This window comes from Drosophila grimshawi, unplaced genomic scaffold (genome assembly GCF_018153295.1).
Source record: "Drosophila grimshawi isolate 15287-2541.00 unplaced genomic scaffold, ASM1815329v1 contig_311, whole genome shotgun sequence".
Classification (NCBI taxonomy): Eukaryota; Metazoa; Arthropoda; class Insecta; order Diptera; family Drosophilidae; genus Drosophila; species Drosophila grimshawi.
In genome coordinates, this window is record NW_025063098.1 from 13,534,033 (window position 1) to 13,650,450 (window position 116,418).

The window sequence follows — 116,418 nt, forward strand, 5'->3', positions numbered from 1 at the left end:
CATGAGTCTGCAGTCCTGAAGGAGACAGCCAGAAAGTTGCAAATGAAACACCACAAAAGAGAAATACCACCCACATTCCAACCAGTAGATATCCCGCATTCCAAGCCCAGCTCAAAGTGAATAATATACAAAGGAAAATTGGCTGCAGGCCTGCAATTCTCTTGTAATAATTTAACAATAAGAAAAAGTATTACAAAGGAAAGTATCTTGTGTTAGATATTAACTTAAAAAACATTTATCTAATTTTATGAATACAACTGATTGCTCATAATTGATTTTTTTTTTTATATTCACTCATTGTTATTTAAGGTTATTTTTAAGAAGTATTTACCTAGAGTAAAATTTGAAGCTTATGAGGTAAATAATTATTGTTGGCAACTTTAAAAATCTTTCAATTCGACCAATTCTTTTCGTTCCTTAAGTGCAGGGTATGATGAGACAACCACAAAGCAGCATCCAAATTCCCCAACCTATCAACCATTCTTTGTAGCCATCTCATCACACCGTTTACAAAGCCTTCGCTTACACTTGGCCCTGGGTTAAAATTTGCCTGGCCTTGTGTGTTCCAAAATTTTGCAACCGTGAAGCTTACTCGTAAAATATAAAATTGATTTTCACGCGAGTCATTAACTTCTTTAAGTATCTGAATGTGCGTATGAGTGCAAGTACCTCTTAAAGTTTGCTTTCCTCAAAGTCTGCATTATTAATTTGCTCAGTGCGTAGTCGCAAAAGCAGCACATGTCGTCCATGTTTTCCAGACATCTTAGCAATCAGCATAATTTGAAGCAAATTTCACTACAGGGCACTTTGATATTGTGTAATTCCATGTGAAATTTATATCAGATACGGGATGAAATGAAGCCAAGTTGATGTGCAACCACTTCTGAACAATTATAAGCTTTCTGGGGCTTAGAAAAAAATTTATTTCAACAAACTTAATGCTTAAATTCTATTTCAAAATACCCACATTAATATTTTTAATGTGCAGCAGAACTTTGGTAAAAATGTAATATTTTTATCGCCATTTGGCAAAACTCGCAAATCAACTTTATTTTAAACTTTTGTTGATTTCTCCATGGACTGGCGCATAAACCACAGAAACAAGTGCAAATGATTAGAAAAAAGTCGAAATTCAATTCCCAAAGGGTTATTAAAAAGGCACAAATCCAAATGCAAAATTCTGTGATCAAATTATACAAACCAAATTAGATACAATACACATTTGAATATACAACATGCATTTTAAGCTACACCCGAGAGACTTGATAAGTGCAAAGGATGAGAAATATAAAAAATACATTATGCAATTTGGCTGCAGCTTGTGAAATCAAATAAATATAGAACTCGATTGCGACACACCCAGCATCATCTATTTTAAAATGTGGTTATATTGAATATCAATTTAACTCCGTCTTTAGTTATACGCACATATCCAGACATATTCAATTTAGTTTTTAGCTTAAATAAGATGCTTGTTTAATTTATAATATACTTTGACCTTCTGTGTCAAACAATTAGATATAAGTACAAATATTATTTCGCCTTTGTTTTAGGTCGATTAATAGAAATGAAAAGCGTATTTCCAGTACAACTATAAATTTTCTCCACACATTTCACTTACTTATATGTAGTAGTTTGCCATTTGTCATAATATTGTTTTATTTCAATCAAATTCAGTAGAACATTTATTAACGTCTGTTATTTCAAGTGCCTTAAGCCAACAACGGCAGCGCATGCTATCATTCACAAGTCCGAAACCAAATCACTGGCGGGCGACCAACTCGTGTAAACAGTATTTTTCCATATATGTATGTGTTTGTGTAGTGTATGCAATCAAAAGCTTTGTTGTCCCACTCTCACAGATGCACACATATATATGTAAAAAGCATATGCTTGTAGTTGCTGAAATTTGTTCTATTTGAAAATATGTTTTGGCTAATAAACTGTGAGTTCCTTATTTGATTTTGATACAGTTTTTACGGTTGATCAATAATATGTCTAATATATCGATTTGTCACTTGATATTGATTTTAAAAATATGTACTTTATGGGGGAATACAATTAAGATTACATTTCGCACAGTAAAGCTCCTTAAGTATAATAAGAAATTGCAGCCGACAATTTTATTGTAAGCTTATGTATTTAAATATAAAAAGTTCTAGTTCAAAATTAACAGAACTCAAATGAATTAAATTTTGTCTAACAATCACACCAGCTGGCATTCTTTTGAAATTTAAGGAAACCCAACAACAATCTTTTGTGGGACCTTTCAAGTGCCAAAATAAAATAAAACTTTTGTTCAGAGCTTTTATTTCAATGGAAAGGTGCAACACCTCCACTCTCCCAGGTAGTAGGGATACTTCGGCTTGTTGAGCTCAAATAAATTCAGTTTCTTGATGACTTTAATCGCATGCCCTGCTGTCTAAATGCATTTGCGCATATGTTAAGGCATTTGGAGACCACATCTGGTTGAAGTTAGTCGAATTGAAGTCTTGGAAATCATTCTCGTATTTCGCACATCAATAAGTCGCTTCGTGACTGCTTTACTGCAGTCATTGTTGCTGATGTTACTTCCGGTCTGTGACGCATGCATTTCCAATTTCATGGCTTCAGTGTCGAGCTGTTTTTTACGCTTCTTACCATCTCACTTGACATGGTACGCATTCATGAGTGGTGGATGTCCATTCCATAAGTAAAGTCTAATTTAAACATCTGTACCTTGTAGATATGTAAATATTTTACCTATGTATTTATGTAAGTATAATACATCGGGTATTTTTCATCGGGTAAGCAAGCTAATAAAGATAACTATTTTATATGCTCTATTAAAAATTTAATTTAAGTTTCCTATTCTAAAATTGCATGTTTATTGCACAAACTCCTGGTAAATCTGCCTTTGTCTGCAAAATGTGCAGAAATGTTTCCTTAATTAAAGAAAAACTATAAAGCTTAGCTAAAAAAAAAACAAATTAAAACTAACAAATTTGCAGGGTTCTGTTTGTTTCTATTTTGCTTACATGTAAAAAAAATTATGTGCTGAGGCAGAGAGAGAGAGAGAGAGAGTGAAAGAAAAGAGCAGACAACGATGTGTACATTGAAGCGCCAAGGAAAATTAATCAGCAGTGTTTAGTTACATCTACGAAATGTATTTAAAGGCTAAATAAGCGTGCATAAGTGTTGGCCGCGGATGGATGTTTGGGAGGGAGTTGAGTGGAGCGGCTAGGGAAGAAGCGGGTAAGCAAACAGAGACTCACTCAGCTAGACTGTCATTAAAGCCCGGCCGGAGGCAAGGCTAAATTGCGTATACGCCACGTGCACGTAAAACACTTGAAGGCGCATAGTTAAAACGGAAATTGTATAGCTCTGTCTGCTTTGCTACCCGCCCTCTTTTACTGCCGCCACTTTTGAGTGTAAATTGCCAAAAGGATACAATTTAAGACGTCTTCAAGCCCAAGGCAACGTAGCCAGGCAATGCGAATACCAACAATAAACACAACTACAAAAGGAAAACGGAACTGAAAATATTTTCAGGCAGCCACCGGCAACGTCCCTGGAGGACAGACACCGACACCGACACACATACACACCGATCCATGCAACAGTAAACGAGGTGTAAAGAGTGGCAAACGCATCTAAAATTGTAAGACTTTTGGAACGGTTTGTTGCACGTTTGACTGCGCCTGAGTATGCTTGCAACGCATTCGAATATTTGTTGTGGATCAACTAGAATTTATGAATATATAAGTGTATTTAAAAAAGATTTGTTGGATTATAATATGGAAAAATCAATATATTTGGAAGAATAGATAACATTTTTTATTTGTTCAAAATGATATACTTACAAATGAATGTGTGGGAATGGCTGGGATGAGTAGATACACGTTTAAGCATTCACCACTTTGGTGCAAATGAAGCATTTAATCTTGGTTGTAAGCATTTATTATTAACTTACATTACATGTACGCTTATAAAAATAACAATAATAAAATATGAGTTAGCAAATCTGCTTGGTGGTTGTGGGGTGTCAACGAAAAAAATAAATATTGATTTCTTTTTTAGCGATATTTCTTCAATTTTGTCCTTGCTTTTGAAATTCTAAATTCATTTTCCTTATAATTAAAAAAAAAAACAGTATACAAATAATTAATTCTCACTCATACTTATTACATTATTATGTAACATTATCTACAACGAAGACATCCATTTCAATGCTAAGTGTTCAAATTACCCAAGTGATTTATCGATAGGTGCCAAAATTAATAAACGTCATTTTGCGACTGGCTGTCAAAACAACACCTTGCAAAATCAACTGTCGCAAATAAAGTTTATTATTTTCCTACCGTTGCGCAATTCCTGGTAATGAAATACTCAAAGCGAGAGACTTTTGCGACACGTTTTATTACACTTTACAATTTACAAGAGCAGTCGAAAACAAACACCCACAAGCAGCTGCCAACAGCCGAGATTGGCGAAAAGCGGGAAAGTCGATGGAGAATTTTGGCGTTGCTTGTTGAACTTTTTTTTAATGTATTTCCTTACTCTGGCTGTATATATATATATATATATATATTTTTTTTTTTTTATTTATTATTATATCCGGCTTATATGGCGTATGATGAACACGTTTATTGGTTGCGTGACATTTCTTGATCCCGCAATGTCCCCTCCCACTTCCAGTCCGAGTTTCATCTCATATTGTTTATGACTATGTGACTATGTTGTGACTTGTTGTCCTTATTGGATTTCGATATTTAAAGCATACACAACTCATGAACACACTCTCATACATACTTAAAATCCGAGCTTGTTATTTTTGCCAGTTCAAAGTGACATTCGAGCCACACAAAGCAATTGCCAGCACAAGCAATGATGTCGCTTTGGTAACCAGCTGACTTTGATATCAGTAGGTTCAGAGATCACAGATTCCTTGGTAATTCATCCATACTACAATGAAAGCATTTGTCTCAAAGTATGCAAAACATTTCTGTTTATTATACATTTTCAATATTCCTCTTAGGCACTACAAATTGAACATAAAAGAAGCAAATCTGATTCTCATTGAATTATTTTTCTGGTGAATATTGTGTTGTTAATGGTACACAATCTCGGTCAAAGATAGCACATAAATCACAATGTTGTGTGGCCAATTGTCATTAGTTGGGTAGAGTTTAATTTAATCAGGTGAAATAAATTGTTTTTGCCAACAAAAAATTCTTTTGTCAAACATTTCAATTATTAATATGCCCACGTCATTGGTTAAAGTGATGTTAAGCTCCGAAATTAATTACAAAATCAATTTTTTTTGTCCATTAAAATATGTACTTTATGTCATTGAGTTAAATTAATACAACCATTATTTATAAACCTTACAATTTTAATACCGCATTTTAATATTCATTGAAATGGATAAAAAGTGTATATTGAAGTTTTGGAAAAGTATGTTGGAGACATCTTCGACCCTGTAAATAGAATCAATAGTCGAGTCGATTTAGGCATGGCCGTCTATCCGTCTGTCCTTCTGTAAGACCAAGCAGTTCTAGAGACTATCAGAGATGCAGACTTCGAGTTTTGAGTATATGTTTACGTATCCATATATTATCTATATGTGTATTACTGATAACCTGTACAAATTTCAGTCGTTAGTTCCTATCGCTCCTGAGATCAGGCCGTTTATTCATTTGAATAGATGAAAATGGAAATGTTATAGAAAATTTTAATAATAACAATAATAATAAACATTATAAGAAAAATAACAGCTTGTTAAGGGTATCTCGTAGACGAGCTCTCTCGATCAGTGAATTCTTTGTTGCTGTTTTTTAATTGTTTAATAACAAAGTTGTTTAAATGAGGGCAACAATATTTATGGTTTTAAAATATATTATATTATTCATTTACTTTTACTTTAATATCTTTACAAACATGTTATATAGTGTTACATAAGCAAGCTATATAATTCTTTTAATCTTTGAATAAATAAATTAATTTTAATTATGTGAAAATTAAGAGTATTATTATGGAATCAGAGACAAACACAGAAAAAAAAAATACATTGTTTGAATAAATTAATTAGGTATTTCAATTGTGAGCGTTACATTGAACCAGTGTTCTTAAGCGAGTGTTCGATGTTCGTCCCAAATCCATAACACGGCTCTGCATTTCCACTCAAATGAAAACAGGCTTAAAGAAAAATGAGGGTCACACAGACATTGAAGGTTCAACGATAAGCACAAAAGTCTCAAGGGAGAACGACACAGGTACAGGCATCACATTAACGGCACTGCGATAACTTCAATATTTCATTTTTGTGATAACGGGTACCTCTCCTCACGCGTAATGCCGCCATTTCCGTTTCCGGTTGCCGCTGCTTTGCACACATACATAGAAGACGTTGTTAGTCTTAGTTTCGCCTCTAGTTGGCTCTGACACTTGACAATTGCAACACGTGCTCAAGATTTTGGTTTCTCTAGACGTTCCCATTGTAGGACACGTTTCGGGCGTAGATCTGACACTTTTTTCTCCAACATCTACATCGTACACACACACACTCACCGTAACAAGGTTACCCATACACATACACACACACACACTCACACAATACACGCAGGTTGGGCGCCTAAGTTGCGACCGTAAAATATTCAAATTAAAAGGACTTATGTAGGCACTCAATGTTACCGCCATTATGCTACATTGTTGTCTGTTGTCAGAGCACGAGCTGATGGGCAGGCCAGTGGGAGGTAGCGAGGGTTCGTCAGTGGGAGGGAGTGGGAGTGGAAGAGCGAGACCTCGACCTCGGCTTGTGGCAGTGTGGGCTGCTTCCGGTGTTTTCAGCGCTCAAGCTGCCATTTTTTTACACTTTAGTTGACAGCGGCAGCCATTTGTGGCAACAGCCACGCCCCCTTTTTCTACCCATCTGCTACTGCCAGTTGTCCTTGTAGCTGATGCGATGTGCTCGCCCCATACAGTTGTAGTTGGTGCTTGCTGTTGTTGTTCCTGTATATGTCGCATTTTCCGGGTAATTTACATTCTCATCACAGAACACAGCAAGCGACCGAGAAAGAGAGAGAGAGAGAGAGAGAGAGAGAAATAGAGAGGCGCAGAGAGGGTACAGCAGGCTGTTACCTGTGCAACAACAAAAATCATGCAGATAGCAACAGCGATGTCAGCTTTTACTCCCCCTTTTGCTCCCCCTTCACATCTCTTTCCATTTGAGGCAATTTTAAAATAATAAAAAATAATCTGTCCTTATTTCGTTGGTCCGTTATTTCGCTCTTTGTTTTAGTTGCCATAGTTTACAATTTTAGCATTTTTGCATTTTGGCATTTTTATCATTTCCCTCGTAGCTGCTCTGCATTTTATTAGGTGCATAGATTTAGGCACAACGCTCTTTGTTTTAGGCACTAATGGAATTTACTGCCTTTATTGAAATGGATTTCATTATTTATCTCGCTGTTGTATAATGCAGAGTAAATATCAATGATATATATACTTCAATAATAAATTATGTATGTAAGATAGTTTATAGTTAACACATCATTTAACTTTTAATATTTCGCAATCATCTGAGTTCCTTACAAACATTTATTTACTTACCATAATACATTGTGAATAGCAAGCAATAAGTAAAAACTAATAACAAAATCAAATTTGACTTGCAATTAATATAAAATAGTACAAAACCGAAAGAAAACTAACTGTAACTGTAATAACATTACATAATATATTCTCAGTTGAATTTTTGCTTAAATTTAAGAACCATGTGGAGCACCTGATACATTATTTTCATTGTTTTCATTTTGTTTTAAATAAGTTATCCATTTAAGAATGCAGAAATTCAGTTTGAGTAAAGTCATAGTTAAGCAATTTACTTGCTATGGGGAAACGAAAGTTGGTTGGATATGGAACTCTCAGAATATGGTCAGAGAAGTGGAAAATCGCCAGATCACATTTAATTCATTATAAATACAATTTCACAGCGTGTTGTTGCGGCTGCTGCCGAGAAAGTGACAGAAAACATGTGAAGTGAAAGTAGCACGAACCCTCGAGTTAATCATTTGGAGGCTTTGTCGCTTTTGGCATACTCTGCCAATTTTTGCATTTTTCTTTTCGAATACTTTGTGGATTATTTGGGGGAGGCATCGCTGATGAAGCGCACTCAAAAATTTATTGTCTGCAGCCCGAAGTTCGACACGAATTTTATTTATTTACATGTAAATCGGATTTGTGTGACCCCAAAGACTTTCTTGCGTGAAATATACAAGCAACAAGCGCAGTCGCAGTCACAGTTACTGTTACGGCTCGCTCTGCTCAGACTTGACCGGCGAGTGGAGTGGAGTGGTCAGACATCCTGCATCCTGCCGATGGCAACGTGGCCAGCCGGAAGGTAAAAGACGAAAAACTTGACGCCCCAATGAACATGAAAAGCAGCCGTAGGCGTTTGTATTACTTTCCTTTTTTTTGAAGGGCCTTCTTCTATTTCTTGTTCAGCTTGAATGTCAAGGCGTGGTTAAATTTTTTTGTGTTTTTTTTTTTGCTATCCTGTTTGCCTGTTTATATTATGGTGTCTTAGTCATTTTATTGTTAGGCGTGCAACCTTTTTGTTGGCATTCCTTTATCATTTGAAACGTAGTCGGACGTGGACATGCCGCTGTTGTTATGCTTGCATGATTACCAGGTCCGCTGGTCGCTACTCTGGGCCACTTTTCTCTGTGTTTTATTAGCTATTATGTCTAAAATATGGCTTACGTCTCGTTTATTGTTATTTATAATGATTCATTTTGCACGTTTTTATGGTTCCCAAGCACTGAATTGGGACGCTCAGCGGTCGTTGCAAATGTATTATCTTTAATTCTGTTAGATCTCACAACGTCTGCCCATATTTTATTTGCGTATTTGCTTGATACGATATGCATGAGCGCCCAAAAGTGTGCAATGCCTTTCAATAACTCGCCGCTAATAGAGAAAGGAGTTTTAAGCTAGCAAATGCTTACTAAAATGTATCTTGTGGAGCCTCGCTAAAGCTACTATCGCTGCCAGCATTGCAGACATAGAAAACAAGTGCACATCAATTATTTAAATAATTATGTAATGGAAATCTTTGCCAAATCGAATGTTTTTGCTTACATGGAACAAAGACTAAAAGACTGATAAGTGTTTATTTTTAAAGAAATACAAATGGTGTGAATTAATCCATTAGAGTTGGCTTTTAATCCAAGAATATGAATCAATTCACTCTTCTATGCAGAATAAACTTTTCTCCAGCGATAACTCACGAATGGTATAGTTCGCATTTTGGCTCAAATTATCATAAATTGACAATAATATACGAATAAAATAAAGTCTTGCAAATGCATACATGTTAACTGTTTATCCTCGGCAGCAAAGTGCCGCCATGACGCATTAGCCACTCCTTGCAAAGAGTTTCCTTCCTTTTCCTTTTCCTTTCGCTTTCAGTTTTATCCACGGTGCACAGCAGTAGTTTTGTTAGTTTTCTTATTCAACAATATATCATGGCTTGCTTGTGTTTTGAATAATTTAGAGATACGTTTCTTTTTTTTTGCATTTTAAAAACGATTTTGCCAATGTAAATCGTGAAATGCAAAAAGTGCTAGCACAAGCAACAGTCCCAGCATGAGCAACACGAGAGTCACTTGCATGTTGCAGCTGCTGCTACCCTGGAGCGAGGGAGCAGCTGCAGGAGAGAGGGTGTCAGCTAGTGAAATAGTTGCATAATGATGTCTACGATAAATTCTACAAATCCTCGAAACAGTTTATACTAGTTGCCTCGCCTTGCATTGTCCTTGTCCCTTTTTGCCTTTAGTTTTATTTCATTTGGGTCCGTACTAAGAGCCTGAGACTTGAGGACGACGTGGCTGTGGCAACCTTTAAAATATTTTCGCAATTTATTTGGAAAATACACTGTTATACACACTCTCACACACACAGAGACTACTCGCACATGCTTATACACTTAACTGCGCTCACATATGCAAAATAAAGTGATTACAAAGACGGCACACACAGACATTAGCCATCACCTAGGCTGAGATGGAGACGAAAACTGTAGGCAAGCTCCGCTGCCTGCTGTGAAGGGAACACAGAAGGGACACAGAGAGCTCATGCATGTTTATGTTATAATGCACTTGCATGGAGACAAGCAAATTTCATTTACATAAACATACTCACACGCATGCCCATATATGTATGTGTATGTGTGTGTCGATTTGTTTGCATGTTGGCGTGTCTGCAAATTTTGCAACCAAATATTTACGCATAATAGTGTTCATTATTCTATCCTTCTTTCTGTACTTGTTGTTTTTGACAGCAAAATTAAACGATTTTTAAATGTATAAAATATTAGCAGAGAAACAAAGAAAGTAAATAAAGTTATAAACACTTTTAGACTTTGGATTACCAACATCTTCGATTGTGTGTGCTAATAATGTGTAGGAAAAAAGTAAAATTAAATGATATTTTTTGTACTTGTTTATGTGTGCCCTGAAGCTCTATCTATAAGATTAAATAATAATATTAGTTTAAGCGGCTTATTTTCGTATTATTTTATTTATTCGAATAGATAGCTATAGACAATCCAATTAAATTGATAAACAATATTATGAAATATTTAGACGAGATAAAACTGGTCGACCGCAATACATAGTGTCAGAGAAGTTAATAGAAATTCACAGACAGCAGACACAACAGTCGGGAGAAATAATAAACATGTTGTGCAAATTAGCCACATATAAAATATGCGCATAACATAACACGAATACATGTGAATATGTATGTGTGTATCTGTGTGTGGGTGTTATAGCAGTATTTTATCTATCGAACCAATGGGCACCATATGGCAGATTTCGTGAAAATTTGTACCAGAGTATAAAAAGAGGGCGTAGGCAATCTGTGAAAATGAGTGGAAATTTCAAAAAATAAGCCCAACGCAATGTTCACTAATAGCCAAAAAATTATACATAAAAATGTTTACACACTACACTTGCATGGAATGAATGGAAAAAAAGTGTGGCCCAAATCTACAATGCAAATGGTGTGACTTATTAGTAAACAGCCTGGGGTAAAATAATACGTAATATGTATAGAAGATGCACATCAAAAATAGAGCATGTAGCAGCACAAAACAAAAATAGTATATTTATATATATCATACTCGTATATGTAAATGAGCCATATTTTTTTAGGATTTATATGAGTTTAGATCGCAAATTGTTTGCGTGTTGCCTGCAGCTTACATATATTGCAGTTATCTTTTGTAGTTTTTAATATTTATTCAACAATTGCAGCTATTCGAAAACTAAAGCCTGCACAAAGCAAACTAAAAAACACGTTCAAGATATACGTGCAAAATAATTTGAATTGAAAATTGTCTATCTTGCAGTTGTTGGCGCCGGCCGGAGATAAATATTTGCTGCTGAGCAGCCGCAGGAATTATTAAGTGGCACCAACAAAGAAAATACAATACAGCATAAGTCAGCAGATACTGGAACCAGCACGAAATGCTGAATGGGGTTGATTTGAATACCAACTGGCGCATCTTGATAATAAATGTAGGACTGAGGGAGGTGCAGGGCCCGACTTGTGCTTTCTTTCTTTCTCTCAAGCAATTGCCATTTAAAGTTTTGTGCTAGTTTCCCTCAGTCAAACACACACAGTAGGTGTAGGGGAGATATATGGCTTTATCGATTAAAAAAAAATACATGAAAATTCTTTGTTTCCTTGCCTTATTTTCAAATCAAATTTCTTCTTATTTATGAGCAACAGTTGTTTGTGTCCAATGTGAGTCTGAAAGAAAAAAAAACAACTATTTACTTATTTAAATTCTGTTTACAAGCAGAGTCCAACACATTTGTTGGGATGATGAAGAAAATTCATTTGTCAAATATAACATTATAAACATTTTAAAGTTTATTTTTGACGTTTTAAGAAAATTTCGTTGAAACTATTTCATGTACAAAATAAAATCTTGCTCAACATTTGCAACTATAAAATCACACTTTGTATTTTAAGGGAATCAATAATTCGATTTAATGAAAAAAAAACCAATGGCAAATATATATGTGTCTACATCTATATTCACCAAAATGTTATACTAAATCGGATACTTTTTACACGAATGTTTTTGCTGACTTTCTGGCTCGTACCAAGCAAATATACAGACAGACCGCCACTTGTCAGACCGGCATGTTTTTTTTTGTAGGTCGATGTGTAGACGCCTACGCCAACGCCTTCACTTTGACATATATGAAAGCATATGTATGTATAGGTGCACATACATATATACACATACATGGGCTGGCACTGAGTCGCTCAATTAATTTCGATTGCAGCCTTGGCAGCTGTTCGAAAGTTGTATGAAAACTCGTTACGTAGGTGTAGTCATTCATTTTTTTCTATCCTTTTGGTTTTTCATTTAAATTTTTTGCGGCTGAATCAAAAGAATGATGCCTAATTTATCTCAGTTCTGTGAAAAGTTCCATTTGCCCATCAATTTTCTTTATTTTGCAATTTACGGAATATGAAAAATAATAAATACAATTTTGAACTTTGTTTCATTCAGATCGTAAATATTCAACGATGCGTATTCTGTGTCAACACTCAAAAACAAACTAACCATAACTTTTTTGTACCCCTTTGTTTTTTCAAATTTTATTTTTCTTTTAATGTTTAAGCCTTGTATCTAAAAGTAAACCACGTCACGTCTAGACCTTATGTTATCATAAGTCTTTAGTTTGCTTACAGATTTTATTGTTAATTCTTAAAAATAATAATAATGAAAAAATACTACAACACTAAAACTCAGAACATCTGTATCTTATACTCTCTTCTCAATCTAAATAAAAATATGCCTTGTTTCATGTTCCATAAAAGAAAAAAACTATTTATTTTGCGGCATCCCAAATCACTGACCTCGAACAATATCAGCAAACAAATAGATGATAGACACACCCAAAATAAACGTCAGAGGTGTGATAATTTATGGGCCTCAGGTGTGAAAAGAACCGAATTTGCCTCCAGATGCAGTGTGTGTGTTTATTTGTGAAAGTATCTCAAAGTGTGTTCAATGGCAGCATTTCAACTTGAACTTGATCAAAATGTTGTGCTAGATAATTTAATTAGTTTCAAATAAACAAATGGACTGACAAAGTTGTGAGCAAATTTTGCCTTGAGGTACTAAGACCTTTGTGAGGGGAGAGGGCTGAAATATTTTAGCTTTTAGCGAAATTGTTTGCTGCAAAGTTGGTATTTCTGAATGTCAAAAAACTTTTAATTGAAATTACAATTTAATTTTGTGTGACCTTCATGTAGCGCGCCAGTTTTGTTGAAATGAAGCGTTAATAAAAACGATATTTGTCTTAAGCTATATAGAAAAAATGAGTGTGTTTTTTGCCAAATGACATGGCACAAAAATTTAAAAAGAAAAATACATTTTCAATCCTAATTCAAAGTCAACGTCATTTTTAAAATTAGCCGCAAGACTGTGAGATTTAAAATGTGCAATTTGTTATGCGGAGAATACTTTGCACCTGAACTTGTCAACTAAAAGCGCCCCCACAAAATTATACATACGTATTGACAAATTAATATATATATATATATATATATGTATGTATATATATATATATATATGCTCGGATATCTATTAGTAATGAACAGTTGGAACTTAACATTATTGATGGCAAATTGCTTTAAATGAATGCGGCCAAGAAACAACAGGGAAGTGAATAGTTTGCGTTTTCTGGCCATAGCACTGGGCACACTTCTGTTTAGTTTTAATATTTCTTAAGAGTTTTGGATTTTTGTTGTTTTCGTGACGTCATAAAGAGCTTCCGCTGCTCATATCTAAATTTGTTTGTTTGCAACCTACATTGGCTTTATTTCAGGCGATTTTGGCATTCAGTAAAGCGGGCGAGTCTGTGTTGAATTCTGAATGCCGCGCGTTGGCGTTGGCGTCGACGTTGGCGTCAGTGTCAACGCTGACGTCGATGCTGATACGGGCAGAGGCATTAGGCTAACCTAAAACATTTTCAGCAGTTTCATTAAATATCTCTTGGCTCTTAGGATAAATGGAAAACTGTTTCAAAAATTTGCGTCAGTCGAAAATTAAATTTTGTACGCTAAAGACGCGCACAGCTCAATAGATCTATTTGCATTTTTCATTCAAAACCTACAATGGCTGTAAGTGTTGTTGCACACAATGTTATCCTTTATGGAATACAAACTTTTCCTTAAAAATAAAACTAAAAAATATTATCAGTAATGAATATGCAGTATAAATAAGAATTGTGAAATTTAAGTTTGGGTGCTGAATGTGAATTTATGTTGGAAATTTATTTAGTTATTGAAAATCTGTTCAGTTTTTGGAAATATTCAATTGATATCCCTTAATAAATATGGAAAAATTGTTAATGAAGAGATAAACTTAAGCTAAACAAAAAAAAAGTGATTTATTAAACAAATTCAAAATTAAATTCATTGAAGTTTGGTGTCGGATGTGGACTACGCCAACTAAATAAATGAACGGCTTTGAAAATGGAAAACAAAATATGATTCTAATAAATTTGATAAATTTATGTTTCCACAAAAATACCTTTCAATATTTTTCCTAACAAATATGTAAACTAAGGTCTGTCTGCGAATAATATCGAATTTTTCAAAGTGAATAAAATTCAAGGCATTCACCATGCATTCAGAACTTTATTATACACTCAAAATATTAAAAATGGTAAAATGGGTATATTGAAATTGTATATTAGAGTATAGCTATTATTTACAAAATTTATATGAAATTGACGAACATTTTACAACGGTTTTTGTAATCAATTAAATTACAAAACATTCAATTACAAAGCACGAAATGATTGCTGATTTCATTAAAAATTCTTATTTGATCAAATATTTAAATAGTTCATTACGAACAAATACAGAGGCGACCAACTGCATGTTACAAATTCATTTGTATATATGTAATGAAATACTCCATACAAATATATCCATAATATGCTCTGTGGCCTTGCGCACACTTGTGGCACAGTTAAAGCACTTTCCACGCCCACCTCGGGCAGCCAGTGTGCCATAATTCTTTTTCGTATATGATATTTGCGCCATTTTACTTTGTCGCTTTTGTAAATTAAAATAAAAAATCACTTTGTTGACATTCTGGCCCTGGGCTGTGGCCCCGAATCCCCCCCAGGCCTGTTACACTCGCCAGTCGCATCTGATAAATTATATGCTGTCAGTCGCTGGATCGATGAGAACGAGCCCACAGTCCCAACATATCACTAACCGTTGCTACAGATACGAATATTATATCTTTTTTGTTTTTGTTTTCTCTTTTTTATTTTATTTTGACTGGTGCATAAATTATTATTTTGCAGTTTTCGTTCAACGAATTCAATTTATATTGTATTAATTCGATGATTTTAATGTTTATTTTGTTCTGACCGTTTGCAGAAACAGACCAACAAAGTTATGATATTCATGTACAGTCGCTTTTAAATGATGACTTATTTAAGCCGAAATATTCAATATCGAGTAAAAATCACGATGTACAAGATACATATTTAAAAACAGTACATACAAGTATTGAGCAGAAATAAATCCCTTTTTCATTCTTCTGTCTTCGTTCATCATATTTGAAACGAATGTTTTTTAATAAAATAGTTTTAGTCCCATATGAAGCTTAACAAAAGTTAAGCTCCATTGAGTTTGTTGAGTTAAAAATTGCATTATATTTTTTAATGTGCGCAGAGTATGACATCATTATTTAAAATATTGTATATTTTTGGCTAGCAAGTTTTGTTTACAATTTTTGCAAACAAACTGTTGCACAGCGACGACGATCCCGAAAATTTATTGACCGGCACCTGCCATTTTCTTGGCAACAGTACAAAAACTATAAAAGCGCAAAAGCCAATGTATCGAACTGTAATGCAATTTAACATGAATATTCTATAACACAAAACTTGAATGCAGAAGCCTCACGTTCTTTTCTCAGTCAAATAATCTCTTTAAGCACATTAAAAAATTTAAATGACTGTAAAAAGTACGTAACGTAACATTTTAACCAATTATTTCTGATTGCATTTCCAAAAATATATACCCTCTGTATAGTTGACCAAAGCTAAGATATAATAGATATAAAACGGAAACATTATTGCCATTTACCCAGTTGGCTCCATACTGAATGGTGTTTTTAGTCGCGTGGGCGCCGCATGCACATTTTTATTTCATTTGCTGGTTAATGTTGGGCGGCGACCGCCAATTGGCAGTGGTCCAAATGACAAATTGAAATAATAACAACAATAACCACAACAACAATAAAAAAAAACAACAACAAGAGAACAACGTCAACACTTTTTGGCGCTCAACAAAAAAGCGAAAAAATGAACGTTTATCTTTATGTTCAGATGAAAATTTTTATTTATGCGCGCGGCCGGAAAAAGGCAAACAGCTGAAAAACTGAAAGCAGACAACTGAAAACTGTAAAAAAAAAAAACGGGTCGCCCGCCAGCACAAATTGAGGGTTATTTGAAGGTCACAACTGTCCGTGTAGCCAAAATTATTACGGTGCGAGGCCAGCAGGGAGTGTCAAGTGCACAGAAAGTATAGCGGAATTAATATTTGAACACAAGCAAAATATGATCAGATGAAGCGTAAAAGCAAATATAAAGTATATAATTAAAAATCAAAATTTTTTAAAAAGAATCAGAAATCAGAAAATGAATTCAAATTTTATGAGTGGGTTTTTATTTTCATACTAAGGCAGCATTTAATGCGTACGCAAATATTTTTTAAATGAATTCTATAACAAATATATCAATATAATAACAAGTTTTGAATTAGTAAGAAAAGATTCCGACATCTTTTGATTTATTTTGAAAATATTTACTATTATTGTGGCAAAAGATTTATGCCACTCTAGTTAACAGTACATGAATTTGTATTGGATTGCCATCCTACATATTGCTGTCTCTGATTATATTATTTTAATGACAAAAACTTCAACAATAACAGAAAAGCAGCGAACAAATGTAAAAAGTGAAAAGCGAATTACATATTTGAGATCACACCAACAGACGCAGCAGCAAGTACAACATTCCTGTAAATTAAATTGAAAATTAAACAAAAAGAAAAGCAGAGTAAACTGCACTCATAGTGATGAAAGTATTGGCATTCGATTGGTAAAATTAAATTCGAAGCCACTGGCGAATGCAAATTTATGTGCAATTCATTAAAAAGCCTTCGATTCATTGGCTGCCATGTAAGCGTGTCGCCGCTCAAGTTGAAATGTCGACCAAACAAGCCCATAAATAAATAAATCAATAAATACAAATAATAATACATAAATACATAATGACAATTGGCTAGCAGCGAGCCTTAAATTCACTGGCAGCCTGCAGCTGAATAAATATTCGCAGCTATCCAAGACCATGAAAATGCATCAATGCTGCTCACAATAAAACAAAACCTAGTAAAATTATGATATATAGATTATTCTAGCTATATCTTCAGTATTTTTTTCATTAATTTTTAATAGGCACTTTAAAAAAAATGTTGACATTTCGCGGATTGTTTGGTTTTTGGCAGCGCGGTTTTTCAAATGTATTTTATTTGCACACATGGCCACAAATCAAATGGCAGCTTAAATCCAAATATGCAAGTAAAACAAAAGCCACAACGCAAAATACAAAGCACAATAAATTAGCGCAAATATGCAAAATATTAATGAGTCCTTCCTCCATGCAATTTAAATTGAAATGAATGCATATTTTTCAAGGATTCAATTGTTGAATTTACTCCGATATATACATATATATATATATATATATATATATATATATATTTATATAAATATAAATATATATATATATATATATATATATATATAAATATTAGAAGAGACGCGCTAGTTTTAATTAGGAAAACAGTTAGGTTAATTATATTGGTTATCGTACATACATTGACCAACAAAAACATATAAAATGTACAATATTTTTGGAGTTGAACAAAGAAAAATGATTTAATTTTGAATATAATTTTTTTCCGATGTCTTAAAAAATTGTAATATGCCATACTTTTAAGTATTTCTAAATTAAATTTTTTTGTAAATAATTTAATGATAATTTAGCTGTTGATTAGCTTTCATTGCAATTAACTTACATTTAACATCACATAAAAATATTGTACTAACATATTAGTAGGCAGGACAATTAGTTTGCTTTCTTTTACGACAACAGATATTTGTAAACTCGTAAAGAGTATCGCGCAGTTGTCTTGTAATTAAACAAATGACCATAAGTCCCAGTCGACCAAAAATGTGCTGATTAACTACGCCCTAAATACACACAAATTGACCCAAGCCAAGGAGTAGCAGTTTGAGGCGGACTGCAAGTAAATTTCAATTAAACAGTTAGTGGCTTTCACTGTCAACATAAACTGTCACATAAATTGCTACGGCTCTCGGGAGTCGACTCCAGTTTCGTTGACCGCGGCTTCACTTCACCATTTCACGTGGCGCGCTATTAAAATCGAAATTAATTAATTGGAAAATGAGTGTACTTTTATTCGTTTTTATTTGTGGATTTCTGTTTCGGTTTCTGTTTGTGTTATTGTGTTCGTTTTATATTTCACTTGTTGTTGGGCTGCCACTTGAAGTGGGTGCCGGGCTCGAGCGCAATTTACCCCAGGGACTAAGGCCTTTGTCGGCAATTGGTCCAGTGATGCCTAGTCCCTCTTTACTTTCAGCTTTGTGCACAGCACATTTACCAAGGGAGAAAAAAAAACAAAACACACACAAATTAAGCTCCCATTCTGCTGACTTTCGGCTGAATGCGGACAATCTGCGAGATTTGCTTGTTTATTTTTAGATAATAGACAATAGAAGGCTGATTGAATGCTGGGGAGCAGACCGTGTGGACAAATTGAAATGTTTACCAAATATTGTCTACAATTACAAGAAATTTATTTGTTTGGCACACTTAGCTGATGATATTGTATTTCTCAATTGCAGCCACGCAACAAGGAACAAGAACAGGAGGTGCTCAACTGGATATTCGCGGTCATCGGCGAGAAGGTGCCCAGCGGCCAGTATGAGGATATTCTCAAGGATGGCATTTGGCTGTGCAAACTGGCCAATAAGTTGGCCCCCGGCTCCGTTAAAAAGATTCAGGAGCGCGGCACAAACTTCCAGCTGATGGAGAACATCCAGCGCTTCCAGGCGGCGGTTAAGAAGTACGGCGTGCCCGAGGAGGAGATATTCCAAACAGCCGATCTCTTCGAGCGTCGCAATATTCCACAAGTCACCCTGTCGCTGTACGCCCTGGGTCGCATTGTAAGTGCCTGATTGTTGGATGCTCCGCTATTCTAGTAGGTTGTTAACTTGCTAAATACCTTTGACAGACACAAAAGCATCCCGAGTTCACTGGCCCCACTCTCGGCCCCAAGATGTCCGAGAAGAACGAGCGCACCTTCACCGAGGAGCAGCTGCGTGCTCACGAGGGTGAGCTGAATCTACAGATGGGCTTCAACAAGGGCGCCTCCCAATCGGGCCATGGTGGCTTCAGCAATACGCGCCACATGTAAAACGGCAATTAACACCCTCAGGTATACACGCAGACGCATACACACACATACACCGCCCCACTCAAGCAGCTACACCAAAACCAAATTAGTTAAAGCAATGTTGAACAGTAGAATTCTATTTATATTTTTGTTGGCGGCTTTTATGATTAGCAATGCGAAGAAGCGCAGCGCAGGCCACTCTAAGTGTAATTTACATATTATGAAATAAATAAATTAATTAATTTTAATACAAACATTCAGTTGCTTGCTTCCACGCAACATGCTTTCTTCTTTTTTTTTCTCTGCCCCACACATTGGATTAGCATTATTTTGCTGTTAATTAGGAAAAAACACGCGACAGCCACAGACTCAGCTGCCACAGAGATTAAGTGGTTTTGCTCACACCACAACTCTACCCTCTGCCCCTTCTCTCTCAACCACAACGAACCACTGCATCCATCCAAATAGAGTCATACCCCAACATGCACCTTTATTTGTTTGTCTTTGCCACGACTGCTCGTTGCCCACCTGAGATTACACAAATTACAATTTCAACGCCTGGACTGACAGCGATAAGCAAAATAAATGTCAAGGTCATTTCTCTCTATGTGTTTAGAGCTATCTGTGTGCCTGTGTGGGTGTACAGATACACAAGGCATACCTTTAGAGACAAAATGATTGTGTACACAGAAAGTTAGTTCAAGTTGCTCCTTGAAATTGGGAAATTAAAATCAGCTACAGCACAATGCAAATCTTCAAAATGCATACAACACAATACATTCAAGATATGAAATATAAAAAATATTTAGAATATTAAATACATGAAAGAAAACAGATTTATGATTTTTATTTTATTGTTTATTTTATGCATGTTTGAAATGTAATATATTTATTATTGTTTCTAATATATACAGTTATTACATATGCTTATTTAGGTTTACTACTGATTTATATGTATACTATATCATTATATCATTGTAATTTAAGACATATTTGTTCAAAATAGCAGTAAGAATCTATAATCGAATCTACTTTAGTAAAGATTATAAACTCTTCTTTTGTACCAGTGTAAAAACACACCTCCCATAGTTATACACGCATCTTTTGAAAGGGCTATACAAAGGAAAAACCACAAACTACGAATTAAATGAAGGTGACAAAACAAATATTCGAAGCCAGAGCAAATGTGAATTTTTTGCTAGACAGATAAATGGAAATGGGAAACGACGCCTTATGTCGACTTAGGTCCTCAGCGGTCCAATTCTGTGCGTCCAAATGTGTTTGGGTTTATTTCAATGAGCCAACAAATCGATGGAGTGGGATCCTCAGACTCCACACACATTCGCATGTGTGTGTGTCTGTTTGAGTTTGTGAGCGTGTGAAGATTGTGTTTAATTTCAACTTGTCAAGGGGAAAAGGGAGCGAGCGCTGCGATTATATTAAATGAAATGGTCACTTTGACAGTCAGTGACAGGTGCTTTGTATGGGTGAGTATGTGGTTGTGCTGTGTGTTCTTGTGTGTGTGTTGCCTGTCAGCTGGTTGTTTTCTTCTGCTGCTTCTGCAACGTACACTTAATTTTATTTATGTTGACAATTGTTGTAACAAATATGCACGCCATATATACATATCTATACTTATATATACACATATACAAGATACACACAAAGAATGTGGTGCAGGCACACACACTCGAGCACAGTCGCATGGTGATAGAGAAATGCTGATTGTATTACAAATAGTTTTTCCGCGCTTTTCCCCCACAAAAGTATGCTCTAATAATGTAATTTATTGGCAGCCAAAGTTGACAATGACAATTGCTGACATTCTCCATTGGTAGGTGTTCTGCCTTTGTAGAGTTAGAAAGCGTGGCATGGGCGAGCAGTTTAGCTATTATTCCATTGCATTTGTTTTATTTATATTTATCGTGGTCACAATGATTATTTATTGTTATTAGTATTTATAGCTGTGACATTCAGCGCTTCAACTTCTATGTTATTACAATTGGTTTTTTGTTTTTGCGCAGTGATTATTTATTTCATTCTATTTATATACATTGTTCAGTAATTTTTTTAATTGCACAGCAAGTGGATTGTGTTGATAAATATATAATAACATTTACGTTTTAATTGCTGATTTATTTATGGTTTTTCGATTGTTATCTTGAAAGTTTTTTTTCTGTTGTTGCTTAATGTGCATTTTATTTATTTTGTATATTCCCAAGTGGCTTAAATATTTGTTCTAACGGAGCACAGAAACTGTAGCAAACGTTTTACAGACCCTCTTTAAAGTGGTAGGTGTAGGTATGGAATTGGTCTCTTGGCTAAATCAAGTATTATGTCATTTGAGTTTATTTCGGTGAATCCATCTATCAGATGATTTAAATTTGCTGTGTTTGCTTTCAGTGTTGAAATTTCGCTTAGTATTAATTTCAAGCAATTTCGTTCCCTCCCTTTGACTTGGCTTATTTAATATTTGCGTTAGAGCTTATCTCTACACAGTTTAGCTAATTTCACTTCGCCTTTTAGGATTCCGTCTGTTTGCGCTGCTTGCACAAACGCTCCAGTTTTATTTGCTAGCCATAATTTCTAACAAATTCCACAGCAACACAAGCCACATAAAAAATAGAAAACGCCACAAATAGGTAAATCGAGCAAGCTGTGCAGGAGAAGAGTGCGGCTGGGCTGGGCTGGGATGGGAATCAGGCTAAAGTTGGTGGTGGCAACAACAATAACAATGGCAAATACAGCTGTTTTCTTTATTATTATTTGGCTTAAACATGCAAGGGCATTTATTTTGTTGCCGACCACATTGCTGTTGTTTTCGGTGATGCGGTTTGTTGCCAAACGCAGAACTTGCACAACATATTTCTACCTAATTGCTGAAACTTTGTAACAATTTACAGCTGCAATGCAGTGGCTAAAGTTAAGCTACAGACGATGCCGATACACCTTCTCACTTTCCGCACTCTCTCCTCCTCATCTCCGTCTCGGAAGTAAATGAAACGCTTTATATCGACCATAAGGTCGGCAGACGATGTTACTCAGGTTTAAGTATCCAAGGCGTGCATAGTTCTAATGCGGATTGTGCCCTCCCCCACCCTTTCACTACAGGTGACCTGCTTTTGTGATCTGCACAAAAAACGACACCAAACGGAATTTCGGCCACAAGAACACCTCAAACATATTTCATGCTCAACTGCACTCCGCTCTGTTATAAGCAAAGGCAACGTGGCAAATGACACGAAACCTAGCGCTTCTATCTGCATATTCTCACTCCCTGTCTCTCTTTGACTCTCTCTCTCTCTCTCTATCTCTGTATGTGTCTGTATTTCCATCTCTATCTCTGTCAATGAGCAACCCTGCAATAATTGCCAGCAAACTGCTTGGCTGCATTCATAAACAAAGCTGAAGCTCAAAGCCAGAACCGCAACCAAAACCGCAGCCATCGTCGAAGTCATATTTGTTCACGTTGTTGTTTTTCTTTTTGCTGCTGTCAGAACAGCTACAACTTGGCCAAAGTCTAGTTGAGAGCCATAGCAACAAAACCAAATACTGTTCAACAGCAGCAATCCGCGTAACAAGTGACAGTGCTGCCCTTGAACACCTGACTGACTACAAGATGCCAATTATGATGCGAATGGATTTATGAAGTATTATTTAAATAATAATTATTTTGCGGGAAATACAGATATTTCCCTGAAAGGATTGGATACTGCAACAAACTTCAAATTAAAATGAAAGCAGTTTCTATAAAACAGAAGTTGGCAAAACTGTATAAGTTGTTTGTTTGAATGCTATAAATTTGCATACAGCTGCAGTTTGAGTAGCCACTGCAGTTTAAATGGAATTTAGCTAACCTAAGTTATATATGAAATAAATATTTAATGTTCAATTAGTGTAATTACAAACTGATTACTTTTATGAAATTATGGAGCACTCACAACCACTTAATGAGCATTTTAAATGTATTCCCTTATAATCCTTAATATGACTTTTATAAGATAGTTATAGGTTGAAGCAGCTATCACCATGTATATATAGAATTAAAAGCCGATAAATGTACAATAGACAAGTATGCTAAATAAACAAAATATTCTTGACGATATTTTGACCAATATATATGTAGGGGACGTATAAAAAGAGTCAAATACTTTTTTCACTCTTATCATTCATTTTGTCTCTTGATACATAATTTGTATTTTTTAATGTACTATTTCAACCATTCAATAGGTTGATCAACATTCCCAATATAAAAATCGTACTAGTGAAAAAATGGTTTACTAATATTATACATACATATATGAAAGTCTAATATTTAAAATTAAGATTAACAAATTAACTGGTGTTCTTATATGTTTAAACTTTTAACCTAAGCGTAAGTTGTTCAAAACTTAAATTGAGCTGATATTTATTCGGATTGTTTGCTAATATTTAAACTATGCGATTGCCTCACTCCTAAGTGGTGTACACACTCACAACACACAACGACACACACATGCTCGTGTGCATGCAGATGCAAACTGAATGAGATTACATCATATGCATGGACTTCTCTCCCCAGCAAGGACATTCATTAAAATACGCGCAATTCTCTGGCTAGCAAACGTTAAGCAAATGAAAATGATTTGTGCTTGCATAAGCTTTGTGAATTTGCACTACAAATTGAGTTGTTGCACGCACACACAGGCACACACATGCACTCACAGGTACACACACACCTGTTCGTGAGCATGGTTGTAATCTCTTGTGGCATTCTGCTAGAAACTGCCACTGCGCGCTGGTTTTTCTAATCCTCTTGCCCCGCATTGGGGCTTTCCAGTTGAGGAGTTTGCACATTTGCCGTTTGTCTAATGCCAATAAATCATAAAATACTTTTTCCTGAGCATATTAATAATCCAGAGACAGCTTATGATTTGATTTATGCCATGGATTTTTTCAATAACCGAATATTCAGCATTTTGACTTTAAGGTAAGAGCTTAAGAGATCGTTTTTTTTGTTTTTTTTTTTTTTTTGTTTTTTTAGCTACAAGTGTCAATTTAATGGATTTATTCTTTTTAGTCGTCTACTTCAAACCATTAATATGGATTTTCAGAATGAATTAAGCAATCACAAATTTTAATAACAGCGATGAGATATCTTTGCAATGCAGAATTGTAAAGGTACTTGCTTTCATAAAATCCCCATTAAAGTTTTCTTTACTCTTTTTACTTTAATTTGTCATTCACACAATAATATTGGTTTTAAATTGCTACTTTATTTGGTTACAACGGAAGAAATGAATGTAATCTGTCTATAAAATATATATTTACATATATAATGAAAAAGACAAATAAATGTCAAAGAAACAAAAACAACTCCATCGATCCGGCTGATCGTTTTGAGCAAGGTCGTAGAGATTTCAGAGTGTTATGGTAGTATGATAAATGACCTTTTTATACAGTTACCAAATTCTAAAGTCACACTCAATTACCATTGGGCGCAAACATCAGTATATATATATCATAATTTCTACATAAAATAATAAATAATAATTTGAAATTGAAACGTATGAACACCATAAGCATATATTTGAGCAGACAGACAACTGTGCCCTGATCTGCGCCCCAAATGTTAAACAGTTTAACAAACTGGTGCAATGCGGCGCTTACGCAATATGCATTCTGCAACGCTAACAAGCTGTCACAAAATATTATCGATTTTATAGGCATTAAAAATGATACCAGCAAATGCCTTTCGCAAGTGCCTGCGTGCCAAATACCAGTTGTAAAATCGAGCTGCATTATTGTGCAAAAACATATTTTATCAAAGGCAGGCAAATTCACACGCAATAGGTTACAATATGCCACAGGGTAATGATAGTAATCTTTCAGATGAATGCCGCTTCATTGAGCGGCTGGAGGAGTTGAAATTTAAGTTTAATGGATTGCACATCAGTATATTTAGGCAATAAGTAATTTGATAATTAATAATTCTTATCAGGTTATTTAATCTGAGTCAATAAATGCAAAAAATGTGTATTAAAGTGATAACAACTCTTCGCTAATAGATGAGGTTGTTTGAGAAATAAATATATAGAGCATCATATAGTCGAGTACTACTGACACGCGTATTGATAATTGTTAATTGTTTTCCTTTTTTTGTTGTTGTTATCTCTCTCACATGCGGTTTATGAAACAATTTTAATTAATTCCATTTGCTGCTGCACTGTCTGGCATTGTTATTGCCCGCAATTACAATTTACTGTGCACTCGCGAGGTTTCAGTGGAGTTCAGCGGCCGTTAATTGCATTCAGTGGTTGGGTTACTTTTACAACTGTTGGACTCATGACACAAGAATCAGCGAAGTTGTTGCATGCCTTCTCCAACAATTAAAACTTTTAAAGGCAGTGCATTCTATTAAAATGTTCTCTTAGAATGATTTAAAATATATATGCTTGAATAAAAAGCGAATGGCTGTCGAATCGACTTAATCTAATCGCAGCGTGTAATCGAGTAGTCGATGTCACAATCCGATTGAATTCGCAGTTCAATTTGCTGACTGTAGGCGCGGCATGTGCCCAAATTCCCTTCTGAGGTTATCATTTTAATGCAACTTGAAGCTCCGCTGACATTTATTGCAGTCAATAAATTTACAATTAGCACATTGTGCTTGCTGTGGAAGTGGGCGTGGATCACGCCTCTATGCGGTCATATATTTAAATTGTAATTGCGATGGTGGAGAAGGACTCCCTTTGAATGGCAATGTGCAAACGTATTTCGTAACTTGTCAACAGCTTACCAGGAGAAAAGGTGTATGGCTGTGTGTGTTGTGATTGCATTTCAAATCTATGTGCTTGGTGGCATAGCTAATGAATAGTTAAGTATCATTTGCATTTAGCGCTGATGGAATTTTCATGCCAAGAGTTGATAGAAGACAAGGGGTGGCTGAGGGCAGAGCGGCAACTGCAAGTGGATTCTTTCGTGTAATTGCACTATCTAATGCTAATTTATTTAGTGCATTTGTATTATTTATTCTGCAGGCGCAAATTCAATGGGCGGCATAATTTAATTGAACTAGTCGCTTCACATTAGCATAAATAATTAAATGCGCAACTAAACAAAAAATAATTGCAACTGTGAATCATTTAGGTAAATTTCCTAATTTTTTAACATTCGTTCCTCATTCAGGTATAACAAAATAACGGTTTAATTATTTAATACAATTACACAACTTAATAATGGGTCTCCAATTATTGTTTAACAATAGTTTCACACATATGTTTTAATATAATTAAGTGTGAGTATGATTTGAAATATAGAGTCTACACATATACAGCTATCTGGCAACCTTATTGCCATTGTCCCGATATTATTGAGAGCAAGTAATCGAGTTAGTAGCGATATCTGTAAGGTATCGATATCTGATTGGCATCGATTGAGTTCGGTTCCAGTCAGCATGAATCGCAATTCATTATCAATAAGCACAAACATACCAATGTATATCCATTATAATACAATAAATAAGATATATAACATAATATCTACAAATATCTGTGTGCAGACTTTCTGTATCTGATAAGCAATCAGCTACATATAGATCCCATTTCCAAGAGTCACCTCAATTATACCTTACTTGCAAATATTAGTTGCGTTAGCATATCTATCTAATTTATTCATACAATTGAATTCATACTCATCAAATAGATATAAAATAAAAATAAAAACAAAAAAATCAATCAATACAATAAATAAATTCGTAGATTGAGTGAGCTAATCTGAAGAGCTGAGCACATTTTAACAAATAACTCGGTTCAGTTTTGTCCACTCGTGCAGACAAATCTCAATTTGATTCATTACTCGCCACGCATTTAAGCTAAAGTGCATAATTTAGCAATTTGTTCCCATTTGGCGATAATTTATGGGCTCATGCGCTTGGCTGCACAATAATCACCCCTAAACGCAAATAAAAAAGTATGCAAAGTTTATAAAGGATAAACTATAAGAAACGCACCCTGCGGAAGATGGCAGAGATGCCAGAACTATTTGAGAATGCGAAATGCATAAAGAAAGTGAATAATGATTACTGTTTGGTCAAACTAATTCAAACACAGCTGATCACTCAATATCAGCTGTCAATTTATCGCGGCTTTGCATAACACTGGTGGAACCTATTCACTTATGTTAACAACACTTGTAATTTAGTAAAACATCGATAGTTCACTATCGAATTAGCCCAAGTTGTAATAAGAACTAGAACAAGCAACGCGCGCACCTTTGTGTGAGAACAATAAAGTGTTAATTAAAATAGTTAAATACCGCCGAGACTTGAAGTCTCGTGTGTGCATAAAAAACTCTTTGTGCACCGAACAATTACCTTAAAGACAACTTAACAAGGCTAAGTTGCCCAGGTTCCCGAACAACGATAATCTTTGTATGTGTGTATAAGTAAGAGTGTGTTCAATGCAGCGCTGGAGCCAACATTTTTCCACATTTCCAAATGGAATGAGTTCGCGCAGACCCACAAGAATTGAAGTTGCCGTATTTTGGGGAAAATTCAGACTTTTCATAGCATCAATATCGCTTTACATTGACTATGATAATGATAACAGCATCTTCCCTCTGACCAAAGTGCATTTTGTGCACAGGCGTGTTTGGCTTCGTGCATATTAATCCTTATTAATTAATGCTTCATGACTGGCTGTAATCTCAACCATGTGACAAACGAACCAGAAGGTGTCGAATCGATTGGCTGTGATAAATACCAATCACATGTTGTGAACTAATTGCATTTAAAAAGAGCTTCATGTCAGGGCATAACAGTTAAGTTGACCTGTAGACTTTGCGTGCATGGGTATATATTGAGATAGATTACATTTAAAACAATTTAATTCTTATAACCTTTTCATAATAAATCTGTATATAACCCTGAAAAAAAAAATAGAGTAAACATTTATTTTAGTAGAATACCAGAACAAGCATTTCCAGTTTTAATTTAAAATGTGTGACAAAGATTACTATTAGAATTTCATATGATTTAAAATATGTTTTTTATGTATCTTAACATATTTGCATCACGAACTAAAAGCGTTCTGTAATATTACACACTTTTTCTTGTAAAATGAACGAGCTATAATTTGAAGGTTTGTTTCTGAAAATAACCAAAAATCAATTGTTCCTTAACAAGAAATAAGGACACCAGTTGAGCCAACAAAGTCGTAAGAGAAGATAACGTGGATAGCGTACTTCTACAATGCATCAAAAGCCACTTAAAGTTACAATACTCATATTCAACAGCATCTTATCTTATGGAGGCTCACATAAAGTCATTCTGGAGTTAAACGGATGACTGAACTAAGGTATGGGGGTGTAGAGGGTGCTTAACTGAATTGTCTGTGCCTCGGGCAGCACAACAAAGTTGCACGGACGGTTTTCCATGCAGACGTCTAGAAAGCAATGACAGCTGTCAAAATCGCTGATTGTAAGACGTTTGGCATGCCAAAATTTTGTTACCTCTGCGTGTGTGCGTCTGTCAGTTCTTGGCATCTAGCTAACTGCATGTGTAAGTGGCCATTTATTTGTTTGAGGGTTGCTACTAAGCTACGAGAGCCAAATAGAATTGAACCTACAATTGTAATGCTAAACTCATATAAGTGAATTTTTTCAAATGACAACTGTATTTTGTACAATCAATAAGTTGAATAATTTTTAATAATCAACCATATTGAAAAACTGTTTTTGAATTTAAAAAAAAAATGATTATGCATGAGAATATTTAAACATTTCCATCATACATAATTATTTATATTGATATTCCATATATATAAAGAAAATTATTGTAATGTCCATTCAAAATAAAATACTTTGGCATAAATTTCTAATTACACATATGTATTAAGGAGCCCTCGCCCATGTGTAAACTTCTCCCTTTTGTGTGGCTTGTCTCTTGATTCATATTCGCATTCATCCAATTTGCATCTGACGTTGAAACGAGATTCGTTCAAAATATTTGAAAGCGCAACTCGTGGGAATGACGTTGATTTTTTATTGTTATGTGGGTTCAAGTTGAGTCATTGTTAGATAAAGACACATAAAATACAATTTATGATATTCTAAGAGATTTTAAAATATCTTTCGATGCCACCGGCTTCTTTCTTGACTACCTCTGAACAAATCATTCCCAAGCAAGGAAGTCGATCTGGATATGGGCTGCATGCAAACCCGGATTGCAATTACTTAGAAATATGCGAAAAATGTCGAAATTTAATTTCTTCCTGGCTGCATAAGAATAGACACACACACACACAAGCACTACTTGCTCATACTCAAGACTTTGAAAGTTTCTCACGTGTGGTACATGTTCTGCTTGACTGCATGTCCTGCTTGACTGCATGTCCAGCTTGTGTGGTAAATGTCATGTCGCAGTCGTGGCATGCCAGCAACCATAGGTCTTCCCACTTGTGGCCATTTTCATGAAACGGGTTTCCTGTTAAGACTGAAAAGAGACCAGTTGAAATTTAATTCTAAATCTATTTATTCACTTTCTAAGAACTTCATATATATTGTCAAAGGACATTTATTGTGTAAAATTGTTGAAGTGAGATCAATTAAAAAGAAAACTTTTCTTTTCAATTTAAATCAATTTTCTTCAAAATTATCAATAAATAATATTTAGTAAATTTGAGTAACATATATATATTTGCAATATGGTATTAAAGCAATAAATCGACCACATTTTGATAATCATCTATATTGAAACACAATTATTTAATGAAAAATAATATGCATATGTTAAAAAATGGTGGTGTCGATTATTAATTAACTGGCACGCCACAAGCCGGCGTACTTTCGCCCTTTCTATTGAACATAGCAGTAAGCAAACTGCTTTGGACTATCGGAGAAAGTGGCTGTCGTGTCGGGAGTATAAAAAGCCATAGGCAATTATTCGACCAATCCTTCAAAAACTCTTGCCTCATTAAACTGCGTATCACAGTCCACTCAAGATGCCTTAGACACCGTCCTGCACATTCTTAACATAGAGTTAATAGGAAAACAGGTAGCAACCGTCTCAGCAAACTTTTGTCATTCCAAGACCCTAATTAACTTCCCGTAAATTCCGATGGCAACAAACCTCATTGTTGCAATAGAATACTCAAAATACCTTTCTATGAGTATGTTCCTACCAGGAATGGCTAAACTCACCCAAACTAAGCTAGAACCTACATCTAAAATACAATTGGTCGGTGACCATCTGAGTAAATATTTATTTTAGATTTATTGGTAATTTTTTAAGGTATACTTTGCTTTAAGTTGCTATTACCCTATTGGGCGTAAGATATTGCGAATATTATATATTAAATATGCTAAAATAAATAATTGGCTATTATTTATATATTAATGAACAAATGTTATACTTAAACGTTATTTAATTCTATTAAAATAAAAAATTGTATGGTTCACATTGGCATGATTTTGTTGAGTGTAAATTAGCATGAGGACAGAGAAGTATTTGCATTTGCTGCAGCGCTGTCTGCACGCCATTTTCCTATGCAAATCAACAAATATTTAAATAATCCTTAGAACGCATTGTGCCATGGCGCACATGCAAAATGCAAATTGAATGGATGCCGTTGCTGGCTTTAAAAATGGCATCGCCTGGTCTGCTGGTAGCCTTTAAGGCTGTGGCATGTGGCATGTGGCTGTTGGGCGCTGAAGAGCTTGCCGCCACTGTAAGAGACAACACAGAATGCGCTGCAAATAGACGACATTTATATACATTTTAATGCGAGTACCACGCAGAGGCGAGAAAAATTGGCATCAAATATTTCATGCAAGTATTTTAATTTTTCCCACGTGTCACTTTCGATACCACACGCAATGCATGGCTGTTAGGATGGGATGGAGACGTTGCTCCTAGGTAAAGGCACATTTATCTTAATTTAGAAACCGTTGCAATCAACCCAAGGCAGGCCATCCAACCAGGAAAACTGGTTGACGTTGCTTAAAGGCCAGGCTACTAATGGTGTTTCGTATACTTCACAGACTCCTGCGGCGGTATAAATGAATCGGAATCCTTCACGTGTCCTTGGCACGCTTCCAACGCAGCGCAACTCCTGCTGGGGTAATGGCTTTTTCGGCAGTCAGGATGTCAGACTGTCAGACTACCAGTCTGCCAGCCTGTTTGGCAGTCAGTTGGTCGAAGCCGCCAGGCAACTGAAGTGTATTTACCTCGAATTTGTCTCATGTGTGTATTTTACACACACATATATATATATATATATATATATATATATATATGCACACACAAATTCAGAACCTCACCTGCATTTATAATGGTGCCAGGCAAACTAAAGGCTAACACGCAGTCATTGCTGAAGTTCGTTGCCTTGTCGGCCGTAGGCTGGCGATGCTTGTGAGAAACCCTCAAATGAGCTGCAATATGTGGAAATTGTACGGGTAAACGTACGGACATCCATGATTGGCATTGCAGTGCAGCTGGAAGGTTGATAGGTGTGGGAGAAAATGAACAACGCACAGGTTGCTGGCTTCTGACATCGACCGACAAGTGAACAGAAGCAGCTACGAAATCCCATGTCGACCCGACTATGTCGAGGTGTGGCGCACTTTTATTGATTGCATTGATTTTAGCGCTCGATTTGTTGTTGCTGTCTCTAAAATATTGCGCCACGTTGCACGACCCACATTCTTTCAACACTGTGTGTCTGTGTGTATCGGGACCTGATTATGCGGTTCGGCGAACGCTCAACGGCGTTTTGATGCCGAACTGCGGCAAAACGAGAAAACCAATGTTAGAAAGTTGTTTTATGGCTGATTAGCGCAAAAATTTCGGCTTTGAAGAGGGGATATTCCAGAGAGAACAGACTATTATTCTAATACATTTGACATAATTCATCTACTGCTCTTTTATTATTAATACTATTTGCTTACTTATCCTACTCTTAAGTGTACTGAAGCTTTTAGTTATTATACTAGTTTTTAATAAATTACTACTAAGTAATTTAATTAATAATGGTAATCTAAGAATACTATTATAATTTATATATAATATAATATATAGATATATTACTTCTACTATATAGAAAATATATCTGATAATATAACAATTCAGGTTAATTGCATTGGTTTAGTTTTTCGTCGGACTTTTTATTTTAAACTATATTCGAACTTTGATAGTTTACTACTTAACTTAAATAAGAATAGCCATTAGCAGTATTTCATTTTGAAAGACCATTTCCTATTTTAATACTCACATTAAAGAATTTTGTATTTCCAAGCCTGCAAATCATTTTATTTCAAAGTCTACAAATATTTAACACAAATTTATTTTTAGACCCAGAAAAATAATCTTTCTATAATAATTGTCTGACGTTACAAAAATGTAAATATAAAATCAATTTGCTCTCAAATTTTAGCATAATTTTTTAAATTATTCACAATCAAAATTCTAGTAGCAACACTCCACAATTGGAATTAATTAGAAAAAAATGTGTATATACCTCGCCTGCGTGCGTAATAATAAATTTAATTAACTTTAACAAGTCGACAATTAAGGGAAAAAAATAAAATTCTATGAATCAAAGTCAAATTAAGTGAAAGGCAAAAAATTGCTGGCGCTGTCAAAGTTCTTTTTAACTTAACATAGAAAAGGTGTTGCCACCAATTGACGAGCAGAAAATTAATTGAGCGCTATTCGGGCAAAATGGTAAAAACAAAAACAAAAACAAGAAAAAAAACGACAACAACAAGGGCTGAAAATGAGAGTGCGCGGCACGATATAAGGCGGATTTACATATCCTGTAATTTAGAAATGCAAAAAAATAAAGTTGAAAAATAAAGTCAAAACTTCTATTATAGATCGACCCAGCGAATAAGAATGGGAAAAAATTATCAACAAATTTATATTATTTTTAGTAGAGACTAGAGGGCATCGCAAACCCTTGTAATTATTTTTTAACTAAAATAATTTTTTGCTTTGAACTTTTTATGTCAATTTGGCTTAAAAGTTGAACGGTTTTTTTTTTTTTTTTTTGTCGTATGTTTTCCCAAGCTTTGTTGTCATTAACTTTACCGATAAATATTTTTTAATTGTTAGCTATAATTAACATGAACAGGCAGGGGGGAAAGGTTTTTGGGCTTAACAAAATATTAAATTAGTATAAAGTTTTGTCCTGCTGTTTAAGAGATTACCCAAACTGCAGCATGTTTACTGATTACACTCCACTCAAGGGAGGGAAATAGCGTAATTTTGGCAGTTCCGCTGGTGAAATTTTTTAACAATTGCTTAACATTCGTCTGACGTTGTCAGCATGCTGCTGACTCCAGTGAGCCAGCCAGCTACACGCAACGCATTGCAATTTACAGAACAACCCCAATCTACATAGTATATCCCTGCTGGCAAAGTTGCCTGCCAAGCAAACAAGACACGCACCAAAACTACAGAGGCGGGAGAGGCGGGACCGACGCACAGTCATAGAAGCGGTAAATACTCTGACGTTTGTTATATAATCCCCTGGCAGCTAACAAATGTTCGCACATCCATATTACGACCGCTGGAACTCGTACTCCGACATCAGCCAGGGGCTAACTATACCCAATTTCGAACAAACAACTCGACTCCGACTACAACACAGACTCCGACTATACCCGACCCAAATGCAAACATACGCAATGCAGTTGGGCAAACTGAGAATGTGTTAAGCACATAGAGTTTCTGGACCATCGCCGTCACCTGGGTGACGCTAACTCTATCCTCTATCCGTATTTGGCAGATAGATAGCTCAGCCACAACTCAGGCAGTCAGCGTGCAAATTACTTAGTGGAAAGCAAACAAATTAATCAAAATCAACTCGAAGCTGTGCAACTGACTGCGCGTCAAGCAATGTTCCATGTTTTCCTCTCCGCAACATTCAAACGAACTGCAGTTGCTCTTGCACCGCCCTCTGCCTTTGTTTCGACCTTTTGGGTTAACAATCAGGTTGACTTTGTGGACTGGTTAAGCCAACCCGAATTGAGCTGAGAGAGTAGCGCAAATCTCGATGGAGCTGATGCTGCCGGTTGCTGAGGTTAGCTAAGGTTAAGTTAGCCTCGAATGGGATTAGCTAAGATATGCTTATTGACCACAAAACAGCACAGCACTAATATTGCTTACATTGAATAATACTCCTAATTCTACATTTGTTTTTAAGCGAAATCGGGACTGAAGGTGATTTTGATTTCTATGCTTTTTTAGAGTATACTCGAATTTTCAATTATCCATAATCAATAATAATCTGTGATCACGGGTTAAGATTTGGAATTCTTGGATTAAAGACTTTATAACTTCCTCCAAGAAAAAATGTCACTCTAGGCAATTTTGAATATGGCAATATTGCACCATAACATATATACATTTACAATTTTAAACGTGATTAAATTGTAACTATCATTAAATTTAGCGGCAACTATTGATTGTTTCGTTTAGTCCTAACTCGTATCTTACTCGTACCTTGTAACTATCATTAAATTTAGCGGCAACTATTGATTGTTTCGTTTAGTCCTAACTCGTACCTTATGTGGATGCGCTTCAAATAACCACATCCAAAATGTTGCCGTGAACCTCAGCCAAAAGCATTACCAATTGCCAACACCCAGCTCCGACATTTGTATTTTGGGCAATACTCGTACTAGGCCTAGCTCTCACCTCACCTTGCATACAAGTTCTCGATAACTTACATTGCAGGCACACTAACCCATCCAACCGGCTTTTGCACTCGGCCACGTCAGAAACGCTCACTGAGGACTCTCTCAGGCTCGGGGCGTGATGTGCTATTTCAGCGCCCTACTGCCGCTCAGTCCTTTCCATAAACCCCGACAATTATGCGGGACTGTGTGTGTACGGGATCCGCTACAATTAGGCACTGTGAACCGAAAACTCAAAAGCGCCGCATTGACTTGAGCCGAGGTCGGGTTGCCAGTGTAGCAATCACAATGCCAGTAGTGAAGTTGCAGTTCATGCACATGCATCTACAATGATGACCAATGCTGCCCGATTTTGAAGCCAACAAATTGCTGAACTTTCAGCAGAATTTAAGTTCGCATACTCCACATCTGACTTGATGGATGTTATGAATAATCATATAGTCAAAGATATATCCACAAAGTTTTATGTTTAGTGCTATTTGCTATTAGCTACTAGCTTATAAAAGCTGTAAAAATGCCAAATTGGCATCACTTGTGTGGGTTCTGTGGCAACGTACAACAGCCGCTGCGGCCGATAATGCCTTTTGGCAACTTTTCGCATTTGCCGACATGTCACCAGCCACTATTTCGATTGCTGTGCGATTAGCCGGCGGTGGTGCAGGTGGTGCAGCAACGAAATTGCACGCTAATTGCCTTGTATGGTAATATTTTTCTGTTTTGTCTGCCTTTCGGCACCAACGAGACTAACGGCAAAGCGACCTGCGGCTGACTGCGATATTATCATAGATTGAATTTGGGCTGGTAGCCTTTGTTGTTGCTACTGATTTTGAACCCTCTATTGATATTTGTTGCTTACAAAAGATAAATTAAGTTATTTTCAATTGAGTGTTGTCATTTGCATATATTTTCAATACATATTTATCCGCGTAAAACAAAATCTGCAACTACTCCGTTATTGGAGCCATTAATATAGATTTTCTCTAACTCGAACCAACACTTTCTATAAAACAATTCTACTTTTAGTGATATTGATTTGAGTTAAATGAAAATTCATTTCTGACAAACTGTTAGATTCGGATTTCTTAGCAAACTCAAATGTTCTTGATATAAAGTATTGTTATTTATTGATTAATAGTTCCTATATTCTTTAAGTTACATAGTAATATAGTCCTATAAATTTACGCCAAATTGTTTGGTGAGAATTTATAAGTAAACTAAAAAGATGTTACTGCAAAATATTAACCATCGATTGTTAGTTGCTGGCAGCTTACGATTTTTCGTATATCTGATTTTTAAATATGTATATGTATTTTGACAGGAGATATAATATATAAACTGAGAGAACTCGCATTTCATTAATATCAATATCAATCAAAATATGAGTCTTTATGTAGAAAATAGGAAACAGCTCTCTTGCTATAAATACCATCTTTTGCAAATTAATATTATTTTCACAGCATTAAGTATGCTAGATCCATCTCTCAAAACCTAAAATCTAGAAGAGTTGAGTTGAAGAGCATTAAATATGAACTGGTGAGATGGAGGAGCGCATCTTCAATGCGTTGCGTGTGTGCATAATGTGCGAAAGGCCAACGTATGCCGCCTAATTAGTCAATTTAATAGTTTGCGATGTTGTTTATGACTGCCACGCGCATGACGAAGATGTCACAAATGGGCATGGTAAAGAGTGATGAGACGAGAGGCGGTTTTCTTAGCCTGCTCAAGTCGGTGGCACGTAGTAAAACACTCAGACGAAGCATTCGGGATTTGAGATCCCAACTTGGAATTTCTAATTAAGTGGCAAACATATAAAAGCGCACTGCTGATTATATATTATTTATATGTATTTCACTCCTCACACTGGGGTGAGGCCAACCGCTTTTAATTAGAAAAAAGCGTCAAACAAAAAAAAAAAAAAAAAGGAATCTACAAGCAACCCGAAATGTTTTCTAATTAAAAGAAACACAATACGGAACATGTTCAAAATGAAAAGACTCTTAATTTTTGCCAAATGAAAAGTTCAAGAAATGAACAAGAACTTAAAACAAAGCCGACAGAACCGAAACGAATACAACACTGAACATAAAACAAAACGAACCGAAATAAAAGCAACAAATCATGGCATCAAGAATTTTTAGGCCGATAAATATTCTCGTAACGTGGCATCCGCCTGGAGCGAACTCCGTGCTCCCTGTCCTCTCAGCAGGATACAAGGACAACAACAATGCAAAATGGAGGTAGCCAGACACGCCCACACACACAAACACACATACACACACACACACACACAAAGTGGTCAAAACTTTCAAAATTAATTTTGAACTTTATTTTGTTACAGGCAAATAAGAAAAGAAGATAGCAAAAGAAGAGAAGCATTAAAATTGTATATTAAACAAGGCAGCAATCAAAAACACGCTCTCATACATCCAAAAACACTCCATTCACCACTACATCATAGTGCAAATGGTGACATGGTGTTTGCGTGCGTTAAGCGTTGGGGAAATAACAAGAACAATGGCTCAGCAATATCAATTAAATTGGCAGCTTGACTTGAAAACTGCTTCTAAGCAGGCAATGTTTTTGCGCATGTTTCTACCCATTTTGTTGGCACAAACAACCGCACAAAAACGGAACTTTCGTGGCTGCTGCCTGACAAGAGTTTCAGACAAAGTTGATCCAGTCCACTCACACACACACATACACACACACACTCATATCATAGTTAGTTAAAAGTTGTTGTGCTGCTGCTGCTGCTGTTGCAGACAGTTTTGATAGTTGCTTGGTAAATGGTTAGAATGCAACAGCTCGATGCTTTCGAAGTCCTTTGTTCCAGAAGAGGTAACCGTCAATACATAATGCAAGCCATTGTCAAACGCACTCACAATACTAAATACGACATAACATTAGTTCGACTGCAAGACTTGGCGTATACGTTACGCAGCAGGCAGCTAAGATAATTACTCTTAGGCAACACTTGCCAGCGTTGCCAATTTAATTACCACAATGAGACAATGAAATGTACAAAACATAATACTAAGTGTAGTTCAAAAAATTAAACGCAAGAACTTACAGTTTTTTCTGCCTGTAATTATTATGTATATTGTTGCATGTGCATTTAAATGCCTAGAAATACATTTCCATCTAACAATTTGTACAATTACTAATTCATTTCAATCACGGTTTTAAATTTACCCACCATTTACTTCAAACCAATTGTTTATTTTGAACATTTCTTATAAATTGACCAATTTTGCATAATTAAATATTTATATTTATTTATAACATTTACATCTTTATTGCATGTAAATGTATAATTCTTATTTCTAATAAATAAATGATGAATTAACTGTTCAGGCTTGTGCGGTCGTATTTACTTCATTATTAAATACACTACATATTAATTAGAGATGTGGATAAATTTTGATATTCACAAGCAGAATTAAATAATGATAAAAAGTCAACATTCGGGAAGCATAATCACATACACACATATAAAAACTTTATCGATACGGAAATCTGTGCTTCTTTTTTTCCAACCTACCACATAATGTTAAAGAAAAAACCTCGATATTCCATGTGCCACCATGAGTTCAAGGTATGTTTTTGATTTTGAATGCAGAAATGTGCTTAGGGGCAATCTCTGTATTCAGTAGCACTTAAGACCTGTTTGCCCTACATATCGCCAGTCGAGCACTCTCGATTTGCTGGCGTGCATGATGTGCGCTGTGATTCATTCTATACAAATTGTATGCTGCAGCAGCAGCTGGAACGCCACGCGGCAACAGTTAAATGAATCAAATCCATTTCGAGCTATTCATCATATGACAGCGGGTACGCTGGCGAATCCAGCACCAAACGTAAGCCAAGCACAGCAATAGCAACAGCAATACAACAACAGCAAAAAGGCTAAAAATGGTGGCTGAATGTGGTAGATTTGGGATTGGAATAGGTTGGTGGCTGTAGGTTGTGGGCTGAAGCGTTCGGACGTGGTGCACAGCAGGGTAAACTGGTTTTATAATTGAATTGATCCCATTATGTAGATGGAAACAGTTTCACGTCCCGTTTCGTTTCGTTTCGTCGCGACCCGTTTTGCACAGCACAAAATGGCGGACAATGTCGGGCCGTGCAACATCCGGCGGAGTTGCGAGCCAAGTTGCAAGCAGTTTCCAGTCCGTACGTCTACCAACAGCATAACCAGTAAATGGAAGGCGCCTCCTCTAAGCTCCTCAAAGAGCAAATGGCGTTCTACTGCTACTTTATATACTTTCTTACCAAATGTTGAGAGGTATATTAGTTTCGGGTAATTTACGTTTCAAAACTTGGAATTTATACTTGTAGGTGGCTTCTGCTGACTTGAAATGACTCAAACTGAATAACGATAAAAATATGTATCTCATTTCATTTGAATTTATAATTTAAATTGTTATTAAATTATTGAGGTGAATTATTGGGCTAGTCGCAAAAGAGCGAAATATGATGTATATATAATATATGCCTAAATACTTAAATCTAATATGTGTTGAATATGAATTGTTAGCTATATTAAAAAGGTTTATTCAATTTGAAAAATAGAGTAATTTAATGTAATGTAATGTTCTTCTAATATAGGCCAAGAGCAGATCACACAAGAGTATTACACAGACGGTAACTGCCACCTCAAAAATTCTTACTTAATGTTGTTGGTGTTGTTTTTCGTTGCCGCTGCCTTTTGCCTTGCTTCAGTTTGAACTAAATAAATTGAATTTAGCGCTTATGTCCTGTCCTGACATTCGCTTTTAATTTCATTCGGACTCAAGCCAAGCAACCCGAAAGTAAACAGGATGAACACGACCCGCGGCCATCTGGATGGATTCAGAACCACTTGCGTTGCATTTAATTCGCTACAGTTGCATCTGGAATTTTTGTTGTTGTTGATGTTGCTGCTGTTATCATTGTTGGTAGTGCTGTTATTGCTGTTACGCGGTTGGTTTGATTGCCTGGTTGCGAATACATTTGTGTTTCCTCGCCCACTTTTCAAATCCAAATCATCTTAATTGGCGCCGTTAGATAATAATTCCGTTAGCTCACTTAGATTATCGCTTCGTATTTAAATTACCAGCGTAATGAAAAACCTAACATGTTATGTAAGAAGCTGAAGCATTGATTGCCAATAAAAAGCACCACTAAATTTGGGTCATGCAAGGAACCACAGTTCAAAATATGGCTGAGTGACTATAAAAAATCTTTAAAAAATCTGGCTGACATTTTGCACCATTAAAGCTGAATAATAAATGTACTGTATTTGACTTTATTAGCATTAGTTTTTATTCCAAACATACATATATTACAATACAGGTAACTCTTTTAATTGGTATTAATCAGATTCAATGCAGTTGTCATGCGAGTTCGGTTGATAATTAATATAATATAAGAATATATAATACGCAGTGTAAAAATTGGAGATTTTTGTATTATATACGAAAAAAATTGATAATAAATGTAATGTATTAATATATAACACACAAACAAAAATATAAGAGGTCTTACTTTATTAAATATCAAACTATACAACAAGATTTTTTAGCCGAGGGACAGTAAAAGCTGACTATTTTTAAGCACAATAAAAATAAATTTCAAATAATTTAAGTCTCTTACTTTATATTACTCCATTCGAAATTGAGTTTGAAAGCAACAAAATAAAATGATTTTATTAGATTTCCAATGCATCTGAACATGATACATGAAATTAATTCCTTGACAATATAAGCCAATTCCGTCCTAAAGCAGCATTAGCTAAAAAAATCCATTTATGATTATTGTTTTTTCTGGAGGGAAGAACCACACTACAAGCTACTTAAGTCCTTAGTATGAAGTGCATTTATGTATTTTAAAAGTATTCATTCCATAAGATTTAAGTCGCTATGAAACTGTTATAGATTAACATAAAGCAAAAGCTTGCAGCTGACTCGTCCTTGCTTTGGAGCAAGAGTACATATCAAATTTAAAGGCTTGTCGATAAATTTAACATGCAACTCTCCCGCTCTCTCTCACAAAACTGAGAGTTGCTGTGTGTGTTTATGTATATATATAAATATATATATACATATATATGTTTTAATGTGTGTGTGTACTTTTTGTGCATTTCAACAATGTGGCACATGGGAGATATGCATAAATCATCGTAACGGAGGTAGAAATCATAAATGTTTAAGCTTGTTGTGTTTGGTTCTGTTTTTGTTTTGTTCACTTCAGTTCAGTTTAGTTCTCTGTTTGTTTTGTTTGCTTCTATTTGTTTGTATGGCCGAGAATAAATTATAAAAGATATTCAGTTTTCTATATACAATGGATGTATGCTTCTATAAATTTATTCGAAACACAATGTTTCTTAAACTTTTAATAATTGAAATCTGTGCAACATTTTATTGAAATCCAAAAACGTTCACACGATCAATTTGGCTGCAACATTTATGAGGCTATCACAACTCCATTGAGCATGTTGTGACATTGTCTGGTTACGCCGCACCTAATGTGCCACGTAATCCATCCCATCGCCCAGCCATTTTGCTAGAGCAGGTAACAAAGGGACATCATTTAGCAGTTGCATATGCCATTGGGCGATTTTTATGTATTAGAGTATTTGTGAGCTCATTGGTATGCAGTTGAACATCAGAGCAGCAGTCCAAAGAAATTGCTCCTGCAAACCTGCTACAGCATCAACTTTACTGTCAATTGCAAATAGACAGGGCCGTTCCAACTTTCAATTCTAATTTTTGCACACAATATAAAAAAACATTGTTTTTCTAATTTTTAATGTAAATTATTTTTATTTTGTTACAAGAGAAAATCGAATTTCTAGATAATCCCAGCTTAGAACGAGAATGAAGTAAAGCTGCTTAAAGAACATTGAACATTTTTTATTATATATTTTAAATCATTTTAGACATTTTATCTTACAAAATGCTTTTGCAACTTCAGGAATCCGACTTTTGCCATTCCTGGTCTTAAGCTTCATTTGCCTTGGGTCAAGCAAACACAAGATGGGTAGTGCATACATACATATACACACACACACACTCATAGATAACTTGGGCTTGCAGGTCGGCACGCGTTTTGAGCATAAATTATCTATGGCATATGCCACGAGGTATCCGGCTATCTGCAGCTATATAAAAAATGCCACCAATTCCCTCTCCTTCACTCTCTCCCCACTTCCCCACAGCTAGTGGGGCAATAGCTGTGTCGATCCATCGTCGCATGTCAGCAGCTGCTGTGTTTAATTTACGCCCCAAGTTAAACACAGGTAAATCCCATAAAGCGCCCCACAATGCAACCAACATCCACATTGTACGTTGCATCAGGATAAATGGCACACACAGACACAAAATTATATACACAGACACAAACATACACTTCTATATGGGTGCTACGTTGTATGCATCAAATATCAACGCCGTTATTTGCACTCTGCCATAGATTCATGTTATTTTTGTTGTTGCGGTGATGTTCATATTCGTGTTGAATTGTTGTAGCTTAAATGTCCATGTGCGCATCGAGGTATTGAATAAGCGGGTAACGTACTAGTAACCGGGTTAAAATATACATATAAAATATACATACATATACATGTAGTTTTCAATGGGATTTGCTGTTTGTGGAAGGCACAACAATAACTTTTCCTTCATAGATTTAGTTGTGTTTTTCCCAGGGATCAGAGGGGTTTAAAATACATGTTATTTATTGTGGGTCGTCATATGTAAGTTGCCGCTTGTTCTAAATAATCATTCAGACTATTATGTTCTGCATATTTATTTTCTGCCAACACAATATACGGGTATCACATTGGTGGCTTAAATTCTGTTTTTATACCGTGCATGAATAGAGAAGGTATAAGAGTTCTAAAAGGGACTACATTTATGCAGTGCAAAACTAATACAAAGAATTTTCATACTCAGTTTATCTTTCAAAATCAATCGCCCATGCTTTTTGGCGTTGAAGATATCTGAGGACACATAAATTCAAAAAAACCTGATAAACCAAATAAATCTAGGCATTTTAAGTATTGACAAGCTCGGCTCAGTGCTATGTTCCCTTTTAAATTTTAGTATAACAGCAAAGCTGAACACAGTTGGAAAACCTAACAAACTTATTGATAACTATGACTCTAAAATCTAAAGGATATCATTTCAAAGTGTTTCCAATTATAAAATCGAGTTTTCCCTCAAAAAAAATATTTTGATTGAGAAATATTAAAAAAAAAATAGCATTAATTAAAAGAAATATTTTTTTTTTACCGTGCTAGATTTCATTTTGAAAATAGCAAATTAATTTTTGCTAAAACAAATGTAATATGCTAATGTATTTCAAAGTTTCTGACCCATTTCTGAACTAGTCTGGAAACCCAAGGCTTTATATGTATACTCAACTCAACGTGTATTTCTAAAATTATATCTTTGACGCGAAATGTTCGCTATTTTGTGACTGACGATCAAGGTCGATTTGAATGTGTCTATATTGAAAGAACACTTAAATAACATTTATAATCCTATGACTAACGCATTTGTGATTGCATTTTATTCACGTTGTGTACTTGACTTCCTTTATTTTTCCCATATCTATGTTGAGCAAGTTTAGTTTAAATTTGTTTGAATCTTATTAAATTGTGTAAACAAATGACGGCTTGTGATGTCTTGAAAGTCCAAGAATTGTCATTAAGGTAAGAATACTGAGACATGCTGAGCATCCATTTGGGCCAAGTTGAAATAATAAATAAATACAGCCCAGATGTAAGCAATGCAGATAGATAAAAGAAAAATAGCTAAGCGACAGAGAGAGAGGGAGAGAGAAAGAGAGAGAGGGGGCAAAAGTCAAGTGCTGTAAATTGCATAGCCTGGCCGACTGACTGCCCTTCTGAGTGACTGACAAAGGACAAAGGACATTGGACAAAGTACAGGACTGAGATTGACTGACTCGGCTCGACTTTGTAAGAGAAGAAATGTCAAGTTAGCTGCACAGAATTTTGCGCACTGGAGAAGACTCTTCCAGTTGGCGTTGCACCCCAAAGCAGGGCAATTTTATTAGGGAAGCCAAAGAAACAGACAAACAGTCCGTTGGAGATGGAGATGAAGATAGGAGCGGACATCTTGTCACATTTAGTGCAGTTCTAGTTAAGGCAGCCCAGACTTGCAGCCCGCACAACAAAGATGCAACACAAATTGAAAACGAATTTTTCCAACTTGTGTTTGCTGCGTGAAACGAGGGAAAAGCTGTATTTATCTTGCCTTCCATGGTTGGTATTTATATAAATATTTAAATAGCTTAAAGTGCAAGTAAGTGGCGTAAGTGTAAGTGTATTTGTATGTCTGCCACTGACTTGACCATTTCGGTGCATTGTTGCTGTCACATTCGCATTTCGATACGAGGGCTGACCATTGAGTTCATTAATTTTATGCAGCACCATTCCCACATTCTTCATCCAATCATTATCGATTCTCCCAGTCCCAGTATCCATCGACAGTCAGTCAGCTTTTATTTCAGCTTCCCGTAATGGCAATCAAATTAAAGCGTTCAATGCACTTCAATCCACATTCCAGTTCCCAATGCTGTGCATGGTTCATTGGATTTAGCCCTCTTTTCGCTATCCCCACCCTACCTACTTGCCATTTAACCCAAAAATATAAATTCGACTGTCTCTGTCTCTGTTTGTGTCGAAATGAGCTCGATGTGGCTGAATGAGACACATTTCAGTTTCAGTTGCACTTTATGTATGTTGGTTAAATTAAGTGCTGAAGGCCGTCGAGATTGGAAATCGTCCGTTTGTCAATTTCATCTGAGTGTTGAAGATATTCAAACAGAATGGTTTTGCAATAAAGAACTTACTCGAACTGATTGCCAGGTGACGACTATAGTCAACAACCGCAAATCAGTTGAATGGTAGATAAGCAAACCGAATAGTGTTGCATTATAGTCATGACTGAAAGTTTGTCTATCTACTCTTTGGAACTCGTTAAAAAGTTTCAATGGTATTCTGAAGCTTGTATCTAACCTGATGAAATGCTTACCAAATATCACTTTTAAAATGATTTGACTGAATAGTTATAGAATAAATATAGAAATTAACTGAGTTCAAAATTGGAATTAAAAAGTATTATTGCAAATACATATAATAAATAAAAAATTAAATATAATAATATTGAATATTATTGCTTCCCGAACTTAAAACATTTGATAGAATATAAAATAGAAATGTAAAATCAATAAATTCAAAATATTTAAAATAATACGAATTGATATAAAGTACAAATACCGCTACCCAAATATAGAGTAAAAATGCAAATGAATAAATTTAAAATATAACATATAATACGATATTAAATAAATATGAATTCATTCATACTACTTTTAATATTTTAAGATGCGCATTATTAATTAAAGTCTCGTACAAACATAATTAAAGCATTCATATGAGTTACAGTTTAAAGTAATTAACGTTATCTACACCAGTTTACAGGCGCACTTCTCTAGCCCAAAAACAGTTTTTAGTGTAGATAGTTTTGTGTGCCTGGACAGCTAGGTCTGCAAGTGAATGAGAATGCTTATGAGCTAACTCGGAGTCTATTCGAGTCGGTGTGTACGTGTGTGGGTGTGAATATTCACACGCAACGCCGGTCTAACATTTTGACTACCATAAATTTGCAGGCATAAAACACGCCCAGAATATTAGGCGGCGAAAACTAACGAGCGACGCAGGCAAAGGCAAAAGCAAAGGCACACTCAAAGGACGACTCGAATGCGAAGCGATGAAACTGAATGAATGAAAATGATTCGACAAACAAATTTCTAAAACAGTCTAAACAATAAAGCTAAACAATAATTTCCGCTGCGCGTTGAAACTTCCGTTTCCTGTCAGGCGCTTGCGCTGGCTACAAGAACAACAGCAGCAGAGGCACAGTCAACAGCAACAACAACAACAATAACTAGAGTAGTGACTGCCAAAAGGCCAATAGGCTGCTTAAGACAAAACAAGGGGCATGTGTGCGTGTGTGTTTGTGTGCGTTGTGGGTGTGTGCTTTTCTCATTATTTGTGTATAATTTTTTCTTGACACCCAAAACAAAACCGTACCATTCTGAACGTGTGTGTGTTTGAGTGTGTGTGTTTGAGTGTTTGTGTTTGAATGTGTGTGTTTGTGAGTAAGCAGCATGAGGAAATGGAGTCGTGACAGTGTAGGAGGGCATGGGGAAGTGCAACTGCAGAAGATTGCATTTGGGTCTTTTGGTGTTTGATAATTTATCGCACTTATCTGGGGGGTCTGCTAATAATTTATGCATAAGCCTTTGTTGGACTGCCTCAACACACACACACACACAGATGTACCGTTGTGGGCGTGGCCTGAACATCCGCAGGACGTATGCAATACATTCAGCAAGCAACCGGAAACGGAAATAAGTTCAAGTTGTGCGTCGTGAATTGTCGCGACAACTGCGGCGCTAATCTTGGCAAACGAAACAAGACCCGCCCGATTCAGAGATATATGAAGATATAGAGTGCTACACTGCTCGGCTTAGGCCCAGCCGGAAGTTGCGAGCATAGCCAGTTATGTTTCCGCTTGGTAAAACTTTTGCTGGGCACTCGACTGTAATTAATTTGTTAAATTAATACTCCCTCGGGAGACTCATCAAAGCCGCATGCATCGCCGTTTTAATTATGTTTGGCTAACCACGAGTTACTGTTGAACAATGATACATACAAAGACTATAGTCGGCATTATCTTGTTATCTATTGTTATCTATTAAGTAAGTCGCGAAATATAACATTATATAGTGTATTTTTAATTTTAAGATGACTTGACCAGCTTAAAACAAAATTAATTTCGTTTTACGAGCAGTTTCTATATGAAGGTCGTAGTTTTGAAAAGATTTTCAGCAAATATTTAATTCAAAACTCAACTATCGACGAATCCTTTCAATACAAAATAATGAGAGTAATGAAATAAACTATAATCTGCTTTACAAATTTCTAAATACAATTCAACAGCTCTAAGTATATTTAATCAACTGAATTGCATTAAAAGCTTTTTTACCGGGTCATATTTTAACCCTTGCTTCTCATTTTTAATCAAATAAAAAAGTGATTTTCAAAATAAAAGGTGATTAAAGTAAATGCTCAGGAGTTCATGTCAAGTTGGAGCTTACCTTTAAAGCATTTTATAACGACATCAATTTAATAACAAAATATTAAAAATATGTTAGGTAAAGGACTTGTTTAATTTTCCAAAAATTATCCTATGTTTATTGTTCACATATATTAATTTAGAAATACTAGAAATACTACTACTACTATGAGCGTAAAAGCAAAATGTTATTACTGATAAAACTAGTCAAATAACTACATATGCAGAAATTTAAACGTTTTTCAGTATTAGTCGTAATTGCTTAAGCATTCCCAATGATATTTTCATTTTAGTCGCAGGTGTTGACTAACAATTTATGGACGTAAGCTTAAGTTAATTAGCAATTCTTTATAATTGAGAGTCTTAAAAGTTAATTACAGCCAATCAATTTAATAAGATAATTTAATGAATTCTTAAGACCCACAAAGAATAGCTCATTAACAATAAAAATTATGTGTCACTGCAGAAATGCCGTACGAAATGCAAAGCTTTCAAGGTAATTAAACTTTGGTCGTACCCGCAAAGTGTGGAAGAGAAAACAAAAGAGATGATGGAGAGAAGTAAAGAGAGGAAGAGGGTTCACCAAATTGAGCACATGCTTATGCATATATGCGGGGAAATTCACAACATTTTTAATGCATTTATGGGACACACTCACACACACGCTTCCGACCGACAGACGGAAGCAGGTAAGTTATGCAAAGATTACGAGCCCAAACACACAGCACATAGCCACAACAACAGCAACAAAAAACAGGAACGATAATATTTTTAGCAAAAAATGCCAGTTAAAATAAATTGCAGTGCATTTTTTACATGAAAATTAAGAGTAACAGAGAAAGAGCAAGAGTGCTGTGAAGCAGGGGAGGCTGGTAAATGGTGAGGCAACTGTTGACGGCCAAGCGACGCCTCAAAGACAAAAGAAATTGCAGGGATCAGGGACTACGCACTGAATAATTCATGAGTGTCGCCATCGTCAGCCGAGACTACGACAAAAATGAAAGCGAAGGCGTTTGTTCTAGTCATGGTGTTATATTTAATAAGCTGTGGGGCATGGGACTGCGGTGCAGGCAGTAAGCCAAAATCAGAAACAAGGGCAAGACTATCAAAAATTCAAAAGTCTCTGTCCAGCGTGTATGTTTGTGTGTATCAGTGTGTCGTATACGCAACGCAAATCAAATTTTGACAAATCTCGTTGCCTACTTTCGGGCGTCCGCCTTTCAACTGCCGCTTTAGCTTAATCATTTAATAAAACTTTTATGCTGACTACGCAACGGAAAACAGCAATGGCTACAGCCTCGGCTAGAGCTACGGCCAAGGCTACGGCTACGGATGCGTATATATCGATGTCGTTTCTCAGTCTCCGCCTCTCATTCGCAATTACTTTTGTTGCCATTCGCTTCTTTATTTTCTGCTGCTGCGCTCTCTGGTGGCATGCGTAGCACATTTATTAGCCCGCTTCTGTCCTGTCTCGCCTCTACGCTGTCGAGTCGCCGTCGTCTATGCTTAAAATTATGTCAATTTCGCTTGAGCATTCGGCCCATTGTTATATTTTGTTTGGGAACTTGCCTATTTTAAGGTAGGCGTGGCAATGGGTCGCCTCTTAACTTGATTGTCTGTTAATCGCGGTTAGCCCGATGAGCAACGTTGTAGAGTAACCAGAGCTTAATTAGAGCTTGACATCCGCTTATTAAGGTCACACAGTTTTTGTCTGCCCTTAATACTAATTAATTATCAGAGCTGATAGATAGTGTGAGTAGATATACAATATGCACTTTAGTTTTAATCATTATACTAAATACTTTTATTATATGAAATGTTTTAATTTAATTTCCAAAGAAATATATGACATCGGTAATTGATATTTAATATTAATTTTTCAATGAATAATTGTATCACTTTTAAAAATTATACAAATTTTTATATTAAAATTGTCTTAGAAAAAATATTACAAAATTAGAGCCCTCTGGACTGACTTTATTCATATATATTTCTAACTCTTATAGAAATGTTAATTAGCTTTATGTCTATTACCCATACTTATTTATAATTATTAAAGAATTATTAATAAGTAAAGAAATGTATGGGAAGCTATCACATAAATAAAAATTAAAAATATGTGAGAAAATATAGGACATTTTCACATATAACATTTCACAAATAAACATTAGAACTTAAATTTGTTATTCATTTCAAATTCTTTAAAATTTGCATCATAGTAATCTCAAATACTATGATTCTCAGCTAATAGTTGGTCACATATGCCAATCTAGCTGCCCAAAAAAACTTGTTCAACCTGACCACATACGCAAATCACTCAACGACTGAAACAAATTTGGTATTCTTATGTATCCAATAAACACAAAAACATCAATGCAGTGTCTCTGCCAAAAATCTGATGGGGGAAATAACCACAGTAAAGTAAGTTGTCAATGCAAACGAAAGAAAGACATTGACAGAAAATACTTTTGGCAGAGAATAGAAGGCAATGCGCATACGCACCGTGGTACGCAAGCACAAACATATTCAAAATGATTGAATGAAATTTGCATACAAATGCCATACAGATGCCGCTATGTCGAGCTCAGTCTGAATGTGATTGTGTGCTCGGAGTATTTCTGTTGCAATTTCCGGCTACTACAACCGGATGTGAAGCTGCTCAAAAATTCATGCAACCGTAAAAGAAGCAAAGTGCGCCAATAAGCCATGGCCAGAGGGAGGAGGTGTAGCAAAATGCTTCAGCGGAAACGGCAGTCGACATTTGCGGGCCAGAATTCGCAGCCGTTTTTCGGTCACAACTCTTTTGCATACTTTGTGCAGAGGACCATTGCCCCCATTTTATTCTGCTACCCTTTACTTTCCCCTTGTTTGTCGCCAGTCGTCTTCGACTTGATTCCATTTGCATACGCAATATTTCGCAATTGCTGTCACTATGGATTTTAAGTACATGTGCATGTCCATTTGAATACATTGATATATATATATATATATATATATAACTATAACTTACAGCATCTAAATGTAGTTGTGTGTGTGTGCTTGCGCCATCGTCGCATAATCGCCCTGCTGGGAATCGCCCAGTGCTGTCATCTCGTAAATCATTATTATTATTTTTTTGTAATTTATGGCCCATTTCTGATAGTTGCGAAATTGTTGTCAATACATTTCTATACTATCACACAATAATGGCATTTGATCTGGAAATTCAATTATTTTTTCTAAAATATAGAAAAACATGCAAGCATTTTTTAAATATTAATATGTCGTTTAACTGACTTCATTAAATATGTTCAACAATGGAATGTTAAATATAATATATAAACATAATACAATTTTGAAAAGAAGGCAGCATTTGGTTTTTACTTGTGGAATTAAAATTTAATTAGCATTTTTCTAGGCACTATTTCGAATTTCAAAATAATTTTTGAGCTTAAATGCGCAAAATTTAAAAGGTGTTAAGATTCTCATGTATCGCGAATGCAAATTGGCTTCCGCTGCCACCATTTAAATGCAACACTTGAATTGGAATTATTATATTCGCATACCAAACTCAGATTTGCGGCCAATACAACCAATGCCACAACAAATACTGATTGAAATTGCAATTGGGCCACACGAATGGCGGCCGTGGTTGAATGTATTCTTAAAATCTGTCGGCAGTGGCTTTGCAAATATTTCAATTTGGAAATTACTCGTATGTAGTAGTATGCAAAAATCAACCATTTTAAATTTTTTTGGCCGCGAACTGAAAAATTAGTTTATTTTTTGTGCTATCTTTCGTGAAGCGCATTAAGATGCTCATCCTGCTTCGTATGCCGGCTTCTGTCTGTTGGCTGCGGACTGCCTATCAAATGCAGATGTTCACTTGTCATTTATAATAAAATGAATTTGCCTTCATTCATTAAAAAACAATTAAAAACGCGACACGCGAACTTAATTACACTTTTATATGGCACCGAAAAATGCGTCTGATACGCCCATCTCTCTGGCCAAATTGTACATGTCTGTGCGTGCTATGGTAAATTCTTCAATTGAATATTTTATGAAGCTGCAATGGCGCAACAAACAAATTGTATAATCAACAATTAAAGTGCGGCTTGTGATTTGAGTCGTGGCTGTGCATTAAGTACAAAATGCCGCGCCGAAAAATGCCAGCGAACATTTTCCAATTTGTAGCAAATGGCAAAGTTTCGTTTTGCGGCCCAACATCTCTCTGGCAAAAAATCGCTGTAGGCCAGCAACAATTTGCGGCTGTAAACTTCAATTGCGCGTTAAATTTTCCATGTCGACATTTTGTGGCAGCCCTGTCGCCCTGCTGCCTGCTTGCCTGTTTGTCCCTTCCCCGTCCCATCGCCTGCTGCCTGGCTGCCTGTTGTTTGGTTGTTTCTTATTAATTGGATTAATTAAAAATGTAATTTGTAACGAACCCGTTTGTCTGGTGAAATCGTTCTCTAATTTTCCTTGCATTGATTTCAGTCTTGTTTTTATGCACTGACGGAGCGAATAAACTTTTGCGACATAAATCACCCTTTTGAGTGGATCAGCTCAATGTCTGAGATTTGTATACGTCCCATAATACATTCATCATAATCATTTTGCTATTTATATAACGACCTTCTCAGCTCGAGACCGGCAGCAAGTAAAATTAAAATGAGACATTGAATGATAACTGAACATATTATAACCGTTCATATGATAGAATTATGTAAATATTTGAAATGATTATAAATATTTAAGAAATATTTCGAAGAGTGGAAAATATTTCAGTTTCAGAATAAGCTACCATATTTATTGTGATCATTTGCATTGCAAATGTGATATAGAATATCGCTCCATAATAACTTGAATATTTACATAATAGTTCTATAAGTTTTTTCAAAAATGTTGACAGTATTTACATAAATAAAGAGATACGAACAGAGATGAGAAAAGTTAGTTGACAAGTTTGGTAAACTTAAACAAATTAAATGAAATTTAGCATTCACTTATAAATTTTGAATGGTAATATTGAGTATTAGAAATTGATTTATAAAGTTTGTTGTATATAATAGGTATTTTAATTCTGAATTGGTGCTACCTTAAATACAATTTAGCTTAAATAAATTTTGACTTGGCTTATACACATTGCCCAAATATTTGTAGCATTTTCAAGTAACACACGTTATTAATCCTCGGTTTTCTGAATGCCCATAAATTAAATGAAGGCATATACATGTGCACACACATACAAACAACTTACTTTATACACATATATACAGATGTATCTGGCGACTTTGTTGCCTACTCGAATGTGACCTTCACGGTATTTGTGGGCTTAACAAAGGCTCATGGCTTTTGGTTTTCTCAGCGCTCGAAATCCCGAAATTAAATAGAAAATAATTTGATTTATGTGTATGTATTAGTCACACGCCTATCTCAACTGAATCAGCACTCCGAATTCTCCAACACGTATATGAGCATATACACCCACAGAACACATATATATATATAACTATATATATATATAACTATATATATATATGACATATTATGAGCGCACTAAATCGTACAACAAACATTCGATCGGCCATATATAAGCTGCATGTGCGAACAGCAATTTTAATCACTTAAGCAGCTATCGTTGTTGTTTGCTTTGATGATTCTCTGTCATCATTATACAAGTCACTGGACTCACTGCTTGCTAACCAGCTTTCCTTATACATTTATTTATGTCTCATTTATCATGAAATTACAGTAATATGTAATCCCACCCTTAATGTGTGTATAAAGAGGGTATTCAAGTTTTGTCGTGAAGTATGTATCGCATTGAAGAAGATGTTTGCGATGCAGTAGGTATATATAGTTTTGATAAGCATCACTATCCGAGTCTACATAGCCATGTTCATCTGTCATAAGAATCTAAAGATCTTAAACATCAGACTAATATATATTATATAGCCTCCGGTCTGTAAGGGTATTTCGACTTCAAAGTGCCTAAAATAGCCTTTTTTTTAATGTTTTTCTCTTGTTTTTGTCTCCAACACATTCATCTATTCAATTTTTTATACGTTTGCTTTCGCTTCCTTTCAAATTTAGCTTTAAATAATTTGACGTCCTTGGAAGTCCGCGCATTTATTTTCGTCTATGTCGGTTTTCTTGTATTTTGAACTTCTAAGTTTTTCTTTCTCTGCTGTTTACTTTATCTTTGACTGATTTTTAATATCAAAGCAGAAATTGTGGTCAAATCACACGCATGTTTAGTGAGCAACATATTCACATAATTGATTTGTTGTCATTCATTGAAGCGTATTCTCTTAATGACATCCATGTCCAGTCATATTTCTATTGGAGTGGTAATTGGGTTGTGATTCATGCTCAAAAATAATTTGTGACACTGCTACAGTTTTTTGTACAAGATGATAGTATTGAAATATCAACAGATCTTTACATGGAAATCCGCTGTTTCGAAAGGATGCTTGAAAATCACCCAACACAAAGTGATTCCCACCCGCGAACCATTACCTGCCCCAATGCCCAAAGCTGCCTCACAGTCACGATGTGGATGTGGCAATAATAAAAACGGAGAAGTGTGTAACAAGAGGGTCGTTAAAGAAAAACGGCAAGAAAGAAACCAAACCAAAATGTACTTCGTCTTTAAGCAGCTGCAGAAAACACCGTCTCAACAGCTGTTCGACATTAAAAGAGCGCACAGTGTAAGAGCGAAAGTTCGTTGTGCAGAATACGTTCCACTTCCAGTAAAGCTCCAGTTTTCTCTCACTCTCTAGCTCTCTCTCTCTCTCTCTCTCTCTCTCTCTCTCTCTCTCTCTCTCTCTCTGCATTTCCGTAAACGAAGCTTAACCCACATAGCGCCAGCAGCAGCAGCCAGCGCCGAAGTTGCCCAAGAGCCTGGCCATAACCGAAAGTCAACTTCAGTCGTTGGAATTCAGTCGTGCGCCGTGGACACAAGCGAATCGCTAAGGCGCCTCCGTGCACGTGGCCAGCATAACTAAGTGTGTGTATGTATGTGTGTATATGTGTTTGAGTGTGTGTTAGTGTCGCTTACGGTTACCAAGCGGAAAACAACACCAACAAACGAGAAAGAGGGCCAACAACACAAGCCAATGCGGGCAATCGAAATAAAGTGAGGCAGAAATGCCAACATGCAAATCGAAGAAAAGTGAGGGAAAGTCCGCCTGTGCATTGTGTGTGGCCCATGATGGCTTAGTTTTCACCATTGTCGTTATAGAGCCGCATCGACGAAACCCGTTGGCAGCATCTTGGGTCATTTGCAAGCCGGCTCGCTTTAGCTTTGTCTGCGTATCACTGGCGCCTAAAAGTATGCGGCAACTTACACACCCATTCACACACACACACACACACACACTCCATTTAACGGTCATTGACGTTTGCGTTTAATTAAAGCGATTGCATGCCTTTTCGCATGTGTGTGTGTGTGTGTATGTGCTTGTATTACAAGGATATCGCTTTAAGAGTTGTGCTTATATTAACTCAACACGCCAACCACTCTTTTAAATCAGAAAATTAAGTGACGGCCAAAGTGTATTGTCAATCAGGAAATTAAACAAGTGACTAAAAGTGGTTCAAATTTCATAGGAATAATAGAAAAGCTAATTATAAATATTGGTTTTCAAATGAAACACTTTATTTTAATTGACCTAGAGCTCTATATTGTGAACAATAAATTAAGTTATTTATTATGTATTTGTTTGAAGCTTATGAACGCATTTAAATGTTTTCGTGATATTTATATAACAAAATGGAATATTATATGTTCATATATTTTACATTTTACATTTACGGCTTATTGTTATAATTTCATAGTTCTTTTCAACACATCTATTTTGATGCATTTATATATATATCTTTTTTTATATTCTTTAAATAAATATCTATCACGAAAATGTTAGGGATAGAATTGAATAACTTCAGCTTAAAACAAAGCTGCCACCTCATCTGAATACATAACTAATATACAAATATTTTGTGTGTTGTGCTTTCAAGGTAACTTGTACATTAATTGACGTAAGGCCCGCTGAAAACGAATAAGAAACGCAATTAAATTAATAGCTCGATATACAACAAAAAAAAAAGTTATTTATACAAGTACAAAACGAAACAGAGAAAAATTGTCAGACATTCATGAAAAGCGAAAAATCCAGCTCCTATAAGGTCTCGTCAATGTGCCAATATAAAAGTCGGCGTAATGCAACGTAATCAAAAATAAATCGGACAATTATTAAATAAAATGCTCGTGTACAATTGTCGGCCAAAAAATCTTTGTAACCGGTTGCCTCCTGACACATGCCCGAGTGTTAATATCTGTGTGTGTATTTGTGCGCGTGTATGAGTACACCAAAACAGCAAAAAGAAAAAGTATAAAAAATATAAAAAAAAAACCATAAGAAAACAAAACAAGCATAGGGATACGAGCGCTTAACAGAAAAGGATTTTTACTGCTGCAGCCAAAGGCCGGCAAGGCCACGGACTAACATTGATAAAATCAACAAAAGCATCCAGAGCAGTCAGAGCGCTGAGGATTATTATCAACAAGAACAACAACTGGTAACAGTCGTAAAAGCAAAGCACTGGCGTCAGCAATGCCCATCAGGAGCAGAAGTGAGAGCATTACAAACGCTTCCATATAGAAAGTTCTCACAAGGTAAATCAAGCAGAAAAAAAAACAAAATAACAAAGGAAAATGAGCTTAAGTTGTCAATTGAAATGCAAAGAACTGTCCAAAACATATCATTACAGATTGTTCAATACAAAATATCCTTTTTTTCTGTTCGACCCTTTCTTTGGGCGTGTGTGCATTTCAGGCGTCAAGTGAATTTATAATGTGATTTAAACACCAATTTCAGCAGGGGTACTTTAAGGTTTATATTAAAGAAACAGAAACGGTTGTTTATACAATTTATACATTTAGAAACATTTATGAATGAATGCGCACTTTAAATGTACATTAAAGAAAGAGTGTGGAAAAGTCAACAGCTGTTACTATTTGATTCATCCTCTACTTTAAATGTACTCTAAATATGTACACATAATAATAATCAGGTACGTCAGGTACCTTACTTACCTCCTGTTATTTAATATAACTTCTCACTTTAGCGACTTTTTGCTCAGTTTTAGTTTAATATTGTTGCAAACTCTCGTAAATTTGCAATTAATCAGTATCAAATTAGTGAAAATAAATTTCATCGAATGCTACATATATGATATTCAATAGCCTCTGTTTTCTGTCCTCTTTCATGATTCTATTCCCTTTGAATCGTTGTTAAACTTTGTTCAGTCAAAAGATTAATGGTCTTCAACAAAAATGACTACATTAATTTAATACATTTGTATATAATATATCCATTATATACAATAAGGTACAGAATCAAATATTTTTAAAGTAATCGCAATCTGCTATTTTTAAGACTGTAAATCATTATTTGACCGCAAATAAGAACAAGACATATGTCTTGTGTTATATATATATATATATATATATATATATTGTAGGGAACCCACAAGTCATTTTGATGAATGCTTTAACTATCTCTTTAGAATTCATTTAATAAATTAAAAGAGTCGCTTAAAGTGAATATTAAATTATATGTGTTTCAAGCATAATAGACATTTGATTTTACCACATAAATGTCAGCATTGCTTAAAGTCGTATAATTTGAAGTAGTCAACTAGACGCAATAATCAGTACTTGACCATATCAATCAAGTGATTCTTTATACATTATACACCGTCAAAGAATGAAAATCAATTCAATGAAGATAAATGAGTTGAGTTGTGCGCTCAGGCTTCATAGTCGCGACGTCGCGACGCGTCTGTTATCCATGAGCCGACTTTTACTTGTCATTGCCACAAATAATAAGCGATTACAATGCCGTAAATCTAGGCAACAATAACAACGACAACAACAACTACAATAGCAGACTGAGCAATAAGCAATGTGAGTAGAGCAAATAATCTTTGCCAAACACCACAGTCACGTGCCCCACTGTCGTGCAGACGTAGGTGTCACCCCAAAGGAGCAGCGATTGCTGAGACTATCGAAGGCGCATATAATAGGGATGGTGATAGGAAAGGTGCCATAATTTAGCAGGATGCCAGGGCACGTTGCCGGCTTGTCATAAAAAGTTAACGCCTATTACTCATACGTCGTGTCGGCAGTGGGCCGTGGGCCGTGGGCCGTTGGCTGATGAGCTACGCTTGTGTCGAAATCAAATTAATCATTCTGCCAATGTTTTAGAGGATTTCTCTCTTCTTAGCCTTATCGGTTTAGCTGTTTCTTACTTCTATCACGTTTTAGTATATTTAGTCGTCGCAGGTGTTGTCATTCCGTTGGATTCACTCAAGGCATTTGGAATAAAGGCTCACCATTTCGAAAAATGAACGCTAGTTGATTTTTTTTTCCTTCTTTTGCCGAACTTTTTTATTGGACGCAAATGCATTTATGTAGACAGTCAGACGATTGTATTGCTGCTATTAAATATTTGAGGACAGTGCATTTCTAATTACAAGTCGCTGCCATTTGCTTGCCATAAATTCCATTTTATTGTGTTGAGATTCACTGTGCCAAACTTTTACAAACAACTGTCGTTAGAAATATTTTTGTAATTGTATTTATATATTTTCTTGTACAATTATTCTATATTCGAGGGAAAAAAATGTTGTTTGTAATAAAACCATCTGCATATCTTTTAAACAGTAGTATTTCAAATAAAATTGGATATTTATGTTGTTGACTGTACTGGGCTTGACAAGTGGGCTGAGAAAATTTTGAGCGCAGTTTATGTTTGATATCGCATAATATAAGTAATAATATAATAGGTAATAACAAAAGCATGCGTATATTATGTTAAGAAATTCCAAATTTTACATTTAGTGTCATACAAAAAATAAATACATCCTTAAATTTACAAACAATTTGATTATACAAATTAGTTTTAAACGTAGTTCATTAAATGAAATTAAGTGTAAAATGTCAATCAATAAATCACACAATTCACACTTTTCGACAAAATTGTAATACTCTTTGGAAAGTTATTTTTATTGGTTTTTACTTGTATATTGCCTAAAAACATTGACTGTTGAAAATTTTGCTCTTGTACGAAAGCTCCTGATTGTTTTTGAAGACGAATCCCTGTAGTTACGGAATTAATGAAGCTTCAAACCATATTAGTATCCTCATTTTACTACATCATATATCTCTTAGCGAAAACTGTCACGTTGTTGTATATAATTATAAATCGGTATTATATTTGTATAATGAATTTGACGGCAATGGGATTAAATAATCGATGATGTTCATACTTGATTAATGAAATACAAATTAAAATAATTTCAATGAGACATATCTGTAATAATTTTTGTTTGTTTATTTGATTGAATTTAATTTGTTAAGTATCATCAGTTGATATTTATTTGGTGTGACAGCTCTAAGTGGATCAATTTTGAATTGCTCGAATTAGTCGGAGAAAGAACTAAGCCACCTTGTCAATCATTTGCATATGCTGCAGCTGCTGGACGCCAGGAAACAATGCTGGCTGCGCTGCCCATTAGCCATTTTTTTCAGTTCGAGGAACCCCAGTAATTATCGAAAATTAAACATAATTTATTTGCAGCAGAAATAGTTTTTTTTTATTTTTTCCTTTGTGAACAACACTTAGATATAATTATAACTATTTATTGTTGGTTTTCAGTAAAATCCTAATAGACTTTATCGATACATTTCAGGCAATAATTCAGTTTCCAGAAGAAAATTGATATGACATGACATAAAAAAGAACAAAGTTGGACATATTAGACAAGTAAGAACGCTGTAGTCGAGTGGGCTCGACATGCGACCACATATTAATGTACACAGAAAATACGTGCGCTTGCTAATTGAAATGGGGATACATTTTCGATGGCAACTTGAGCTCTTATTATCCGAGCTTTATGCATATTGCACACGTTATACAGTTAATAATATTTCAATGTTTATTAAATATTAATTAGAATCCACTGCGTTCAAACTTTACAATTTTATTGCCATCGGAAATTAAATTTTGAATTCGAATGGTTGTATTGTTAATATTGATCACAAGTCGTCATGTAATCGATAGTGGAGCTAATAAAATCTCTATTATAGTAGCTGGTCGTATTCATAAGGACAACGTTCTTAGAGCATCTCTGTTTGTCTAAGCCTCTGTTTGCGAAACTCACCACACCATACAAGCAGAAGCTATCAGCCCTCGTTTTAGTATGCTTATGATAGCAGTTAGTGATGAATCCGCTTCCACTATCACCTTCGCAAAGATATGCTCCCGTCTTAGCTGCTATGTCAATTTGATGTTCGCTGGTATTGTTCAATACTCCAGACTCAACCATGGTCAACCTTAAACTATTTGTTCCGTTGGAAAGGGAACACACCTCGGCCACTGTGTTCCCCATCTCGTACATGTATTCATCGAACTGCCAGGGTAAGCAAATAACTTTTGCTTTATTTCTGTCTACCGAAGTTAAGTTCAGTTTTAACAGAGCGGTATCAAATGCCATCGTAGAAGGATCATAGTTCCTGGAAATCAAATGAATGGTCCCTGATTGATAAAAATAAGTCTAAAAAAATTATGATTTTGTGATTTTAATAAATGCATTTTTAATTATTATTTTTTTTTTTTAATACCGAAAAGAAAAGTTTAATTTGGGTCATATGGGGAGCGAGAATATGGATAAAATTGACTATCGCATCTCCCTCCACACTTTTAGAGATTGAGCTACAAAATTTTGAAAAACAATTAAGCGGGTATAACACTGGTATCAGAAAATACAGCAGTCGCTCACGCCCGATAGCAGCGTTAATAATGAATATAATACAAAAATAATAATAATAAGAGTAAATAATAATAATCAATATTGTGAAATCAAATTAATAATCATTAAGTTGTTATATTTATAAAATGACCAATAGTGTTTACGGTTCCGAAAAATAAGTACTTACCGATTAGTCTCAATTTTTGAAACTGCCCAGCCATAATCCTCACCAACTGTACGATTAACATTTGTTGAGCCTCCCACCCGATAATGTGCTAGTTTAATGGTATCGTTAATTAGCACACAATGTGCGGCAGTCAACACAATGTCGGGCTTCACACGGACCCCACCACATATTTTCTTGTAGCTATGTTCCTGATCCTTCGCATAAATGACAACGGTCCACGGCGAGATTTCTGGCTCTATGGGAGTACCGGATGTCGCCAAAGGTTTTATTGTATTTGTGTGAAGATGACCACAATCAAGTTCACAGTATTTATCCATATCAAGATTTTCCGACCAAGTTCCATCCTCCTGGCATGTAACAGCTATATTCGTCTCCGTTGCATGTTTCTTCCATCTATATCCGATATTACATTCGAAACCTACTTCTGTGCCTGGGAGCATTGTCGATTCGCATTGGACGAGATTACCGTTATATTTGCATGACCGCCGCATTGAATCGCTGCAGAATAACTTATTCCGTTGACACGTTTCTGAAAAAGTAAATAAGAGAATAAGTACCAACAAAATATACTATAGCTAACAAAAAAAAATCGAGCTAACATGTAGATTATCACACTAAAAAGAATATCATTGCGAAAATCATAAAAGTTTTAAATTTTCAAGAAATTATTTTTAAATTTTCTTTCTATCTAAAAAAAGAAAACATATATATATTGTAAAAACGTAATGCTCGATTTAGAGTCGCTGTCGATGTCGTAAGTTATCTCAAATTGAATTATACAAATTTAAAGACTGTTTTCAATTACATAAGTATATATATATATAATATACCAGAGAAAAATGCGATTAATTTAAGAATAGTTTGAAAACATTTAACGCACATTATTTTGGAAGTTGGCTTCAAATGTTTAAAAAAAAAACCCTTCATATTTTTGGCAGGACTCTCCCAATCGTTTGATTTATAAATTAATTTTCGCAACCGTTATTATTTTGTATACTCTTTGTTTTTGATTATGAACTATACCATAGTATATTGAATTTGATTTTTGTCGGTCCATCTGTATGAGCCCAACTTTTTTGGACACCCTTAAAGCTAGAGTCTTGAAACCTGGAACATATACTGGTCTGTGCCCACGTCAGACAAAGTGTAGAACTTGAAGTAATAGAAGGCTAGGAAATAAACAATATAGATCATCGCAAATCGAAAAAAACACATATTTCCCACAATTTAAAGGGTTCTCAATTTGTAGGTAGGTTATTAGTGATGTCCTTTCAATATCGGCATATACCATATGGCCATATAGCCGTCTTTAAGAATCGATAGCAGATAGGATATAGCCGCCTGTAATTCCCAAAGCCGATATTTCGGAAAGTGTAAATCGATAAATCCGCATATCCAGCAATTTTAGAGATAACGTCAGCAAAAATAGATGGTAAACTTGCTGGTAACTTTCTTTAAAGATCGGCGTATACATTTTCGATAAAAGCATCTAGCATCTTCCATTAGAGTTAGCAACCTTGGAAGGAAGACTACTAGGATTACCTCCAACATTTTCTGATGACCACGCCTACGACCACTGCCAAAATTCTCAGAATTCTCAGAGTTCACGCCCACTCCCGTCCACAAGAAATTCACAAAAGCTATATCTACTGCAATTTTAAATACAAACTTTTAGAATAGATTATTAGGAACCTCCTTCAAAGATCGGTATTTCTTGGCTACACCCACCATGTTCTACGCCACCTGCTATCAGATGGTATGAATTATTGGTATCAGAGTATTTCGTAACGAGTAACGTTCTCTCTTGTTTTATTATTGTGATTTTTGAGGTACTTACTGATACAGCGAGGATTTTCGTGTTTGTCCCACTTCTTATTCTCACAATGCCTCCTCACATACGGTGGCGACAAAGTATAACCGTCAATGCATGCCAATTGTACTGACATATGTTTAAGAGGTGGTAACGTCGTTTTTTTGCAATCGTACCTATAGCAATCGCCTATAAGCATGGTCTCATTATCATAGTTGTCTATTGGGCACCCATTGGTCCCGTTCGTGTTTGGATCAAGGTTCTGAGGCTTTGAACTACATACTGGGAGATCGTGCCGCCAGTCTCCCGTATACTTACATACATTCTGCCTAATGCCAAGAAACTTATCTTTCTTAACGGAACACGAGAAACTAACATTTTGATTGGCATATACAAATCGGGATCCGTTTTCAAAATGAAATTTAGTATCTTCTGTAAATTCCAAGTTCCTCTCTGTTGGCTCGTAACAAAGCTTCGGAGCATTTCCTCTCCAGTGCTCTTTATATTTACACATATTCTCCAACTCATCAGAAGCATCGATACAATCAATATTTCCGTCGCATTCCTGGTTCTTGCTTAGGCATTTTCCATTGGCGCATCGATAGTAAGGACATGTTTTATTCTGCATACATAACTCCACAGATTCGTCCCGACCATTACTGCAATCGTGCTTCTCATCGCACATTTTGTGCTGCGCAATGCATTCGCCTTTCATGCACTCAATTTGATCACTAAAAAAACGAATTAAACAATTGCGTTGTCAGAAAACGATATCCACTTTCATAAGCCAAACCCCATATTTATATGTTCGAGATGCGTTCGAGAAATTTTGACTTTTGTATATGACTTTCGCATTCCTTCTTTTGTTAACTATATTAAAATGCATTTTCAAATATTTAATTATTTTATAATTTGCTTGAATTAAATAAAATGAAATTAAAAAAGGCGGAAAATCATTTCACATTTAAGTTGACTCATACGTATTTTCTATTGCTTGGCTTCCAATTTTTTTTTGGATAACTATAGAGTAAATTATAATTCAATGCAAATTTCGAGTTTTAAGAAAACGCCCAAAAGGTCGTACTCCATTTTTAATTTTTCTATTATATTAATAAAGTATAATGAAACTAAATTAAAATGAAATCGCATATGCTTATGATATTCGTACTTGAAAAGGAGAAAAAATACTCTTATGGTCTATAATTCTTGCTTTTGTTCTTTTGCACTCTCAAATAATGACGCAGTGCATGTTTGTTGGTAATGTAAATGTTCATGAAGAGCGCCTTAAAATGACACCCATACGGAATAACACATTTACAAATTGATAGGAAGCGGAAGAGAATGTATTAAAAATGTATTTTCCAAATTTGAAGTATCAAGCTTTTATACTCCCTGAAATCCACGTGCTCATACTGTTGATACTGATCAAGAATAAATATATAAGTATGGGGTCGAGTTCAAAATAATGAAGCATTTTGAATGTATTTTTGATGAATTCAATTAGCTTTATAATTTATTTTTACTTTGTTCGAGCTCATGGAACTAACATTTCGGTTTTTTGATTTCGCTCGGTTATTTTTAAGATCCCAAAAATTAGAAATTGGATGATTTTATTATTGAATAAATTCTCTTTTTTACATACCCGTTGCAATTGCCTTTTATTATTGACTTGATAACCGATTCGTTCTCTTGGCACATGAGAACCGATTCATCCGATTTATCGTAGCATTCGGCAACATTGTTGCACTCACCAAAACTATTAATTTCGCCTCCGTAGGCGCAATAGAAAAATTCTTCGTTTATCATGGTATCCTTACACAAAACGAATGTCTCATCGCTGCCATTTGGACATTCGCTTGACCCATTACAGGTACAACTCCGCGGTACGTTACTGAGATTTTCTGTACACTGAAACATCACAATAACCGATACTGTGGACAATAAATATACCACGATTAGAGCACAGCGGCCAAACATTGTACAAAGTATTCGCACGAGTTTCCGTATCGAACTGAGCCACGTTTTACTCAGGAACGGAGTATAACCCCTTAAACAGAGAAACTTAAAGAGAAATTAATTTGGATTTCAGTGGAAACCGATAAGCAGCCACTCTGCGTTAAAGACTCGTACAAATCCCTGAATATTTTCTCATTCTCAGCCTTAGAGATTAAAAGTTTTTTGATAGCTGAGAGACTATTGACAAAAATATATATGACACACTAACAAAATTAGCTGGATAAGTTGCATAGCTTTATATATTTAGTCTATATGGCATTACACATATTTATTATCGTTTTCTTAAATATTAATAAAATAATTATTTCTTTGTGTATGCATGTATGTTACTATTCATATATTTTGCTCTTGAAATTTCAATGTAAGCTTAAAAATAACTTTAAAAGATAGAGTACAGAGCTTTAGAGTCGCCGACGCGCATTTTTTGTGCTCCGCAATTTTATTCATCTCTGGGTTACTTTCAATCATGTGTTGCTTTATTTATAAAAAGCTTTCAAAGCAAAGTACTGGCGTCAACAATGCCCATCAGGAGCAGAAGTGAGAGCATTACAAACGCTTCCATATAGAAAGTTCTCACAAGGTAAATCAAGCAGAAAAAAACAAAATAACAAAGGAAAATGGGCTTAAGTTGTCAATTGAAATGCAAAGAACTGTCCAAAACATATCATTACAGATTGTTCTATACAAAATATCATTTTTTTTCTGTTCGACCCTTTCTTTGGGCGTGTGTGCATTTCAGGCGTCAAGTGAATTTATAATGTGATTTAAACACCAATTTCAGCAGGGGTACTTTAAGGTTTATATTAAAGAAACAGAAACGGTTGTTTATACAATTTATACTTTTAGAAACATTTATGAATGAATGCGCACTTTAAATGTACATTAAAGAAACAGTGTGGAAAAGTCTACAGCTGTTACTAATTGATTCAGCGTCTACTTTAAATGTACTCTAAATATGTACACATAATAATAATCAGGTACGTCAGGTACCTTACTTACCTCCTGTTATTTAATATAACTTCTCACTTCAGCGACTTTTTGCTCAGTTTTAGTTTAATATTGTTCCAAACTCTTGTAAATTTGCAATTAATCAGTATCAAATTAGTGAAAATAAATTTCATCGAATGCTACATATATGATATTCAATAGCCTCTGTTTTCTGTCCTCTTTCATGATTCTATTCCATTTGAATCTTTGTTAAACTTTGTTCAGTCAAAAGATTAATGGTCTTCAACAAAAATGACTACATTAATTTAATACATTTGTATATAATTATATATTAATATCCATTATATACAATAAGGTACAGAATCAAATATTTTTAAAGTAATCGCAATCTGCTATTTTTAAGACTGTAAATCATTATTTGACCGCAAATAAGAACAAGACATATGTCTTGTGTTATATATACATATATATATATATATATTGTAGGGAACCCACATGTCATTTTGATGAATGCTTTAACTATCTGTTTATAATTCATTTAATAAATTAAAAGAGTCGCTTAAAGTGAATATTAAATTATATGTGTTTCAAGCATAATACACATTTGCCATTTAAAAAAAAAACTGAAATAAATACATTGCATCCATAAAGATATATTGAATATACTTATGGCTGCAACATATGAATTCATACCTTCTGTACGACTCTCGCAGAGCTTTAAGCTTTGATTTTACCACATAAATGTCAGCATTGCTTAAAGTCGTATAATTTGAAGTAGTCAACTAGACGCAATAATAGGGATGGAGATTGGAAAGGTGCCATAATTTAGCAGGATGCCAGGGCACGTTGCCGGCTTGTCATAAAAAGTTAACGCCTATTACTCATACGTCGAGTCGGCAGTGGGCCGTGGGCTGTGGGCCGTTGGCTGATGAGCTACGCTTGTGTCGAAATCAAATTAATCATTCTGCCAATGTTTTAGAGAATTTCTCTCCTCCTTTTAGCCTTACCGGTTTAGCTGTTTCTTACTTCTATCACGTTTTAGTATATTTAGTCGACGCAGGTGTTTTCATTCCGTTGGATTCACTCAAGACATTTGGAATAAAGGCTCACCATTTCGAAAAATGAACGCTAGTTGATTTTTTTTTTCCTTCTTTTGCCGAACTTTTTTATTGGACGCAAATGCATTTATGTAGACAGTCAGACGATTGTATTGCTGCTATTAAATATTTGAGGACAGTGCATTTCTAATTACAAGTCGCTGCCATTTGCTTGCCATAAATTCCATTTTATTGTGTTGAGATTCACTGTGCCAAACTTTTACAAACAACTGTCGTTAGAAATATTTTTGTAATTGTATTTATATATTTTCTTGTACAATTATTCTATATTCGAGGGAAAAAAATGTTGTTTGTAATAAAACCATCTGCATATCTTTTAAACAGTAGTATTTCAAATAAAATTGGATATTTATGTTGTTGACTGTACTGGGCTTGACAAGTGGGCTGAGAAAATTTTGAGCGCAGTTTATGTTTGATATCGCATAATATAAGTAATAATATAATAGGTAATAACAAAAGCATGCGTATATTATGTTAAGAAATTCCAAATTTTACATTTAGTGTCATACAAAAAATAAATACATCCTTAAATTTACAAACAATTTGATTATACAAATTAGTTTTAAACGTAGTTTATTAAATGGAATTAAGTGTAAAATATCAATCAATAAATCACACAATTCACACTTTTCGACAAAATTGTAATACTCTTTGGAAAGTTATTTTTATTGGTTTTTACTTGTATATTGCCTAAAAACATTGACTGTTGAAAATTTTGCTCTTGTACGAAAGCTCCTGATTGTTTTTGAAGACGAATCCCTGTAGTTACGGAATTAATGAAGCTTCAAACCATATTAGTATCCTCATTTTACTACATCATATATCTCTTAGCGAAAACTGTCACGTTGTTGTATATAATTATAAATCGGTATTATATTTGTATAATGAATTTGACGGCAATGGGATTAAATAATCGATGATGTTCATACTTGATTAATGAAATACAAATTAAAATAATTTCAATGAGACATATCTGTAATAATTTTTGTTTGTTTATTTGATTGAATTTAATTTGTTAAGTATCATCAGTTGATATTTATTTGGTGTGACAGCTCTAAGTGGATCAATTTTGAATTGCTCGAATTAGTCGGAGAAAGAACTAAGCCACCTTGTCAATCATTTGCATATGCTGCAGCTGCTGGACGCCAGGAAACAATGCTGGCTGCGCTGCCCGTTAGCCATTTTTTTCAGTTCGAGGAACCCCAGTAATTATCGAAAATTAAACATAATTTATTTGCAGCAGAAATAGTTTTTTTTTATTTTTTCCTTTGTGAACAACACTTAGATATAATTATAACTATTTATTGTTGGTTTTCAGTAAAATCCTAATAGACTTTATCGATACATTTCAGGCAATAATTCAGTTTCCAGAAGAAAATTGATATGACATGACATAAAAAAGAACAAAGTTGGACATATTAGACAAGTAAGAACGCTGTAGTCGAGTGGGCTCGACATGCGACCACATATTAATGTACACAGAAAATACGTGCGCTTGCTAATTGAAATGGGGATACATTTTCGATGGCAACTTGAGCTCTTATTATCCGAGCTTTATGCATATTGCACACGTTATACAGTTAATAATATTTCAATGTTTATTAAATATTAATTAGAATCCACTGCGTTCAAACTTTACAATTTTATTGCCATCGGAAATTAAATTTTGAATTCGAATGGTTGTATTGTTAATATTGATCACAAGTCGTCATGTAATCGATAGTGGAGCTAATAAAATCTCTATTATAGTAGCCGCTCGTATTCGTAAGGACAACGTTCTTAGAGCATCTCTGTTTGTCTAAGCCTCTGTTTGCGAAACTCACCACACCATACAAGCAGAAGCTATCAGCCCTCGTTTTAGTATGCTTATGATAGCAGTTAGTGATGAATCCGCTTCCAGTATCATCTTCACAAAGAAATTCTCCGGCCTTGGCTGCTATGTGAAATTGTTGATCGCTGGTTCTGTTCAATACTTCAGACTCAACCATGGTCAACCTTAAACTATTTGTTCCGTTGGAAAGGGAACACACCTCGGCCACTGTGTTCCCCATCTCGTACATGTATTCATCGAACTGCCAGGGTAAGCAAATAACTTTTGCTTTATTTCTGTCTACCGAAGTTAAGTTCAGTTTTAACAGAGCGGTATCAAATGCCATCGTAGAAGGATCATAGTTCCTGGAAATCAAATGAATGGTCCCTGATTGATAAAAATAAGTCTAAAAAAATTATGATTTTGTGATTTTAATAAATGCATTTTTAATTATTATTATTTTTTTTTTTTAATACCGAAAAGAAAAGTTTAATTTGGGTCATATGGGGAGCGAGAATATGGATAAAATTGACTATCGCATCTCCCTCCACACTTTTAGAGATTGAGCTACAAAATTTTGAAAAACAATTAAGCGGGTATAACACTGGTATCAGAAAATACAGCAGTCGCTCACGCCCGATAGCAGCGTTAATAATGAATATAATACAAAAATAATAATAATAAGAGTAAATAATAATAATCAATATTGTGAAATCAAATTAATAATCATTAAGTTGTTATATTTATAAAATGACCAATAGTGTTTACGGTTCCGAAAAATAAGTACTTACCGATTAGTCTCAATTTTTGAAACTGCCCAGCCATAATCCTCACCAACTGTACGATTAACATTTGTTGAGCCTCCCACCCGATAATGTGCTAGTTTAATGGTATCGTTAATTAGCACACAATGTGCGGCAGTCAACACAATGTCGGGCTTCACACGGACCCCACCACATATTTTCTTGTAGCTATGTTCCTGATCCTTCGCATAAATGACAACGGTCCACGGCGAGATTTCTGGCTCTATGGGAGTACCGGATGTCGCCAAAGGTTTTATTGTATTTGTGTGAAGATGACCACAATCAAGTTCACAGTATTTATCCATATCAAGATTTTCCGACCAAGTTCCATCCTCCTGGCATGTAACAGCTATATTCGTCTCCGTTGCATGTTTCTTCCATCTATATCCGATATTACATTCGAAACCTACTTCTGTGCCTGGGAGCATTGTCGATTCGCATTGGACGAGATTACCGTTATATTTGCATGTCCGCCGCATTGAATCGCTGCAGAATAACTTATTCAGTTGACACGTTTCTGAAAAAGTAAATAAGAGAAGAGAAAAAAATCGACCTAAAATGTAGATTATCACACTAAAAAGAATATCATTTCAAAAATCAGAAAAGTTTTAAATTTTCAAGAAATTATAAAGACTGTTTTCAATTACATAAGTACATATATATATAAAATACCAGAGAAAAATGCGATTAATTTAAGAATAGTTTGAAAACATTTAACGCACATTATTTTGGAAATTGGCTTCAAATGTTTAAAAAAAAACCCTTCATATTTTTGGCAGGACTCTCCCAATCGTTTGATTTATAAATTAATTTTCGCAACCGTTATTATTTTGTATACTCTTTGTTTTTGATTATGAACTATACCATAGTATATTGAATTTGATTTTTGTCGGTCCATCTGTATGAGCCCAACTTTTTTGGACACCCTTAAAGCTAGAGTCTTGAAACCTGGAACATATACTGGTCTGTGCCCACGTCAGACAAAGTGTAGAACTTGAAGTAATAGAAGGCTAGGAAATAAACAATATAGATCATCGCAAATCGAAAAAAACACATATTTCCCACAATTTAAAGGGTTCTCAATTTGTAGGTAGGTTATTAGTGATGTCCTTTCAATATCGGCATATACCATATGGCCATATAGCCGTCTTTAAGAATCGATAGCAGATAGGATATAGCCGCCTGTAATTCCCAAAGCCGATATTTCGGAAAGTGTAAATCGATAAATCCGCATATCCAGCAATTTTAGAGATAACGTCAGCAAAAATAGATGGTAAACTTGCTGGTAACTTTCTTTAAAGATCGGCGTATACATTTTCGATAAAAGCATCTAGCATCTTCCATTAGAGTTAGCAACCTTGGAAGGAAGACTACTAGGATTACCTCCAACATTTTCTGATGACCACGCCTACGACCACTGCCAAAATTCTCAGAATTCTCAGAGTTCACGCCCACTCCCGTCCACAAGAAATTCACAAAAGCTATATCTACTGCAATTTTAAATACAAACTTTTAGAATAGATTATTAGGAACCTCCTTCAAAGATCGGTATTTCTTGGCTACACCCACCATGTTCTACGCCACCTGCTATCAGATGGTATGAATTATTGGTATCAGAGTATTTCGTAACGAGTAACGTTCTCTCTTGTTTTATTATTGTGATTTTTGAGGTACTTACTGATACAGCGAGGATTTTCGTGTTTGTCCCACTTCTTATTCTCACAATGCCTCCTCACATACGGTGGCGACAAAGTATAACCGTCAATGCATGCCAATTGTACTGACATATGTTTAAGAGGTGGTAACGTCGTTATATTGCAACTGTACCTATAGCACATCGTATATAAGCATGGTCTCATTATCATAGTTGTCTATTGGGCACCCATTGGTCCCGTTCGTGTTTGGATCAAGGTTCTGAGGCTTTGAACTACATACTGGGAGATCGTGCCGCCAGTCTCCCGTATACTTACATACATTCTGCCTAATGCCAAGAAACTTATCTTTCTTAACGGAACACGAGAAACTAACATTTTGATTGGCATATACAAATCGGGATCCGTTTTCAAAATGAAATTTAGTATCTTCTGTAAATTCCAAGTTCCTCTCTGTTGGCTCGTAACAAAGCTTCGGAGCATTTCCTCTCCAGTGCTCTTTATATTTACACATATTCTCCAACTCATCAGAAGCATCGATACAATCAATATATCCGTCGCATTCCTGGTTCTTTTTCAGGCATTTTCCATTGGCGCATCGATAGTAAGGACATGTTTTATTCTGCATACATAACTCCACAGATTCGTCCCGACCATTACTGCAATCGTGCTTCTCATCGCACATTTTGTGCTGCGCAATGCATTCGCCTTTCATGCACTCAATTTGATCACTAAAAAAACGAATTAAACAATTGCGTTGTCAGAAAACGATATCCACTTTCATAAGCCAAACCCCATATTTATATGTTCGAGATGCGTTCGAGAAATTTTGACTTTTGTATATGACTTTCGCATTCCTTCTTTTGTTAACTATATTAAAATGCATTTTCAAATATTTAATTATTTTATAATTTGCTTGAATTAAATAAAATGAAATTAAAAAAGGCGGAAAATCATTTCACATTTAAGTTGACTCATACGTATTTTCTATTGCTTGGCTTCCAATTTTTTTTTGGATAACTATAGAGTAAATTATAATTCAATGCAAATTTCGAGTTTTAAGAAAACGCCCAAAAGGTCGTACTCCATTTTTAATTTTTCTATTATATTAATAAAGTATAATGAAACTAAATTAAAATGAAATCGCATATGCTTATGATATTCGTACTTGAAAAGGAGAAAAAATACTCTTATGGTCTATAATTCTTGCTTTTGTTCTTTTGCACTCTCAAATAATGACGCAGTGCATGTTTGTTGGTAATGTAAATGTTCATGAAGAGCGCCTTAAAATGACACCCATACGGAATAACACATTTACAAATTGATAGGAAGCGGAAGAGAATGTATTAAAAATGTATTTTCCAAATTTGAAGTATCAAGCTTTTATACTCCCTGAAATCCACGTGCTCATACTGTTGATACTGATCAAGAATAAATATATAAGTATGGGGTCGAGTTCAAAATAATGAAGCATTTTGAATGTATTTTTGATGAATTCAATTAGCTTTATAATTTATTTTTACTTTGTTCGAGCTCATGGAACTAACATTTCGGTTTTTTGATTTCGCTCGGTTATTTTTAAGATCCCAAAAATTAGAAATTGGATGATTTTATTATTGAATAAATTCTCTTTTTTACATACCCGTTGCAATTGCCTTTTATTATTGACTTGATAACCGATTCGTTCTCTTGGCACATGAGAACCGATTCATCCGATTTATCGTAGCATTCGGCAACATTGTTGCACTCACCAAAACTATTAATTTCGCCTCCGTAGGCGCAATAGAAAAATTCTTCGTTTATCATGGTATCCTTACACAAAACGAATGTCTCATCGCTGCCATTTGGACATTCGCTTGAGCCATTACAGGCAGATGTGAATGGCACGATACTGTGATTTTCTGTACACTGAAACATCACAATAACAGATACTGTGGACAATAAATATACCACGATTAGAGCACAGCGGGCAACCATTGTACAAAGTATTCGCACGAGTTTCCGTATCGAACTGAGTCACGTTTTACTCAGGAACGGAGTATAACCCCTTAAATAGAGAAATTTAAAGAGAAATTAATTTGGATTCCAGTGGAAACGGATAAGCAGCGGAAACCGATAAGCAGCGGAAACCGAAAGAGACTGTTGACGAAAATATATATGACACACTAACAAAATTAGCTGGATAAGTTGCATAGCTTTATATATTTTTAACGTTTTCTTAAATATTAATAAAATAATTATTTCTTTGTGTATGCATGTATGTTACTATTCATATATTTTGCTCTTGAAATTTCAATGTAAGCTTAAAAATAACTTTAAAAGATAGAGTACTGAGCTTTAGAGTCGCTGACGCGCATTTTTTGTGCTCCGCAATTTTATTCATCTCTGGGTTACTTTTAAGCATGTGTTGCTTTATTTATAAAAAGCTTTCATACCATTAATTAACTCTGCGTTAGAACTTGTTGTTGGTATCTTTAATTGCTTTAGTGCTTGTGCATAGTCGATGGATGGAATCCCAAATTTTGAAACGAGCTTTCATCATTGCCATCATCATTTTTCCAGCTCCAACGGCTGACTGTTGTGCCATTGCCAGTATTATACCCTTTTCTTAAGCTAGATTTTTTTGTCTAGACTAGCCTCGTACATTATTTTTATTATTATGTATTATGTATTATGTATCACATTAATTCAGACAAAATAATAATGACAAAAATCACGGATTTTCAGTACCGAGGAGTGCAACAGAAAGATGAATCCTATGCACCTGGAAGCTGACTATCAAGGCCAAGCCAATAGGAATATCGGCAATAGATAGTGTTTTCGGAGTAGCCGTGGTTCCACACAATAGCGTTCTGCACACAATCCCGTAAATAGTGAACGACCGAATAAGACAAGAAGAAGAGCGTATTGAATATGTGGGAATGCGAACAGATGTGGCTGATGCGGCAGCTGCTGCTCTCGGCTGCACTTATTGGCTGTCTTGGATATGCCTTTGCTTCCACGCACGACGTTTACAATGGGGCCCGGCCGGGACATCGAATTGTGCAAACGCGGTATGGTCGCTTGCACGGTATGATTCTACCGCTGGATAACTTCCGTTTCCTGCGCTCGGTGGAGGTGTTCCTTGGTGTGCCCTATGCTACGCCTCCAATCAAACAAAATCGGTAGGTACCATATATAGTATACTTACATGCTCCAAATTATTTCGTCACTCATCTCATCCTCTCCTTTGTCCCTACTATAGTTTCAGCCCAACGCGTGCTCCTGCGCCCTGGGAGGGAATACGCATTTCGGATAAGTATAGTCCCGTGTGTCCGCAGCGATTGCCGAATATCCAAAATGAAACAGCAGCACTGGAGAAGATGCCAAAGGGGCGGTTAGAGTATTTGAAAAGACTGCTGCCATTTTTAGAGAATCAATCCGAAGATTGCTTATATCTTAACATATTTTCGCCTGTTAATGGTGAGCCATAAATCATTTACTTTTTTTTCTATACAAACTACAGGAACTTTCAGTGATCTTATAAATTTTCTATATCCTTATACAAAATGTACATATATATATATATATATATATATATATAAATTCCACCCAAAATAATTAGCTTTTCATTTCCTCTTTTGAAAGATTATTGAATGATTAAAGTGGTTTTTGTGCACTTGTTCGGTTCGTGACTTATTATCTGAATTCAAAAGGCACACTGAATAATCTTTTCGTATACGCACATTCGTCGACAACAAAATTCTTATATAAAAATAAAACCAAGTAAGAGTTCTCCAGTCGAGTGAACTCTACTGCATTCCCTGCTGTTAAATATATTCTAGTTTTATTGTCAAATTTCGGTTTAAAAGTTTTGCGAGGAATCACATATTATTTTTCTACAAACTATACACACTCAAGCCATCCCATCGTGACGCATGCACGCTCATATCCTTAAAGAAAATGCTTTTGCCTGCTGATATTAGTGAGATCAAGATGAGAAAAGGTTTTGAACTATAACTTTGGTGTTTCTTATTCGATCATTCATTTGGGTTTCTAATTAGTAACTTGCTAGCATGGAACACCGTTATCGCAAATACAACCAAGTTCCCCTACCAAGCACACCCTCCCTCTTCCAACTGTGTGCTCGCGGAAGCCTCTAATCATATTTAAATGTTTTCGCCCGCATGCCAATCTAATTTTGACATTATTCCCCCGCATACGTTAGCTTATCACTACTTCATTATAGCCTGGACCTATTAAAAATTAGTTATAAGGGTATAATATTTTTGAGCACAAGTATGTAATAGGCAGAAGTATGTACCGTGAATATCGATTTTAAATAGAAATATCATGCCCAATTTTAAAGGCAGACGCTTCTAATTAATATATAATACACATATACTTATGATTGATCTACTAGACAAAATGGCATATCGGATAAGAAACACCCAAGTTATAGTCGAAAACTGCCATCAGCGCCTGTCGCCTTTCGGTATCCGCTATTTACTTTTGCTTGTACATAAATATATGGAAATACTTACCGCAAGCCGCCGATTTCCGGTCGGGGCTGCCGTTGCCTGTCGTATGAAAAGAGAGAACTTCTCGCTTTGTTTTGAGTTTGTGAAGCTACCCAACTACAACATTCTTTATTTTAAATGATAAATATTTCATAAATAACCACAGAGAACTACAAATATAATTAAGAGGAATACAAAACTTTAGAAAAAATAAGCTGTCTCTAGACCAAAAGTAATTCATTGCAATTCAACCATTAATAATGCTTTGAAATATTTAAAGAATATACGCTTTTATTGAATTACATAAATTATTTGGTGTGCGCTAGCTAAGATATACATATACGGATAGCATATGTATTCAATTACAAGAAATGAGACTTGAAGTGAGGTGAAGCCTTCTCGTTTATGTTCCATGAAATTATTTTAGTATAATGATTTATTAAGAGGAACTTATATATTTACAATTAGAATGGTGAATACGAATGCGCGTACGCTCATTGGCTCACCCATAGATACAGGTCTCAGACAACGGATGCCATTTATTACTGTAGTATGTATATGCTCTCTTGGTTTGCACAGCTGGCGCTAATGAGAAGAAGCTGCCTGTCATCGTGTTCATACATGGAGAGTCCTTTGAGTGGAGCAGCGGCAATCCCTACGATGGCAGCGTCCTTGCCAGCTATGGAGAGGTGGTCGTAGTGACTCTTAATTACCGACTGGGCATACTGGGTAAGAAAACTGCAAGTGTGCTATGGCCTCATTACATAATTAAGCGAATCATTCCCATTCTACTCCTCTTGCCCCCTTAAACTCATTGTAAAGGCTTCCTCAACGCGAATCCCAGTCCGCATGCCCACGCACGTGTCGCTAATTATGGGTTGATGGATCAGATGGCAGCACTGCATTGGATACAGCAGAATATACAAAAGTTTGGCGGCGATCCAAATGTTGTTACCCTGGCGGGTCATGGCACCGGTGCTGCCTGCATCAATTATCTGATGACATCCCCGACAATGGTGCGTGGACTTTTCCATCGAGCCATACTCATGTCTGGTTCAGCGTATTCGTCCTGGGCACTGGTCGAGGATCCGGTGCTGTTTGCGATCAAGCTGGCCAAAGAGGTGAACTGCACCATTCCGGAAGATTTGAACAGGCATCATGAGCAGATTGTGGACTGCCTTAGGGATGTGCCATTGGAGGATTTATATAATGCCGATATTCAGGCACCCAACTTCCTAACATCATTCGGACCATCGGTGAGCTGGCTCCACAATATATCTTATTTAATTTTATTCCTGGTTTTTATTTTTTTACAAAATCAAATAACAAACAGATATTCGAAAAGATAAGGTTACTAAAAAAAATAAAAACAAATTATTATTAAAAAGGATAAGAGACATAATTATAGCAAATAATTATTTCAAGCATCAGCTCAATAAATTTTACAAATCATTTGAAATATTTTAATATTTTTTAACAGAACTTTGCTGTTGTTCTTTTATATTGAAATATGAATTTCAAAATATTTTGCAAGCGGAAACTTTTGAAGTAACCTCCGTTATGGCTGTGCTGCACAATGAACACTTATAAGTAGCAACAAAATGGAATAAATAAAAATTGGAATGCTCACAAAAGAATTGAGCTAAAACCATTATCGCTTATCCCTATTCCCTATTCCGGATAAGAATTCTCATTTTGTCGTCTTCTTTCATTACCAGAATTCTGACTACTCCATTGAGGGTTCGAGTAATTTCTGTTGTCTCTTATTTAGTACTAGTATCTGGTTCTTTGTGTTATTTTGTGTTTTAACTTGACATTTTTTCACGCCGATTTTCGCTTGTCCATCTTATATTTATTTTTTCTTGGTACATTTCTTGGCTTACGCTCTGGCGAACTTTATTACTTACTTCAGTTGCTTTGTGCCTCGGCTTTAAATGTATACTTCAAGTACCAACAAAAATTGAATGCTTTACATTTTGCTTACTGCTTTTCTTTTCTTCATCTTGCTCATTTTGCTGCTGGCTCTCAATTTCAATTTAGGTTGATGGCGTTGTCATACGACCCGGACATTCCAATCTTGATATCGATGATTTAATGACGCGCAACTCGAAACGCTCATCTTCCGATGCCGGTGCCCAGGCAGCCGGCGGCAATGGCGGCGGTTCCGGCGGATTTGGCTCTGCGTTCAGCGGTGGCGCTGGCTATTTTGGAGGCGCCGCCGCTACGACCAACATTGGTGGACACTATGATGTACTCTTTGGCGTTGTTACGGGCGAATCGATTTGGCGCTTCAGCGCCCACGACATACAAAATGGCTTCGAGGGCGAAAGGCGCGATAAAATTATACGAACCTATGTGCGCAACGCTTACAATTACCACCTCAATGAGATATTTTATACGGTGAGTATCTCCTATTTCCTGTACCCCGAACCTAACAGTCTTCACCACAATATACCAGACTTGTCGCCGCATCTGGTGGTGATTTTGTAGCTGCGGTTTGCAGTCACATAAATCTTCTAATCAGATTGCAGTTTGCCTGCTGCTGCGCTTGTGGTTGCCACTTCTTCACTCTTGACTCACATGGGGTGAGGCATCACATGACAGGGACTTTTTGGCATCAGTTAATGCGACGCCTTATCTCACGTCTACTATTTCACTTTGTTGTTTATTCTGGTTGGGTCTGTTTAAAACTTCTCGTTTTTTTTCTCCATTTTATTTGACAGAAACTTTGCAGACTCCAGACTTGTGTCTACTACGCAACAGTCTGAAAGGGATTCCAATTTCCAAATTGGACCTTGCGTGGTTTCCAAGAAAATATTGTTTACAATACAAATCGTTTTTCTATGAAATATAAGTAAAACAATTTTGTGATTAATTGATAGGCTTGAAATTCTCTACAGTCCCAAAAAAAGAACAATAGGAAATCAGTAAAAACACTCCAAAACAACTGTACACATACTTATTATATGTATTATTATTATATATATATATATATAGGAATTCATAGGAATAATAAATATATTTTAATATAATTTTAATTAATATTAACAAACTCTTTGCCCATATATAAGAACCGACAGAGCTTACGTGAAACGACTAATGGCTGTAATCAAGAATAAATATATATAATTGGGACAGAATTCTTCTTCTTACATTCTTTTTCAAAAACCCGTAAATTAAAGAATTGATTCTATAAGTTATATATGATGCGGTTTTGAAAATTAATGCCGTCTTTGGTGCAATAAAAATATAAATAGTAAATATAAGTTGCTTGCCAATTATTTAACAAATGTTTTCATACGAATGGACCACCTTGAAAGCGACATGATTAACAACAAAAAGAAAATACATTTAACATGAAAAGCAACTGCATCAAAATGAAAATGAGAATGAAAAAAGATATAAAAAATAGTCTTTCAAAATGATCGCACGCTCGCCGCTGTGCAATTGTAGCTGTAATTATAAGTGCTCCTAAGTAACACGTTGCGTATAAGTTACATTCACAACTATGTACGAATAAGCACAAGCGAAGGCTGAATTTTATTTTGCGCTCATGCTGTGCAGAGCATTTCCAACATTTTATTCTATTCTCTGTTGCTTGCTATTGCTGTTTTTTTTTTTTTTTTTTTTTGTTGGTATATGTGATTGTGTGCTATTCACATTTTTCGTTTGTATTTATTTTATGCGCGTTGCCTTTATTTTTATTTTGTAATGCGCAAGCGAGCGAAATGGAAGGCAGTTAACACGCCATTGCAGCCAAAACATTAACACGCTTTATTTGGCAAATGTGCGAGGCTGTACATGGATATACATATATGCTTGTATATGTGGGTGTGTCTGCGTATACATTGGCAAGGACACGGAGACTTGTGCTGTGTACTCTAATATATGTGGCACACACACACACACACACACACACACACCTACTTAAAAACGCACAGGCTACACTTAACCCAAATCACAGCAGCAGCAGCAGCAGCAAACGACAGCAGTCAACAGTCAGAGTCGTCCTCATCCCCATCCGTAGACACATCGTCATCGCCAGTCGACGTTGTCACCATTTGCCATATTAAAACTAAGTATCTGTATGTGTACGTATTTTAAGTGCACACAAATACACACACACACACATCAAGAAACCGTAAATTGCCAACGCATATATCACGATTATAGCGCATATATACATACGTATTTATTTTACTTCATTATGCTCGCACGATGCCAGCGGCAAAAGTCAGGCCCACTGCAATTCTGCGATGAGGTTTATATTGCATTCAGTAATGGCATATATTGTAATCATATATGTATGTGTGCATGTATCAAGCACTCCATTCGTTAAGCTTAAGAAATGAATTTCCAGAAATTATACATAATACTATATGTGGAAAAATATGCAATGGGAATGAATACCACTCATAATTATGCAGATCTCATTGTTAATAACAAAAGCATTAATTGCGTCTGCAGGAAGCCAAATCAGATAGTTTAACTCTGTTCTTGCAATAATTTCAAATATACATATACATATGAATTAATCGGTACGTATTTGTGTTTGCAAGAGAGTCAGAATGAAACAAATTAATTTAAAGTTTCTTAGTGAACTTCATAAATTTTAAGAAAAAAACACTTAAATCAAATTAAACAATTAATCAATTCTAATAATAAACTGACAAAGTCACACAAAGGCAAAACAGAAAGATCACATAATAACAAATCTAAGTCCTCTGGACTTTTGTCATATTCTATTTTGCTATACATGAAAGAAAACGGTGCAATGTGTGCCAAAGATTTATTTGCATATCTGTACTGAAATCGTTGGGTTAATTTACATTGCACCCATTTGGATTTTAAGTTATGCATGACATCGATTTTACAGATGCATTTTGTGGTGCATTTTAAAAACCCACACACACACATGATAACAAAAATAATAATAACCACAGCAAACAACACCAGCAGCAGCAGAAATCCGCCTGTAATCCTGAAAGGATTTAACTTGGCATACATGCAACTCATGGATATGTGTTAAGCCAGCAATGAGTCAGACTATCATTCCGTGTATGTGTGTCAGTGTGGGATATTTGAGCGGACCTGTAACTTTAAGTTTAGGACACAAAACGATCTAAAATAACAGTTTACACGACATAGAACGACCTGAAATAATTGTTACGAATGTAAACTCTGAAAATACATGTCAAAGTTCCTAGAGTTAAATGGTATAAGAAAACGTTTTTTTTTAATACATAATTATTATATTTATTATAAGAGAACACTAACAAGTGCCTTAGATCTAAGTCATATCTATCTCTGACTAATTACAAACTTCCTGTTGTCTGTGCACAGATTGTCAACGAGTACACGGACTGGGATCGCACGTCGCAGCATCCGATTAACACACGCGATATGGCTGTTGCGGCGCTATCCGATGCTCAGTTTGTGGCGCCCATCGTGCGTACGGGTGATATACTGGCAGCCAATTCGCCACCGCCCGTCAGCTCATCGACTCCCAACGGGGGTAGCTCGTCTGGGAATGCGGCCGCATCGACATCGTCGGGGGCTTCAACACAGCCGGCGGGCCGTTGCTATTTCTATGTGTTCGACTACCAGACCAAAGATGGCGACTATCCGCAACGCATGGGCACGGTGCATGGTGAGGATTTGCCGTACATATTCGGTGCACCGCTTGTCGATGGCTTCAGTCACTTTCCGCAGAACTATACCAAGTCGGAGACGGCGTTGTCAGAGGCCGTGATGATATACTGGACGAATTTTGCGCGCACTGGGTAAGTTAAATAGTTTGTAATAGCTAATTAACGCCCCACCCTCAAATCCCTCGCCAATTTCCACTCTAGCTGCGCTAAGCCACTTACCGTAATTTATCATTGAAGCGTCGAACCATTTGCCACTCTTAGCACTTTTCTCATGTGCAACATTTAGTGCTGATTATCTGCACAAAGAAAGTGGTTGCTTGAGCTGCTACGGTGCTATCAGCAATAGTTCGACAACACCTGCTACTTGCTATGAAAGAGACTCACCTGCATTGAAGCATTCTCTATTTGTACGCAACACTTTGCAAAATATAGATACATTGTGTAAATAATATGGTGGAAAGAGCTATAGTTAGAAAATGATTCCAAAGTGCACCTTTTGCGGATGATCTATTTGGTATCTAAGCCAAATCTTAAAAATAATAATGTCGAATCTCCAAGCCGTTTACTTAAAGTATGTTTCTCTTAAGCGCAGAGCCCTTTATTTGAGAAAATTAATTTTCTGTTAAAAATGTGAATCTTTTTTTAATCAGCGTCAATTTAATGTATCCATCTCATATGAAAAACAAAAGAAAACTTAAACTCTTTTTTCAAATTTATAAGGAAAAATCAAAATTGAATTTCGCGGAGTGTATATGTTCAGCAACATTAAAGAATTGCCCCAGATCCGCACACACAAACTCCTTTGTAACACACACTCAACTAAAGTGTCCTGCATTTTTCTCTTCTTTTTATTCTTCTTCTTGCCATTTACACAGCAATCCGAACGAACATCATCGCCAGGACTCGGTGCTGCCTGTTTCAAAGGAGCGCAATCGCTTTCGCAGCATCACCTGGGAAAACTATGATCCATTGCATCAAAAGTATTTGGAAATAGGTGAGACCGCAAAAGTTTTTCCCATTCATTTTATATTTTTTAATGCCTCTCATGCAGTTGTTGCCTTTGTGAGACATAACATAGATTTCTGAGCACTTGCGTTTGGAAAAGTATTTAAGCTGAGTCACACAAAAAAAAATAAAGCTTAAGGCTCAGTTGTGGACAACAACAAAGTTTAGGAGTTAAACAATAGCTGGCATACAATTTACTTTATGTGAATTAGCTGGACAATTTTAGTTCTCTTTTCATATGTATCTATATATATACCATTATGCGTACTCGTCCCTTAGGCTTGTAGCTATCTTGATTAAAGTTGAAAGGCAACCGGATTGGCTTACCCCACGTGATTTGAAGATGACTAAGCCTGCTTGTAGCATGCAAATACACAAGATCAAGATACTCCTTATTTTCCATTTTAATGGTATAAAAATGGCGCATAAGTCGCATAATGTATTTGTACCGTAAAAATTATTTAAGGCAATTTCAACGCACAGAGTGTAAAAGAATTCGCGAAATAGCCAGATAAAAGCAAAACAAATTTGAGGATGCTTTAAAATGTGAGCTTCACAAAGAGGGATCAAATTTAATTTAAATTTTAAAGAAGGCACCAAAAAGACAACCCACAAAAAAAAAAAAAACAGCGTGTGGATGCAAACAAGCTGCGGGGCCTGCAGAAAAATGGATGTGGAAGTTGTATAAGGTGTGAAAAATCAGCTTTACAGCGGAAGAAGAGAGTACAGCGGCCATACTCGAGAGGCAGTTGAAGGTTACCAACAGGAGACATCATGTAAAAGGGGAAGAGACTATCAAATCCAAACGGCAATAAGCTACCGTGCAGCGAACAGAATTGCTCGACTTGGGGTCACCCTGTATTTGGTTTTAATGGCTAACCTTGCTCAATTATTTAAATGCTTAAAATCATTATTTATTTTGTATTAAATTTTTGCATCATGTATAAGAGACGCCAAACTGTAAACTTGTGAATAATATGAAATATTGATAAAAATAAAACAATTGTAAGGCAAGAATTGTGATAATTTTCTGTTACTTTGTGCCGTTTGATAGCTAATACACCCCTCACTTTGGAGAGTAGGGTGTCAGACAAGTACGAACACATAAAGCTTTATGTGTGCTCAAAAATGATGCCGTTGCGTCATGTCAAATGTACGCAAATGCTATTATGTTCAAATTTTTCACATCTTTTGTACCTAGTACCGGCAGATATTAGAAATCGGGACCGGAAGAGTAATTAAATTTGAATGCTCCTATAACGGATGCTCTATATCTAAATGCATGTAAATAATTTACATTTATCAAGCATAAAAAAATACAATATTAAGTATTAACATTTGAAGTCGTTCACTTTGTAATTTTTATTTATTTACATAAGTAAATTATTTTGAATGTCTGTCATGGTATTAATAACGCTTATAGGTTATTTTCATCAATATTACGTTTTGCATATAACATGAGAGTGTTATACTGTTATAGTGGCTAAAGCAAAACGCCTTTAAGTGTTATTTCGCGAAGGTAATATAATCAAAATGTCTATTTCTTGGAACACACAAAAATGTACTTACATGACAGCAAGTTACATGAAAAGACACGCGAATCACGGCTTATGAAAAGTATGCATCGGTTTGGGCAAATGAATATTGTGGCACCTTGTGCGTGGATGTACCAATTTTTTTTTATACGGTACATATACATTTTTTGATAATATGGGAAGGAATGTGAGGAGGGATACGCATCCCTACGCACGCTTTACGCGTGTGTTAACATTGAAGTGCGATACATATCGGGGAGTAAAACTGTTATGTAACGTGCTTTTTGTTTGATTTTAATTGAAGGGACAAGCCGTGAGCGACATCTGACGCATTCGTCCGCATTCCTTGTGTGTGTGCCTGTGTGCCAAACGCAAAGGGGCGTTCTTGAAAGATTTCTGCTTCACACGACTCAATGTTCTGCCATTGACATACAATACGCACAAAGGATGTAGTTGCAAAGGATACGCAAACGCCCACGCATGATTTTGATTTTTGATTTGACATGCTAAAAAAAAAATGAAAATAAGAACTGGAATCGAAATCGAATCGAATCGAATCGAATCGAATTGAACCGTATCGCATCGAATGAAATGGAATTATGTGAATACGCACAGCACAGCTGTCCGCACAATGGCCCAGTCACAAAGGCACATTTCTCGCAAATTGAATGCGAATACATATTGAACATTTCTGCTCATAAGGATAACTTATATATGCCATTGTTGCCTGAATTCTGAGGTTCTGTTGCTTAAATTATGCAGCACCCAAGTGCTTGCAATATTTGTTCACGGATTCACACTAACACGTGGTGTCGCCACTTAAAATGCAACGGAGCCAGTCAATTTCTCAGACTTGTGTGCTCGACAAGGATATCTGAACAAAAATTACCTGTCTTTGAGGTGTTCAGTGGGGCCGGAATATCTTATCGATTATTTTCATCACCATGCCTTTGATAAGTTCAAAGCTACAAAAATACCTTATCGATTATTTGTCTTATACTCAAAATTATTTCTATACTAAAGTAATTTTGCTTTAGATGAATATTTTATGACACAACCTTAAATTTATCTTCTGAAAATTCCTAAGAAAATTTGTTTGTGGAAAACGGATTACGTATGAAAGTATTTTATTTATTAATAGTCGGTGGTTTGTGCTTATTAATTTGAAAAAATTAAATAATATATAGTTTAAATAATTTAATTAAATAAATTGTATTCCATGCAGAGCATTCAGCATTCGCTAAGTTTTGGCTCTGATATTCTAAATTAAAGTGGTTTGTTAACAGTCTGAATATAGTAAGAAGGCAACATCATACAAATATTTTATACCCTATGCTTTCATTGCTCAATAAACAAACTGACACGGAACCCATTTCTTAGCCTTCTTAGCATTGACTCATCTGAGACTAAGGTGCGGTTGTAGGCACAAGCCCAAGTAAAGCCCACCCTGTGGCCCAGCAAAAGGCATCAAAAATTAAGTAGCTCAGTCAGCTAAATAAACAAGACATCAAGATAGACAAGCAGGTGACGCGGGAATCGGGGGAGGGGAATATTGCGAACGTTGGTGTCCTCAATTGCCAAGTTTCTCACCTTTCTGGCATGCAAATGCCTAGAAAAGCAACAAACCAAATAACAGCAACAGTTCGCAACTGAAATAGTTGGCATCAGGTGTATTTGAATTTGCATGCATGAATACCGCCTGTCACATTTAGTACTTTATAAAGATGTTGATATTAACGCTTTTGTTTTCGCTTGTTCTTGTCTTTTTTCTCTAAAAAAAAACAAAAAATAAACCAATATCAACCATCTACAAAGGCATGAAGCCGCGCATTAAGAATCACTTTCGGGCTCACCAACTCTCGATTTGGTTGCGTCTGATACCCGAGCTCCATCGCGCTGGAATGGAGGATGTGATAGCCCGGCACAATCTATTTCGCAATCACGACGATATGGAATTGTACGAGGGACCCGTCAAGCCAGATCCATTTGGCCTCGCAGCCGGCACTACAACATCCTCGTCATCATCGTCATCGTCGTCGTCCCGACTGCTGCTTGTCGATGAACAATTGATGATGAAGAAGGGACGCGGCCTGAATGCCACAGCCTATTTAAATGGCATATTGGGTGGTAAGTACCACGACCTCCCATTACAATACAAATAAGCATGCCATCCGCAGTATCACTTCAGCTGCTTGTTAAGTAAGTAAAAGGCAACAGTCAGCTAGGCTATCTCTCCAGCAGCTGGCAAACAAGCAGACAGACAAAGAGTCTGAGACAGTCAGCCAGACGCTTTTATGCCCAAAAATAACATATACATATACATCTGAAAGCAAAGCAAATTCAAACTGAAAGTCAAGCAATTTGCTTATGCACTACAGCAGGTCTATTAAAGCAGTTGAAACTTTCCATTATGTTTCCATTGCTTTAATTGCACAATGATTTGGGATCATCATAAACATCAGCTCTCTCTCTCTCTCTCTCTCTCTCTCTCTCTCTCTCTCTCTCTTTGTCACGTTGCCTAAACAAATAAAAATATGAATCTATAATTTTTCAAAGTTGACACGTTGTAAAAGATAGAATTTGATTTTCAGCTAATGGTATAATTTATTGAAATAATAAACGGCTACTTCTTTCTTGTTCATATACAATGCAAAATCTGGTTTAAGTTTATAGTGTCCTTTTGTCGTTGGTTCATAAATAATCTATCCATAATATGTATATCTCTTATTATGTAGTTCTTTGGTATATATTGTATCCCCTAAATTTATATATTATATATTAGCATTAAAACAATAAGTAATATTCATTAGTCTTTAAATTATTATTAGCGTATCCAATTCTCAAACCCTGAGTTAAGTTCTTCATTTCTGTTTTTGTCATTCAATAAGAAAATTTGACAAAGGTAAGAAGCAAACTCCCGCCTTGACAACTGTAAAAACAGTTTTGATTGCCTTTTGGGGCAGTCAGGTAGCAAAGGCCTGTACAGTCCATTTAATATGAAACCAACACATATTAGTCGATAGACCCAATGAAATCAACCCCAACAAAAGGGATGCTACCTGACAAGACAAATTTGAGCAGATTATCGGGAGAGGATAATCAAATCAAATTTCTTGAAAAAACGTATTATAATTTAAATTTAGCTTTCTCTTTGTACACTAATGCAATTTGTTATCTTGATTTTTAATATTTGAATATAAGCTGAATTGTTATATGACATTTACATTGTTTTGGGAAAAATAATTTAATTTCTTCAATTCAATTGACACAAATAAATGCAAAAATGAAATAACAGCAAAACCAACTGATTGAAACTCAAGATTAGATGAATTCACCTGCTCAGAAAGTGTGATGTGAAAAGTTCTTGCAACTAGGAAGTTAAGCCTAAATGACACTGAAAAGTGCATTTAACCATTGAAATTTAACAAGAAATAAACGCCGGAGGCAATACAAAGTTAAAGACCGATCTTGAGCTGTTCGCAACTTAATTTAATTTAAGATTTGTAAAATCGACCGATAGTTTCTAGATAAAAATTATATGCAAATTCAACCAAGTGGTTCAAATTGTATATATTATATATTATTTAAATTATACATTGAAGATTCAGATTTTCAAACCAATATACTCACATTCACATTTGTGGTTTGTTAAGCTTGATTTACTTTTGCTTAAGCATTCAATTTGTTTGGTAAGAATTACGCATGCACGTACTACTCTGTGCCTTAATCTGTAGTATTTTCGTAAATCAAAAGCCACAAAAAGTGCGCACATGTGCAAGCTTAATAACTTTGATAAAAAGCAAAACAAATCAAATATTACGCATATGCCATGTGAGGCTCGACTCGGGTCGACCAAAGGGTTTAGCGCCAGTCAAAAATAAATGCGAATTCAAAAGAAAGAATTGTTGCCAAGATTTTTATGCTATTTCTCGATTTTTCTTTTTTTTTGATATTTATTGTGACTTAAGCACAAAGAGAGAGAGAAAGTGAGTTCAAAATCAACACTTTACGCTTTTAGGCAGACAGAGGAGGAGAAGGAATTGTTTACTTGGCAGGGCTTGGGCCTAGTCTGGCAGTGTTTACTTCAACTTGTGGTCTCTCAAGTTAAATTGCAAATTGCAAAGTTGGCATTTTGTATGTGAGTGTGTCTGTGAGTGTATGTGTGGGTATGTGTGTGTGTGTGTGGGACTGAACCATGACGTTTCCATTTGTGTGACCAACTGACCCAACTGTCGACCCCCAGCTGCGCCTCTCTGCTGCTTATTGAAATTGCGTTCGGACGGAAGGACGGGCAGCTTTTGGCTTTTGAATTTATATTGTGTCGAGTGCTGACTTTTGAAAATGCACTCAACTGTAATCTGTATTAAGTATGTGAATACTTGGACGGCTTGTGTGCCTATGTGTCGGAGTATCCGAGTATCCTTTTTCTCGTACTTAACACTCATAGGGTCTATTTTGCGACTCGCATTTAACAACCACAACAAAAATTCTGCATAAATTTCTCGTTTACACTGCTTTGAGGGCTTCCAATTTTGATTCTGTTTTTTTGTTCGCACTTTTGGCTGATCTTAAGTCGCGTTTTACTTTTACCACAAAACGCAAACTATGCGTAATTTTTATACACTTTCAGCGCCACAGCTGTAGAACTCATTAAACCAGTTTATATAAAACTCGCTGCGAAAGTTTTTCAACACTTACTCTAAATTAAGGGCAAACTTTGATGATGGTCTATGCGTATTTCATATACTGCGGGGACACTCGCAGCTGCCAACTGCAACTCGAGCAGCTGTGTCGCAAAGAGAGACGCGGCAAGAAATAGCGACAACATCGGATGCAACTCAAACAAGCAGGGGCGTGACAGAGGCAAGTGCCCCTCATCTCCTCCTCATCCCAGCTCCATCTCATGCCCCTGTCCGCTTATCTTAAAGTCAAATTTCTTGCGAAGTTCTCTTGCACTTAGAAGCAGAGCACAGTTTGAGTTAGTTGGCCAATGCAATATGCATTAGCTACCAGCAGTATATGGGCGCATTGGCATCTGGGCTTGGCAATGAACAGGGGTTTGCTCTGGGGCTCGCTTGCCATCAAAGTTGTGTAAATTAAAAGTTATTGGAATGTTGGCTTAGCTGCTGCTGAAGACCAAATTACTTGTGTGTATCTTGGGATTGTATAGCTGTCATCGCATATACATAGTTTATATAAAATGTGCACTCCGATAAGGCCAGCATTCAAAACATGCGGGAGTATCTTTAAAAGGAACCAAATACTCAAATTCAATTAAATTAAAATGGAAATATTTGAAATCGGCAGAGAAAATTAAATATGATTCATGGTTTTAGTGCTCTCATTTTACAATGTAAACCAAGCCAAAACACACTAATAAACCATTTATTTATTTATTTAATGTTGACTAAAAAAAACTTTTTAAAAAATGTTGAAATAGTATTCTTAAATTACCTTTAAAATTAAATTAATTAAAATTAAAATTGAGTAAATAAAAAAATAAATATTAATAATAATTATAATAATAATAATAATAATAATAAGAATAATAATAATAATATTTGTCTAAAAAGTTTTACTTTTCTGGACTTATAAAACGTACTAAACATGTCTTGAAAAAGTATATTGTTGCTTTAAGTGTTTTGGGGTTAGCTTCTTAAAACTAGATTTTAAGAGTTTCAGCTTAAAGATTTTAAAAAAAGTTTTAAAAAGAACCATTAATTCAACTAGCATTTTCCATTTTAACTTTGGCAAGAGCTACCGATGCAACTAACTGAAGACACACAACCAGTCACTAAAGGAGTGCATATTGAGCCACAAAAGCAGCATGTCCTGGACAAAACAAACAGCAGAGATGCAACTTGAGTGACTTGTGGTTGGTAACCGAAGGGGCTTGGGTTGGCTGTAATAGGTTGAAGTGGGTTGGGTTGGTTGAAACACCAGCCAGAGTAAACAAAATGTTCGTTTCAATTAGTGCAAGAGGAAGAAATGCTGCAAGACTAAATCCGCCCCAGCAAAACAAACTCACCCAAAAAACCCATTGAGGCAGAGCAAAAAACAAAAAAAATACTTAACAAATGCAGCAGTAGAAGATGATAAAATGCCTGAAATGCGACAAACAGCTGTCAGTTTGACAGGCGAGGCCACAGCACAGGCCAGGGGGGCTATGCCAGGCAAAACACGGCAATGCACCCAAAAGCAGAGTAAAGGAGAGACAGAGATAGAGAGAGAGAAAGAGATAAGGAGAGAGAGAGAGAGAGCAACAGCGACTGTGTCTCAGTGTCATATGGGCACGACGTACTTTGACATGCTTTTCATTTGCGCTGACTTCACCAACTGTGCACCTTGGGTTCCCGCAGTCGTTCTCGCCCTCGTTGTTGTTGTCACCTTAGCGTCGTGACTTTGGCCCAGAGACAAATGCAAACCAACCAAAACTATATAAAAAAATATGCAAAGCGAAATGGTTGAAAAAAATAAGTACAAAAACAAACGCACAGAACTATGCAACTAAAAACCAAAAAATCCACAAAGCAGAGTCTCTGTAAACAAAGCGACCACATAAATCGAAAAACCCATTCACAGAAAGGGCGGAAAACCCCAAAACCCGTTCAACAGTTGAAAATGTGTTGAAGTGTCTAGGTGTAGTCTTTCTTTTTCTCTTTCTTTTTTAGTTTTCTTTTTTCATTCGCTTCCTTTTCACTTTGAAGTGTTGTTTTTGTTGCGCTCGAAGAAGTTTCTTTTCGATGGTGAGTTGAAGGCGTGACTGGCACATAAAGTACCAGAAATCCCTATTGTTTATTGCATTCATCATGTTGCCATGATTTGAATGAAAATTGTAATGAGAAATCTGAGAGCATAAAACCTACACAAATGAAAAGCTTTCAGCGTGGTCAATAGTTAAAGAATTATTGCGAAAAATATATATCGATGAATACATATCGCCGAATCATACTAGGGGGTATATTATGAAATCGACTAGTGGATATATATCACGAAATAATTCTTCAGATATTAACTATATATATTTTGTATATAGACAATAAAATAAGTCTCCATTATATTAAATTATGCTTCAAAGTAATTTACTGCTTGCCCTGAAGCAATTTGAGTGTTATAATTTTAATAAAATCATTTTTGGCCTCATATTTAATGGTCACTTTAGTTGTGAAAGAAACTCAGCTTTGCGTTTTTATACCATATTACTATTATCCAGCTATCATACTATTATCCAGCTCGTATACCTTAATCCAACTCATACCTCTTTATTTATTTAACATGTGGCGCATTTATGTATTAACTTGTAAGTAAAAGGATAAGAAGGCCAACTCATATGGTGGACGCATAACCCTCTCTCTCGATCTTTTCTCTGTCTAACCCTCTCTCTCCCTCACTTACTCGTTATGCTACTTAGTATGACCTGAAAAAAAACCTGTGGAAAAATGAAAATATAGCACAAGGTAAAAGGCATCTTTACAGCTATTTTGAGAGAGAAATCCGCCAATCCGCCACAGCATGAATGCTTTTAAATGTGCATGTAGGTCGAGACTTGGGACAGCGACAGGTTAAAATTCGCTTAAAGATGAAAATGCCGCCAGTTGTTGCCAAATAATTTGCATAAGAGCCAGGATTCGGGCTGGTTAACTTTAAGCAGCGACCGGTGATGAAATGTCAAACTATAAGCCACAATAAGTCGGCTCAAATTGAAATACTGCTCTGGGCAGCCTGGCCTGCTACGCTGGGTAATTACTTCTTAAATGCTCAGCTATTGAATGAGCCAACGCCACCCGCAACACTACCCCCTCCCTGGGGAGGCATCAACTGCTGTCGCTGATATCTAATTTATGCAAGGTTATTTAATTGAGGCTACGCAGCATTGCAAACATTTTGCTTGCCAAGCATTCAGCTTGGGTAAGTGGTAGGGAAGGGGCCAGAGAAGGGGCAAAGAGAAACTTGAAAGCTAAGTTGATTTTATGGTTGGTTTTTTGTCATTTCACTAATTAAAGACACATTAAGCATTAGACTGGACCAGGCCAAGGCAATCTCTTTTTTTAGCACGAGCTTTTTGGTTATCTGACTCAAGCTGCTCGAGCCATGTGTCCTCGTACATAATTATCTAGGGTCCTTGAAAAACAGCATGCGGTCGTTGGCTGCTTGTAAAAGTACGATTTTAACTCAACCGCTCGGTCCTTACCATTAAATGAAAATGAAAATAAAAATTAAAAAGAATTAAAATAGAAAATTTACCATGGAAATGCCAAAAAGCGTATTTCTTCGTGAAGTTAAATGCAAAATGGAGCGTTTTGATAAAAAGCTTAGTTGGAGTCGGGGGCATTTAGACATGCTTCTCTAATTTGCGTCCATTCACACTGACTGTGCCAGATATATATATATATATATATATAATATAATATACATCTGGCTCAGCTTTCTGCCAGAGGTCGTGACTTATCTGGCTAGACCTTTTAGCAATTGGTTGCCAGCCTTTGCAAGCGGGGGTCCAAAGTGTTTGCTCCTCCTGTCAAGTGACAGGTTGAGTGTTTCCGAACTACTAAAACTACCATTGGGGTTAGAATACTTATGAAAGAAGAAATAAAGCACGCTACTTATATTGAGATTCGCTCAGTGCGTGTGTGTTGTCTGGCAATAATGTATGGCACAAGAGTACTTGTTTGAGTGTTGCTGGCAGTAATAAGTACTTGAATTGACTTCACACGTGCCACAGATCTGATCTGAATATATCTGCATCTGACCCCTGAATGTCACAAAATTAGCAAATCAATAAGACAGCATAACTCGCCCAGAACTTAAGCGATTAGATAGATTAGGTACACCTTAAAAACACTTCAAACCATTAAATTCAATTAACGTCTTGAGTTTTATTTTATTATACGACCCAATACAGTCTGATGATGATTTAACCAATAATTGTCTAACAAGATATAAATAATTATTAGAGCATCGAAATATCAATGGCTCAAAATTAATTCATTTTAATAATTTTTTTTTCTTTTTGCATGCATCGAAAAAATGTTATTTGCATCTTCAATTATTTATAGCCACAGCAAAAATGTTCTTTAGTCAAAATTGCATAACCACTTAACTATAAATTATTTCTTATTCATGTTTATATAAGCTACAAATACAAATAATTCGCTTATACCAAAAATTTACTTAGCAACTCCAAAAATAATAATAATGTAATAAGCGAAGTCAAACATATCAGTAAGTTATTAAAGCAAAATATAGTTGCAGAAGTAACAGCGAAAAAATAAATAAAATGAAAGGCATTATTTATTTTAAGACTTTAAAATAACATATGCAAAGTCAAATTGGATTTTTTTTTTCTGACAATATTTTCGACACCTCGACAGTAAAAACTTGTCAAATTGAATACCAATCTTAAATGCAAATTGAAAAGCACTTTTACGCCACTTCGCAGTTGCGAAGACTCACACGAGATATTGAAAAAAAAGAATGAACAGCAATATGACAATGCTCGGGTGCTTATTATGGCACTTTGGTTTATTGTCTAAATATTTATGCAAAATACGTGCACAAGTCTTTAATCTCGTTCATAACTTTGCCGAATTGTTTGATATGCAGAAAATTGAAAAGCAAAACTTTCCCGAAGACGACAACGGCACTCACACAGTTACACGCTTTCACACACACACACACACACACACACACACACACACACACACACACACACACACACACACACACACACACGCTCTTTTATAAGACAATGCCAAGAGTAGGCAGCTCTTGAGGCACATAAACGAAACAGTCGAAGACAAAGCGACAACAAACACTACAAAGCAACAATGACGTTGTTGTCAGCAACAATAATAACAACACAATACACAGACACTTGAGCACATTGACAAATACTCTTTCAAGGGAGTGAACTTCAAAAGCATTGAAGCACATCTGTTTTCGCAGACGTTTGCATTTCAATTTGTATTTACCTGCATGCCATAAGACAAATACAATGGAGCCAGTGAAAAAAGATCCAAAACTCATTCAACATATATGTATCATTCAAAGCAAATATGTATTCGCTCAAAGGTATGCTAAGCTGGGATTACCCGACAACAGAGACATCTATTACAGCCTGTGCATTTTGCTGGAAAATAACGTACATACGTCATTGGATAATCAAAGTCAGTTTATCTTAGTTACGCTCGATCTACTTTCCGAAATAAAAGTTTAATAAAAGGTAAAATGCCTTGATGATATTTGGACAATTTTATTTTTTAAATAATTGTATTAAAAAAATGCACAATTGTTCCATAGAAAATTTAAGAAGGTATATTAATGAACAGAGAAACAAAAATATATATTAAAAGAGAAATATTTGGACTGACAGCGATTGTCTAACCCACTTTATGTGATATTAAAGTAGTATATTAAACATAATGCTGAAGTCGAAAGAATGATTTTCATGACATTTTTTCTGCATTTGTAGAAAGAATGTTACTAGTATAAATATACAATCGAAATTAGCATTGTGGATTAAAACGGAAGCAAGCTTCTTACTTTAAGATACTTAATTCCTTTAATTCAAAATTATTTAAAGAATATACGCACATATAAGTGTAAGTAGATATACATTAAACCCCTTATGCATTACAATCAAACATACGACGCGTCGTATACGTAATAGGACAATATAATAAGACGAGCAGACCGACAAATACATTATTGCCTGGCTGCCTAACTCTTATCGCATTCCACGCAGCAAGCAAGCAACATAAGCCACATATTAATATGCAACAATATCATAAATCGTTGCTCTCTGCCTCTGACACTGTCTCACTATCTCTTGTTTTATTATGTTTATTATGTTATAGTTACCACCGTGGAGCCAAACAACATGTTTACAACATGTATACCAATTGGTGGCAACTATACGGCAAGTGGAGGTGGCGTATTTGCGCCAACAACACTGGCGAATGCCTCAACGGATACATTGGCATCCGGATTCGAGGCAGCGGGATATGCTGCCTATTCGACGGCGTTGAGCGTGACAATTGCCATCGGTTGCAGTCTCCTCATATTGAATGTACTGATATTCGCTGGCGTCTACTATCAGCGGGACAAGACGCGGCTGGAGGTGAAAACTCTGCAGAAGCAGTACCAACAGCGCAGCATGCATCAACAGGTGCCATATCCGCCGGAGCCCATCAAGCATGCCCATTATCATATGGGTCACTCGCAGAGCGCCAATGTGATTGTTGATGTCGAGAGTCATGGCCAGGATCAGGCCGGCCAGACGGCAATGTTGCTTCAGGCGGCTGCCGCTGCTGCCGCAGCAGCCAATGAAGCATCGAAGCCGCCACCGCCACATATATGTGCCAACACAGGCATGCAACAACAGCAGCAGCAGCAGCAGCAACAACAACAACAGCAAGCTAGCGGCAGTGGACATGCACTTAATAATGTGGCTGTAGATGCCACAAAAGTCGTGGATAGCATGCCCAATGTTACCTACAGTACCAGCAGCAAACACCAACAGCAACAGCAGCAGCAACAGCAACAGCAACAACAACAACAACAACATATGCAAATCAAGAGCTTGGGCGGCGGTGGCACACAAACATTCGGACGTGGCGGTGGCAACAGTGGCAGCGGGAACGTACCAAGCACTTCCTCCGTTGTTGTGTCTGGCAGCAGCGTCAGCTACAATCCTGGCCTAATGACATTGCCAAAGGCAAGCCAATTGCATCATGCGGCAACATTAAATTATGCGCGCAACACGGCTGCCTTAAATTTGGCCGGTGGCGGCACCGCTCTCGTCGATAGTCGCGGCAATGTGCTGCTCACCAGCTCAGCAGCGACTGGTGGCAATGTCGATTGCACGATGACGCTGCCACGCAATCTCAATCGCCACAATCCAACGACAGGTGAGTGTGTGTTGTTTTTATCAAAAATTCACTTTTTAAGAGAGGTCCACACTCAGAAGAAAAAATACAACGAAAAAGAGGGTAGCTCACCCTATTTTCAAAATGTCTATTTTTAAAATAGAAAGATAGATTTTGCGAAAATCGTACACAACAACCGAGAGAATGAATGAATGAGTTATAATAATAGATAGTATTTCTGAAAAGTTAAAAAAGAAAACAGCTTTTAGGATTGTAGATTTACGGCAAGCGTTTCTCACTTTAAAAATGTATGTCCTTTATTTAACAATTGACTTATGAAAAAACGAAGAAGCTATCTGATTTCATGTCTCTTTTTATAAAATGTAGGTCGTATCTTTTTCTGTATGTACCATATATAAGCAAGGAGAGTGCTGCCGCAAATCCAATTGACCGAATTGGTTTTGATGCAGCCACGATAAAATTGTGTGTTTTTCCTCGTCAGTTTTCTGCTCTTCACGTGGCTGCTACGTGCGGCGTTCACTCAATAAATGCAGCAACAGACAGACAGAAACAAGTCGGTCGTGTATGGAAACAATATTGCAGAGAAGGTAGCCAACTGGCTGAAATATGATAAGATTTCATTTCATTATGAATCGCATTTCATTTTGATTCCATTTTCCATCTCCTGCTGCTCCCGCTGCTGAGCTTGCATTTTATATTCGATTAAAAGAGCCTCTCCATAAATCTGCATGCTTAAACTGAGTGAAATCACAATATTCCTAAAAGTGTACTGTGGTCTATAGTTGAAAAAATATATGTATGATTTAAAGAACATATGTACTTCTAATCTACATAAGTGATTCCATTAGTTTATTTTATTAGAACACAAAACGGATTAAAAAAATATTAAATTTCTAACAAAATGCGGCAAGTGAGCTTAAGCAATATCGTAGCAGATAAGTTCTGTAAAAAAAAAACATTTCGGTTCATACACAAATATATGTGAATGATTTATATTATATAACACTATTTTTGTTTGCATTCCAAACAAACATTTGTGGTACGTTCCTTTACTTCAAGAAAGCATAACAAAAATTTTCAAACTTGTTGTAGGCTTTCGAAATGTAATGCATTTTCTCATGTCTAACACAAATTTAAGAACACCTCTTAGGTGTGAGAAAATACATTTAATAGAACCAGTTACATAAAAAAAATGGCAGGCTTGGGATCAGGATTAATCTTATACCGAAAAATGACTTGCATAATAAGTGTACACATATAGAGAAAGCTATACATATATAAATAAGCGATTGGAAACACAGCTGGTAGTCTGACTGCTTGTTAGGCTGCCAAACAAAAAAGAAATATTTGAAAAATGAATGACTGGGCAATATTGTGAAGGAGCGCCAGCTACACATAAATTTCCTGCAAAATCACCCCAAGCAAACAAAAATATTGCTCAATCAAATCGAATGACCCTCATACTGTGTCTGACAAGACCAAAAACTGAACCCCTGGCTATACACTCAAATATGTCCGCGTGAAAATTGAAATTGTACTAATCAGCCACAGACCCCGCTCGACGCAAACCCAATGGTTCGATGCCAAGGCCTGACTTATCCATTGGCAGCAAAAAAATATCCGGGGCGGCAAAATACAAAAAGCAAAACTATAGCAAAGAAGGAAAATAAAATAAAAAGAAACCAGGCCGAGAAAACATTTACGCTTCGCTGAAGTTCAACGCACTTGTGACTTTTGACCACAGTTTGCTGTCTGACAGCCCGTGCCAACCCCCACACCACAACCCCAAGTCCTACCCCAACCCTGATATCAGCCCCAGTTCAGAAATCGGCTTCAGCTCCGCATCCGTTGCTTCAGCGCATCCGAATCCCTTGCTGCTTGCGCCTGCTTAGCTGATGTGGACGACGGAAATTGTTGTACAAATTATGCTCTACTGATTGTCAAGGTTTTAACGGAATTTATACCCCGTGCTTTGGTAACGTTGGGTATATTGTGATTATTTTCCATATATATTTTATTTTTTTAAATCATTTTATTTTTTAAATTAATTTAAATACAATTGTGTTTTATTAACATCAAAAAATAATTATAAGAAATAAATTAACGATTTAAAACATTTTTATAAAAACAAAAGCAAAAGACACATTTCTATACTTATGCCATTGCAGGGAATAGTTACAAATTGTAAAGGTCAATTTTATAAATCAACTATTGGGCAGAAATACTATAAGCCAATTTCCAGGTTAACCCAACGAGCTTGCTTCTGTTTGATGAGCTGTTAAATGGCGAATGTTCAGTTGCGGCAACTTATTGACAGTTTTTCGCAGCCAGCACGCTACGAGCTCATAATGGTACTTCAAAAAATATGCCCACAATAATAAATTTCCAGTTGAGCTGCCGTGACAACTGATAAATTTTGATTGTCCCGATAAATACGTCAGACTGCATTCCACTATCGAGTCACGAAATGATTTAACGATAAGATTTTCAATTTCAATCGAGAGCCAATTTAACGATAAGGATTTTTGTGCCATAAACCAAGTAGATGAGATATGCATGTAGATAGTTTTCCAGCCTAGGATAGCAAGTCTTTTGTTGGCCATAAAACGTTTACAGTTGAAGTTATTACCTATCCGCATAAGAACAATAAAAATGGCATAAAATTGTTGTTGGTTTAATGCGCGACCCTTGCATAATAATAAAATGACAACGTTAACTAAAGCCCCGACCCTTAGGCGTGGGGAACAGCTAGGTCAACTGGAGCCAGGTCCTGTGCAGCGAATTATGTTATTTTTATTATGGCACCCGCAGCAGGACATGAGAACGAGCGGGTCGGCATCTGTCGTTGACATTTTTGGTCATAAATAAAATTTCAGCAATCGATAGCAACTAACAACAAATACAATGTTGTACAGGTAAGGGCCGAGCAGGTTATTTGCAATTTGTTTCATCGACTGTTTATGAAGCGGTCGCCCGATAAACAAAACAACGGCTGAATTTACAAATCTATATATATTTTATTATATATGTATATATATATATATATATAAACATATATGTGTGTGTCTGTTGCTGTAATCAAATTATTGCTAACAGGGTCGCGCTTCTGTGCACTGTTGCAGAAAATGTGATTAAATACGAGCAGAGATTGAAACGTTAGTGAAACAAACAAAAAATAAAAAATAAACAAGAGTCTCGAATTTCGCGATGCGGTCTTTATTTATACAATTTGAATATAAAGTGGATATAAATATATTAAGCTGCTGTCATCCCACATACGGATATCTTATTGCATTTCAATTTTTGTAGAAGTTCCCATGGCTTATTTGATATAAGCTTATACACACACATATCAAAATAAATTTAATTTTCAAACATGAGAAATGAAAATTCGATATATATTTATTCTCGTATATCCGTTAAGCTAATCCTAGCTGAAGTCAATTATCAACTATTGATACGATAAAATTTAATCAGTATTTGAAAAATATTTTGCATATAGAGCATGATTAAATTGCCTTGTTAAATTTCTTAACAGTCGTCAATTATGAGAAAGTTATTTATAAATATTGATCAGCAAGCTATTTATCCCCTATTTACAATCAGCTTTTTATTCTTATCGATCTATATATCTTTAATAGAAAAATTCGTTTTTTAGTTGTTATTAATGTTTTTATCTATATATCTTACTAGTTAATTGTAATATTTATTACATCAAAAATGAATTTCCGATAAGTTTTACTATGCATCCTTTTTAAATTTCTGGCAAAACGTAATGTTTGATTAAGTTGATTAAGTTGATTTCCTTATTTCTTGATTGCATTTACAGCTTAGACCTGCTGGCGCAATCAAGTGTCCTTATCTAAATGACGTGCCCATCCGAGTGAAAATTGCAGAAAACGCTGTGTTACAGTTGGGATTTGTAGCTTCGACAAGATTTTAGCTACTTGAGCAGGTTTATGCACTTCGTTCGTCAGCTCTAATTGCTATTCGATAACGGCTGCAAAAGCGAAACAAAAATTGACAAAAGTCAAAACAACATTTTCTACTGCAATGAAACATAATCAGCGTGTTGCTGTTGTTGCTGTCAAAGCTGATTTAATATTACGCATCTCTGCCAATTTTCGTTACGCCCCAACGGAAGCGGAAATTTTGTCGTGGTTAAGTGTGGGTGGGCACCACTCAATGCTAATGGTGGGTGGATAATGCTCTCCACTCGGCATTTCGTCGCCATCTTTAGCAGTGGCAGCCAGGTGCTTGCGTTGTCGGATGTGGCAAGTGCTTCTTTGCCTTGCGTTAGCATTTTCAGCGCTCTCTGCATTATTTATAATTATTGCGAATTTTCATATAATTATGCGTGGACGCATACTTCAAGCTGCCCGACTTTTCGCCAGCACCGCTGCTTGGCTGCTTGGCATTCCATTCAGTTATTTATTTAAGCAGCACATTTTTCTTTCGCGCGCAGACCATAAATATTAAAGTCAACTACATTTTTGTGTCTGTGCGAAAATCCTTGCGTAATTAATGCTTGTTCCCAGATTTTTGTTGCCGTCTTTTCGCTTTTTTCGGTTTTTTTTGCTGTTGTTGTTGTCTTTGTTGCTCTGCGCACTCAAGTGGCACATTAATATTTGTTGTCGTTGCTGCTGTCTGAAGCCCTTGGATTATATAAAACGCTTACGTTGTTTAACGGCAGTTTAATGCCTCATTAGGTTTAGTGGGTTGACTTGAAGTACCATGATTTCCAGAACCATGCCGCGTCTTTTAGGCTTTAAGCAATTACAATGATTATATTTAGAATTTTAGAAGCATTTAATTAATTAGGCATAATTTTCCCTCATTCCTGGCGAACGTTGTATGTCTTTATTTCTTCTTTTGATCTATTGATTATAATCGTATTATTTACAACATAATCGCAGCAATTGAGCGAACAATCATTATAAATATATATACATACATATATATTTATTTATTTTTGGATTATTTCAAAGTATACAAAACACATTCGCTATAATCTTTGGTTCATCAACAGACAAGTCACACAATTTGATTTATTTTTTGTCATATTCTCAGACTCATATATTTTTCATATTTTCTTTTGTCATTTATTTTTAAAATAGCTGCCAGCGATTGATTTTCCTCATACACTCAGTTATAAAATGTCTGATGCGCAGTTTGCTATTAACTTGATTCTTAGAAACTGGGTAAACTGTAACATGAAATGGTTGCTTCTGGTGAATTTGTTGTTTATTTAATAGGCGATTAGATTTGAAGTGCAATGAGTGAGGCAAGTACGTTTTATTCAAATAAATGTTTCCTAAAATATTCAATTTATTGAGTTAGCAATTTTCAACGTTCTGTTTTTTTTTTTTTTTGAAGCCAATTGGTATTTAGCCAAAAAATGTTGATTAAAGACTTACAACTAAGCCGCAAAGTTGGCAGCAGCAGCAAAAAGAGCAGCTGCCTGTTGTGGTTTAAATCAATCGATAAGATTCTAGAGTCAGCTTTTTGAAGGCCTCAGTCATTTTGGAAAATGCCCGATAGCTAGAGCTAAGCACTCAAAGCGTTGCTATTTCATATTTTCGTTTTTTTTTTCGCTACTTTTCAATTTATTTGCGGCAAATGTGGCAAACAAAAAGCAAACTTTGCATACAGTTCGCAGTAAATTCGCAGTAAATTTGAAAGCTGCCGTCAAAGGAGAACCCGCAAAAAGTAAGCCGACAGCAAAAATCAACCAAATTGAGTAAAACAATGAAGCGGAAACGATTTTTGCTGACATGTGAGGGTGTGGAGGGTGGTGCGGGGTGTTGCTGGGTGGCATGGGTTGAATGAATATAATAAAAATAAGGCAGCAAACAAAAGACAAACGCGACCCGACTGCTAAGCCCAACACGGGTAAGTACAAGCAAGTACACAAGAGAGACAAGGATGAAGGCCCCGATGTGATTGTCATCCACATTGTCAACGTCGGGCAACCAGCAGGAACAAGACCAGCACCAGGACCATGAGGACATAAACAGCTTCATACAAATGTTATTATTGAAATTTCAACAGTGGCACACACACGCACTCAGCAATCATTTATCACACATACACCGTGTGTGTGTGTGTGTGTGTATGTGAGTGTGTGTGCGTTGCAGAAGAGACAAAAAATATGATGAAAAATTTATTTGCAAGTCAGCCCATAGACGGTTCCCGTCTGTCTCCCTCAACATAAAGCCGACTTCATCGCCTATGTCCCTGGACATATTTATGCCACCGCCTTTAACATATGTTTGTCTTCTGTTTCTCAGAAATAAGAGCAAACTTAGCCACGCCGAAAACTACATACCCTAACAGACCGAAGTCTAATTTCGCATATCATATTATCATCACACAATATCTGGATTTTGGCAGCTAGGCCAGCTATATGATATTGTTCAGATCTTGCCTACTCTAAAAGTTTGTTCTAGTGGAATAAAAATATTAATGAAGGTTAATTTTATATTGAATATTAAGATAATAAATAAAAATAAAAACAGAAATAAATATTAAGAATAAAGAATATGGTTATACATGACAATAACTAAATAGAAAAAGTCTTAAGGGATCAGTTTTCGTTAGAAAATTTGGAATGCTCTCTGGCAGGGTATCTGAAATGTGGTCCTATACATTTTAGCCATAAACCAGACATGGCCAACACATTATTCGATCTCTCATAGCTGAATCCGTCGCATTGTGGCCTCTGATGCCGCAGTTTTGTGTTTTCCTTTCGCTTTCTGGTAGTTTTATTATTTGGTCTCTGCTTTGATGATTTCGGCCAAAATGAGAGACGAAACTGCGGGCATACAAATGTCACTTTGTGTATCTGTAATGTCCATGGTTGGCGAGGGTTGATATTCTTGTACCAGTTTGCAGAATGAAGCCCACATCTTCATTTCTCCTTTCGCCATTTGTCCGTTTGTCCTTTGGTTGCTGTGCATTGCGCAGCTAGTTAGATAAAACAATATTATTTTATTGCCTCGGCCCGAGAAATGTGCACAGTGTTGTGCGGCATGCTTGGTGGTCAGTTGCGTGGTGGTAGGCTGATGCCTACTCCATTGTGGTCCAGTAAGACAGACAATTTGTCGCAATAAAGGGTCGACTTTAAGGACGAGCCTGGTTTGCTCAAACAGCCTGCGTTGTGCTTTGAAAACTTAGAGCACAGTATCCATCTTTTACCGTAATTAATCAAGAAAATACAAATTTCAGGACTATAGTTATCTTAAATTATTTTCTTTTGTGTAGCTGTAGCTGATAGACAATCAAAACCAAATATTTCAATATTTGAATAATGAGCTAACTAAACGAGGTTTACTGGAAGAGCACATACAAATAACTGACATCCCAAATATTCAATCTAAAACAAATTTTAAATTTCTTATGAATGTTCAATTAATGAAATTTGATTACATTTTTGAAGGCTTTTAGCTATCAATAAACCAAAAAAAAAGGCAAGCACATAGAATACTTTCAAGTTCGATGAATATGATGATATAATTAATAAGTACTAGAGAAGTGTGTAAGAAGAAATTGTATTTGAATTCAATTTGTGAAAACTTACACTTAACTGTAATAAAAAAGCGAGAAAAAAACTCTTGCCAAGCGACTGGACGTTGCCACGAAATATGAAACTCATTAGCGGAATATCTATTATATGTTTCCACAGGACAGCAATGAAAACTACTCTCTTCGAAGAAGCTGGTTTAATTAAATTTGATACCGTCCCATTTTCTGCTGCAGACAATGCAATCCTATATGAATTAAAAAAGTAATATAATCATGTATACTTTTTAAATACTAAATTCAAGCATGATGTCATACTTCCCTTGACCTTTTTCTCAGGACAACGTAGCTTTCAAAATTTCGGTATAGCTTAGCAATAGTTAATTAAAACCTTATTTAGCTTTTGCCGCTTGAAGTATTCCATTGAGCTGAAGCTGCAGCACAAAAACTACTTGAACATTTGTTACCCAACGTCTAATCCAGCCAATACATTTCTCGATTCACTCTTAGCTCGGACGGACAGTCGGGCAACATACATAAATCTACATGGTGGCACTCATAAATATTTCATTGATGCGCTTCGCTGCTCAATTTTTTGTTGCTGTTGCTGTTGTTGTTGTTGTTGTTGCTTATAAGTGAAATATGTCCAGTTGAGCGTGCAGACTTTCATTTCCTTGGCATTTCCTGTGCAGAGAAATGCTCTCGTATATTATTTTTCCTTTTATTTTTAATATGCTCATTCAATTTGCTTTCGCCCTTGTATCTGCTGCTGGTGTTGCCCCGTTCAACTGCTGCTTTGCTCGTCGTGTCCTTTATTGATGACATGACAAACAAGGTACGATTTCCGTGCACTCAAAAAGTTCTAGAACCATTTTTCTTTCGCGAATTCGCTTCAAGTTTCCTTGGCTATTGTATTTGTATGCACATTAACTTCATTTTGCAATCATGCGCACCATAAATCCAATTTAATTGTACTGCTTATACACACACACACACACACACACACTTACACAGAAAACAGATCTATGCGCTTAGCTTGGCACAGTTCACGTTGCGTATACTTAATATTTGTTCGCTCGTGCGCTCAATACCCGGCTCAAAGCTAAATAGACGTACATAAATTTTCCTCGATATCCGTTTGATTTCTTCGCATTGCATTTTGAAAAATAGACTTTTTATACTGTTGCTTCAACGGCCAACCTATCCTCATGCTAACCAGACTGATTTAGTACGCACAATTTTCTGCCAACTTGCAGAAAACTTTCTGAGCGTATGTTGTACTTTGTTCTACCTATTCGGCGAGGCCCAGTCACTTGTTGTGATTTATGTGTGATTGAAAAGCTTTAAATTGTATGCTAATCCGGCATCGCACAGAGTCATTTGTAAAGTTGCCGCTCCAATTGAATTTAAATGGTTCGTCCATTTGGCAGTTTGACTGAACGATTGATAATTTGAATGTCATTAGACGGTTATGGCTCATGCTGTGAGTGCGGTCGAAATATCTCGACATCATTTATCAACAATCGTGTCAATCAGTGATATTATTCATTTAACAATAGCTGTTACTAAAATATTTAACAATTCGCTCATTATTGGATTGAGGTCATTGTATTTTACATTTCGAAAGGGATACAACAAAATTAAAGACTTTCGCTTTAACCCTGAAACATTTCAACTTAATTTAAACGCATATTGTGACAATGGTCAAATATTCTACAAAAAATTAATTCCATTAACTGCATTCCACTTATTGAATTTGTAGATTATACAAACTAAGCGAAAAAATTGTAAATAACAAAAATAGAAATATCGCTGATAAAATATAAAACAGTGCTGTCTGATAAATTAGAAAAATGCGCTATGTTTTAAATAAATTCCTTAATCATTCCATCCTCTTTAATAACAAGTGGAAAAGTTGCTCTTTATATAAACTATCTTCATTCACTTTAAAATAAAACTGGTTTAAAAAAAAAACACTTTTCTAATATTATTTGAATATTCTAATAATAGCGAATATATAATTATTTACTATTACTTCAAAAACGTTATCCTTAATTAGGATAATATAATAATAATAGTATAAATTTGGTAAATACTTATTTGGCAAAATCATGATTCTTTGATTTTAAATCTCCTCACATAAAGTGAGTGCCAAATTACGCCCTTTTAGGATATAAATGAGTTTATTAAACTCCTTCGTACCAAGTACTGAATTGAACAAGTGACTCCGTAGATATACAATATTAAAGCACTTCAATAATATAGATATTATTGTCTTTTCAAATCATTAAGCTCAGCTGTTACAGCAGGTCAGAAATTGCACGGCTTGACTAAATGGAGCACACACATCGGAAGAACAAATTGAAAGAGCAAATGGCACTAAATCAACGACAACATTAAATCAGAAAATTTAAGCAATAAACTCGCTTGCATTTGTGCACAGCTCATTAATGCAGAACACAAACACACACAGAAACACACACACGTCCCTTTGAGGATACACAATGCACACTTCGCTGCACTTGTGCCGGGCCACTTAACTGCGGACAGAAATTAGAAGGCCGCAATACCAAATAGACCAATAGTTGCTGGTGATTGGCTGATGGTCGCTGACCCACGTCCCAGTACTGTGGTCAAGTGGATCCTGCGTCCCATGTGGATTCAGTGACCACACTCACAGAAAAAAATACGTGTGCATTTTGAAAAAAATGTTCAACAAATTTTAAATTCTAAAAATCATAGGCTGGATTTATTGAATCCAGATTAATCTACAATGTAGAAAACATATTTCGAGATTCCTTAATGTTTTATGTATACACAGAATTGTAAAAAAAACCTTGTGTATCAATCAAATAAAATAGTTTACTACATTTATTTAATTAAAACCAATCAACCAATAGCCAACAAAGCAGTCGAGAGAGTAATTTCATTTTAATTAAACAAGTTTCCATTTATACCTTTTAGAATTAAATATAGATAGATTTCTGAAATGTAAATTTTTTGCGGAATTTAAGGGCCATCACTTACACTTTAAATCAATTTATTTCGTAAGTCTACAAATTCTTTCCAAGAATAAATATTTTTACCTTAGTGCGTTTTGTAAAATGGTTGTCGAATATTGTTCTGAGTGCAGTTTTTGGGGCAAATGTGAAAAGCTTAATATGAGTGCTCATTTTTTGTAGAGTTATGTATGCTGCATTTCCGACCTTGTCATTTCATACTAATCAACATCCGTTCAAAAATTGTTGAGTACATAATTTTTGGTGTCGCTGGCGCTCGTATAATATTTGCCATTTCTAGGGGCATTTGTTACAGCATTTGCATTGTGATTGCATGCGGGTCGCTTGTGCATTTTGTACAACATTGCGTATAAGTGACGTGCATATAAATTAGATTTGCTTCGGTGCGGATCGCATTTTGGTCCAACAACAACAGCAAACCCAAAAAATTACAAAATGCATGGAAATTGAAAATTTATTGCATACCACACAGAAAAACACATACGCACATACACAGATGCATATTTGCCTCTATTCATTTCGCATTACGCATACGCACCGTTGTTAATTTCATATTCTGAATTGAGGGTAACTCTCGCCGGACACCAAAAGGGAAATTGCACATGTACGAGCAGTCACTGTACCTTTGAGCATCTACTTTATTATGCATTTTGCCATAACGTACACGTGCTTTGCTGCGTATGTGTGGGTGTGTAATTTGGCAAAACGCTGCTACTTAAGTAAGCCAAAGCTTGCTTTGATCTAGCTCTAAGCTTGCAGGTAGCTTGGGTCCCTTTTTCGCCTAGCGTCAATTGACTTTTACTTTGACTGCTCTCTGAGGTGCCTCGTTCATTGAGGCTTTATTCCTCCATTGAGAAATTATGAATGTAAGCAGCCCGCTTGGACTATATAGCATAATAAAAAGCAAAGTGAATACCAAGAGACTTTTTGGGCGTAATTGTGGTATTTGCCATTGCTTTAACTAACGGCTACCTTATAGCAATACCATTCGTTAACTTTATGGAGCAATATTAATTTTCAGTTAATAATAAGCAGAATTTCTCTTTAAAATTAAAAAACATATGTTATTAATTTCCCTGAGGAACCATTCATACATTATAATAAAAAATATACAATATCCTAACACTTGTATTACTATTATTCTTATTATCAATGGGAGGAAGGCTATAATGCGGCTGACTCGGTAACTTAAACAACTCTATTTATTTAATCTGTGTAATTAAGCACGCTTGTAAAAGCCACATCGACAAGTATACAGACAATAAGATGATGCAACACTTTGCACTATTTCATTATATTGCCAAAGCAACTAATTATTGCAGTTTAATTAAACATATGCAATATTAATGAGTGTCTTTCGTTTGCGATTATTACACGACAGGACGTGTCATATTGCCTGACATTTTAGCAAGCTCACCAATAAAAGCTGCCTTCTATTTGCAATGCAGGCAAACAAATTAACTAACACACACATAAGCACACACACACACACAAAGAACAATCTGTTATTTATGAGAGTCGTATAAAGAGTAGGGCTTATGGGGTTGAGATTGTGACATTATTTGACATGCGGTCGCAGGGCAAGAGAAAAACATCAAAATATTAGCAACGTCAATAGCTGCACACATTTGCACTTTTTGAACGATGAGTTGAACGACATGAAGCAGAAAAATATATATTAGACTGGGAGTTGGAGGCCATGGCAACTGGTTGGCAATTGAATGGCATACAAAAAGCGCAGCAGACCCAATGATGATGTCGATGACAATGTCGATGACAACAATGACGGTGAGGATAACTATAACGACGATGTGTGTGCTTAATGTTTAACGTTGTTGTTTACAAATTGACTTTTGTTGGGGTGGCTGTTGCTGTTGTTGCTGATGCCGCTCGTCAATAAACATTTGCTTGATAATATGCCGACATATGCATAACGACATAAGTAGCTTTGGCTTACATTCTCCCTATTTTGCAGAACTACAACAATATCAACAACATCAGCAACATCAGCAACAACAACAACAGCAGCAGGTTGGCAAACATCAGGGAAATGGTTCTGTTTTAACGGGCATGCAGTCGCATCATATACGTGGGCCACGCCCACCGCTGCGCACCGCCTCATCATCGACAACGACAACCACCAGCAGCAGCAGCATCATTAACTCAGCCATGGCTGCCAATGGACCCGCTGGCAATATGCTACTAGACCAGACGCCATCGGGCGGCAGCAGCAGCAGCGGTGTCAGCAGCGCTCCCAGCTCCTCCAAGGGTCACATGGTACATGGTCACACACACGGCCACATGTCGCACGCCCACGGCGAGAGTCTGGGCATGAGCTCACCAGCCACTGCAGCCCAACAGCAGCAACAGCAACAAGTGCCACAGGCAGCTATTGATGAGATGCGCGTCTGATAGGTATCGGTCTTTGAGTTGGACTTATAGTCATCAACGGGGTAAGTTCAATTTCGCACAGAGTTCGTACAACATTCAAAGTAAAGTTATAGTTCTAGCTCCACAAGCTTTACAAAAAAAATATATCATATAAATAGAAAGAAAGTCGCCGTGAAAACCAGAGCACATTTGTGTTGTTGTAAAATATTCTCAACATTTTTCTAAATATATTTAAATTTATTTTTTATATTATTTATTTTTATATAGGATTAGTTTTACTTTTCAAAGTCAATTTGAAAACAAAAAACTATTTCAGTACAATGAAAGTTGCGTTTTTTAAAAAGTATCTTGCCTGTAAGTCTGAAATAAGGCTATTTTTATTGATCCAATAAGGCTATATTCTATACAAAAATGTAACTTTTCGATGTGATGGATCTTTAAACATATTAAAAAAGAGAAGAGATATGTCCGACCTCATAATGTAAATATATGTTTCAACGAATAAGAAACTCACAAGTTACATTTGAGTGTGCGAAACTTTATAAATGAAAATTTCGCTATAAAATTAGATAATATATTTAACATCGGGGCTCAGGGTTTATCGTAGCATTCTTACTTATTTTGTTTTCATTTTGAGAATAAATTCCATGCCTTTTTGCAAAATTACATCCTTGCTATATCCAAGCAATATCTGTATAGTATCGGTATCCACATCATCAGCGTTTGCTTTTGATTGATCTTTAGATTGAATCGCTCAATGAAACCCGCAAATTGATATATAACTTTTCCCTTCCCAGTTAGTATACATAGATACTGTTTGCAGTAAAATACAAGTATAATGCCAGAAATGTAGTTTTAAATATCGACAGTAAAATTATTTATGTTTGTACAAAGAAATTATCCATTTCTTTACACAAATATACATGCATATTCAGCTCGAAATAATCAATATGAACTCATAAAAAATGATGGTTATTCAGGACCTATTCAGGTTTATTTAAATTGCTCATGTTCATTTTATGTGTTTGTAAGTATGAGTTGACAGACGTAGCTAAAACATGCCAAAATATACCTGCAAGAATGACAAAAACAAATAGTTAAAGCCTTTAGTATCGGGGGTTGGCGAAAAGGTAAAATAAAATTTGGCCACAGTGCTGATCAAAAATAACAAACGGCATGCAAAAAATGTTTGGTCTCTATTTCATAAAAATAAAAATAACAAAGATTGACGGAAAATCTCCAGGCACCAGGTTTTTTGCTCCAATGTCAGAGCTGCTGACATGGAAAAATGTGAACGGCACACGGGGACAACAAGTCTATACCCATACTTATAATAAAGTCATGAGAATACAAAATATGTTTGGCAGCCAGCACGCATGAATTCTAAAAAAATATTTGGCATTTCAACAAAAGTATGCTTTTGGCAGCTTATACCTTTGGCCCCGCATTTAAAACTGTAGAGCAGCAGAGAGAATATCTGTAGATAGACATATAATAAAAAAATTAATGTTACTGCGCAAATAAAAATAATTAAATTAACAAACACTGGCAAAAAAGAAAAATCTAAACTGGGTCATTAATATAAATATATCAACATTTTTAATTAAAATGCTAAGAACAATTTGTTTAATTTTTTTAAGGTTGCATAAATTTAAAACAGAACAAAGTATGGGAACATTGCGTACAATTTGAACTCGATTCCTTTAAAGCTAGCTGCTATTGCTCTTCGTTGTAATAGCAAACAAAAAACCATTTGAAATTTTTGTATACATAACTGGAAAGTATTTCTAAAAACACAAAAAGAAACTTTCCATTCCGTGTGATTTTTTTTCTTGGTGTATAAAGTTAGTTGACAAAAGGCAACTCTGATACCCTACGCTCAGAGCAATTGCTTAGGGCGCTGACCACTTGCAGCGACTTTAGTTTTTCCGAGGCCGGGAAATGGGGTTGCGCTTTGTGTTTTAGGGTTTCCGTATGCGCAATCCTGTGTGTATGTGTGTGTGTCCATTAATTCAGGTGGTATACAATTAAATTTGCATTTCTTTCGTTCTTATTTTTGCCATTTCGTTTTCGTTTACACCTGGCTAACGTGGCAAATTCGAAAGTAGCCACCAACATGCCATAAGAGACCCAAGTTGTGCCAAGCACAGCATCACCTTCTTGACTTTTAGCTGATTAACATTTGCGCTTTTCTCTCTGTGCTCTGCTGCTAGGGAAAATGCAATTTTCCAACGAAAGTAAAAAGCAACAGCAGCAAGTGGCAACCTTTATGTAAATTCACACCCGCAATATATAAAGGGTGGAGGGGTGGGACATACTTATTTACATACTAAGTTATATATATATATATGTATATATATATATATATATATATATATAGCGGATGGGAAGTGTAGATGTGCTAAAAGCGTAATAAACATTAATTTTCTTCTTTTTTTCATTTTGTTTCTGCTTTTCCTGTTGCTCGCTGTGCATATTTTGGCACTTGTTAAAATTATGATCAAGAAACACTGTAAAGCTCACAGTTAAGAAAATAAAGAAAAACTCAACTAGTTCGGATTTGATTTTAATCTGATGTAGAGGTAGAAAATTGGATTAATCTGTAAAGTGAATGAAATCAACTAAATGCTTGTGGGCTTCCTAATATTGTAAGAGCTTCAGTCATAAAAAAAGACTTTATCTGGAAGATGCCCTGAAAATTTTCATAACTGTAAATTCTGTGAGATTCACACTGATTTTTAGTGACTCAATCAAAAGCATCCAGAGTAGATTACTCAACTAGATAATAACAAGACATAAAATATATATTTCTTTATACGTTTTGTCATTCTCAGCTTGAAGTTAAATAATTGAGAAATTATTTGGTGGCATCTTTCTATCACTTATGCATGTATTAAGGCTGCTTATAAAAATTCTTGTTTTCATTAATAATATAGTTTAATACGTAAATGTTGGCTCAAGCTAGAATTTTCCAGTTTTAATTAAAATTATTAAAATTATAGACATTTGCACATACTTGTGATTAAGCAGTAATTACAAAATTTGTCTTTGGGCTTATTTAATTAATTGATTGCTCAATCAACTATAAGCATTTGTGCCAAATTCAGTCTGCATTCCATGCTGTAATTGGTATAGCTTAAGGCCATTTTCTAAATAGATTTACATATTTTAGGGCATCAAATGAATTAAATCCCTTAACCGATTTAAAATATTTCGAATTCTGTAAATCGAATGTAATTTAAATGTGTGATTTTAGGTTTGTCGTTGCTTGAAATGAATAAAGGGAATGCCAACTCTCGAGTAAGTTGATTGGATTCGTCAATCTATACTTGTAATTTTGAAATGCATCAAAATAGTTCATATTTTTGTGGCTACGTTAATCGTTATTATTTTGCCCTGACTCACACACACACACACACAGACCCGCAACCACAACCCCAAGCATCCCGTATCTGAGTTAAAATGGGAGCTAAATGCAAAACTTGATAAGCTTGCTGCGGCTACGTGGTGAAAACTTTATGTAATTTAGTTTAAATTTTAACTGTACATATGTGAATGCGAATATATATGAGTGTACGTCGAGGTTTGTGTGTATGTGTGTGTGTGTGTATGTTTAGGTAAATTTCCCCTGTACACTTCTGTGATAAACGTGTTGTGCAATTAGTGCACAACTTTCTAGAGCATTAGCCAACACGCGTGGTATTAAAGGGATAAACGCATCTGTTTGGTTCACTTACTCATATGCACATAAGTAATTGCACTTGGTATTTCTGCAGTTTGAGTTTACCAAATTTATTAGATAATCAAATTAATATTCATGTGTTGAAGTAGAAATATCAAAGCTGTGTTTGTATCAACGGGAGATTCATGTTGAGCATCAGAAGTTGACCTCAATGTTTTTTTTACTAAGTCAAGCTATAAATAAGTAAATATATAAGTACAAAATATCTTTCTAGAACTAGTTACATCTAAATTTAGGTTTTCTAAATACGTCGAAGACATGAAAATTATCTGTTTTTCATTTGAAAATATTTGATTTGACCATATATCATGATAAAGGGTATTAAATGAGGTTAGATTGATTGAAAATAGTAATTGACAATATTTTATGAATGTTATTTAACAGCAATTTACAAATTAAATACCAAAGAGCATTCATGTCAATAATGTTTATCATTTAATTTCTCCAAAAGCATAGTATATTTCTTATATTATAACTTATATTAAATACAAAGCAAAAAGAGAAATATTCTAATAAGACTATATTAATCTATATAGTACTTAATTTCACTTCATAAGCTATTTAATAATAACATAATAATATTCTTACTTATAATTTCTACTAATTACAAAACAAAAAGAGCTTAGTTCCGACCACTTACTTAAGACTACCTCCTAATTAATCTTCAGCAGCAACTTTGGCCTGACTTGATAATTCCATAAGAAGCAACTTAAAATCTGAGCTTATTTTTGATGCACTTTGCTTGTGTTACTTTCAAGGCAAGATATGCAAATTGCCTGCACAAACATGCGTGTAATACATTAATTATGACCTGCACACACTCACACACACACACTCACACACACACACTCACACACACACACATAGAGAATGAGTTGTGTTGAGTAAAATGCACACATTGTAGCAACGATTTGCATTACGGGCATTGCTCAGCTATAGCAGCTTTTAGTTTTCGTAGCTATCTTCAAGTCAAGTCTAGCAGCAACGACCACCGCCTACATAGTTCTGTGCACCTCTCCACCCGAACCCCTGCATCACCCATCACCTATTTAGCTCCCCTGCCGGCAATCTGCTCCAAATTGCGCGCTCAACTGTATGCCACACGGCCACCAGTTGGAACTAGGGGTACCTTGGGGAGGGTTCCATGATGAGGGCACGGAGAAGCCACCCAGCGAGCAAGGAGGCGTCGGTGGGGGGAACCGGAGATGCCAGCAGCCTGACAGTGGACCGGGTGGACGAAAACAAAAGGCAGCCGCGCATTCTGCATCTGCACTTTAGTTTTGCACTTTTCGCTTTCTTTGCATAAATTCTCGCGACCCGGGCACAAACCGAGTTTACTGTGCTGAAAAAATGAGCACGCACAAAAAAAAAAAAGAAGGAAAATCAAAACAGAAAAAACTGTAGAGTAGTGGCAAGAGATATTGTGAGGGTGGGGCAACCAGCTAGATATAAGCAAATGGTGTACAAGATTTTCCGTTGAATTTTAAGCCAAACACAAAGGCATAATGGGAAACGCCAACAGAGCGCATTGAAGTATGCGATGCAAAACGGCAACGGCAACGGCAGCGGCAGCGGCAACACCAAAAAGACTAGCTGGCAAATACAGATACACATTCAGATACACTGGAAAACATAATCATACTGAGTTGCGAAAAATCATTAGGGAATTTTAGAAAAAGAGTCTTTTTAAGATAAACATTTCTTAATAATACAGTTCTTATGATTGTCTATTAAAAAGAAGCGTTTTAACAAAAGGTTTATTTAAAATTAGAATTTAGTTCAAGAAAGCAGTAAGTTTTGCTAGTTTCTGGAAATGTTGTCCATATTATTTTTTCGAAATATTATTTAATTTCTTTTTTTTCCACAGAGATGTTAATATTAGAGTGATTTTTGGTGCACTTTTTTCCACTGTACACACACATACAATCTCACTCACAGATACAGATGCAACAATACAAAGAACTTTCAGGGCCAGTCAACGGAATGGCAGAAATGAACAGAGTGATGTGAGCCTTCTGACGTCTGTGACTGTGGTTGAACGTGGCCTCGTGGGCTGTTAGTTCGGGGCGTGGCAGTGGCAGCTCTCAAGGCAACTTGTTCGTAAACATGGATCATAAACTTTGATGGGAAGACAACTACAAGAACAGCAACAACAGCAACGACAACAATAACAAGAATAACGCTGATGCACACAGTTGAATCTGCAGCTAAAAACAGACAAGAGGTCATCAGAGATAATTTAGTAGCTCTTTGCGATACTTGGCCGACCCTAAGGCTGAGTGGCTTCGCAGCGCATCATAACTTGCAAGAATTCTGAATTCGAATTGAAACTTTATGATGCGCCAGAGATTCGCCTAGCACTTGACCCAAATGACTTTCGAATAGCGAAATGAGTATTCTGAGTACGCTGACATAAACAATATCGTTAATTATGATACACTATCTAATTATAAACCCATAATTAGGAAACTTTTCCAATTCGCTGTTTTCTTTTTTTTTTAGCTGTTTTTCCTTTTTTTGTCTTAAGCATAGCACACTTCAATAGCATCATTTATAGTTTATTTTAATGAATCAAATTTGCAAAGGCTAGACAACCATATTTTTGTGGGAATGAGAGTAATATTTTTTGGTAGAACTGATACTGTTGCAGGAACACTTGAAATGAGAAACAATTAAATATTCAATCCAAACGTAATCAGATACAATCATTTAACGAAGTGCGAAGTGTACTTGTTTTCAATTCAGAAACACTCGAGCCTTAACTAATATTAATTATATTTATTATTAATTAATTAGTTATTAATTAGATTTATTTAAAATGCAGCAACATTTTTTCCATATTGTTATTACGTATATATATAAAGTTAATAGGAAACATTTTTTATAAGCTGTCATCAGTTATTTTTTTAAATAAAATATTTATGAATATTAATAATACAAAAGCTATATAGAAAAATTTTATATTGAACATATACATGTAAATAATCAGAGTAATTTCATTTGGCCTAGCATAAAAAAGGAAAGGTGATATTTTGCATATGTTTAACGTGGAAATAGCTAGGGACACATATTTTTTATAGGATTCAAATATTAATGTAATGATTATAGTTTGCATTTACTAAAAAATATAATTAATTAGCTGAAACTTTGCTGTTAATGCAGCTGGTCATCGAAGTACTTGCACTGCAATCGGAATTAATAAATAGTTTTGGTTCGTTTTTGTTTGTGCTTTTTGATTCGTTTGACTGAGCGCCAATTAACTTTTGAAGAGGTTAAAAGCCAATTGCTGAGAGCTGTTAAAGAGCTCGCAAACGCAACTAGACTAAATAAAGCCTGATGAAATAAAATGCATTTTTGATGTTGATTTTTTTTCTTCCTTTTTTGTGCCACTTACAGGTCCATAGAAACGTTGCGAGCGGAAACGCCCGAGGAATTCTATGCGCTGAAAGAGGCACAACAACAGCAGCTGAACGATGACCCGGATGACAGCCAGCTCAATGCAGAACACGATACGACAACAGCAACAACAGCAACAACAACAAGAACAACAGCAAAGGGTAAAGGAGCGGGTGAAAGAGTGGATAACAAGCTGCAATTGAAGAAACTCAAATTTCGCAGCGAGTTGCATGCTTTGGCGCTGGAGGGTGGCGATGTGGCACGAGGCTATTGCTCATGCGATGAGCAGTGGACAACCAACTCATCGTCGTCGCCCACATCGGTGACTATGTCGCCCACACGGACGACAACCGGAAGTGCCAACACCAAGCCTGATGTCGCCGGCGGCAGCAACGGAATTGTCAAAATGGCAGCATTAAAACCGCGCAGCTCAGCCGCCGGCATTCGCCTGAAGCAGCAGCATCATGTGCGCTTCTCGGACGAGAAGAACTTCTCTGATTAAAAAGAGAAAGGGAAAGGGGAAGAGAAAGAGAAAGAGAGAGTACTCGTAAACTACTAGACTGCACCTAATCTCTGTTTTGTGTATAAGCAACATTTTGCGTAGCGTTAAGCAAACTGGTTGGGATTTATAATATAAGACCATAAAATGAAAGTAAAAGTAAAAAAGTAAATATGCAAATCGTATAAACTGAAAATATTTAAGCGTTGTTAGACGAGATCATAAGCTAAGAATGAAGAATGTGTAGTTAAAACTTTGTAGCACTTAAGCGATCTGTGTAAATACATATACTTAATCAAATAGAACAAAGTGTTAGTCAATGTCAGTGTTTAGTTACTAATTAGATCTGTTGTGAACTATATATACACATATATATATACATATATATATTTATGTGTCTGTAAGCTGCATGGGTATATAAATAGCGATCATTTTATCGTTTAAGTGTAGCACACAATTTTTTCTACCATTCAGCAAGAGTAACTAGTTAATAATAAATAAGAAAGGAAATCGAAAAGAAAAAAAAACAAATTTCATCAAAAAATATCTTTCAATAATTGGTCAAAACAAGATTTTGAAGAGCATATGCAAAGTTGTATAATTAATTGGCGTTCAGCATTGTAAATAAATTAGTAAAAAGTTAAGGCCGGAATTCTCTAGAATTATGAGAGACACAAAAAGAAAATGGAAACCCAACTAAGTAAACCAATATAAACTAAAACAATGTGGTATT

The 116,418-nt window shown here is 35.7% G+C and overlaps 4 protein-coding genes across 6 annotated transcripts; 2 read left to right on the forward strand and 2 right to left on the reverse strand.

Annotated features, from left to right (window-relative positions):
- The first annotated feature begins 14,109 nt into the window (after positions 1-14,109).
- LOC6567328 (myophilin) lies at positions 14,110-19,829 on the forward strand. The gene is made up of 3 exons (XM_043214901.1): positions 14,110-14,190; positions 19,025-19,345; positions 19,414-19,829. Exons 1-3 carry the CDS (start codon positions 14,185-14,187, stop codon positions 19,594-19,596), a joined length of 510 nt encoding a protein of 169 aa, XP_043070836.1. The 5' UTR covers positions 14,110-14,184; the 3' UTR covers positions 19,597-19,829.
- A 39,613-nt stretch (positions 19,830-59,442) lies between these two features.
- On the reverse strand, positions 59,443-72,501 carry LOC116805790 (modular serine protease-like). The gene is made up of 5 exons (XM_043214899.1): positions 72,383-72,501; positions 63,834-64,035; positions 62,219-62,922; positions 60,382-60,910; positions 59,443-59,958 (listed from the first exon to the last, which is right to left on the reverse strand). Exons 1-5 carry the CDS (start codon positions 72,453-72,455, stop codon positions 59,472-59,474), a joined length of 1,995 nt encoding a protein of 664 aa, XP_043070834.1. The 5' UTR covers positions 72,456-72,501; the 3' UTR covers positions 59,443-59,471.
- Positions 64,733-116,206, forward strand: LOC6567326 (neuroligin-3). 3 transcript variants are annotated; one of them, XM_043214898.1, is made up of 12 exons: positions 64,733-64,787; positions 73,266-73,702; positions 73,783-74,000; positions 75,617-75,766; positions 75,860-76,293; positions 77,078-77,437; positions 80,381-80,820; positions 81,564-81,682; positions 85,044-85,355; positions 94,085-95,137; positions 107,633-108,063; positions 115,221-116,206. In XM_043214898.1, exons 2-12 carry the CDS (start codon positions 73,452-73,454, stop codon positions 115,686-115,688), a joined length of 4,236 nt encoding a protein of 1,411 aa, XP_043070833.1. In that variant the 5' UTR covers positions 64,733-64,787; positions 73,266-73,451; the 3' UTR covers positions 115,689-116,206. The 3 variants fall into 3 exon arrangements, with proteins under 3 accessions (XP_043070833.1, XP_043070831.1, XP_043070832.1); XM_043214896.1 differs by having other exon boundaries at positions 107,633-108,110; positions 115,187-115,245; XM_043214897.1 differs by lacking the exon at positions 107,633-108,063 and having other exon boundaries at positions 115,187-115,255.
- Positions 67,933-70,699, reverse strand: LOC122322493 (modular serine protease-like). The gene is made up of 3 exons (XM_043214900.1): positions 70,565-70,699; positions 68,875-69,403; positions 67,933-68,448 (listed from the first exon to the last, which is right to left on the reverse strand). Exons 1-3 carry the CDS (start codon positions 70,671-70,673, stop codon positions 67,962-67,964), a joined length of 1,125 nt encoding a protein of 374 aa, XP_043070835.1. The 5' UTR covers positions 70,674-70,699; the 3' UTR covers positions 67,933-67,961.
- Positions 116,207-116,418: the final 212 nt, after the last annotated feature.

Excerpts from the sequence above, each read along its gene's own strand:
- LOC6567326 (XM_043214898.1), top strand. The coding sequence starts at position 73,452 with ATGTGGGAATGCGAACAGATGTGGCTGATGCGGCAGCTGCTGCTCTCG. Across the intron at positions 73,703-73,782 it reads CCTCCAATCAAACAAAATCG|TTTCAGCCCAACGCGTGCTC; the intron begins GTAGGTACCATA and ends TCCCTACTATAG. Across the intron at positions 81,683-85,043 it reads TCAAAAGTATTTGGAAATAG|GCATGAAGCCGCGCATTAAG; the intron begins GTGAGACCGCAA and ends CCATCTACAAAG.
- LOC116805790 (XM_043214899.1), bottom strand. The coding sequence starts at position 72,455 with ATGTTTCAGTGTACAGAAAATCACAGTATCGTGCCATTCACATCTGCC. Across the intron at positions 60,911-62,218 it reads CGAAAATCCTCGCTGTATCA|AAACGTGTCAACGGAATAAG; the intron begins GTAAGTACCTCA and ends TTACTTTTTCAG. Across the intron at positions 59,959-60,381 it reads TCAAAAATTGAGACTAATCG|GAACTATGATCCTTCTACGA; the intron begins GTAAGTACTTAT and ends TTTGATTTCCAG.
- LOC6567328 (XM_043214901.1), top strand. Across the intron at positions 19,346-19,413 it reads TGTACGCCCTGGGTCGCATT|ACACAAAAGCATCCCGAGTT; the intron begins GTAAGTGCCTGA and ends TACCTTTGACAG.
- LOC122322493 (XM_043214900.1), bottom strand. The coding sequence starts at position 70,673 with ATGTCAGTACAATTGGCATGCATTGACGGTTATACTTTGTCGCCACCG. Across the intron at positions 69,404-70,564 it reads CGAAAATCCTCGCTGTATCA|AAACGTGTCAACTGAATAAG; the intron begins GTAAGTACCTCA and ends TTACTTTTTCAG. Across the intron at positions 68,449-68,874 it reads TCAAAAATTGAGACTAATCG|GAACTATGATCCTTCTACGA; the intron begins GTAAGTACTTAT and ends TTTGATTTCCAG.